The sequence below is a fragment of the Strix aluco genome, chromosome Z (assembly GCF_031877795.1).
Source record: "Strix aluco isolate bStrAlu1 chromosome Z, bStrAlu1.hap1, whole genome shotgun sequence".
Taxonomy (NCBI): Eukaryota; Metazoa; Chordata; class Aves; order Strigiformes; family Strigidae; genus Strix; species Strix aluco.
Genome location: NC_133971.1, coordinates 30,762,733 through 30,902,111, shown reverse-complemented (window position 1 = coordinate 30,902,111; position 139,379 = coordinate 30,762,733). Strand labels below are relative to the sequence as shown.

General features: G+C 40.6%; 3 protein-coding genes and 1 pseudogene across 7 annotated transcripts; 1 reads left to right on the top strand and 3 right to left on the bottom strand.

Moving 5' to 3' along the window:
* Positions 1-8,067: 8,067 nt before the first annotated feature.
* Positions 8,068-14,406, bottom strand: MLANA (melan-A). The gene is made up of 5 exons (XM_074812558.1): positions 14,356-14,406; positions 13,495-13,593; positions 10,852-10,948; positions 9,292-9,393; positions 8,068-8,342 (listed from the first exon to the last, which is right to left on the bottom strand). Exons 2-5 carry the CDS (start codon positions 13,566-13,568, stop codon positions 8,274-8,276), a joined length of 342 nt encoding a protein of 113 aa, XP_074668659.1. The 5' UTR covers positions 13,569-13,593; positions 14,356-14,406; the 3' UTR covers positions 8,068-8,273.
* A 19,163-nt stretch (positions 14,407-33,569) lies between these two features.
* LOC141918171 (monocarboxylate transporter 13-like) lies at positions 33,570-43,046 on the bottom strand (annotated as a pseudogene).
* Positions 43,047-58,355: 15,309 nt separating this feature from the next.
* ERMP1 (endoplasmic reticulum metallopeptidase 1) lies at positions 58,356-80,185 on the top strand. Its single transcript, XM_074813433.1, has 15 exons — positions 58,356-58,645; positions 59,642-59,943; positions 63,334-63,461; positions 63,803-63,908; positions 64,780-64,926; positions 67,036-67,128; positions 68,478-68,690; positions 69,640-69,860; positions 73,374-73,548; positions 74,142-74,332; positions 74,914-75,066; positions 75,533-75,735; positions 76,391-76,506; positions 76,943-77,106; positions 77,895-80,185. The coding sequence occupies exons 1-15, from the start codon at positions 58,356-58,358 to the stop codon at positions 78,057-78,059; spliced, it is 2,667 nt and encodes an 888-aa protein (XP_074669534.1). The 3' UTR covers positions 78,060-80,185.
* Positions 80,186-82,636: 2,451 nt separating this feature from the next.
* RIC1 (RIC1 homolog, RAB6A GEF complex partner 1) lies at positions 82,637-139,141 on the bottom strand. 5 transcript variants are annotated; one of them, XM_074813430.1, is made up of 26 exons: positions 138,351-139,141; positions 128,658-128,765; positions 124,002-124,078; positions 108,357-108,464; positions 107,091-107,233; positions 106,713-106,849; positions 105,629-105,717; positions 104,496-104,584; positions 103,348-103,492; positions 102,793-102,841; positions 101,571-101,723; positions 101,013-101,219; positions 99,505-99,543; positions 99,132-99,242; positions 98,505-98,594; positions 97,750-97,910; positions 94,095-94,233; positions 92,097-92,213; positions 90,471-91,199; positions 89,986-90,144; positions 89,746-89,879; positions 88,457-88,743; positions 87,466-87,660; positions 85,520-85,709; positions 85,191-85,379; positions 82,637-84,807 (listed from the first exon to the last, which is right to left on the bottom strand). In XM_074813430.1, the coding sequence occupies exons 1-26, from the start codon at positions 138,489-138,491 to the stop codon at positions 84,522-84,524; spliced, it is 4,272 nt and encodes a 1,423-aa protein (XP_074669531.1). In that variant the 5' UTR covers positions 138,492-139,141; the 3' UTR covers positions 82,637-84,521. The 5 variants fall into 5 exon arrangements, with proteins under 5 accessions (XP_074669531.1, XP_074669529.1, XP_074669530.1 ...); XM_074813428.1 differs by having other exon boundaries at positions 105,629-105,720; positions 138,351-139,140; XM_074813429.1 differs by having other exon boundaries at positions 105,629-105,720; positions 106,713-106,846; positions 138,351-139,140.
* Positions 139,142-139,379: the final 238 nt, after the last annotated feature.

Below are 139,379 nucleotides of genomic sequence, written 5' to 3'. Positions count from 1 at the left end.
TTTATACTTTCTTCTAGAAATGGGTCAGGAGGCTTGGGGGTCATTGGGGAGTTAGTCCCCACTCCCTGCAGGTGTGACCGTTGTCTGACCTTTCAGTGCATGTGTCATGAAAACGGCTTCTCTATTGGCTCTTTACAGAGTCGCTCAAGATAGGGACGTTCAGTCCCAGAGAAGTGTGACTCTACCTCCCTGGGACCCTCTTCTCTCACTGTGTCTTCCTGCTGTTACCTGCACACTCCTGGCATTTCCACAAAAACTGTTTCCTTTACCAGAGTTCTGTATTGGATAACTATGGTTTCATCAGACCATCACACTGTGGTAAAGAGTTTTTCACACAGTGTGTAAATAAATCTCTTTGTTTCTGGACCTTGCACCTGCTAGTTTCATTTGATGCAAACAATATTTATATTGTAAGATACAATAAGCCTTTGCTCTTTATTCATTTTTCCATGTGGCCTATGTAGACCTCTGCTATGATGGTTGTCTCTTTTCTAGAATAAAGAGACATAGTCAATTCAATTATTTCTTATATGGAAGTAATTAGTTACTGTCATTGCTGTGTGTACATTTTTCAGTTTTACTATATCCTTGAGATGTGGGATCAGAATAGTGCATGTTCTAAAAGCACTATGAATCTATTTAGCAGTGTGATGATGATTTTTCTCTCCTAATAATTATTTCCAATTTTTGAGGTGGGTTTCTGACTATTATTTAGCTTTGTACTAACTTTTTAGTAGAAATATCGGTTGTAAACAAAATACACATCAGTGTCAACATAAATTCAATTCATCCTGTAAGACTATACCACTTGCAGAACATCATGGCTGTAAAGACATGATCTTTAAACCAAATTATTGAAACCAGTGCAAGTCTGACACTCTCATCTCTCTGATTTTTACTTTTGTTTGTTTTAGCTCTCTTGAAATTGTAGGACAAACTGCTGTAAAGATTTTGAACATGATGATTTTTTAGCTCTCATTTTTGTGCATAGGATACAAGCTTAAGTCTGTATATTAGGTGCATGATCATTTTATTTGCATTAGCACCCAAATAAAATTTTTTGAATTGTTGAAGAGGCCACTTTTGCAAATATGACACAGATTATGTTGTATTTTAAATATTTTCCTTGAAACCACATTGGCATAAAACACACTTTAAGATCTTGATAAACATGTCTCTTCTTCTTTTCTCAAAATACTGAATTTCCTGATCAATAGTCATACCTGGATGTCTGGTGTAATCTTGAAAACCAGGATACTTTGTTATTTCATATATGATTAGTCCAGAAGTTCTGCAGAAAGTTGCTCTTCTTACAATATCTTTTATTTCAATCTCAGCTGAACTAAACACATTAAATGGAAATGGTATGTAAAAGCAAAATAAAGGAAATGTAATTGATTGCTTATAATATTTCTTGAAATTAAGTTTATTTCACAGTGTATTAAAATGTGCATAAATATGATTTTCCACCTTTTTCAGATGAAGACACTGAAATACAGAGTTTTCATAGCAACATGGAAGAACAGGGAATAGGATCCTGGGTCCCCCGACTCCTCTTCCAGCATCCCATGCATAACTAAAGGTTAGACAACTAGATTACTTCTTCATTTCCCCCTGTTCTTGCTTTTTACAAAGAAGAAAAATTAATTAGAAAATGAAATTGTTTTCAATTAGTTAGTGGCACTGAGAGGTAGCATTTATAAAAATTAAATACAATGGGAAAACAAGATAGGAAAGCAACCACTATGAATGATTTTTGTGATTGCCTTCAGGCTTTAGAACTTTGCTTGTCAATATTGATGTCATAAAAAGGAGACAATATACTTCTTTAATTAGTTGTTCATATTGATTGTTTCTAGTAAATGTACAAGATCAGACTATTTTGCCTATTTATAGGTCATGGGCACCTAGTACAGGCATATACATTGAGATCCTGTCCACATAACATGCTGGTATTTGTTGAATCATTCTTCACTCCTTTTTTTTTAATCACGTGCAGCAGTAAAAGAAAATTTCAGAGAGATTAGTGATTGGTTTACAGGGTGTCTTTGTTATAATAAAGAGTGGAATTATGATGGAATCAATTTATGCAGTATAAAAATCAGGTATTTTTAGCATTATATTCAACTACTGGGGAGGAGGAATTGCTTACATCTATTTGTAAAAAACCTTGTCAATTCATATTAGCAACATGCCAATATTAAAATTACAATAGTTTGTTTGAGGCTTGTCTGGCCAGTATGCTACAGTTCAACTATATATTATGCTTTCAAAATACTGTTCTTGCCTATAGGGTGCTTTTCTGCAAGGTGACGATAGAAGAGCCTTTGATAGACAAACATAAAAAATGGAGGAGGCCTGTCCTGAGGTATTTTCCTCCTTCCATGGCCTAAGAAATTGATGTGAAAACATAACCTTTTGTTAAAAAACAGCCCATATTTGAAAGTGAGTTTCTGACTTTGGCACATGGAATGCAAGTGATATGGCTGGTACAGCAGTCCAGTCTTGTATGAGCTGCACCTTGGACTGGGCATTTATCTCACTGTAGTAGCCAATAGAGAATGCTTAGTGGAAAGAACAAGAAATAGATCAAGTATGAGTTAATTTTCCCCAGTATATATATACAGCCTCCAACAGTAGTTTCAGGAGAATTGTGTGAACTCTGCCTGAACTTGTCTATGACATGAAAGAACAGATTTTGCAGCCAGAGAATTGGGTACTGGAAAAAGGTAAGAGGTAATTCAGAGAAGCTGAGCAGAAAAAACAATGGACATAAAAGCATAAAATTGCTTCTCCAGTTTAAGAAGTGGAAGGAGAGATGCCTGAATCCTGCTGAAAAGCAGAAATGTTGAATGAGTAATTGGCTATGAAATATCATTGGTTTTCTCCCTGTTGGTAAGGCCAAAAACTAAGAGGTGTAGAGCATGTGGACTGCATATCCTGGAGATTACAAATGTAAGAAAGCCAGACTTTTTAAATCTGTGTCAACACCAAAAATGTTCAGGAAGAGATTTCTGGAGAAACAGAAACAGGAGTAATTTATTACAAGGTAGACATCTGATACCTTTTAATCCTTGCAAGGATGCCTCTACAGGAGATTAATGTTCAGGGAATATTCACACTTACTATATGATTTTTGTTGTTCTACTGCAAATTCTGAAGCAGTTCCAAGATTTTTCTGAATATGCTTACCAGATGATAAGCCTAAAGTTCCTCCTGCAGAAAACTGCAGACAGCAAATCTAGTGCTGAACAGTGTCTAAAAGGGGCAGCTGTTTTGGTCCTGAATGTCAGTAAAGAGTTACTTGAGGTGTAAGTGATGGTATGCAGAAACAGAAATCAATTACTTCTGCCAAGATAAATGGGAAAGGACAAACTGATATAAATTGAAAGATTAGACCTTTTTCTTAGAAAATACTCTTCCACAAAAATGAGTCAGTTCTTTTCCCTAATAGCTACAATAATACAGCTGATGATAAGGTAAATTCAAAAAAGAATGGGAAAGAAGGAAGGCTGCTTCTCTGTCTAAGCAGAGAACACAGTGAATGTGCAGCAAAAAATTCTGTTTCTCCCATCCAGAAATGGAAGCTAGCAGAGTTGAAAAGACCTTACAAAATTAGTATTGAAAGACCAAAGTATTTATATTAGTCCATCACTCTTTGCCTTGTATTGACTTGTACTCGACTCATGTGGTGTACCTCTCAGAGAAGGAGGAAATAAAGCATGTGGTCCAAACATGTAATTGAGACTATACTAAAATGGTTTGGAAATGTGAAGGCACACTGCTGCTCAGTCTTTGTTTAGGTTTTGACCCATGTGAGTCCCGCGAGAGTGGGGTTTACCACTATCACATGGCAAGAGTTTTCTCAGGGAACTAGAGAAGGCAGTAACTGTGGCTTGTAGCTTAGGTGTCAGTAGTGTCCCAGTGGATTCTACATTCTGCCCTTTTTTTCCTGGTAAAATATGGCCCAGTGGTCTCTGGTTCTCTTTTGATGAGTAAATTTGAGAGGTGGTTCAGGGTGGATGAGGATGAGACGGTCAAGGGTCTGTCCTTTGTATTCCCATGAACACAAGCATTTAGGAACACTGCTACCCCCAAAAATGTGGTTTTTTGCATTGGGCCAAGAGTAGAACCTATGTGGACAAAACGTCTTGAAGAGCTAGATTTTTGCAGGAAGAGAAGTACTAGTTCTTTCTGTTTATTGGAAACCAAGCTGCCTTTGAGCCAAGGATTTTCTGGGGAAAGGAGTAAAGTAAAAATCAGGATTGTGTAAGGATGCAGAATATGGAGAGTCAATTCCAAAAAGTGCACAAGGGCGGGTTTTTAGCTGTCAGCATGTATGGGATGTGTAGATAGTAGCTATACATAGCTTTCTTAACTTTATACTGCTACTAGTTTACCTTTCTTACTACATGGAACGTTCAGTGCAGATGTGTGGCCAAAAGACAACACCGGAAACTTTCAAGCACTTTTCAGATCTAATGGACAACAAAATACATTTAATGAAATGGCATGAATACACAACAGTCTTTTGGGTTTGTTGCACAGTTTAATATGCAGTCAACAGAAAAGTACAAATTAATAAATGCTACTTCTCCAAAGCACAGAGGAACTCTGTAACCTTTTTCCTTTACATAAGAAGAGAAAATAATTTTGCTTTTAAAGGCAGGAAAGTGTACTCTTATGTCACATAAATACATGGACATACACGAACAAAGTAATGAATATTTTACCAGTATTAGACATAAACATGAATCAAAATATGTTGTCAAGGTTTTATTTAACTGAAAAATTACAAGAAATCTGGATAATACTAATACAGTTCGTGAGGCCAAGATAATCTGTCTACATCCCCAGCTGCAGCAGGTATTAAACCAACAGAGATTGCAGAGGTGAATGTCACTGGATTGTCCTGGCAACCATCTGCATATGCCAGTCTGGTTACACTGGACTGGTGATACTCTAAGAAACGAAGTTCTTCCTGTGAAAAGCCCCTCGTACTTTCTTTTATCATAGATCTCTGAGGTATGTGGTATATACCTTATGGCTCTTGGCCCAGTCAGCATTTTGCTACATGGCTCAATGTGCCGGGAAGATTGCACTCATCAGGACCTGGTACATTTCACCTTTGTGAAATGGCTGGGGTGGCTGACCAGTATTCTGGAGTCTTTTAAGGCCACACTGAGGCTCGTAACCTCATTAGGAAGTAGATGATCCAGGAGGATCATACCATGATTCCAAACACAGATGGCACAACTGCTACTGCTGTTATAATTTACCAATCTGACCAAAACATGCTATTAATGAAAGGCCTGGTTTTCAAGTTGTTCATTTAATCTATGCAAGGTTTGTATGCATAGCTATAGAGATGTTGCTAAGATCCTCTTGTGCAAATAAGCTTTAATAATAGTGTGTCTACTTCTCTGGTGGAAGCAGTTTCATGCAGACCAGTAACAAGCAGAGCTTCCTTTTCCATCTATGACCAGCCACCTCTCTTCACCAGCACCCTGGGGAAGAACTCAGGTTGCCCATGGGTTTCTTCATTTGCTCATTTGGTGGGAGGAAATAAAGTGCAAAAATCATGTTTGTTGAGAATTACGGTTGTAATACAAGGCATCGGATTGCAGCCTGATGGCAAAGAGGGTAAAAAAAGAGGAGCAGGAGATCTTTGACTTTTACATCTTCCCTGTACATACATGACCAGAGAAACTATAAATCTAAATTTTGGTGACCATTTATTTCTCTGGGGTCATATGACTGTGTAATGTGAGAGCCTTTCCCAGAAATTTAAAAACTCTGTCCCTTATTCTCCATGTGTGGTAGCTGAGAAATTTCTATTCATTTCTCTTTCTTTTTAAGGGGACAGGCATCCTAGAAAGTTTTAGCTTGTCTTTAGTCAAGTGCAGTGTGACTGAGTGTAATACAAAAAGTACATAACATAGCCAGTTCTTACAGCACACAGCTTTGGCAATTACAGGTCTTGCTTTCAAGTTCTGACCTTTCCTGTATTTCTGTTTTTCAATGTATCAGCAGCCAGCTTCTCCAGTGTACCCTCGTTGGGTATAGATCCAGATTTGAGAAATTAAATTTGTGAGGATATTTAGCATGAGTGATGAGGCATCCACCTATGTAATATAGTACTCTATGAACCTCTATTTCTTGCTCTTATTTTCATGCACTAATTAAAATCTGAGACCACTGTCTAACTGTGTCTATAAAGAAAGAATACTGCTTTCACAGGGAGAAAAAATGGGAATACTTTCTGAAAACTAAGGATAAGTTTCCAAGAGGGTTTATCTGTCCTTTAAGTATCTATAAATTAGTGTCAATGTTCAATAGTTCCAGGTCTGGCTGCTGAGCAATTCCAACAATGTGGCCTTATGTAGTTCTGGAAATAAATTAATGTTTCTACTTAGTCAGTGTCACTTCCTCAAGAGATTTTCACATGGCTAGTAACATATTTAATGCTGATACTACTGAAAAATGTGTGGGATCAAGTAAAGATTTTTGAACTCTAAGCACTTCACTTCTTTATAGTAGTCAATCTTTATAGAAATTACTTTTTTTCTCAGCCACGAATGTGTATGTCAGTTCCATTCAACTGTAGCACCACACAGTCTTTTGAAAGGATGTTGCCCCAGGGTAGAGAGTTGCAGAGTACAGAGTTGCTAAAGATCATTAGCCTCAAGCTTTAGCTTACCAGTTCTGCAAAAACAATTAGGCAGCCATCATGTTCTACACTTCTGGCATTTAGTATCTATAAGGTGGCATTTTGTATATTTTCCTGTGTCTTCTTCCTGTCACTAAACGAGTCCACAGAATTTTTTCCTTAAAGGTGTATATTGGAAGTGACACATGTAAGACAGCTTTTTAGGTTAAAGTATCTCTCTAAATTTCTAAATACAAATATCAACTAAATTTATGTATCAATTAAATTTATAAAAACATATTGATTATAACCTTTCACAGCAAATACAGGTATTTATGACCTTCCATTAAGTATGTAATTTTACTATATAATTTTATCTATATAAACATTTTTATTACAAAAGAAACACTTCTAAAAACGTATGTCTTATTATTTATCACCATATATGGAGTTTATGTTACACAAGTAAATCTACCTTGTATTTAAAATGGTTTTTTGTTTTATGGTGTTTGCATATTTCATGGCAAAGGACTGGATTCTTTATTAATAGTAGTTAAAAATTGTTTTATGAAAATACTTTTCTTCTGTAACTACTTTTCATTTTAACAAATGTTGTACAGTTTTAGCTGTCTCCTGCTGTGAGATATCAGGCCTTGTGTATAAATTTGTTGATCTGCATATAATCTTAAGTATCTGACAAGTAAACAATAACCAAAAAAGTCTAAGTAAACAATACCTGCCTGCCTATGTAGCCTAATTTATGTGTATCAAAATTCTTTGTTTTCTATTACTGCTAGCGTTCTGGCAACCTGGAAAAATTAGTCTGCTGTCTTCTGTATTCGTCAAGGAATATGGACTTTACACATTTTCTCATATTGTTTCATCATGTTAAAAACATGTAAAACATGTTAGAACACGTAAAACTCTATATCTACCAAATTCTTTTGCTTTCTCACAAGACTGCCAGAAGGAAACTAAAGGTGATCATCATTATACCCATTGATTGTTATGAAATAAAATTGACTCTAAGCAGAAATTCCTAGGTTGCCTAGATCATGTTTTACAGGAATTATTTCACTACAGGCACATAAACAAGTGATGTGAGGTAAAAGCCTGTTGTAAAGCATAGTCACTTTTTGCAGGTTAGTTTTAGAACTACTGGTAGAACTGCTGGTGGTGAGAATGGTTAGTCTTTGTCCATTTTATGACAGATTCTTGTACATTGCATTCTAGGGAATAGTTTATTTCTTTTTTAAAGAAAGGGAGACTAAATGGGAAAGACGAAAGTAAAGGTGCTGACACTTTCTACTCTAGTAGAGTACTTACTGCTGTGTACTTACTGTTGATAGAACTATGGAGGATGCAAGATGCCCAGACTTGAGTATAGTGTATTAATCTGACCACAGGAAATGAAAAACTTAAAATAAAAGCATGTTCAGATTTATTGAGGCATTTCAAGAACCAGTTCTGTAAATTAAGCAGGAATATTTCAGCAACTGCTAATGAAAGCATGTGATTTTTTTAAAAATTATTTTAGCTTTAAGAAAGTTAAGCATGTACAGGAAATTAAGAGAGAGCATGAGGAAATTGAATCGGTATGTTTAGAGTTTAAGTTTCCTTGTTATCATGGTGAATAAGGTGGTGGTGACTGATCTGCAGCAATTTTGTCATAAGCTGGCGGAGCATCAGGCACCTATGGTAAGGAAAATAGGTATGAAAGAGTGAAAAAACAATGGAGGTACAAGAAAATTACATTAAGGATGCAGCAAGCTATCTACCTTAATATCAGGTATGGTACTACAGCTTAAAATAGCTAAGCTTGTTCATTATGTGGGGGTTTTTTAAGGTTAGTTTTTGCTAATAAGTTTTTTGGTTTTGCATCAGGTTAAATATATTCTGTTTGTATCACTCATCTAAAGAGAGAAGTTTCAGTGTTATAAGGACAGGAATTTTTTTAAAAAGCAATTTTTTTTTATACTGAGAGTTCAGACTGATATTGAAACTTTAAGAGTCTTGATGCAGGTATGTTGTCTGATTTCCATGTTAACAATTTGGGCAGTTTATTTAAAATTGGTTGTAAATTAGCCTTTTCCCTATTCTAAAACTATTTGAACACACCCATAACTTGACATACATATTTATCAATTAAGTCATTTGAATTTTTTCAAAATTATAGGTTTGAACGTTCATCTTTCCATAATGATTTGAGAAGCTAAAACCTTGAAATTTTACAATGTTTCCTGATAATCCTTGTCAGGGTATAGTATACCAGACACAGTCCATTTGTTGTTTGTCAGAATGGTGGAACATCTACTAGGGAGATGTTTGTTTATTCAGTATATTTCAGCATTCAGGTGTTACATCATTCTAACAGATTGCATAATGATTGTACAATTTAAGAATAAAAGTAGGTGAAAGAAGAGAATTTTTTTAAAGAATAATTCTTAATAGTAGATTTTAAAAACCCTTTTCACAGTAAAAAGGGGCAAAATACTACTTTTTAAGTTAATGTAGAGGCATTGAAGACCCAATCTAGAGAGCACACCCCAAGAAAGAAATCATCAACAAGTAGCTGTTTACCAAGATTGTCTCAGCAGGTCTTACTATGTTGTGAGTAAATGAAACCTTGAGTTACAACTTACCACAGAATTAAAGTTTCTGTGCTCCTGCAGAGCCATTTTGCAGTCCAGTATTGTTCCCTCACCTACCATGGTTCGTATTGTGCCCACACTGGAGTTTTTGCTCTGTGACAGATCGTAAAGAAGTATGGGGAAGAAGAAAGGAAAAAGAGAATGTGAAGTTGGAGAAAATTATGCAACATTTAATATTTGACAGCACATTTACAGTATGTATTAGAGACTGGGATTAGGGTCAGACACAATGCCAGCAAGTAAGAGAGTTAATCTACCTATCACTTTCTGCCATCTCTGCTGAGAGATACTATCCCTCCTGTATTATCTAATTACACTGCCAGAAAAAGAGGATCACATTTTTTAGGTCCAGGACTGCTGCAGGAACTGACACCTCCTCACATACCTGAATGCCTCCTCCTTTTTATCCCACCCATTTCTTTCTTTAATCTCCAACCTTTTTTTTTCCCAGTTTTCCACCATTTCTTTTGTATACATTCTGTACCTGTTCTCCCCTAGCCAAAAAGCTTAACAAAAATTTGATTTTCAAAACCAGAAAGCAGCAATCAGCAATGAGAAGGAATTAAAAAAGGGTGTGCTTCTTGCAATGATGTAGAAAGCAGAAATGAAAGAATTCTGGTTTGCTTTTTTGAAGGTTTTTTTGAGTATTACCTTCATTTTTGCAGCATTTCACTATGAAGATAGATCACTGGAAAGGTAACAGGAGAAAGTTATCGGAAACAGCAAGGAAATGGCTTTGCTGACTGAGGTGAGAGGTATGTTTTTTTAATTCCAGATGGTTACATCTTTTTTGAAATGTTAGGATAACCAAAAGATACTGTAAAACATATAATTGGATAAAGCTGTCACTTTAAAGGGTTAAAAGTGGCCTACCTTTCATAGGAGAGAGCAGAACTTCAAAGACAAAGCTTTGAGACTTCTAACAACAGATGTTATGAGAAGGATTGTAGCTTTTTTTATATAGTTTTAAGAAGACACAAAGTAGAGTTTTTTAAAAATAGTATTTAGAAAGCAAATCTCAAATCTGCCGTGCTTTTTTGTAAATCTTAAAACTGCAAGTCAACTTTTATACAAATAAATCATGCATCACTCATACATGAACATAATATTTACTTAGTTACTTGTAACAGTTATTTTTCTTCTCCTCTTCCTAGATTTACTCTAATCATATCTGTCCTTATTTAGGGGTAAGTCATATGAGTAGTGAATATCTTATTTAAATGAAAATACGCTGAACACATCTTGGGTTTGCATAAATATGGAATATAATGCTTCCCTGAGATCAGTTTTTCTACTGATGTGTTGTGCAAAGTTGGGCAACTGACTCCATCTCCCTATGCTTCTGCTTCCTCTTTACCTCTTTGCCTGAGTTCTTCAATGCAAGGTGTGTTTCATATTGTGTGGTATTCCCTGTGTATATGTCAGTGTAAATATTGCCTGAGTTAATGACCTCCTACTACAGATTCGATGTACTCTGTATTAATGTAATGCAAATAATGATAATATGTTGTCAAAATAACAGCATGCTAGAAAGTAAGCTGCCATGCTTACCCGCAGACTTTTATAGCCACTGCGTCTTTTGTAATACCAGCAGCCAAAGATAAGTAAAATTGCCAGCACCAGAATGAAGAGTCCAATACCCAGAGCTCTGTTGGGAAAGCAAAACAAAATAATTAACACCAGAACTTGATGCATTCTTGTGGGAGCAAGAATGATTAGAGAAAAAATTTGTATCAATATCCTATTATCAGAGAAAAGCATGGAGCAGATTTAACTTCAGAAAATAGACAAAGTATCAATAACTTCAGCCAGTCTCTGTAGATTAAGAAGTTAGCTAAATTCTCTGCCAAATTCTTAAGCATTTAAAAATGAGGAATATATTGCTTTGAAGACAATAATCTACCAGTGACTACTTCTTCTAAAAAAATCCCTGCCTGTAAATCCAGCAAGCAGCATTGCAATTCTGCAAGAGAATGTGAAATAAATGCCACACCTGCAGAGACACAGCTCATGTTTATTTGTTAAATTACTTTAGGCGGCACGTATTGAGAAATGCATCCTAACTTTATCATATAGCAACAACTGCTGATGACAGAAGGTTTTTTTGGGTACATAAAACACTACACAACCTCAAAACCCGAGTAACAAACTTTGAATTATTCAGAAAGAGCTCTATATTCTTTAGTTCTTGTTTTATGACATGTTAGGCACTGAATTGGTGTCACTGGGTCAATTTAGGGAACATAGGCTTTGCAAACTGTGCTGCAAGACATCTTTCCTACTGCTTACCAGGCACTTGGGAGAAATACCACAGTTCCACTGTCTGTCAGAAAGCAAGCTGACAAAGTAATTGCAAGTTTCCTAGTAACAAAAACCCTTCCTCCTATGCTAATATCCTCTCTGTTAAGACATACAGAATTCACTCCCCATTTTTTTTTTTTTTTGCCTGCTCTTTGCCTGTTCAAGGACAGAAGAGTCTGTAACATGCTTAAAGGGAAAAAAATGACCACATGAGTCAGGATAAACTCATTCTAACATACTTTTATATGTCTTATATCCAGTTACCCTGCAATAATTACCATCAGGCTTTTCCATTGGGACTGAGGAGTAGAGTATGTGACTTACCAGAGACCTTTTATATCTATTTGCTATCATTTTCAGTGACTCAGAGTCTCATGAAGGAGTGTTTCCTTGTGACCTGTGAAGCCTGAAAGAAGATGCGTGCAGATTTGTGTGGCAGAACAGGCTGTCTTTTTGTCTGAACTGCCTGTGTGCTCTTTGAAGCATGTACCCCCCTGGAGCCAAAGGGATTTTCTTTTACACAAGTACCTGAATCTTGCAAGTTGCTCCTGCCCGTTCAAACCTGTGTTGGCTGGAGATCTGTTTGACCCAAGGAACACAGTTCACGGCATTCACTGCTTCCTGGTGCTGCTGTGTTGCAGCTGATCTTCAAAATTACAAGATGGCTCCACTGGTTTTGTTACTGTCCCCAGCACAGTTAAAACTTGGAGAGACTACTTCTCCAAACAACTGCTGCCTTTTCTACATTTTGAGACTGCTTTCTGCTTTTCACATGCTCTGTAGTTTTAACCATCCATTAGCCTATATTGCCCACAGAATATATGTCATTTCTGGAGTTGGTGATTTTAACTGTGTCTTTGCCATCTAACTCCTTCCCTTCCTATGCAAGAGGCTGGTATGAGAAGTGTATACACAATTTCTTGCAATTCCAGTTAAAGTTGCAGCTGTCCTATTAGAAATCTGTGCTTATATCTTGAATGCTACTTCTGATACTGGAAGGAGAGAGTCACTTTTCCCTCGCATATCTAGAAAACTGCTTACCAATGCAGTTTGTGGCATTGGAGGTAAGTGTGTTTAGTTCCTGGTGCTGAGACATGACTATCCAGCTTTTTCTTTCGGAGAACTGAAATGCTTTGAAAGAACTATGAGAGAGCCTTCCCCTTTGCTTATTCTCTCTGCCCAGGGATGAAGACAGAGAAAGAAATACCTTGCAGTGGGGAGGGGGGGGGGGGGGGGGGGGGGGAGGACAAGTCACCAAGTTTGGGGGCCAATAATAAACCAGTACCAGAAACACATTCCACATACAGATATCCCAAGTATTTGTCTAAAGTAATAACACATCACCAGTGGGATAGCATCTCTAGTAATCCAAGACCAAACATATTTTATTGTAAGCTAAAACTAACAAAATGTTAGCTTGAATTAGTTCTGCTTAAGTGGAGTCTCACCCAGAAACAATTTATTGAGAGTCACATTTGTATGGCATTGATGTCTCCATTTGCTTTTTGAACGTATTTTACCATTTTGGAGGGGCTTTCCTTAAATTATTTAGGGTGATACTATGTCCCTTTGAGGTTCTGAAGAGACGTATGTGGATCTGGAGATAAAACTTAATGTAACGATCACCTTGCAACAGCCTCAAAAGAATTTTCTAAATAAGCCTCAATAAACCTGGTAATTTTATTATAAAGGTTAATGACTTCTGATCATATGATCTTCTTAACCATTGAGGGCTCTAGGATTCTGCAGTGACAAACATTAGAGACAACTACAGGATAGCTAAAATGCACTCTATACAACGGTGACTTCTTCTGATACTATGTTGTACATTTATTTCAATGTAAATTTTTTTCACCAGCTTACATGCTAACAGAGGTTTTGGTTTATGCTTACTCTTCTGCTGCAAGATAGCTGTGTCCTTTCCCTCTGAAAAAGTTGCCATCTGAATAGTGGTTTCTTCTGGGCATTTTGTGAGCTTGGTCCTGCTCAAACCTACAGGATAGAATATACATATGCATACACATATATAGAATATACATATGCAACTGTCCCAACTTAAGGCAAAACTCAAAACTCAAAACTATAGTCTACATTTGAGTAGCTCCACTGACATCAAGGTATTTGCACCTTAGTGCAACAGAGAAGGATTTGACATGGTCTCTTTAGGTACTAAGTGATGGCAGACTTCTGACTTAAAATTTCTTAGGAGTATAGAAAGAAAGGCAATTTACCTGGACACGAAAAACTATTCAGAAGAAGAAAAACTTATACTGCCCTTACAAGTAGTTGTTTCTTCTGTTATTTCCCGTAAACACCCAAGGGACAGGTTTTCAATCAGTGTAAACTCTCAGGGATCTGTTGATTTTCAGATAGTTATACTAATTTATGTCTGCTGACAATCTATACTTAGATGTGCAGAGAATTTAATCTTAATTTCCAGTCTTAAAGGAATAATCATCCAGTTAAAAGTAGTCTAAACAGTTAAAAATCTAATTGATCAAATATAGTAAAGAAGTAATCCACAAGTAATCATGTTCCTGTCTTTTAAACAGCACAACAGATCCTACTTGATAGTATCCAGCTAATCTACCTACCTTACACAGGTAATAAAACCCAATGACTTCACTGAAAAGAATTCTAGCCAAGGAAATAAAACATTTCAGAGTTCACTTAGAGACAGTCAAGCCCCTTCTGAAGCATAATTCTGAAGCAACATAGAAAATTTTGGGTAGAATAAAAAAATACAGATCTTACCTCCTTCAGACCTGTATTCTGTCTGTTAACTGAAAGGCATGTACAGCTTTCTTTTCCTCGACTTGATCTGTTTTTTTTTCTTCTTTGATCTGTTCTCTTATGACTATCACGAGTTTAAATTCCTTTCAGTACAGCTTCTGAATGCATTAATTAGCATGAAAGAGGCAAGGAGACAACTTTTCATTTTCTTCTTACAGTCCGGATCCTTCCCTCCTAATAAGCAGCTCAAAAATCTGTTACTTCTTCATTTATTACATACCCTCTGAGAAATGGCTCAAGACGTTTTACCTGCCTTTACCTACAACCTCCTAGAGTGGCAGACTGCTTCTAAATTCAAACCTGTTTTGATTTAGGACTGATAATTTTGTAACAGCTGATGGTTTTGCATATGTTCAACTATAGCTTTGCTTATGCACATTTTTTGCACCATTGTAACACTGTGGCAACTAGTAAAACTCACAGACAGATGCTGTTATACCATGATAAAAGTTTCTTAGGGCAAGTACAGTTTAATTTTGTACTGGTAAGCAAATGCTGCAACAAAAAGAGAGTCTGTCCATGGGCTGCAGAACTAATGAAGCCTGTTTTCCTATGGATTTGTGTGAATTGCCTGTGGTCACGCTGCAGTAATTCCAACACCAGGCAAGAAATGGCAGTCTGTGATTAATTCAGAAGTCTGGGTACTATGATGGGCCAGCAGTGTTAGTTACTGCCAAAAAAAAAAAAAAAAAAAAAAAGGAAGATATAAGAACTGTGTTCTACTTGTCATTTGTCCCAATGAATCATTAATTTGGGCCTCTCTATCCTGCCTAGCGTTCTTTTTTTTAAGTTTGGAGGACTCGAAACTTTGAAGTTTTCACTTATCTTTGAAGCTGTGAACCTGGCTCTAAATGTGGTTGAAAATGGCTGACAAGACTCAAAAGTGAATAGGAAAGAACAGATAGTGGGAGATCAACATCCATTTCCTTAGAAAATCTGGTGTAAAGTCTTAACATCAATATTCTTAGTTAATGCAGAACTGAGAAGAGCCAGACAATTTTTCTGCTTGTGTGTTTTGCCTAATTATGGTAAAAATCTGATCTTTGGATATTTTTCCATGATGGTGCCCAGTGACAGAACCAGAGGCAATGGGCACAGACTGAAACACAGGAGGCTCCAGCTGAACATCAGGAAACACTTTTTTACTGTGAGGGTGACTGAGCCCTGGCACAGGTTGCCCAGAGAGGTTGTGGAGTCTCCTCCCTTGGAGGTACTCAAAAGCCATCTGGACACAGTCCTGGGCAACCGGCTGTAGGTGGCCCTGCCAGAGCAGGGCCATTGGACCAGATGACATGCAGAGGTCCCTTCCAACCTCATTCTGTGGTTAACATCAGAAGGATCTAATTGTTTTTGCTAGACCCATTAAAGTTTGAAAAACACTTTTTTTTTTTTTGTAGAGGGGAAAAATAAAGGGAGGAAGAAGAAAGAACATTAGTGAGGAGCATAAACTTGCTTATTTGGCCAAGTGGTTCAGTATTTAGTATCCCAGATGAACTCTTTGGAAGTTTCAAAAGTAAAAGAGATGCACAGAAAGTTTCTGTGGATACCCATGTGTGTAAAACAGTAAGTGTACACTATCACAGCCTATCAAGTTCCCAAGCAAGATGCCAGCCCTTGTGCAGTACTCTGAAAATGTCGTAGAGTTCATTATCATGTGTTTTGCTGAAGAAAGCTTCTTCTGGAAGAGGATGATAACTGAAGGGTACTGTTGTCAGAATCAAAACTGAGGCATATAGAAAATCCATGTGATACCAAAACCAGTCTTTCTGCCTCTTCCTTGCCTGAAGCAGTGCAGGGAACAAACCTTCAACTGATCGAATTTTGTGTTCTGAATGAATGTCTTGTTAATTCTATAGCAAGCAAGGACTTTGTCATGGATCTGCGTGCCATCTGGTATGTAAATGCACAATGTAGCTGTTGAGGAATTGGATGGATGAGGTGAAACACCAGGTCCTGGTTCTGATCTCAGTTTTTTTACAAAATCTTATTTCTTTGAGGTAGTGTTGCTATCTCTGTCAATGTAAAGTCACTGGAATTGACATACGAATTCCACAGTTGTTACCTTTTTAAAGATAACATTTCAGAAGAGGATGGAAGAGGAGGAATACTTAGGAGAAACCTCAAAGCAACCCAGGCCTTTTGTGATAGCCAGCAACCTGTGGCAATCCTAGGACACTCTGATGAATCTTCATGATAGGCATGAAACTAATGCTTCTAGTGTAACTGAAAAAAGCAAGCCAGTCCTTTTAAAAAGAATAGTTGTTTTCATGCTGTTGACAGTGTGATTCCATCTTTCTAGGACAAGACACTGTGTTTTTTATGAATTTATTTCCCTTAATTGATAATCTTTATTTTCCTCTGCATTTGAGGCTTCCTACAATGGGCAAAGAAACATAAGTACATTGACACCTGGTTTAGTAAAGGCTTTAGTTTTGAGTTTTATGGGAATTTCAGCGGAAACTCAAGTATTTCGGTGCTAAATCTACATTAACGGTAACACAGTACAGTAAGAGTGAATAAAAAGATTACACCCCTTTCAGGTGGTGCTGAGAATCCTCATCTCTCCATGGTCTGGAGATTTGCTCTGAAGGAGGTATTATCTGGCATCCATGGTTGAATAGTATAAGCTTGATTTAGAGCTTTTTTGAAAAGAAGCTAGTCCTCACATTGCTGCTACTTCAGCAGCAGGAAACATGTTATCCTGTAGGCTGCCTTGCACAGACACTGTTAATATGTTGTCATCCTGAAAGCCTGGTTCATGAAAGTTCCTCCTCAAGTAATTTCCAAGTAATTTCCAAGTGAAACTGTGGTTGGTCCTTAGTGTCAGACCCATCTCCCTCTGCTCCATCTCTGAACAATGTTGTCAGGGTCTGAGCCTAGAGGGCAACTGAGTGCCACACAGCCATTCACTCACCCCTTCCCCCCCCCCCCGCAGCGCCGGGAAGGAGAAGAATGAATCAAAAGGCTCAGGAATGGAGGTGAGGACAGAGAGGGGTCACTCACCCATTATGGTCACAGGCAAAAGACAGGCTTGTTACAGGAGAGAAAAAAGACATCACTTTAATTCAAACCACTACCAACAGACAGAATGGGACAGTGAGAAGCGTTACCATACCTTAAAAACACCTCCCCTCCATCCCTCCCTTCTTCCTGGGCCCAGTTTTGTTCCCGGTATCTCCACCTCCTCCTCCCCCAGCAGCGCAGGGGCAGGGGATGGGGGGTGCAAGTCAGTTCGACGCTTCTTCCTGCAAGGGGAGGGCAGGGGAAGCACTCTTCTGCGTTCTTCCCCCTGCTCCACATAGCGTCCCTCTCATGGGAGACAGTCCTCCACAGACTTTCTCCATCATGAGTCCTCCCCACGGGATGCATTCTTCTTGAGATGCTCTGGCGTGGGTCACCTCCACGTGCTGCAGTCCTCCCAGCGCCGAAATACAACAGCAACAGCGTTAATGTAGATTTAGCACCGAAATACTTGAGTTTCCACTGAAATTCCCATAAAACTCTTCCCAAGCTGGGGGAGCTTTCGAGAAGTTCTCCCTGGGAACCACTGCTGTAGCCCCCTCCCCCGCTACCAAAAACCCCGCCACTCAAACCCAGCACATTCTTATGGAGGAAAGGTCTCCGAATGTGTCTGGCCGATGACATTCGTTCCCACGATCCTCCCATGTACCTGCACTCGATAAATGCAGGTGTATCGTGGTTCTCCCCAGTTGCTCCATATGTCAGGTATGGTGCTTTAGGCCCTGCCAGGCACGCTGCCGCTGCCCCTCCCCACTTGGACCAGACGGGGCAGGGAGTGAAATACAAACCCCAGGGTTGAGATAAGGAGAGGTTTAATACAACAGTGTAACAGCAACAAACTGAACAACAACAATAACAGTAATAGCAATGAACAGAACAAGGGATACACTGCACAGATACAGCAGTGAGGGGACCGACCCAGACAAAAGCCGTCCCTGCTCTTCCCGCACTTGGGCACCCGGACCTGACGTCAGCATGGTATTGAATAACCCGGCTAGAGCTCCCTCCCCACTGCTGGGGAAACTTAACCCTATCCTAGTTGAACCAGGACATCACACTTCAAAAGCTGAAAAACTCTGGTGATCCCATTCTGCAGAGCCAACGCCTGGCCTCAGAGACCATGGTAGGCAGCTGTGGAAACCTCAGGCTCAGTGGTCCCAGGGAAAGTCCTGATGCTACATCAACGTGCTTGGCGTCCTCCCTGGCAGCTCTGGGGTCCGAGTCGGCTCTGGGGCCAATGTGGCCTTTGTTCCACTTTGCCGACCTGCCAGATGCTGCTCTCCCTCCCAATCCCACCAGTGTTTCTCTTGGCCAGTGTCAGGCCCCTGCCACGGCAGGGACCATCCACACCCTCTCTGCAAGTGACTTGCTGGAAAAGAGGCATTTCTGCCCCGGCCTCTTGCCCACACGCACTCCCTGTAACTGCAGAGGGAAGGTCTGGGTCGGCTCTTTCTGCACAGCATACACAAATGTTGCCAGCAGAGTTTCGCCCTCGCATTTCTTATCCAGTCCCTTGGAAACAAGGCACAGGGGAGCAAGTCAGGCTTGAGCTGACCACGAGGAAACGCTCATGCCAGCTCAGGGCCCATGAGATGCACCCTGCTCCTGTGTCCCCAGCTGGTGCAGGATGCAGTGGGGCTGAGTCTCCTTCTTGTGTGTTGCTCAGGGGCCCGGAGGTGCTGGGCCAAAACGCGCTGAGCAGGTTTTAGGAGGGGTGACACCACCCCGCGTGTCCCTTGAAAGGTCCCCGCAGGGAACAGTGGTGCTTGGGAGCACACGGATCTCATTCTGCAGGTGCGCAGAGAGCAGCAAGTCCCCGTGACAGCTCTTCCCCGTGGCCAGGTCCCAGCCCCCAGTGCCCGGCAGAGACTTACAGAGACAGTGAAATCTCGGGGGGCACTGCTGGCAGTCCCCAGCAGAGAGGCCATCTTGGAGATGTGCTGTATGGTGATGGCCCTCTGTCGCATGTGTGTGGGCAACCGGATTAGTGCCTCACTCTGAGACGCTTTGAAAGGCCATCAGTATCCGAGGAAGCATCCGCCTGAAAGCAGAGCGCAAGAGCAATGAAAGCGAGGGCGTGATGGGGGCCATTTCACTCCCCTGCAGCCAGAGGCACCGGCAGCACCACGCCTGTGGGCTGTGCTTGTGCTTGAAACACACAGTGTGTTGGGAGTGGGCAGAAGCAGCCGACCATCTTCCCGGTTTGGGAAAGAGGGTAACAGTCAGCCAGTGGGAATCATCCAATACCCTGCACCAGGGTCAGGGCTTTCAAGAAGCCTCTCATTTTGGCCAGCATCTCTGCAGCCTTCCCCCACCCTCCACTGCCCCACTGGGAGAGGGACAATCAGAGCTGTGACAGGGAAATGGGGTCCTGAAGGAGAAGCCCCTTCACCCAGCAGTGACCAGGGTGGTGGTCAGGAAGCCCCTTTCTGAGGGCAACTGCTGTCTTCCAGGGAGCCAAGCCCTGTATAAGACCTCAGGTGTCAGACACCAGAGCGGTGCCCTGGCCTTCAGCAATATCACTGGCCTGAGGGGAGACACCCCAGGACTTGGCCCCAACCTTGTAAGAGGCAAGAGGAGCAGCACTGAGGGTTTCTGCTACACTACCTGCACAAAAGTATCCAGAACAGGTGGAGCACACATGAACCCAAACACCCTGCAGACCCATGCAGAGCTGCTGGACGATCTCTGCAGGTCGGTGGCAGCCCCTGAAGGGAGAAGAGAGCAGCTGACTGCAAGAGGTCCTGGGCTCGGAGGACCTGGTGGCTGCAGGTGACTTGTAAGGCTGCCTGCCAGCCCCACATGCAGCACCGTGCCCTTGGAGGTGCCCCAGGAAAAGGAGGGGATCCCTGCTCCCACTGAAAGCGTCTCTGCCCCAGCCACACAAAGAGAAGGTGTGTGGCACTGGGAGACAGCAAGCCCCCATGGGAAGGGCTGCAGACCCAAGCCGAGCCCCCGCTGCGTGGACAACAGAAGATGACCTGGCCACTCGCTTTTGTTCTCTAGTTAAGCTCAGCAGAGAGGGAGAGGGCTGAAATGCTGCCAGAGGCATGGCCGGGGCACCAGCGAGGGATCTGATGGCAGGACTGGGGTGAGCCCAAGGAAAACGCTCTGCCACAGTCGTGTTCTTGGGCCCCGTGATCTGGTCCCACCTCCCAGTCTGCCTCGGAGAGCAGCGTCTGCAGGACAGCCTGCTTTTGGGAACGCCAAGCATGAGCCCAGAGTGATGAGACCTGCCCGCTTGGACCCGAGGTCTCTCTATACCTGTGCTTTGCAGAGCCCGGACAGACACCTGCATGGTTGCAGACATTGCCTCTCTCATTTGCTGAGCTTCCTGGGAAAGACACAAAGGGACGGGGGAAACAACCATGTCAGTCCTGGCCAGGAGAAGGGGCTTTACAGTGGAGCAGCTCAACCAGCAGCCCCTGACAAGGGTTGGGTGTATGGGCTGAGCCAGAAAAGCCCACCAACGGGCCCAGGAAGGGCCTTGTGTGAGGTCCTGCTCGTCCCAGCCCTCTTTCCCAAAGTGCAGGATCACCTTCTTCATAGCGTCCACCTCTGCAGCCAGGTGCGCCACCTCATCCCTCAGCTGTGGCATCACTGAGGCTTGTTCCTGCCACGCAGTGAGCGCCTTCCTGCAGATACCGGGAAAGCAGATCTTGTCAGAGAGCTGCCCAGCCCCCCCCACAGTCTCCAAGCTCAGGAGGAGCAGCGGCAGATATGCTCGAGTCCCTTTTTCTTTCCCCAGTTTGCAAATGTTTCCCGTCCGGGCAAAAGACCCGGGCAGGAAGGAGAGGCACGAGCCCTGGGCACTGTGCAAGTGAGTGCAAATAGCATGGGCTCATCTGCTGCCACCCTACCAAACGTGCTGCAGGTCAGGAGACAGGACAGGGCTCTTACCGCAGGGACATCGGCTCATCTGCAGACTGTTTCAGCAGCACCTGAAAGGGAAATGCTCTCTGTTTGAGTCCCAGAGCTGCCAGGGATTTCCAGAGGCAGTGGCTCTAGGAAGGCACAGCAGAAGCTGCTGCCTGGAACCAGAGGACTGGGCAATTACCCACCCAACCACCCACCCACCGCCAGCAGTGCTCCTTTGCAGGACTTTCCTTTCCCACTGACCTGTGGCACATACTTTGTCCTCATCATCCACATCACCATCAAGGTCCCGCAGCAGGTACCAGCTGTAATTCACATTACCGAGGCAGACTTAGTAGGGTTTCTAATGATCCCCGTAGTAACGCAGTCTCCTCCCACACCATGGTGGCAAGAGGCTGGCTGAGGACATGGGGAAGGGGTGCAGAGAGTGGTTGAGGCTCCAAGCAGGGACTCTTTCCCTGGGCCTCAGGGCTCTGCACAGCCCTGGTTCCGGGCACGCTTGACACCCCACAGCTATGCCCCATTTCCCCTGCACACAGCGAGCATCTCATGACCTCCCAGACCCACAAACGTGGGAGGTTGGAAGGGCCCCACAGGTGCTCAAGCGCTTCCCTCATGCTGAAGCTCACACCCAGTGCCTCTGTGCCTCTGCTGACAGCACGCAAATACTCACCGAGAGCAGCTAGGTTCATCAAGATGAGGACCATGAATAACCTCTTCTTCATCAGGGTGAGGACCTCTTTCCTGAAAAAGAGTAAGTCCTGGTGTTAGCAGTGCTCAAAGGCAGAGCCTGCACAGGGGGACTCTCTCTTAAAAGCTGAGGAGCAGCAATTTACAGGGAAGCCAGGGAGAAGCACCCCCAGCCTCCCCCTGTTCGCCCTGACCCATTGGCACTCCGCATCTCCATGTCCAGACGGGACATGTGTTGTACTCACAGGGTGGAGATGCTGGTGATGAGGCGTCTCTGGAGGGATATCACAGCCACTGCCAGGCTGTAAGCAATGCTGAAGACCCACCCTGTGCAAAGAAACCAGAGAAAAGCCTGAGGAGCCTTCTTGAGGACGCCCATCAGGGCATGTGCCAGACCCCTGCGGGGAGGTGGGTGCCGGTCCTACGCACTCCCTCCCCGTGGAGCAGGGGCAGGGGCAGGGCCAGGGTTGTGCCCTGGAGAGGGGGGGCAGCTGGTTGCACCCTGGGAGCAGGGGACAGAGGCTGAGCAGGATCCCCTCGCAGGCAGGGCACTGACGGCATGACTGCAGAGGTAAGGTGGATGAGGCTTTGGCATCTAGGCCTCTACTGAACTGGGGCACCCCATGGTTACTACAGTATCCCCCAGAGACATCGACATGGTAGCCAGCTCTGTCATGGCCACATAGGCAAGGTGGCCCTGAGGCTCTCTCGGGACAGGAGGACGCTGGTTCTGCAGGGCCATCAGTCCCAGCTGAGCCAGGCAGGCTTGGTGCAAACATGGGGCGACAGGCAGCGCTGAACTTACGGTCATTTCCTCCAGCACTGCCGCTGTCGCTTGTGAGCTCTTTCCAGCTGGGGCCCTGGTCCTCTTGAGAGGGGTTGCAGCTATGGGAGGAAAAAGATGGAGCACTGTTTCACACTGCCTCCATGCCATGAGAGCCGAGGCCCTGGCCATAAGACAGGCTTTGGGAAGCCTCCCAGGAGACGTCCCCACCGTGGTGAGACAGGGCAGAAGTGTTACCCTAAATTGGGTCACAAAACAACCCTCTCAGACTTGGTTTGAAGTTTTAGAAGGCAGGCATTCTTTATCACAGCTCCCGATGCACGGGGGATTGCTCCGCCCAACGTGCATGTTGTAAGTCATGGCATGTCGCAAATCACACCACCTTATATTGCACAACAAGTTACATATGCTTTAGATTTCCTGCACTAGTTATACATATTCATTCTTTTTCCTGGAACTCATGATAATATTTGCATCCTAATTATGCATGCGCTTTAAGTCTCTTAGGGTCTTTCGTGTGGGTCTTTGGTGGTCTTCAGGGGTGTTCTTTAGCTGAACCCTCCTCTGGGGCATGCTTTTCTTCTGTAGGGTGGGCTGGTTTTGGCCAGTTCTGCCAGACTGGGTTCTCTGAGCCTAGTGTCTGCTTGTTCTGAAGGTTTGATACGCGTTAAGCAAATGGACCAATCATATCAGGGTGACTTTCAAAGGTGCAACAGGTTGTTTCTTTCTCCTTGTTGCTCTAGGCATCAGAAGCAGCAGCAGAGCAGGGTGGCCCAGCTGCTTCTCACCGCGACTGCCCCCGCCCCAGCCCCCATAGCACCAACCTGCCCCTGGGCAGGCATCTCAGAGGCCTGGTGGTCTAAGGGGAGAGGGGAGCCGCTGCCCTCCTCCAAAGCCCTCACCTCTTCCCAGGGTCCCTTCAGCACGAGGCCCAGAGTCCTCTCTGAAACACCCCCCACAGCTTCTCTCCCTCAGCAGAGACCCACCAGGACTTTCTGGCCGCAGCAGCACTTTGCCAGGGAGGCCTGGCAGGGCGAGGGCTGGGCTCTCCCATGGCTCTGCCAGAGGCTGCCCAGACACACCTGCATGGTGGTTGCTCCAGGCACCCAAAAATGGCTTGTTCTGGAGAGCAGCTGGAACTTCCAAGTCTCCTGGTGGGAGCCCAAGCAGCAGGACCGCAGGCTTTGGCACAGGGGGTCAGAGGTGCTTTCAGCTGAGCCTCTTCCCACTCATGACGGGTTTCCCAAGGCCTGGGACTGTTGTGCTGCCCACAGCACTTGCCAGCTTCTCCATTGTGTCCCCCCAGCCCCCCTTTAAACTCTGTGGGTCCTATCTGCCAGCTGGTCTCCCCAAGAGGAAACAAACCCTTGTACCTGTTCTCAAGAACCTGAGTGGGCCCAGCTGCACATCTGTCCACATTGCTGCTGGCTCTCCTCCTAGACCGGGAACGTGCTCTTGGAGGAGCCTTTGTCCTTCCCATCTTGGGGACAGATGAAGCTCCTCTGCAAGCCTGTGTGTCCTCCTCTGCTGCAGGAGTGTTGTCTGCCCAGGGGAGGCCACTTGGGCGAGAGACCCAGACCGATGACTGGGAGGAGACAGCCTGCCACTGGCACACAGCCACCAGGACACAGCGAGCTCCTTCCAGGCAGGAGGTTGTGGCCCACAGTGCCACGAGGCAGGGCTGCTAGCTTTGATTTCATAGACGCCTGGCCCTACAGGGTGTGAGGTTGTGTCTGTGACATCACAAAAGGAGTTAGCAGGGGGCAGGGGGCAGGGAGAGACCGCACCACCCACTTGCACTGTGGTTGCCACTGACTAGAAAGTGTTGAAAACACAGCAGTGTTTTCACTGGCGCTGAACACTGCTTGCAGAGTGCCAAGGCTTCCTCTGCTTCTCTCTGTGTGTCCCCAGGAGAGCAGGCTGTGTGTGTGGGCAACAGGTTGGTAAGGGACACAGCAGGAACAGCCAACCCAAACTGACCGAAGGGGTACTCCATGCCATGTAACATCATGCTCCGCAATACAGCCTGGGCCTTTGGTCTTTCCAAAGTAGCCACTGCTTGGGGACTGACTGGACATTGGTCTGCTGGGGTCAACCCATCACAGCGTGTTTAGAGAAAGGAGGGTGTTTTCTGTGTGTTTTGTAGTCTTCTGAGGGACCAGGAAGGTCCCTGCATGGGGGCACAGGGTGCCCCGAGGGCACTGGGCATCTGGCAGTGCAGCACAGAGTTAGGGAGGATCCTGAGCGGGGCCCCCTGCTGTCCCCCTGCCTGGGCAGGGCCAACCCTGGTGGCTGGGGAGTGGCTCCCCATGGGGCAAGGAGGAGCCCCTGGCTCTGGGTGACACTGGGCTGGGGCTGCATGGGGCTTTGGCTTGCTCTGCCTCTCTGGCTCCACATCACCATGGGGAGCTCTGGCCATGGAAGTGGCCCTAGGCATGTGCCAAGGGGCTGCTGTGCGCCCTCATCCTCAACAAGACACATGAGCACCCAGGACACCACAACGGCTCCTTCTGGGGTGGCCCACAGGCCCCAGTGACTCCTCTGGGATGAGCCAGCTTGCAGCACCTTGCCGGGCTGTGACAAGAGTGAGCACCTATGGGAGGAAAAAGACAGAGCCCTGCTGTGCACTCTCTCCCCATCATGCAAGCCGAGGCAGGTGGAAGTCCCCGATGTGGAGGTCCTGGCCAGAAGACAGGCCTTGGAAAGCCTCTCGGCAAATGTCCCCACCACAGCTCCTCCACAGTACCTCTGCCTAGTCTTGCTGCCTGTCCTTGCCCAGGCACCTGCACTGCTCCAGACACCCTTGCCCAGTGGATTGGTCTGTTGGGTGTCCCTGTCCAGTTGTTGGCAGTGGGGGGACTGCTGAGGGAGCCTCTGTGGGCAGAGGCCAGGGCTGCCCCGTGCCAGACATGGCCAGTCCCAGCCAGCTCCAACAGACTCATTGCAGGAGACAGCTGAGCACATCCTACACCTTCCTGGGCCGAGACGTACCCCAGGAGTCAGTAGTGGGTCCAGTCCTGTTTAGCATCTTCATTAATGATGTGGATGATGGGGCAGAGTGTGCCCTCAGCAGGTTTGCTGATGACACAGAACTGATGCACCAGATGTCATGCTGCCCTCCAGAGGGACCTCAACAGGCGGGAGGAATGGGCTGACAGAAGCCTCATGAAGTTCATCAAGGAGTGAAGGACAAAGTCCTGCACCTGAGAGGGGAACAACCCTCATGCATCAGTACATGCTGGTATTTATGTTCCACACCAAGTTGAACACAAGCCAGCCATGTGCCCTTGCGGCAAAGGCAGCGAATGGTATCCTGCACTGCAACAGGAGGAGTGCTGCCACAGGTCGAGGGAGGTGATCCTTGCCCTCTCCTTAGCACTGGTGAGGCCACACCTGGAGTGCTGTGTTCAGTTCTGAGCTCCCCAGTACAAGAGAGACATGGCCATACTGGAGAGAGCCCAGCTGAAGGCCAGTAAAACACTGAAGGGACTGGAGCATCTCTCATGAGGAAAGTCTGAGAGAGCTGGGACAGCTCAGCCTAGGGAGGAGGACCTCATCAATGTATATAAACACCCGAAGGGAAGGTGCAACAAAAAGCCAGGGTCTTCTCAGAGGTGCTCAGGGACAGGACCAGAGGCAATGGGTGCAGACAGAAGCACAGGAGGTGCCCTCTGAACATCAGGAAACACTTTCTCACCATGAGGATGACCAAGGCCTGGCACAGGTTGCCCAGAGAGGTTGTGGAGTCTCCTGCCTTGGAGATACTTAAAAACCATCTGGACATAGTCCTGGGCAACTGGCTGTAGGTGGCCCTGCCGGAGCAGGGGTGTTGTATCAGATGACCTGCATAGGTCCCTTCCCACCTCACTCACTCTGTGATTCTAAGCTTACAGCTGTCCTCTTGCAGACGGTTGAGCAGATGCTCTTCTCCCAAGCATTTCTGAGAGAGGCTTCCATTGGAAATTATTCTTGTACCAGTGTGATCCCATTTCCCTACCAACAGAGGACAGTGGAAGTGGAGCTGTGTAGCAGCAGCCCACCAACCTCTCCCACCCTGTCCTGTGAATTAGCTTGACAACAGTGTGGCTGTGCACATGAACTTCCCTTTTCCCACATTAATACATTCAAAGGGAAATGAGGAGAGCAAGGTGGAAGGAGGACAGAGGTGCCCAAGCTTTCCCTGCAGAGCTGCACCCACTGGAGTGAGAGGGACATTCTACTGGTCTTCAGGCCTCCAACTGATACTTCACATTTGCTAGTAGCCATGGTTAATGATTATGCTAGTCGCTATAGTTACCACACATATGGGGACAATTACAAGGTTTTGAAGCCTGGGCAGGTGAGACGTTGAAGCACGGTCAAGATGACCTTATTAGCCATAAGAAATTGATAAAGAATAGACTTTGATCTCCAAACCCTAGAAGCGAAGTAGAACATCCTGGACCATAAAGAGAATGTCTGGGACTGTGCTGAGAATGACTTACTTGACAACCTGGCAAAGTGACTAATGGATTAGTTAACTTGGCAATGAGTCCTGAAAGTGCACTACTATCGTTATAATACAAAAAAACACACCCACGGGACAAAAAGACCCCTGCCCAGGTTAAGACCCTTCCCCTGAGCATGCGTAGTAGCAGAAGCATTCTGTGGGTGGTATTATAATTGTATGTTAATCACCAATCAGTATCTGATAGGCATGTTTGGAAAAGTACTAACCTCTGATTTTTGTGTATAAAAGCAACACAAAAGCCTGCTGTTGGTGTGCCTGTTTTGTGGAAAAGTCCACCAAGCACCCAGGCCTGAATAAATACAATACCTCTCCTGAGCGTGTTAAGATGGATTTATTGCACGCCAGGCATGAATCCGCTTTTTGGAAAGCCCTATTGCTATACTTAGCAGAGTAACAGAGGGGACAGTGGAACCGTCAGCTTTAGGCTTCGGAGTTGACTTCAGCCTGCGATGAATGGGTGTAGGTCCATACCCTTGTGTACTGGCTGTTGAAGAGGCAGAGCCAAACTGGGCAAATCTCGCCATGACAAAGACAGATGTGTGTGTACAGCATTCAGCTGGGAGTTGGCTGTGTGTTGGAGTGTCAGGGTGGGAGAAGGGTGGCTCTCTTAAAAGAGCAACAGGGGAATAAGGGCTTGAAGTGCAAAGGCCAAAAATCCCAGTGCTCTGGAAACAAGGTTTGCTAGCAAGGGAGCGCAACAGAGCACCAGAGGAGAGCCCAGAGCGCTCTGAGTGGGTGGAAGACAGGTGGGGAAGAACTGGGATGGGTCCTGCTTCAAGCCCCTGTCCTGCTGACCCAGAACCCAGACTGTCCCCACGGGCAGCATGCTGAAGCATCAGCCCAGGAGCTGCAGAGGGACAATGCTGGAGGTGAGGCCTCTGGAGAAACGTGTGCTGCTCCGCTGTGGTGGAGCGCCAGGGCTTGCTGTGTGCTCCGAGTGGAGCGCCTGGACGCCAGGATGACCTGGGAAGTCCAAGCAACAGTTTTTGATGGAGCAGTGGGCTGCCAAGAGGTACCTGGTGCTCAGCATGAGAGGGCAGCCCCTCGCAGAAAGTGAGCACCTGGTAGTGCCAGAGTGGCCCCATGAAAAGGTGATGGCAGAGCTGCCCAGGCAGGAATAGTCTGAATAGTCATCTGGTAGGCAGCAGCTGTACTTCGCATCACCAACAGAGAGTTAGGTGGTGCTTGGGGCCCCAGCACTACTCCCCATTTACCCTCCCTGCTGTGGTGAGCGTCAACACCAGGCTCCACAGGCTGGGAGGAAGACGTCTCCTTCTGTCACCCTGCATGGTGCATTGAAGAAGTCCCACTTCATCTGGGCTGTAGGTCCCAAGCAATGGGCAGATCATGAGCTGGCGGCCCCCAGTACATGAAAACCTGGGTCCACAGGGCATCGTAGGGATCAAGACCCCCTCTCCTGTCTCACCTGCTGCTTCCTGGTGCTGTGAAACACTGTTGCCTTGTTCCCAGGCGTGTACACTGCCACAAGGGCTACCCCCGGCCCATTGCACACCGCACAGGTCCTCACAGATGTGTGCCTTTGCACAGCTAAGCTGTGGCCTGGGCCCGAGTGCCAGGGGTGCCAGGTCCCTGGCAGTGTGGAGGGCTATGCCTGGGAGTGCACATGGGCATAGGGGAGCTGAGCCAGGGTCCACCCCCTCACTGGTGGTCAGGCTGCTCAGGCCTCCTCACGCACCTCAGACCACCCCTCACATGTCCCAGACATGGCTGCACCCCATGTGGAGACCTGCTGGACTCAGTCCCTGGAGCCAAGATCCCACCTAAATGGAATGGGCAAGTGCTTTGGGGATCATGACCCCCAAATGCTGCAGGGCTCCTACAAGTCCTTCCTGTGACAAGATGGGGGGGTGGCCCTCATGCCAAAGGACTGCATCAAGGACCTTAGGCAAGGAGAGGCTACAGGAGTGTCATCTCCTTTTTCTCAGTTAGGAAACATGCCTGTGGTGTAGAGAAAGCTGAAAGCCTGAGGAAGGCCTCAGCCTGCAAAAGGCAGAATCATCTGGCTGCTTTGAGAGGGCCTCTGAAACAACGTTGCTCCCCACTCACTAACAGCCACATGTCTCTGGTCTGTTTCTCCATTTTCCTCTTTAATTCTCTGTCCTGGTCAGAGCCCAGAGGGCAACTGAGTGCCACACAGCCATTCACTCACCCCTTCCCCCCCCCCCCCCGCAGCGCCGGGAAGGAGAAGAATGAATCAAAAGGCTCAGGAATGGAGGTGAGGACAGAGAGGGGTCACTCACCCATTATGGTCACAGGCAAAAGACAGGCTTGTTACAGGAGAGAAAAAAGACATCACTTTAATTCAAACCACTACCAACAGACAGAATGGGACAGTGAGAAGTGTTACCATACCTTAAAAACACCTCCCCCCATCCCTCCCTTCTTCCTGGGCCCAGTGTTGTTCCCGGTATCTCCACTTCCTCCTCCCCCAGCAGCACAGGGGCAGGGGATGGGGGGTGCAAGTCAGTTCGACGCTTCTTCCTGGAAGGGGAGGGCAGGGGAAGCACTCTTCTGCGTTCTTCCCCCTGCTCCACATAGCGTCCCTCTCATGGGAGACAGTCCTCCACAGACTTTCTCCATCATGAGTCCTCCCCACGGGATGCTCCGACGTGGGTCACCTCCACGTGTTGCAGTCCTCCCAGCGCCAAAATACAACAGCAGGGGCTGCTTCGTCCCACAGAGTCCCGGGATCCTCCACAGGCCACAGGCGAATCTGCTCCTCTGGTGACACCCATGAGTGGCCAGGGATGGCCCTGTCATCTCATCACAGGATACACAGGCGTCTCTGCACTGTCACACCTTCTCCCCTTCTCCTCCTTCCTTCCACTGACCTTGGTGTTCGCAAAGGTGTCCTTCTCGCAACTCCTCGTCACAAGTCCTCCCCAACCCCCTCTCAGGTTTCCCTCCTTAAATACATTATCGCAGAGGTGCAGCCACCATCACTAATTGGCTCGGCCTTGGCCAGAGGTGGGTATGACTGGGAGCCGGGGGAGATTTCAAGAAGCTTCTCACAGGGGACCATCGCTGTATCCCCCTCCCTCACTATCAAAAACCCTGCCACACAAACCCAGCACAAATGTACAATAAAGAAGGAGAGATAGTCTTAATCCTGTAGTAGCTATGCCAAGAGGATGCCACAAATGCAGTGATGCTTGTGTTCCTGCACCCTGTTTTTCCAAAGAAAAAAGATTGGATAGCTTTCTGGCAGTGTTGTTCTTTGGTGCTAATTTGTCCGTGGTTGACTGGGGGGTGTGAGCCCAGGGGCCCAGGGGATTGTTCAGATTTGTAGGACTTTCTCCATTAGATGCAGGATGACCAACCATGGTGAAAACCTTTTGGATGCAGTCGGCCACTGTGAAGGTGAGGCAGAGTTATGACATTCCTTGCATTCCTTGCATGTAATTTCAGGAGGCCATGCCTGGATTCAAGAGAATGACAGTGTTTTCCAAAGCCTGACAGTCCTGTTTCCACTAGTGAGTGGCTAACTGATTTGGTGTGAGAAACTCCTTGCAGGTAAGCTGCTGATTTAGGTCTCTGAGGCCATCTCAGAAACTCTTTGTCTGAAGAAAGTGAATATAGGCAACACTGACTACATCATTAGCATCTCAGAACAAAACAGCCCTTTGCAAGTAATCCCTGCAGTAATAGTCCAGTGAAACTTGGAATGTTGCTGCTACAGCTGAAGTAAAAGCAGTCCCAAAATTAATGCAAACACTCAGTACTTTTTGTGTGCTATTAAACAGATACATAATCATTAGCTGACAGAGTGCCCAGGTGACTAATACTAATCAGTGCATTTAGCAAAAAACCAAAAGAACATCTTTTCATTTCTCCCTTCACAGGGACACAGGATCCTGTTCAGACTGGGGGGAACGTGAGGAGGTATCCAGCCTCAGCCCCTGCCCAGAGCAGAGAGAGTTCTGGGCTCAAACCAGGCTGCTCAGGGCTTCACCCAGTCGGGGCATGAAACCGCTAAGGACAGAGATGGCCCAACATCTCTCGGCCCCAGCTCCACTGCTGGGCTGTCCTTGTGGATCCAGCCCAAGCCTCTTGTGTTTCAGCTTGTGCCGCTGCCTCTTACACTTCTGCCATGTGCTGCTGTGACAAGCTCAGCTGTGTCTCCTGCATCCCTCCCATCACTGCCAGGGATGCTGCCAGGTGCCCCCGAATCTGTCTCTCCTCCTGGCTGAAACAGTCCCAGTCCTGCAGCCTCTCAGTGATCCTCTGCTGAACTCAGTCATGTTTACCAACTTCTTTCCTATACTTGATGCCTCAAAATGGATGCACAACTGCAGAGCAGAGGGGAATAATCACCTCCCTTGATCCCTGTGCCCCTGTTCATATGGCCCAGGATGCCACTAGCCTTCTTTATTGCCTGTGTCAGATGTCAGGACATATCAAAATACAGACATTTGCGACAGGGCTTGTAAATAAATATAGAATTGAACAGATAGTCAAAGGTGAAAACTGCATCTATTAAACATCTTTCCACTCCCGCCCACCTCCAGAATTTCCCTTATCTTTCATTTTGTAAAATGAAGAGTTATTTTAAATATTGGAACACTGCAGAAAACTGAAGAATAATACTTTCTAGAGAAATCTAAGATTTTCAACTGACATGATTGAAAAATGTTTTGTCAGAAATTTCAGGGCCTTGCTACAAGACTTTGCTCATGCAGTTGTGTTCCTTCCAATGTATGTGCTGCAACCAAGCCCCTCACAGATAGTTGATTTATTAGTGGTTCAGCTGATTTCCTGTAAGTTAAATTAAATTTTTGAAATAATTCTTGTTTTTATGAGACAAGAAATAATTATTTTAGATGAGTGATTTATGTTAAACTTGCCTAACAGATAGAGTGTTTCAGTGATAAAAATTTCTGAAGTTCATAACTAGGGCAGCTATGACGATTGTAATAGGTTGAAAGTTTTTAAGTGTTATGTTTTTCCTTTAACTGTTTCTTTTAAATGTGATCCAGCCCTTCCTCCCATCTTTTATGTTCTCTCTTCCCCCTGATAAAATAAAATGGCAAAAAAAAAGTGACTGGGATATGGACTCTTTTTATAAATCAAATATTTGTTCAAAGAGCCTCAGGATAGTTGAAATGTGGGTCTAAAGAGGATCTTAGAAGTCATCTAGTCCATCCTACTGTTCTGAAGTGCAACTGAATAAATTTAGATTTTTCTCTCATGTCTTATCTATTCTCTGATAGCTCTGTGTCTTCATATTATCACTGTAATCTGTTTCTATGCTTAACAAGCTACAATGAAGTTTTTTCCCCAACTCTGCCTTGCTGCAAATTACATCGGTTATTAATTGCCTTAACAAGGAAAGGAATTAATTGTGTCTTTTTTATCTCAACTTACGGATTTGAAGGCTGTTCTCATGCTCTGTACAACCTTTTGTCTTCTAAAGTGGACAAACTTTATTTCTTACACTTTTTTTTTTTTTTTTAGGCTGTGTTTTCTTAACCTTTCTTATTCTTGTTCCACTTAATTCTTTACAACTTATGTACCTCTTCCAGTTAAAGCCTTGCAAGCATCATTATGTCTTCTATCTTACCATAGCACAGAACGACACTGGTTTTAATACAGTGTTCCATTTGGGATTCTTACTCAGTTTGAAGTCCACTGTAGCCTTAGATCTTCCTCTGTTATTCATCAATCCTTCTCCATTTTATGTGTGTATATCTTGCTTTTTACTTCTGATATTTATGACTGCATTTCTCTATACTGAGTTCTATTATTCGTGTAACGTTCCCCATTTATTAGGGTTATTTATTTATCAGATTCCAGCCCTACTCTGTAGAGTACCTGCAAACCCATTTGCTCAAAACTCTCAAAACTCAAGTACTCTTGCTTTCATATCCAACTTGTTTACTGAAAATACTGAACACTACTTCCCCAAGCTGTGAGCTGATGCCTACTCCTATCTATTTGATAGTGATGGCTGCAGTCCCCCCTCCCCAGGGGGGAGGGTTTCTATCTGCTGCATACATACTTCATGGTAATTTCATTTAGACCGTAGTTTCTCTAGTTTGCTTATCACAACCCTGTAGGAGTATCTTGAAGACTTGTATAGTCAAAATGCAACTTCAACATGAAAATAACATAATGGTTACCAGTGTGGTTTGCTTGTAAACTAATGACTTTCTTCCTCAGTTTCAAACATTCCTATCCAAAACTTCCATCATTTTATAAATCCTACTAATACTGAGTCTGGAGAAAATAAAACACTTCCATGTGTCCTGAAATGCTGTAAGATGTCCAGTGTAGTCACACCACTATATCATGTTCTCAGTACCTTCTGTTCTGAAGTTTCAGGAGATGGAAGGAAACGTAGGGTAATGTTGACTTTTCTGCTTTGGTGTTAGTCTGGCTTCCTCTTTCTTTTCTCTGTTGGAGCTGATCTAAAGTGGCTAAAAATCCAGCTGATAGGACAAGAGTGGCTCCTGCCATGTAGAAGCCTGCTCTGTAATCTCCAGCCATGTCCACGATCAGATCTGGAGAGAAACTAATGACAGTAATGTGAATTAGGTCAGCAGTGTGAACATATCCTCTCACAAAGGGAGTATGCTAGCTGCATACCTGTCTTGCAGCTCTCTACATCATGAATGCATGGAACATCACCCTATTACAGCATTTTAAAATTTGGAACACAATTCACGTCTCGTTTACTTTGCGTATGTGAATTGCTAGTAAAACAATATGCTATACAGTTTGAAGCACTTTCCAACCTAAAACATGTCAGACAATGAAGGTAATGTCAGAAAAAAACCCCAAATCATGCAGCTTTGTATGTGAGTAGCCTCATGCTCTGTGGTGTAGCTGTCATCAGCTGCTGTAATTTGGACCATAACTACAGCACAAGAGAGTTTAAAGAAGGTAAGGAGAGGCCTCTGCTGGAGACAAAGTTGGAGAGGTTGCCTGCAGGGTTATGGGCTTTCCTGTTCATTGTTTTACAGAGTCACAGATGTTAACAAAAAGACCGGTTTTTAGGTTGCTTTAAGTTAACCAAAATACCTAATGTTGTTGTGTACCATACCAAAAAACCAGTAGTATACTAGCAGTACTGCAGCAGTAGATGTGTTAGTATTGGCTGCCCTGTGGGTACAATGGCAGGTTCATTTGTGGGCTGATGAAGGCTGCTTGCTTGGTCTCCCACTAGAATGTTTGTCCACATTCAGTGTACTCCCTAGCCCTTGTTCCAATCTAACATCAGTCCTGCTAAGCAAAGGAACTCTGAATCCAAATCTTTTAGATTTTACTCTTAAAGTAAGAGAGTAGTGCTCGAGAAGCACTCCTCTTCTATACCTTCTTTTTAGCCTACTATATATATAAAAAGGGGTCACATTGATCCCTGAGTAAACAGTACTAGTGAGCAACCACTATATAAATGTCTTGTTATATAAATGTCTTGTTATCTTTGTATTTTATTCAGATCTTCCCAACATACTTTTGATATTATTCTGTCTCAAATTCTCTATAAATCTTCCTGGTTCCTATATTTTCAAAAGTGAATTAAAATGTTCCAGTATTCAGTCTGACCCATTTGCAGCCTATTAGTGGTGTCATTACCACAAAAGTCACTGTAATGTGTGAGCAGTGGTCTTTGGATGATGACTCAGATTCACAAGTCACATTGGTCATTTTTCTGCCATATCACTTGGTAAAGTCCCTACAGCTTGCAGCTTGTTTGTCTTGCATTTTTCCAAGATGACTTTGTCTCATTGCCAGCCCATAAATCCCTGTGCTGTCTCATTGTCTGCTTTCTCTTCCCACTGTTTTTATGTGCTGCCTCCCCCATTTATTATATTGGTTAGCTCAAATGCTGTCTGAAAACAGCAGGCATCTCTGTGAATATTTCCTTGAGGTTCACACACCCTAATGTTTCAAGCTGTTCAATTTGACCTTCTGTAGAAACCCGCCCAACAATACCAGCATTTATGCAACATCACTAGTCTCAAATTTCAGTTTCTTGTCTGAAAGTATGGATCTTCTGCTTGTCCCAAACATGCTCTTTCATAGCGAGACAGTGGGAGTCCATCAAGTGGGATTGTGTGGGATTCAGGAAGCAGGAACACCACCATGCAAACCCTGCCATTCTTCCCTGCTTTATGTTGAACACGTATCTCTAAAACCACAGAAAAGAGAGGGAGCAAGATATTTTGGAGAGGAATTAAACGGACTCTTTGTTTTTATATACTTCTTGGTCCAGACAATCCTGAGCTAAAAAAGGGAGACATTTGGGTCCAGACCCAGATTTTTTCAGTTTGGGTTACCATTCCCCTTTCTTCTTGTAAACCATATTTGGCAGAGTATCATCTTAACTTACCAGCAAGAGGAGGCCCAACAAAACCTCCAGTGCTTCAAACTAGCATGAAAAGCCGTAGAGCACTGTCAAAATCTGACATGCCTACAACATCTGCTAGCACTGTAATGTGAACGGTGACTCTTGTACCAAAGAAGAATCCATAGAAGCCAGTGAATATTGCCAAGGACAGGTAATTGTCAGCCAGTGGCAACAGCATCAGGGAAGTACTGATCAGTGTAATTGTCATTGTCAGCAAATGAACACTTTTGGTCATGTGGAGATTGTCATACCAGTCACACAGCTGTCTGCCTGCAAAGTCCACCATGGCCAAAATGGGTAGGAGGGATGCAGTCCACGATTCATCTATTCCCAGGCTGTAGGTAAGTGGAACTAGAAATAATGGAGGAACAAAAAAACTCCGAGCAGCTAATATGCCAAAAATGGCATAAAGTACAAACTCTGGTTGTCTCACAAGCATCCAGCTGAAGGTTTTGTGTATGATGGGAGACTTACCTTCTTTGTCTATCCTAGATGCACCATTGCCAGGTAGTGTCTCAGTTTCAGAATGGCTAGCCTCAAGGAGGCAGCTGCTTGCCAGGGGTCGCGTCAGTACTCCACAGACACAAATATTGAGTTGGATGCCACCTATGATCGAGTGCACCTTTCCATCCATACTGACTAATCAACCACTGGAAAAATGGCCCAAATATGAATGCAAAGGCACATTCTCCAGCACTGACAATAGCATTGGACAAAGCTCTTTTCTTGGAGAAATAATGGTTAACAATGCTAATGGCTGGTGTCCATGAAAAGGAAATCCCAAGTCCTGAAAAACACCAATAAAAATAGCACCAGTTAGACACTCTTGAGGTATTTTGTAAAGGTGGAAAGTAAAGCAGTCAGTGCTCCTTCATTTGCAAAGTTAAAAACTGGTAAAAGAAAAACAATTTTGTTCCTAGCAGAAGCATGAGCTCAGCTGTACTATGTATAAGGTATATTTGTGGTGTATGTTCTGTATGAATAAGTTGGATGTTCAAACAAAAAAGCAGGAGTATGAAGTATAGATTATTATATTCTCACTGTGAAAAAAAAAAAAGTTGATTTGACAAGTTTGCCACTGGGTGAGAAATCACATGGCCATGTGGTTGAAACTAGACAGACAGATCTCAGAGTGCCCATGCTGCCCTAATTAAGGCTGTACTAGATCAGATCCTGAGGTTAGGCTGAGCTGTGTTTAGGATAGAAAGTGAGGGGGAATGTGAAGGAAGCTGGTGTATTACCTCTATTTGCTCTTCATTTTCTTGCCTGACTGCTTTGAGCAGGCTTCAAACCTGCTCTAACTTACAGTGATTTTAATGGCTCCCTAGAAACTATTTGGCAGACCAGGACTGCCAAAGGGCTCAAATTCCAGACATTTTCTCAGGCATCCAGCATGGAACTGGGAATGGTTTATTTTATTCCCTGCCAGCGTTGCTTCCTGTTCCAGGAAAATCTTCTAGCTGTTGGAGACAACTTTTTGGCCTGTTTTTTTCACCTGGAGTAAAGGAGAGGGTTGGAATCAGCTGAAAGCCTGGGCCTGTGTTCAAAATGTAAGTTTATTTGATAGAAAGTACAAAATTTGGGATCTCTATGTCCTTGTACTTCAGCACACTTTAGGTTCTTAAAACCTTCACAGAGCTCTTGGCTCTAAGTGAAAAAAAAACCTCTTTTCATTTTCTGGTTCCACACAATTTGCAGGTGAAAATTACTAGCATCTAATTATTCATCTTCTTTGTTGTTGCAGGTTTCTAGCAGAAATCGTTACTTCTAGAGTGGGACATGAGAGAAATTACTTTTAAAGATGGTTTCTCGTTCTAGTTGCTCATAAAATCAAAATAGAAATCAGATTTTAAAACTCCTATGATTAGCACCCTCAGATAAGGGCTCTGAGTTGCTGGTGAAAGAAATCCATAAAGCCATAAAGTCATACCCTATAGGAAGCCAGTTGTTGCATACATCCAGACCACGTTGAGTCCAAGAAATCCCAGTGCCACTCCTGAAAAAGCCAGGAGTCCTCCAGTGATCACAACTGCCCGGTGAGTGTATCCTACACATAGCGGGCTGGCAACAGGGGCTGGATCAACAGCAAAACAGGAGAAAGGTAAATACATTAGGAACATTAAGCTGGTCGTCAGGACCGAATAATCAAATAAAGCATTTGGAGGAGAAATACCCTTGAGACAATGCTTGTCTCAAACAGCCTGAATTCTGCTGGGCAGAGTTGTCAATCAAGATCTTAAAATTGGATCCTCGCTGATGGGGAAATGACTGTCCCTGAGGCACAGATTTTAAAATATATTCAAAATATGTGGACTTTTTTAAAAGGAAAGAGCATTTCAGTGCCTTTCTTGCAGAGCAGTTCTGCTGTTTCATGTACAGATTCAACTAGTGACATGACAGAAATTCATGTAGCGTTTTAGCAGAAAGTGAAAGCCCAGCCATAGAATCTCTAGGTTAGTCTATAAAAATGAGTATTATTGAGACTGTATTATTGATATGGCTGTCATGAAAACTTTCTGGAGAAAACTAATCTTTATCTTCTAGAGCTTTGCAAAATCATCTGTTCATGGCATTGCAAATGTTTTATAAAGGACCAAAAATTGAGGTTTATTTTGAGGTAATATTTTTCCAGGAAATTTGGGGATCACTTCTTAAATTTTTATTTCAGCAGATTGCAGGAACTCTTCAACACATGAGGGCAAAGTTGCACCAGGTACAGATCTGACTTGATGCAGCAATTCCAAAAATGAAAGCACTGGTCTCTAGTCACTGTCTGGAAGCACCTGAAATGTTAGGGATATTTTTGCCTAGTTAAGGATGAGTTACACTGCCTGGCTTTTTTTCTGTCGGCATCACAGCGTTAAGATCAAGGCCATACCTATCACGGAAAGGCACTCGCTCTTCTATACGGATAGCTTCAAACCCCAATCGTAGCATTTTTTTAAAATAACCATGGCCACTAGAGGGAACTCAAGTAACACCTGACACCACAAGTTCTCGGTGGAGTTTCGTAGTGCGAACGGGGAGTCAACTCCCTACAAATTTATTTATATTCTGGAAATTGGAGTTCAGCTATAAAATTAAATTCGGTTAACAAGGATCATGCTTATAAATGGAAAGAAGTGGGGAGTCAATGAAGAGAGAGGAATGAGAAAGGGAGGTTTTATAGTAGTTTGTAGGAGCAGGTTGTTGTGTGTTCAGCTGTGTTAAGTAAGATAAGAACAAAGAGAATTTGGTAGCTAGGACAAGTGAAATAAACCTGGCAGAGAGATATGCATGGTTGCAAAATCTGCAGAATGTACATTGTCTGACAGCAAGTAGCTGACAAGTTATACAAAACCCAAATGTCTCATCAGCATTTACAGCAAAAATACAATGATTTGATAAGCATGTAAAAATGATAGTGGAAGTCAGTTACAGTCTGTAAAATGTAGTGGAAGGGATGAGACAAGATAAAGCATATACAGTTGGACAACCATACGTATATGATGAACAAAAGAAGACAAAAGTAGACTCAGGATACCAAGAGAGATCCATGGAAATGCTTAAAGACAAGAGAAAGATCTGCAGCTGGAGGAGAAATACTACCAAAAAGAAATTTTTTTAATAGAGAATGAGGAGAAGAAATAGGCAGAAATTGAACATAGCAGGAAGAAGAAATAAGCTAGCCACTGAACTGAAAATGGAGAAGATAGCTAGGGTTGAGAGTCTGGAAGGATAAAGGGCAATACACAGAAAATTTACAAAAAATGGAAAGGGATGATAATCACAGTGCAAAGAGAAAGGTGATGGGAGATGTACATCCGTACCAGGAGAAGGCCTATGTGTGTGATGGGGAGAATCCTTGCTGTGATAAATTGCAGGTGTAAACCCCAAAAGTAGAAGTATGTGCTCTCCTTCCACGCAAGAGCTGCTGTTGAAAGGATCCAAATTGGAAAAATTAATAACTCACTGATCACCCTGCACACTGAGCCAAGTGACACTGAAGGTTTCCCAGAGGAACATATTAAGAAAGACTAAGGCAGGCCAGGAAAGATGCTCAAAAAAATGGAAGCTCAGATGATCTTTGGCAGAAAGTCTTCTGGTCCCTATAAATGAAGCAAAGGCAAGACAAGGTAAAGAAAATTACCTTGTGACCTGAGACATTATGAACTGCTATACAGAAGGGCATTGGAACGTTTGGTCATCAAGCTGCATTCACTGAAGGAGGATTATCTTCATAGGATTTCAAAGGATGAAAAACAATTTCTGCTGAAAATTATAGCTGCCTTCTTTGAAGTAGGCCAGCCTCACACCTAGCTAGGCAAATACAGTTTTGCTGGTTTACACTTGGTATTATTATTTAGTATGCTCTATCCTTGATACATTCCTATAGAATGTAAATATATATTTAAAAAAAGCTCAGGAAAAAAAACCCAAACAAACAAACCAAAAACCAAACCAACAAAAAGCCACCCCAACTTAAAACAGGACTTTGAGTTCTTTTATATTCCTATGCTGCCTTTTTTTTTCTCATGAAGTTCATACGTCTGAATGACGAAATAGTATCACAATAGGTCAGTGATAAGTCTGTAAACCAAATTGATAGAGTCCCATCTATTCATTTCTGTAGTCTGTGCGTAGGTGTAAAAGCAGGTTTTTAATTGATTTTTCAATTCTTTCTATCAGAATGAAACAATACTGCAAATCAAGCATCAAGGAGAGCAGTTTATGGAACTGATAAAATCTTTTCAACCCATGACTTGCTTTATCTCTTTACTTCGACTTTGAATTACTGTTTTGTTCTTTTGAACACATTTTTCAAAGAAAAATGAGTTGCTCATGATCTTTAGAAGTACTGCAATTACAAGCAATAATACTGATAGGTGTGGACTGAGTAGGATGCATAATTATATAGTGTCTATGCAATGAAGCATCTTCACAAAGTTATGATTTATTATATAAGGATACTTACATAATAAGGATTCCTGGGAAACTGATGGAGCAGATCATCCTGAGTGCCATCATACAACATGTGTGGGACAACCAGATGATCAGGCCCAGTCAGCATGGGTTTATGAAAGGCAGGTCCTGCCTGACAAACCTGATCTCCTTCTACGACAGGGCGACCCGCTTATTGGGTGAGGGAAAGGCTGTGGATGTTGTCTACCTTGACTTTAGTAAGGCCTTTGACACTGTTTCCCACAGCATTCTCCTGGTGAAATGGGCTGCTTGTGGCTTGGATGGGCACACACTTTGCTGTCTGGCTGGCCGGGCCCAAAGAGTTGTGGTGAACGGAGTTAAATCCAGTTGGCAGCTGGTCACAAGTGGTGTCCCCCAGGGCTCAGTTTTGGGGCCACTCCTGTTTAACGTCTTTATTGATGACCTAGACGAGGGGATCGAGTGCACCCTCAGTAAGTTTGCAGATGACACCAAGTTGGGTGGGAGTGTTGATCTGCTCGAGGGTAGGGAGGCTCTGCAGAGAGACCTGGACAGGCTGGAGCGATGGGCTAAGGCCAACTGGGTGAGCTTCAATAAGGCCAAATGCCGGGTGCTGCACTTGGGCCACAACAACCCCCAGCAGCGCTACAGGCTTGGGGAGGAGTGGCTGGAGAGCTGCCAGTCAGAGAGGGACCTGGGGGTGTTGATTGACAGCTGGCTGAACAGGAGCCAGCAGTGTGCCCAGGTGGCCAAGAAGGCCAATGGCATCCTGGCTTGTATCAGCAATAGCGTGGCCAGCAGGGACAGGGAAGTGATCTTACCCCTGTACTCGGCACTGGTGAGGCCACACCTCGATTCCTGTGTTCAGTTTTGGGCCCCTCACTACAAAAAGGACATTGAATTACTCGAGCGTGTCCAGAGAAGGGCAGCGAAGCTGGTGCAGGGTCTGGAGCACATGTCGTACGAGGAGCGGCTGAGGGAACTGGGGTTGTTTAGTCTGGAGAAGAGGAGGCTGAGGGGAGACCTCATCGCCCTCTACAACTCCCTGAAAGGAGGTTGCAGAGAGCTGGGGATGAGTCTCTTTAACCAAGTAATAAGCAATAGGGCAAGAGGGAATGGCCTCAAGCTGTGCCAGGGAAGGTTTAGACTGGCTGTTAGGAAGCATTTCTTTCCAGAAGGGGTTGTTAGGGGTTGGAATGGGCTGCCCAGGGCAGTGGTGGAGTCCCCATCCCTGGAGGTGTGTAAGAGTCGGGTTGACATAGCGCTGAGGGATCTGGTGTAGTTGGGAACTGTCAATGTTAGGTTAACAGTTGGACTGGATGATCTTCAAGGTCTTTTCCAACCTTGATCATTCTGTGATTCTGTGATACTTACCTAGTGCAACTATGTATCTATATGAGAACACATAGGGTGGACTTGACAAACTCGGTACAGTTCGTGCCTGCACGTTTGGAATCCTCACCATAATGGGAAGAATCATGCAATTTACAAGGGCACAAAGGATTCTGTGAAGAGCTAAGTTAAGAGTGAAATGCACTATGTTTGCTATTTTTCTCTCCGTTGTTTGGCGAGAGGTGTATTTGCCCTGATCCCATAGTTCATTACCTTTGACTGGGATAGTTCACTCTCTCTTCCCTTACTTTGCTTGCATGGTCTTGTCTTTCTTATGCTATGAGTGAACTGAATTTTTTTTTCTTTTTAACTTGGTTGACTTTTCTGTTAGATCAATGACTTGGAATCATTCTAAGAGGTAAAAAGGAGAGCCAGAACTGGCCATATATGGAAGGAAGGGGGATCTTGGGGAACACAAAAAGGAGAAGTGGGGGGAATGCAGAACTGAAAGTCACCATTTTGGTAGCAGATGGCTTATCTGCTAGGCAGGGTCACAGTCTTACATCTTAAAGTACTTTGAAAAAGTGACAGTACTTTGAAAAAGTGACAGTCACTGTGAGACCAATGAACTTGCACAGACTGATTTAAGAGCTTGATCCAACAGGCTCTGCAGTTCTTAGGATTATTTCCAATGAGTTTGATACAAAGCCTGTAGGACAATTGAATCATAAGTCTAGGTACATAAAGTTCTTTAAGGCAATTCCATTCCATGTCTGACACATGGATTTTTATGACAGGAAGCAAATGCCAATTTTCTGTAGAGACAGAAGAAGGAAGTATTGTCCTTACATGTTTTCATTTTGTCGCTTTTTTAAAGAAAGATCTTCAGAATTTCTTAAATAGTTAAGACATTAAAATAAAGTGCTAGAGGAGCACTTCTACCTGCTTCCTAAATGAAAGATGACAGTAGTTACTGATGTCATCCAGGAAGTGGTGCTTGCAAGTTCATCAAAGTGCTGCTGGATTTCAACAAAGAACAGACCAAAAGTCTTGAGGAGAGCAGCAGTGAGGCCCATCACCATGAAGGCTGATACTACCACAACCCATCCATAGCCACCATCTGGTGGATTGCTGTCTTTGGCCTGCATCTTTTCTAATTATCAGATCTTCTCTCAGGTTTTTTTGCTGGGGTGGTAGTTCTGGTGTTGAGGACTTTTAACAGATCTGCAAATTAGGAGAAGGTCCAGTGTTAAAGAAATTAATTAAAAGATTCTAGGACAGGCTTACACAAGTAATTACCACGTGAAAACACAATATGCATTTCAGTGGTTTGATTGAAAATATCACCTGGGAAACAGATGCTCCAGGAGTCAGAGGGCAGAGTAGAAAGTAAAGCAAAGAAAGTAAAAAAATGAAGAAAGGAAAAATGTTCAGGTAAGGAAAGCAGAAAAAAGAAACATGCAGATGTGAAAACAGGAAAGGAGACAATGGTAAAAGAGATGCTGCAGACACTAAGATTTTCAAAGATAGGCCCAGGATCCCACCGATTCTAGTAACTTCAAGAACCTTACCCCACCCACTTTTCAAACCAATTACATTATAGTAATTATAATTAAATAATTAAATATATTAAATAATTAATAAATTATATAAATTATAATTACATTATAGTAAACAATTAGGAAATAAAACGCCTGACAGTATATGATATTTTCTACCATTCTTTGGGCATTGCAATAAACTTCACAAACTTGAAAGCCATCAAGGCAGTTAGTTGTTCATACCCACCAGCATCTCATCATAATTGTGTGTATGGATAAAGCATAATTATATTTGCTAAGTTGCTCCTATGAGTGGTATCACTAGTGTGACAGAGTAAGAGATAGAAAAAAAGAAAAGATTCCTAACCTTAAACTCTCAGTTTCAATCTTCTGGGTATCCATGTAAATGGAAATAAATGGAAGCTACTTCACTTATCTGGAAGTCTAAACCTAGTGGACTTTACATTCCTGAAATGGCAGCCTCTCAAAGAAAAATTTCACCTTTTATTTAGCAAACACCAAAATTACATTTAAAACCAAAAGAATTTAAGTTGAAGGTATTGACTATGGGATCCTCTCAACCTTGATACTGTCTATTTAACCACTGCATAAGTTCCAGGAATACTGCAAACCTGCTTTTTCTGCTTGTACTTTGTCTCTAAAATCCCATGTGAAGTGACAACTTTGACTAAAGAGTGGGAATGTATAAACTTAATACTAACTCTTGCTGTTGTTGTAAGCAATACTCTAATTCAGAACCATGGCAATAATTTCTTAGTAATTCCAGTGGCAACAGGTCCTCTCTGTGTAAACAGGATGTGTGTAATCTCAAAAATGGTATTCAGCATGAAACTGGGTGTTACTCTGGTATCCGAGGAGTGTATTAGGGAAACAGTGTTAAATATGGTACTGGACATCTGAACACTACCTATACACTGTGAAATTTTGGAGGTCCCCAACACATAATACTATGGATACTAAAGCTTTACGTGGAAACATTAGATAAATCACAGAATCACAGAAGATCATCCAGTCCAACCATTAACCTAACATTGACAGTTCCCATCTACACCATATCCCTCAGCACTATGTCAACCCGACTGTTAAACACCTCCAGGGATGGGGACTCCACCACTGCCCTGGGCAGCCCATTCCAATGCCTAACAACCCCTTCTGGAAAGAAATGCTTCCTAACAGCCAGTCTAAACCTTCCCTGGCACAGCTTGAGGCCATTCCCTCTTGTCCTATCGCTTGTTACTTGGTTAAAGAGACTCATCCCCAGCTCTCTGCAACCTCCTTTCAGGGAGTTGTAGAGGGCGATGAGTTCTCCCCTCAGCCTCCTCTTCTCCAGACTAAACAACCCCAGTTCCCTCAGCCGCTCCTTGTACGACATGTGCTCCAGACCCTGCACCAGTTTCATTGCCCTTCTTTGGACACATTGTGCTGTACAAAACTATTGAGGGTTACCAAATGCTTAAAAATGGTCCCTGGGTCAGGAAGTCTCCAAGCTGTAAGTAGTCAGAGACTGGGAAGTATCACTTTATGCTTACTCTATTCTTAATCTTAAACATCCCCTTTTGGCCTGAACCAATATAGCCATTTTTATAGTGTGAGTAACTTGCAAGGAACACTGTGTAAGAATTTTAGTGTCCTTAACATTTGAGCATTTACAAAGATTCATGGCTCCAGCACTGCAAAGCATTTGTTACCAAAATGGGACACATGCTTCCTTGTGAAGGGGTCTTAATAGGCAAGCGCATCTTATTAAACATGTAACTGGAAAAGTGTTTTTCCCCTTAGAAGTTTTGTGAAAATCTTGAAGTAATCACACAGTGCATGGAGGACATAGGATTTGGCCAAGGGAGGGAAACATTCCTACTTTCTTCTTGTTTCTTCATGGACACTAACTTCTGAGTGGGCATGTTCTACAAAATGCAGGAGACCAGAAAGGATCAGTTTTGTTCTGAGAGGGAGAATGTGAGCTAAAGATAGACAAAGATGTACTATACTTACATTTATCTTCCCCATGCACAGCTGGGAAAGATGAGGGTTGAGGGAATCCATACCACTAGAAATGATCCAGTACAAAGTAGCAGTCACTATTCTCGTGATTTGCTGCACAGAGATATGTGATCTCAGGAGGACCTAAAACACTGCAGCAGGGTGGGGGAAAGAAGCTGTCAGAGCCTTGTAAGACAGAGGCAAAATCATTTTGCTGCCATGTGGCTGGCTCAAACTTCAGAGTAATGTGGCATTGGACACATCGGCACGACAGACATAGCCAGACAGATTAATCAGTTGCACAAGGTCTCAGACAACATCCTGAAGATCTTAAAGGTCAACCACAAGAGAGGAATGAATGCCTTGTGGTTGAGGTCTATATGAAGAAATCTGGTTTTCATTCCCACAGTTTCTGGCTGACCTTGAGAAAGGTGTTTGATCTTGCTATGCCTCTGTTTTCTTAGTTGTTAAATGCAGCTAACACTTTCAAAGGTCATGAATTTTGTGAGGTTGAAAATGTTAATACTTGTATTACTGCTCAGGTACTATAAGAAAATACAGGAACTAGATCAAGCTCTAGTCATGTCTTCTGATATTGCTGGGCTCAAGTGGCATGGTCATAATTTGTTTTGAGGTACTGAAGAACATAAAAAAGGATGCAACACTCAGGCAAAATAAACCTGCCTAGGCAGAGTGATACTGATATTACTGCACTCTTCATGGACATGCTTGGGCAAGAGATTATGATTTCTGCTGCAAGACAGATAGAAGAAATCCTACTATTTACCAGGTAGCATCCAGACGAAAACAGGCATGATAAAATCTACTACTTCCTGACACCACCAGCACCCTTCACCCTCATTAGGCAAACTTTGCCCTAGGAGGAGTACAAATCAAGCCCTACTGTTCACAAGACCATTAAATGAAGTCTTTTTCCTGACCACAGTTGTATGTCACAACTCAGAACTCAGCCTCCAGTCTCTTTTAATGATCACAGTGTTACATGCAACTCCAAAATGAAATTACTGTTTCAGTTACATGTTTTAATCAAGGAGGTAGTTATCGCCCAGAAGCCCTACAGATCTGAAAGCAGTACAGCTACATACTGTAGGGAATTGCTGTAATGCCTGAACAGAGTAGAAGAAAGTGTAGATGTTGCCATGAGTGGACATGTTGGTTTTGATACCATGATCTGCTTGCTTCTCTCCTTCACTTGCAAGTGAAAGTTTACTACAAGCATGTAATTGAGAAAAAACTAAGCTGAAAAACCACCCAGGATCTCTTTTTGCTCTTAGCTATTGAGTAATGGTAAATGGTAAGGTTTTAATGTCTTCACTTTCCCTTCTTGGCCCTGAAACTAACCTTTTAAAAGAAAGGAGGAAAAACCTGCAGGGAAACTGCCCTTTCTGTTGTGCTTGGCCACACACAAGATCCCTCAAAGAACGCAAAATCATGCCTGGAAGCATTAGCATTCTGTCTAGCATCCCACTGCCTCCTACCTCCAAGATTTCCCACAGCAGCTGGAATGGATGCCCAGTGAGACAAGGACTTAAATCAGGAAAGCCACAATGCTGTCATCTGTGCTTGGCACGTGCATCAGCAAGAGCAGACAGCTCTGACAGCAGTATCATTCCCCTTATGGAGAAACTGGCCACCAGGAACATGCAGGAAAAAGTGCAACCTTTATCTTTGCTGCTGGATAGCTACAGAGGCACTTTCTGTGGCACTGGGGGTGTTCCTCTATTCATGCTCTGGAAGTTCTCCAACCTATTCCTGCTTTTATTCATGCCAATGATTCAGAAGTTTTATCAGACAATAATAAAAATAAATTATATAAAGCTTGTCTGACTACTTGCATTTTAGGGTGCCATATAAACTTGTGAAGACTGATACTTGCATTACTTGGTTACCTTTTGTTCCATGTTCTCATTTGCCTTTTACAGAAGAGCAAATGAGTTTAATATATTTACTGCACATTGCAGAACAACTTGGTGGTAGAATCAAGAAAAGACTGTTGTTGCCATGAATCCTAGTCTTTGTGTTTTCATGAAAGTCATACATAAAGCTCTCCAAATAACTGCATTCACTCTATCTTAGAGGCTGGGTGGACTCCCTGTGAGCTGGTGATTGTTAACACTTTGCAGAAACAGGTTCTCCAAGAAGACAAAAAAGCCAAGTATTAAGTTTTTCCGTGGTTAGATGAAGAACTATGACTTGTTAGTCATGGCTTGGTTTGGGTTTCCAGGACAAGCATATTATTTTACCTTAGATTTGGACTTACTGAAAAAAAAAGAAAAAGAAGAAAACACATTTGATGTATACAAAGGCAAAACTGCTTTCAGCAAAGGCTGATATTGGGACAGGATCACTAACTGGACTGCCTTGAAGTAGGAACTATTCAGCAAAATCAACTAAAACTAAATACAAAGTAGATCTTTAATAAATTGACAACAGATTAACAAATATAATAGTTTTAATTGTTGTATTAGAACAAAGATGGAAAGAAACACAGAAATAAATTGTAATGTATGCTGAAACTTCCTTCACACATGTGCCTCTGTACACAGCCAGGGAACAGGTACTTACTATGCTTGTCACATTCTGGTACCTTCTGGTCTTCATCTAACACTCAGTCTGACTCTGCTGATGCTCTCTTGCCACCACAGCTTCAAATACAATAGAGCTGTGCTAGTTACTGCTCTTCAGTAAGAGCAGATTCAAGAGGACCTCTTAATAAAATTCTCCTTTCTGACCTTACTGACATAATTTTAGTAAGAGCCAGTCTAATGAATATAACCTACAACACAATCTACTGACAAAGCATGTCAAGGTGCAAAAGAGGGGCTGAATGCTCTGAGCAGCCAGTTTGAAGGAACAAAAATAAAGTATAGCATAAAGAAATTACCTTATTCAGGTAATCCATGCTTGTATGGGATATGAAGCTCTTCCTTCACCTTCCAGTTGTATGTAATTTCTTGAGTTGTGCTGCAAACCACCAGGTCATTTTATTTATTACTCCTTGTATGCACAGTCTAGCTGAACAAACCTATCTGTCTCATTCAGGATGTGCAAGCTGTCAGATTTTATAAGAATCCCCTCCTCCCCTCCCAAAAAGTCATTTGGCTCCACCTACACTCAGAAAAACAGAGTTCTGTCCTGTCTAGAGATCAGAGAAAGCAAAATCAGGGGTAGGTGGAGGGAACAAGAGAAAGAAGGCAAATTTTGTAAGATATCTGCAACGTACTTGTACTAGACTTGGACTGCTGTCCGCAGTTTTTATTGAATTCAACTATTGAGCCAACCAGAAAGTTCAGAAGTGTCAGCCGACCTCAAACTCCCTGGTGCTCTGGGGCAGTTACTGCCAACATTCTCTCAAATATGAAATTAATTTGTGGCTTTTCTATGATTTTGCTGTTGGGCAGATGTTGGCAACAGCTGAGGGTCACATGGCCTGCAGCAACTGCAGAAATGATGGGAAGCTCAAATATGTTCTCCAGGTCCCAAGCCTGCAACATGGACAGTCAGTACCATTCACTGTATCAGAGCAGTTGTGTCATTTGTTTTTTTAAAGGCCCACAATTCCTTACATACTGCTGGATCTTGTAAAGCTTTTATCTCCCAGCTTTCACTGCCAGTTTATTGTAACTGATTCTGTGTTTCCTAACAATTTGTCCTGCGCTAAGCTTATGGTGGCTATAGCCTGCTATTATAACAGTTGGGAGGGAGAGTGGGTTGTTGCAGTAACTTGTTGCTTTTTGTAATCTATTTACATGTTTGTGTGCTTACCTTATGACTCGATCATTAATCTGTGTAGTTTTTGTGTGCTAAGGGGAAGTATGAACATATGGATTGGTCAGTTGACTTGCATAACTAAGAAACAGATATACTTCATATTTTTTGGCATTTTTGAAGTGGGAAGACAGCAAGTTTGTGTGGTGACATTCTAATTTTCTTTTGCTGGAAGGGTTCTCTAGGACTGTATTGAAGGGCTGGAGAAGTCAAAAGCATGGCAAAGAAAAATCATGGGGTAGTTTTTGAAGTGTATTTAAGTGCTCACTGCTGACAAAAAAGTTGCTGCCATCCCTTCTTCACATTCCTGCTATCATGCAGTGAACCAGACTGGTGAACTGACCCAGCTGGGCAAAACATTGCACTGGGGCAGTTCCTCAATTCAGAGAAATTCATTGTGTGCCTTCACAATGCAGAAAGCAGAAAAAAGTGGCCAGGCACGAAGCTTGGCAGATGGGGCTGCTTAATCCAGAGGAGAATTTCACATGGCAATTGTAGCACAATTAGTATATGCACACACTCCGTGAAGCTGTGAGCCTAGAAACTCCGTCTTATAGACAAGGAAAGGCAGGTGACTCCAGTGGTGCCAATGAAGAACAATAACCAAATTGTGGACTTACTTTAAGACAAAGTTTCAGAGTAACTTGTCAGCAGTGATGCTGCTTATGTCTCCCTTGTTCCTTCCTCCCCACGCTGGAGAGAGTTATGTGCAATGTTGTTGCACAGCTTCTGTCTGAGAAACCTGGGAGGCCATGAGCTAAAAGATGTCTTTATGCTGGATTTTCTTATATCCTGATATACATAAACTGGATCAGTAGGTCTGGTTCTTTAACAGGCTTATTTTCCCTCCTAGCTTTGTAGGTCTGCGTTGCCTTCTGGAGCCCCACTATGAAAAAAATAAACTGTGTAGCAATTGTATGTGCATAGATGAATGGCACTAAGCTATATTGTCCAGACAGATATGCATATGACAGTGCCCATGATAAACTAGACTGTCCCTTATGAGGACAGGCTGAGAGACTTGGGGTTGTTCAGCCTGGAGAAGGCTCCGGGGAGACTTTATAGCGGCCTTCCAATATTTAAAGGAGGCCTACAGGAAAGATGGGGAGGGACTCTTTATTAGGGAGTGTAGTGATAGAATGAGGGCTAATGGTTTAAACTGAAAAGAGGGTAGATTTAGATTAGATATAAGGAAGAAATTCTTTCCTGTGAGGGTGGTGAGGCACTGGAACAGGTTGCCCAGAGAAGTTGTGGCTGCCTCCTCCCTGGCAGTGTTCAAGGCCAGGTTGGACGGGGCTTTGAGCAACCTGGTCTAGTGGAAGGTGTCCCTGCCCATGGCAGGGGGGTTGGAACTAGATGATCCTTAAGGTTCCTTCCAACCCAAACCAGTCTGTGATTTCTTACATTGTTAGAGCTGTAAACCAGATGGACACAAACAGAAGTCCAAATGGATTTTGTTGATGACTGCAGAGATGAAGCCTCTCTAGACAACCTGTGCCATGCTGTACCACTCTCATTGTGATTTTTTCCCCTAATATCAAATCTGAATTTTCCTCACAGTAGCTTATGACTTTGGCCTTTTGTCCTTTTCCTGTGCCACTCAATGGAAAGCAAAAGAATTCTTCATATGCCCACTGTGGGCCTACAGAGGGTTTTGAAGTCTCTTTTGCCAGTTGCACTGAACTTCTGTTCAGTCCATTAGAAAATATGGCAACGTAGAAAAAGAGGTATAATGGATAGCCTAGTGAGTGAGGAAGAATAGCTGCTTGAAACTGCCAAGCCTAGGAACTCCTAAATAAGGATATGTCATGTAATCAAAATGAGAATATTTCCATCAACAGTTTGTGTATGGTTTTTTGTATACATTTTAAATGTATGAGACATGTTAGTATTTAGGAATTAGTAAGTCAGCAGTCAGATGAGAAGCAGCATTTAAAGATTAACAGATTCAAAGCTTTTTCTTGTATTTGGTAAAATATGGGATTTGAAAAGACTTCATTGCTATTCTGAGTTTGTTATTCATGAAAAAATTTTCTTTTTTCCAGTACTGTGTTATTTTTTACTCATGGAGGTTCAAGTCTATAGACAAAATAATGATCTCTCGAACAGTTCATCAGTCAGTCCATCAGGTTATTTTTTAACATTATATTTGCTGAAATTATTGGAGATTATGTGCGAAGGAATATTGTCATGGCCTGTCATGACTGTGGCTGAAAAACAAAATGGTCTTATTGATAGTACACTGTATGTTCACTTTCTACAGTCCTTCCTACTACATACATTTAATCTTTAGTCATATCATTTAGTTTGGATTACATAGAACTATTATGAATTACATAGCAGCTTTTGCTCAGCTGATCAGGCTAAAATATTATTTTCAAAATTTTCTGTCAACATATGGAATCTTTATGCTATACCTGCAGCTTTGTACAGTACTTCTCCCTAATTATCCATTGTTTTTCTCCACAATTTACATTTCAAAATTAAATCTAAGCCTCTCTCATCTTTCCTTAAGAAATAAGAAAAAAATGTAGACCGCACTTCTATAAATACTACTTACACTATTTCTTGTTTAGCATTTAAGCATTTTAGAAAATTCTTGAGAGCTTTCAGATTTCCATTCCTACACTGGAGAAAACAGTTTATTCCAGGTGGAAAGAAGAGTCACTTCTGTTCAGATCTAGTTTGTCAGCTCAGCTTTCACTAAGTCCAAGGGCTAGCTTCCACCTTAAGTGCTTGAGTAAGCACAAAATATGTTCATAGGCAAACTGCTACATGAAATACTTGGTGTGAAGTGAAATGAGAATCTGCCTGGAACATCAGAGAAAAACAGTGATTCATGACTAGGAAGATATTATGCTTAAACTGTGTCCAATCAAGTCATAAAGAATTATTTAACTATTTCGGAGTTAGCCGCGTCTTGACTTTCACTATTAGGCTTGTATAGAACACAACTGGCAATGGTTTAAAGAGAGGATGGCTATACTCTTTTTCTCAATAATCTCAAAACTGAAATTAGTGGCTATGTTCTCTGCTGCGGTAAATGGTTTCAGCTCCACTGATTTTAAAGTTATTTCACCCCCTTCACCACCAGAGAATTTCATCTATTTCTCAATTGGAACAGGGCTACTTTTGAAGAAGATACAATGTATCTATCTATTGGCTGTTTATTACTAATGTAGTATATATAAGATGTGGGAAACAAGTCTCTGGAGTGTAGTTCTTATTTAAATAAACTGCACAAATGTAAAAGGTCAGCCTGCCATAAATACACACAGAGCCTGGCAAAGCCTCCTAGCAGTCAGCTGGGCTCAGGTGGAAGGACAGATAGCTTATGAAACCATGCCTCCTGAATTCAGTAGTCCTTGGTGGTGATCATGCTTATCCCTCTACCTGGAACTACCAGCTCCTATTGCATACAGACTCTTTTTTTACTGACGAAAGCTTTCTGAGAGCATTATATAAACAGATAGTAAGCCAAGATAAAATATTGCCAGGTCACATGATTTCTCAACTAAGAGAATATTTATCAAAATGACTGAATCAAAATGACTGTATCTTTGGTTTGTGGTGTTGAATGATTGCTGATGCAATATGGGTAGCCTGAACATGAATTGTCTGAGGACTGTGTGTAGGAGAGATGTTAGCGTGTGAAAGGATTGGGAAACTGTAATGCAAGAAATAAACAGACTGACATTACTGACAAAACAGCTGACATGGGATGCTAAACCAAACTGAGTAAGAAATGTAGGTGAATGTGGAGAGACTTGATGTCTTGAAGGAAAAAAAGAGATTAATCTTGATGTGATTAGAGAAGGAGAACCAGGACATGATTTGGTTGCATAATATTATTAGGCTGATGAAGGAGGTGATTTCTGTGCTTGTGTTTTGTGGAGATAGGATAGCTGGCAGTGATAGGTGGCAGCTATGGCAGAGGCTAAAGGGCAGAAGGAGGTAGAAATCAAGTGATTGAGTGATTAGGGTTTGGCAGAAGTTGTCAGGCTGTACAAGGTGAGATATTTAAGATTAAGGGAAGAATAAATGGCTTATATTTGGACTGGGTTCCAACTATCCTATTACCAGCTTAAGAAATTATTATTAAAGATTGGCTGAACCTTTCCAGGCTGGGAGGAAAAGAAGAAAAAGCCCTCCATCCTGAAATCACAGCAGGGGGTGCTGACCACCCCCTTCCCCTCTCTCCAGGGTATCATCAAGCCCTGGTCTCCCTTTAATAACAAAGCGAATGCTGAGCCTGCATGGAAAAGGGGGCAGAATATCCACAGGAAAGAGGGAGAAATAGAGCCTGAATTGGCTGTGAATGGAGGGTATGTCTATCTGAAGAAAGGTTGTTTTGGTTTTTGACAAACAATAATCAGATAATTTTCTCTATGTAATTATTGGTTGTAATTACAGCTCCCATTATAAAATAACAGGGTGAGAAAGAGAGGGAGCACAGAAAATGAGTACTGCTAAACAGGAAACAGGGAAAAGCACTGCTTAAGCTTATAAAAAAGAAGAGTGCTGATGAAAACAACAGTCTACCTGTGCCCTATCAATCCAGAATCTGTGGGTGGTTCTTCCACTTCCAGTTCTGAAATGATTGACCAGGGTTTAATCATTCTGCTTTAATTACAGGATGATGGTGGAAATGCCCAATTCTTGGACATGCCTAGAGTGTTGATGAGTCATCTTCTGCTTTTTTATCTTGGGAAAGAGATGGATGTGTTTGGCTAAATGAGCTCTAAATGTCCTTTGGTTGATGTCTGGGAAAGATTTTTACAAAGATTCATCTGAGAGCACAGACGTCAAGGAACAGACTCCTTAGACTTCATCAGCTTCATCTCATCTGACCGCCAACATACTATCTGATTCCTAAACACTAACACGTCTCATGCATTTAAAATGGATACAAAAAAACGTATACAAACTATTGATAGAAATATTCTCATTGACTCCCTGTGCCATTTTCTTAAACTAGACTACCATATGCAATGCCATCCATGGCTAGAGGTTGTATTGTAAAGTTACGTGATATAGTGAGGCAATAAAGACCAAGAAGAAGAAATGCAAACTTCCTTGACAGCATGAAGTTTGCCTGTGTAGAAGAGTTCTCAAAGTGAACAGCTGCTTATATCTGCACTAAACACAGGCTACACAAGACTGCTCTGTATTTTTACAAGGGTGGATTCTTGCACTGAGTTCTTACAATACTCTTCCTGGTTTCGTTTTTAAGACTAGGATAGCTACAAATAATGAAGAAGAACACTTGTTGATTCAGAGCAATACTGAATGGTTACCAAGTTTGCAAGGCAAACATTTTCAAGCTTGAAGTATACAGAATCAGAGGTGGGCCATAGTTAAGGAGTGGGTACTGGACTGTAGGTAGTAATGACCAAAAAAAAAGCCTTGAAGAGAGGGTAGAAAATTGATTCAGTATAAGCTTCCACTTACAACTCTGTGGCTACAGGAGTGAGGTGACTCACGGGCATATGATCAGAGAGACAATAGATCTGATGCCTGAAGGAAGAGTGAAGATCTACCTCCATTGCAGCAGGAGGACTCAGATGCTCAATGGTGCAACACTGGCTTCAGCACACGGAAGCAAGATTTTTCCAACCCCCCAGATGTCACTAGGAATGGCTGACACAATAGGCTGTGGAAACTCAGGATGTAAAATCTGGTTTCTCCTCCTCACAGGGTTTCTGCTTCCTGCCGAGTTCCAGTTGCACTGAAAGCTTGTCTGAAAGATCCTGCCTGTCAGAGAAGCTATGGGACACTGAGTGGATGGCTGGAACATGCTGTAGTGACACAAACAGAATCTCAAAACAGTTGGACAGAACTGACAGTTCAAAACTGTGGCAGCACGCTTATTTTAAAGCAAACAAACAGCTCTGCTTCCCTTCAGGGTAGCGATTATTTCAGCTTTGTATTTGGCACTGGTATAGGCACTGGAATACTACTTTGCCTTTTGGTTCAGCAATGCAGGAAAGTTACTGAAAAACTGGAAATCACTAGACAACAGTTAGGAGGAGGATGCAAGAACTGGAAAAGCTCAAGCTTAAAGGTGAATGTAAGAGGAGCCTTGATCATGATGTATTAATACCTACAGTGGAGCAGAAATCTTCTAACAAAGGGATTTTCAATTTATCTGTCAATGATGTAAGAGGATCCAATGGGTGGAAAACTGAGGCTAAGAAATTAGTGCCACAAATAAGTTACACTTGAATGAGAAAGATGACTACAGGAACAATTTACCAATTACTTGATGGATGCTTCATAGTTTATTTTTACTCCAAACTAAATGCTTTTCTGAAGAGAGTGTTCTAGTTCTCTTACCCTAAATAGCTGATGGTGGCCTTAACCTATAATATGTTTTTTGTTAAGCAAGAACGTTATCCTGCTATCATTTATCTTGGTTTTGCTACTAAGTTAAAACACAAAGCAGGCCCACAGTCCTGGCGGGTGAAAGATTGGATTTTTACTTTTTCTGCTTAAAACATAGTTTACAAGTGTAATTCATGCTCAGTGAACAAAGAATTTTCCTCTGTTGTGAACTGACAAAATGAAGAAGCTGTGGATTGCAAGATACCAGGTTAAGCATCAGCCTTCCTGACATAAAGTCAAACTGAATCTATACCGACTCATTTGTTTGGAAATTAGATCAAATTACCTTAAATCGGTCATTTCAGACTTACAGAGCAATAAAAGGCACTGTATTTGTTAATGTATTTGACCCTGACATTCCAGTCATGTCAAAATCTGTATGCACTATACTTCCAGCTTAATTCACATTGCACAGTGCCCTCCAAATGCTGTGCTCAGAACAGATGACAAAAAGAGCTGTTGGTATTCCAAACATCAGAAGTCTTTCTGATCTAAAGCAGAAACTTACTTCTGAATTTTCAACTGACAGAATATTAAAAATTATTTTGACCTGTAGAATATGACTGTCACCAAAATCAGTATAGTCAGGTCTTTTTCTTAACTGAGGGATTTTTAACGTTCAGATGTTACACAAAGAATGAAAGGAAAAAGACCATGAAGGATAAAATTCTTTTATAGTTCTAATCCTCAAGTAAGCATAGATCCAAACTAAATGAATGATGTGTAGCTCCTATTTTCTCAAACTGTGTATTACTTTCCAGATCAATAATGTAGGGCCTTAATAATTATGCAGCAACTATGCAGCATGTAGGGCCTTAATAATTCAGAAAAATGTCTTGCTGGAGAGGAACTGCCCCTGAGCAAAGATGCTTAGGTGAGTTTTTCAGGAGTGGTGGCCCCCAGTACTTTAGCACTGATGACATTATACAGGAAATCAAAATAAAAGATTAAAGTCCATACTTTGACTTCTCTATACAACTTCAAGACTATTTGGGAATTTCAAAGGAGAAATGCAGATTTACACTGAATATCATCACACCTTTCTTTAAAACCACATTTTCTTATGTATATTAGTAATACTACCTTAGCATCCTACAAGATTATTAATATGACATTTTCAAAGGGCAGCTTCCATTCCATCACATTCTTTGGGGCTTACATTTTATTAGCTTTGGTTATTTGTGTTGCAAGCATTTCACTGGACTAATTATGCACTTGTATTTTTAAGAAAACATTTACATTGGAATTTTTCACAGTAGAGCTGTTTCTCATGTAGTATCTGCTTTTGAGAATCAAATCTGGGCATATGTTTGCCTACTTGTGAAGAGGGAGGTAAACCCAGGTAAGTGAAACAAAAGCAGGAAGGAAGAAAAACTGATCAAAACAGAATAAAACAAACCTAGAACTATGTTACTGGGTCTTAAAAGTAGTAACATAATCTGGAGTTGTAAGTCAAAAATTGTAAGCAATAATTTTGTCTGTACTCAGGATGCAGTGAAGCAAAGGAGAAAACTCACTAAACCAGAATATGGAAATTTACTAAAGCACCTAAGGTGTGCAGAGAGCATAGTCACAACATTTTAGCGCACCACTCCTTCAGACTTTTTCATCCCAAAGAGTATTGCAACTCCTGTTAGAGAGCTTCCATGTGGCAACACAGAGGAAGGGTAGAAAGCAGCAATATTCAGTGTTTATCTAACACTTTGATATATTGAAACAGCCATTTCTCTGGATAATGTCATTACATGTGTTTTTTCCACATTACATCACCGAGTACAAGTGACAAGTATCTTTCAGGGTATCTTCAGGAGTAGCCAGCTACATTTCAAAGCAGTATGATAAAGATAGGAAAAATGACCATGGAACGGCTCTGCCCCATCAAAGGCACTGCGAGAGCAGGCAGAAGCATGCTCCCCTGGAGCGCTGCAGGGGTGATGCTCAGTGTCACAGCTCAGGCCCCAGCCTCACGGTGCTCTCCTTGGCATGACTTCACTGGAAGCTGCTATTGACTAGCACCTCCACCAGTTACCGCCCTTCACCCCGAGCTACCTGAGCTCCAGTCACAGGGCAGTGCTACAGCTGCAAAACGCGAAAAATATAGTGCAGTGGGGGGAAGAAACAGCAACCCCGAGCACTGCTGGTGCTGTGACTTCACCTCTGCAAGGCCTCACCACCCCTTGCCTCTGGCGTGGCAGTCTGCGGCACTCGTTACTGCTCCCCCACTGACGCTACGGCTGCTTTCGCACCCTTTCCTTTGTGTTTTAGTATTAACCAAAACCACAATTAAAAATGCTGGAAAACACGGGAGACTTGTACATCTTTGTGAGCGAGGCGGTGCTGCCCACAACGCGCAGGGTGATCCTGAGTCAGGCGCCGGTCAGGCCGTTGCTCGCCAAGGCAGGTGGCAGGACAGAGGGCTCCGCCCCTACCGCGCCGGCGCCGTCCACCGGCAACCGCCGCCGAAGGCTTCCCGGCCTCGCTTTCGGGGTCCGACGCACGCCCGGGCCTGCAAGGCGAGAACCGGCCGTTCCGGGCCGGCGAGACCGGCCGAGCGCCGCCGGACAGGGCCCAGCGGCCCGGGGGCGCGGCCGCTGATGGGGCCCTGCCCCACCCCGTGACGCGCCGGGGCCACGCCCCCCGTCCCCAGCCGCGGGGGGCGGGGGGGAGCCGGGACGCTTTTTGACCCTCGTCCGTTTCCGTGTGGCGCGTGTCGCGGCGGAGCTCGCGCCGGCAGCCGGGCCCATGGAGCGGAGCGCGGCGGCGGCTGTGTGGCGGCTCCGCGCGACCGGCGGCCACCGGGACCGCGACGGCGACCGACGGCACCCGCCGCCGCGGGAGGACGGCGACCGCGACACGGGCGGGAAGAAGCGGGGCGGGCCGCGGCGGCGGCCGCTGCTGCCCGAGGCGCGGGGCGCGCCGGCGGTGCTGCTGTACCTTCTGGCGCTGCGGGCGCTGGTGCACGTCTCGCACCGGCAGCTGCTGAGCCAGACGGCCGCCGCCGGGCCCCGCGACTTCAGCGCCCCCCGCGCCAGGTACGGAGGGCGGGCGGGGCGGGGCGGGGCGGGGACTGCCCCTCCTGTCCGCGGCGGCGCCCGCCGGCCGTGGCGGTGGAAGCTGCGCCGAGCGGGCGGGCGGCGGGAGCCGCCGGGGCCTTCCCGTGTCACGCGAGCCGCGGGGCAGCGTCCGCCCGGGGTTACCCCGAGGGCGGCGGCAGCTGCGGTTGCCGTTTGCTTTCGGAGCGGGCCCCGGCGGGAGGCTCGCAGCGGCGACCTGGCCCTGCCTCCGGGCGGGCGCACGGGCGAGCCCCGCTGCCGCGCCCAGCCGCTGGTGTCGGTGCGGCGGGTGTGCGCGCCGGGCGTCCCGCGGGCTGGCGAAGCCGGTGACGGCCTCTTCCATCCGTTGCTGGGGTTGCTGTCCGTGGCGGAGCGCTTGTGTCTTCCCCTGCCTTGGCAAGAGCTCAGAGCTCGCTTGGACGCTTGCAGAAAGTAGGTAAAAATACTGTAAGGGCTCCAGGTCTCGTAGTGGCTGCTTCTTAAAGGCGTTATTTTGGGCTGATCAAACAACACATCCTCCGTAGTTTAATTCTTGTATTTATATATATTATATTGTACTTAGTGTCAGGGAAAGTTTCTCTGAAAATTTTTAGCTGGTGTAAATCTTGCGAAGGGTGCGCTTATTCAGACGTTCAGAGAAGAGCATGTATGCATATGCAGAACCTTGCTAAAGTCTTTAGCTTCTCCGTTGACCCTTTTGTTTCTTTTTTGGATTGATATGTTCAAACTGGAAAACCAGTAGTTTGGTTTAATATCATGATAGATAGGATGAGGAGCCCTGAATAAAGATCAGTACTATATGCCCATTACCGTAATGATCTTTGGCATCTAGACTACAGTTACCATCTAATTGGCTTTAGTCACTTACTGTGAGTCTTGAGGTAGAACAATGTAAAAAAAATGTTACAGTTGTAGATAAGTTACATACTAAATGTTGAATGTGTTGATGCTGAATGTGTAATTTATCTCTTACAGGGGATATCTTGACAACATAACAGCAATTGGGCCCAGAACAGTTGGAAGTCCAGAAAATGAAGTTCTTGCAGTTAACTACCTCTTAGAACAAATTAGGGCAATAGAAAGAGAAAGTACAGATGCTCACAAGATATCTGTAGACATACAGAGGCCCACAGGCTCCTTCAGCATTGACTTTTTAGGAGGCTTTACTAGTTACTATGCAAACATAACCAATGTCATAGTGAAGCTGGATCCCCGAAATGGAGCTGAGTATGCAGTGTTATCCAATTGTCACTTTGATTCCGTACCAAATACCCCGGGTAGGTCCACGTGTTCATTCTGCGTTTCTATGTACTACATGAGCCACAGAGCTTGGCTCACTGTCTTCTCATACCAAGTAGTGTTATAGCCACGTGCTAGAATACTGCATGTGTCAACTCGTCTGCTTGATTTCAGTGAGATTCAATATTTAGAGTGACAGATTGGTCCTACTAAAGTCGGGATTTCGCTTTCACTTTCTGGTAGGCAGCAAATTGCAGATACTGTATTTAGATTTCTAGAAAGCTGGGTTATATCAGCCTTTCTTGTACTTCACTGCTTATACATGTAGTTCATATGCTGCTTCTACCTCTTGTTCAGGTCTTTCCATACTTCTGTACTGATTTAATCCTGGCTTTCGTTTGACAACATCCTTTGTGCCAGAGACTGTTCCCACCCCCACTAACTAGTCTGTGTCTTCCCCTCCCTTTGCTGGTATCGTACTTTATCTCAAATTTTAAGTGTGATATCCTTAAGTTATGCCAATATTTTTTTTTTTTTTTTGAGCTTCTGTCTCAAAAGACTGTAGTGATCAAAGATTAAGGTTCTGTTGCCTTGGTAATGTGTACATGTCTCTCGCTGCTACTTTCACTGTCACTGTGCATATTCTCTTATTCTTGTCCTTCTCCATTTTTGTAAGTCTTATAATGTTAAATAATTATTGCAGCAAGAGTGTAAACAGCTTTGTAAATACATAGTTCCGACAGTGCCGAGAAGGTAGGGAACTGAAAACTGCATGAAAACGTTTTTTGTAACACTCAGCCACAAGTGTGTGCCTGCTATTGCAGTTGAAAAATACCTACAGATTTCAGTCATCAACAGTGAAGCTTTTACTGAAGCTTCATCATTTGCACCCCGCATGATATTTTGTTTTGGGGGGTGAACTTCTGCTCTTTAGCAAATGCAAATAGTCTTCATTATTGAGAAAACAGTTGAGTATTAGCTAGAGAAGCAAAGCACTTGCCATGTTCTTTGTGGCTTTTTTCTGTCAACAAATAATATACGGAACTTCTCTTTCTCCTCAATCATATTTAAGCAAGATGAGTTTCCAAAATAAGCTTAATAACTGCATGGTTATTACACTTGCTCTGTGATTTAGGAACTGCAGTGATGCTAATTACTGCATTTATAGTCCAGATATGGCTACCTAGACTTAGAAAGAATACTTCACAAGCATAATACAATGATTAGTGAAAACTCTTTAAATGGATGCCCTGTGTAAATGGTGTGTCTGTTTCTATGGGTTGTAACACAGGATTATGTCTACATCAAATACTTTACAGTTACTCGGACAGTAAAATATTTCACCAGCCTTGCACAGAGGTGCCAAAAAGTATTAGTGTTTGTACAGGATTATACAGAAATCTGTGGAGGAGCTAGAAATCAGCCTGTATGCTTGCCCTTAATCACAGAGCAGCCTAGCCCTTTACCATAACAGTGAGGAACTGCTCTGTCTTTCATTTTCTTGGTGTGAAACTTGCACATAACCTAAGCAAGAACTTTTTGTTTTCTATTCTCCTGTATTTCTATAAGTTATTTGCTTACAAATTTTTTCATTACCAAAAATGTGTTACTTAACCAGAATCAGCAGGACTCAGTGATCAATGAGTAATAGATTTGAAAAGCAGCTAATAAAACATAATCTGCTGTTGAGGCTTATGCATAACAAAATGAGTAAAACAAAACTCAGTAAACCATTAGAGCTTCAGTGTTAGAAAGCTTGGGTTCCTCATGAAGGAAGAACATAAAGTGTACACTCCTAAAAGATGTCTCTTGTTCTGATAGTACTAATTTTCAGCTTGTATGGCATATTTGATTCTTTTCTAATAAACTTAAAGGCAGAAATATCCTTGAAATTACCATTGCTAGCTGCTAACATGGTTTTCTTAGATTACCTATATTTGCTATAAAATCTGTTTTAACCTCCCATCAGTTTTGCTGTATATGAAGTATTTGGGGATGGTATTTTCTCTGTGCGCTTGTGTCATAGTCTATGGCTATATGGCTGCTTTAATCAGATGTAAATCTGTATGTCTGTTGAAACCAATAACTTACTTATCTTTCTTAGCTTCACGGTGAGGCAGATAAGTGATTAATCTTACCAAAAACTATAATCACTTTTCTGTGGAATTTTCAAAACAACAAAAGTTGGGTAAGAGTTCTACATGGCTAAGAGTAGACTACTGATAAATTCAGGAGGCAATATAATCAGGGCTTTAAATCAGGTATGTTGGGGGTGCTTTTTGGAAAGGTTTTGGCAGAACAAGGCATTAATTTCTGAGAAAGTGATTAGAGAACGGTGTATGGGAAAGATTTTGGTTTTATTTATTCTGAAGTGCTTCCATACAATAAGCAAAGGCTAAAATTTAGACTGAGATTTGTGTTTGTATCAGGAATACGCCCTTTTCATGCAGGGGGCAGATATGTCTAAATTTTGCCAAGTTACTGGCTTTGGAAAAGCTGGGGCTTTTTATGTGTAAATTAAACAGTTTTAGCAGCTAATGAGTCTGCCCCAATAGCACGCTGAGGCCTGACCACTCTGTCGTCATCTTGATGCATGTCAGCATCATGGAATGAGGTTAAATTTCTCTGTTCCCAAATTTTGTTGCTCAGGGTGGAATAGGGAGATGCTACAGCTTGCACTAAAATGAGGGAAATGGGGCAATGGGAGACTTTGGCTAGAAGATGGATGCTTAATCAAGATAAAAAATGTCAGGGCATGGGAGGAGGTGGGAGGATGTGAGATGAAGTCTAGAATGGTGTTGGATGAGGAACTCAAGAGAACAGACTACTGAGCTCAGAACAAAAGGGCTTTTCTGCAAAGAGAGAAGGATGGTAGAAAGCATCATATCATTAAAATACTGTATTGTAATGTATAATTTTAAGAATGTTTTTAAAGGTGTGAATTCTGGTGTTTCCCTTGCTTTATTTTGCAGTCTTGGCCTTATGTTTCTTTGAGGTTTTGTCCACTTCCTTGAATGCATTGTAACAGTGTAGAATGCTTTAGGGTGAGTTGTGTGGGAATGTTTCTTTTTTAAAATTGGAGTATGTGGTAAGTGAAAATTACGTCCTTGTTTATTTGTATTGTTCTTAGAAAAATAGATAATAATCACTTTGCTTGCTTAGTAACCTGGTTAGTCTACTTTTCTTGAATAGTGGTATTGGAGCTGATACTTCACTTGCTTAATTTTTGAACATTGTTTTTCTTTCTGCTGTTGCTTTTAACTAGTGTAGACAGGGTACAAGTAGTAGCAGAAAATATACTTAAGTTTGACATAATTGTGCCTCAGTTAGATTAAGTGACTGAGATAGCATAAAGCTTTTTTCTTTTCTGGTCTTTGTTGAAATTCTGTGTTTGTTGTAAGCCACACTATTCTGCTGATTATTTTAAGGTGCCAGTGATGATGCTGTTAGCTGTGCAGTGATGCTTGAAATACTTAACACACTTTCAAAATCATCAGAGCCCCTGCAGCATGCTGTCATATTCTTATTTAATGGTGCAGAAGAAAATATTTTGCAGGTGAGAATATGCCAGAACTGTAAAATATACATCAAAGCTGTATATTAAGACTGACAAAGGAAAGAGTAACTGCAGATGCAGCATGTATTTAATCTGTTGAAATACTAGTTAAATGTCAGTCTTAACACTCTGAGGAAAATGTATTTGATTTCAAAGGGAAAAATATACTTAGATTAAGAATATTGTCCATATTAATTTAATTAGAAGACTTTGATTTCCTGCATCTGTTTGTGTTGTGATATGTCTGCCTTGTCCGATCTTGAGTTATAATCATATATGATGAAAAATAACACTTAGGTCTGGAAGATACTTGACCTATATTTTTTTGTTTTCCCATCAAGGCTAGTCACGGCTTCATTACACAACATGAGTGGGCCAAGTCAATTAGAGCTTTTATTAACCTGGAGGCAGCAGGTGTAGGAGGAAAAGAACTTGTTTTTCAAACAGGTATGAGCTTGCATTGTGTCCAGTTTCTACGCTAGGATAATTTGATAATAAACGATGTAGGCTTGAAGGAGTAATGAAAGTGACTCATAAGCAAAAGACAGAACCTCTGTGCCTCTTTCCCAACCCTGTGCAGCAGATAAGTTACTCTCCATCTTTAGATACATGTGGGCTAAAGCACTGCCATTGAAGTTGCCACATAGGGGAAGCCTGTGTAGAACAGAATTACAGAAGTTGTATTTCTCTTTTACATCAACGTAATAAGGAGAAACCAGATTTGGATATCTCATATATTTTGCATGCTCATACTTTCGTATGCTTTATTTAATTTCTGCAGCAGTTCTTTCAGAATCTTTGCAGGGAGATGGTGGCATTAGAACTCCATCTGTTGCTCAGGAAGCAGCAAAACTGTGTTTTGTAGGCTACAGTTAAACTGCTTCATCCTTGTTTGACTGCAGACTTCCTTCTACTGCTGGAGCTACTTAATTGTTTCTTTGCATTGAATGCTTTAGTAGAGAGACTTTTCTCTAAACAATAATTTTGACGTGTGATACGTAGATGATAAATTGGAAGCTGCTAAAGGTTGTGACTTCTTTATTAGTGCTGGGTCTTTTTTGTGAGATGGCTTATCAGCCATCAGACACTGAACACCTGAGGCATCAGTGTTTCCCCCCCACCCCCAAGCGTAACTAATTCTTTCTCTCAAGTGCGAGGCATTCAGCCAATACAAATGCACTTAGTATATACCCTGTGGGGCAACAGCTTAAAACTCTGGTGAGTTCCTTTGCATTATTTATTTGTTACCATAAAGATACATATCTTAACAAAAGTTCAAAAAGTATTTGTTGTGAACTTTCTGTTTGTCTTTTGTTAGGACCTGAGAATCCTTGGCTTGTACAAGCATACGTAGTTGCAGCCAAACATCCCTTTGCCTCTGTGGTGGCACAGGAAATATTTCAGAGCGGTATTATCCCAGCAGATACAGACTTCCGTATCTACAGGGACTTTGGCAATGTTCCAGGTATGTTTTCAGAAGACATGTCAATGTGCATTTTGCAACCATTCATCTTTATAACAAGGAGACTGTTCTGGAGTTCACTATGTGAAGGTCCTTCAATTTGGTTTGTCTTTAAGTTTGGGAGCAAATTTTCCTGCTTTTTTTCTAAGGCAAGAGCCTTTAAATTTGTTTTTGGAGACTGCTTTAGGATGCTTTTTGGAGACTGCTGTTTTCCAGAAAGAAATTATGTGGTAGAAAAGTTTCCCGAAAATCAGGAAAACGTTCCAGGAATTAACAGGACGCTATGAAATATTCTGTTCTGAAACATTTTGGTAATGATGCTAATAACCTGCTTGCAGGAATTATATGTTTATACCTAATGGATAAACCAAAATAATCTTTTTTAAACATAGTGACTTAGTAATTAATACTCTTTTTTTTTTTTTTTTTTTTTTTTCTTCATAATCACAGAATCATCTAGGTTGGAAAAGACCTTGAAGATCATCTAGTCCATTAACCTAACACTGACAGTTCCCAACTAGACCGTATCCTTAAGTGCTACGTCAGCCCGACACTTAAACACCTCCAGGGATGGGAACTCCACCACCTCCCTGGGCAGCCCATTCCAACCCCTAACAACCCCTTCTGGAAAGAAATGCTTCCTAATATCTAGTCTAAACCTTCCCTGGTGCAACTTGAGGCCATTCCCTCTTGTCCTATCGCTTGTTACTTGGTTAAAGAGACTCATCCCCAGCTCTCTGCAACCTCCTTTCAGGGAGCTGTAGAGGGCGATGAGTTCTCCCCTGAGCCTCCTCTTCTCCAGACTAAACAACCCCAGTTCCCTCAGCCGCTCCTCGTACGACATGTGCTCCAGACCCTTCACCAGCTTCGTTGCCCTTCTCTGGACACGCTCGAGTAATTCAATGTCCTTTTTGTAGTGAGGGGCCCAAAACTGAACACAGGAATCGAGGTGCGGCCTCACCAGTGCCCAGTACAGGGGTAAGATCACTTCCCTGTCCCTGCTGATACAAGCCAGGATGCCATTGGCCTTCTTGGCCACCTGGGCACGCTGCTGGCTCCTGTTCAGCCGACTGTCAATCAACACCCCTAGGTCCCTCTCTGACTGGCAGTGGTGGAGTCCCCATCCCTGGAGGTGTGTAAGAGTCGGGTTGACATAGCGCTGAGGGATATGGTGTAGTTGGGAACTGTCAGTGTTGGGTTAATGGTTGGACTAGATGATCTTCAAGGTCTTTTCCAACCTTGATCATTCTGTGATTCTGTGTACGCTTCTAGCCTGAAAATAGAGTAGCTGTTTTTGTACAATATGTTCTTTATTTCTTCAGAATCGAACCTAGATCATAACTGGTAAATGAATTCTCATTGACCTCTGTTTTTTCAAAACAAATAGAAATTAAATAATTGAGTTGAATTAGTTTGTTCCTCTTTGTCCACTGGTAGAATCAAGGTCTGATTTGGTAAACCTCTGCAAATTTGTGATGATTCAGGTTACAGACAGAAGCTTTTTGCATATGCAAGTGGAGGGGGTGAGTGTTTGGGATGCACTGAATGTATAATTAATCGTGGAGACAACCTTTCTTTTCTGGTAAATATTTTTGTTTGTTTTTACAAACTTTGGACTTTTAAATTAAGAGGTTTCAGACTGGCTATTTGAAAAGCTGTTTACAAATTAGAAGTAAAAGGAACGCACCTTGGTATTTTGAGGTGTTTCTGTAGTTCCACGGTGCTGCTTTTCATTACTTTTCAGCATGGATCTCTATTGATGTTTTACAAGTAACTGTTTGGAAGCGCCTTGTATGACTTTTCTGAAGCTGAGATGATTAAGGATTTTCGTTGTTTCCAGTAAAGATCAGCTCCTGTACAGATACTGTGCAAATCAATACACTAGAAAGGACAGATATTTTAATACATTTTAAAAGTGTACTTTTTTAAGTACACCTGGAATCCCAATTAGTCTTCCTTCTACAAAGCAGATGATTTTGTTCATCTTTAAGGATAGTGAGTGGGCCACAAAGTAGAGCAAGGTTTTGTGTGAAGTATATCTGAGGCTTTCTCATGTTTGTTTCAAGGTTTTAGGTTTACATAACTTCAAACATGCTTCTTCTCTTTCTGTAGGAATAGATTTGGCTTTTATTGAAAATGGCTACATTTATCATACAGAATACGACACATCAGACAGAATTTTAGCAGAGTCCATTCAGAGAGCAGGTTGGTATTTCAAGTATTCAGTAATTTACTAAAGAGTAGTGTTGTAGCTGTTTTTTCATTTTGCTGTAAGACTACTATCGTGAGAAATTAATAATTTTAATTACACATTTAGAACATGCTAGACAATGTTCTAAAGAGGAAAGAATTAACTGAATGCATGTCTTTAAAATACAAAGGAAATATGTTTGGTCAACTTGGGAAGATAGACTTTATCAGCATTCAGTGATGTTGATTTGAAAGTAACTGTGGCATCTAATTAAGGTTATAATCTAGCTTTTGATACCTGACTGTTTAGCATTCTGTGTTCCTTTTCTCTCATTCATCATGAGAAGCTTATGGTTAAGTTGGTTGCATAGAGACTGATCTGCCAACAGAGGTTTTTCTTTTAGAATGGATCTCAGTCAGATTTATATGGTGGCACACAGACTGTGGATAAACAGGATATATTTTCTGCTAAGAGGTTGTGCTCATAGCAGGCTATTTGAGACTGCAGTAAAGAACATTACAGTAAGTTTCCCAGGAAAAACTAATATAATACTAAATGCCTACAGGATTTTTACCATTTCATCCTTTAAGCTTACACAAAAGCCAACTTAAATGACCAGCACAAATGAGAGTTTTAAACGCTTTCTTGCACCAATGCAGTTGGAAGACAGAAAGTAACACTTCTAAATGCGTGTTGGAAAGTTGGTTTTACTGGTCGTGGTGGTTACATAGAACATCTCGTGCTAAACATATCACACCTACAAAAAAAAGACAAACTTTTCAGCCAGTAAGCACTTTTACAGGTCAAGGAAAAGCAAAATGAAAGTTGAGAACAATTGGTCTCATTTGATTACATGTGTTTTGGCTGTACTTTGGGAAAGGAAGAGGTGGTTGATACCTGTAGGCCACAACAGAAAATAGCCTCCTCGTCTTCTGCCTTACAGTCATCTAGGGAAAGAAGGGCAGGTAATTCATCATCATTGAAAATGGGGTTTACGAGTGTCAAGGAGAAGAGGAGGAAGATTAAGAAATTATAAATTCTTCTATGGGTTAGCCTTGAAGTCCAGTGCTTTAGTATCATGCCTGAAGAAGGGCTTATGGGCTGAAAACTTGACTATTCCTTTCCTTGCAACAATGTTTAGATACATGAAGCTTCCCAAGTATATTTATTTTAGTGACAGCTGTATAGACTAACTCCTGAAAATACTATGCTGTGCGTACCATCAAATATTTCAGAATAATCATTTGTATATCACATCTTTGTTGAGGATATTTCACTACAAGAACCCTTATATTTAAAAGAATGCTGGGTACTAGTTCATCAACCCTGATGTAGTTATTTTGTGTATCTGCTTTTTTAATAGGTGACAATATTCTAGCTGTCCTAAAATATCTAGCAACATCAGATAAGTTGGCTAAATCTTTTGAATATCGACATGGAAATGTTGTGTTCTTTGATGTACTTGGTTTATTTGTCGTGGCTTATCCTGCTCGCATTGGCACGATCATGAACTATATTACAGCAGCAACTGCTTTTCTTTATTTAAGTAAGAAATTATTACAACCCAAAACCAGAGGTAAGTCTAATTCTTAAAAAAAAATCAATCACATTACTCTTCAGCAAATAGCAGTTAGTAGATGGAGAAGTGTTCAGGTGATTAAGACATCCTTTTAGATAAACTTCAGAAATAAATTTTAGGTGTGCGGTATGCCACAGAAGTTGCTTGGTGTTTAAAGCTCTCAAGTGTGAATAATTATGATAAAGGCTATGATAGGCCTGAATGTCTGTCATTTATAATCATGATTCATATCTCTTATCCTTTCATGAAGATTAAAATTAAGTCTTTTAAAGATCTGAAAATAGAAAAAAACTTTGCATAGTATCTATGTAAAGTTTTTGTTCTGTTAGGTAGGGCTTCAAAATCATGTTTCTTTAACACCTGTCTGTAGGCTGGAGCAAATAAGAATGGGGGAAAAAGATAACAAAGATTAATAAAGGGTGTGAAACAACTGAAATCTTCTAGTTAGACCTTTTCAGGTATGTGTATGAACGTACCTGTTTAAAAAAAAAAAAAAAAAAAAAAACAAAACCTCAACCCAAAACAAACATTACCACCCCACCCCCAAAATCCAACAAACATTTTTGGAGTAAGAAGAAGTTATAAGAAAATCAACTCCAGGTTTTTGCAGGGTTTGTTTTGGGTTTTTTTTTTTTTGAGACTTTATAGATGGTAGAGTGGTTCTGCTGGTTTCCTAGAGAATTTTTTGCTATTGGGAACATGGTAATCTGCAAAATACACTAGTGCTCTGAGAATAAATCTTGCAGCAGGGAAGACTGCAAAAAGACTTGCAAAGAAATGGCCTAAGTGATTGAGACCATGCTGTTAAGAAAAGTTCAGAGTGGACTCCTCATGCAGTTTTATTTTAGTCATTAAAGCAATTATACTGTGGGGTAATTACAATCTTGATGATAGTCTGCATTAGAGTACATACTATTGAATGAAACTTCGCTTTTCTTCTTCACAGCTATTCATAACCTGAAGAATTTCTTCACTGCATTCGGCTTAACACTGACAAGTTGGGTCTGCACACTGGTGACAGTCCTTCTAGTGGCAGTGTTTGTCTCTGTGATTGGACGGTCTCTTTCTTGGTACACCCATTTCTATGTTTCTGTGTTTCTGTATGGCACTGCAGCTGTAGCTAAGCTCGTTCTTGTGCACACACTAGCCAAGAAGTTCTTCTATAAGGTAAGCTTGACGTTGTTGCTAATGTTGAAGGGTAATGTAGCATTTAATCTGTGGAAGTCTTAATTTCTGAGTTGATTAAAAAGATGCAAAATTTTTTCTGTATTGGACAGAAGTATTTAAAATGTTGCTGTAAAAATTGCCTTATCTAAGCATAGGGATTGCTCTACTAAGTCAGTCAAGATTGAGATTGAATAGTTAAGAGCTTTGCGATTTAAGGCTTTCTCTTTGCTAATGACCTTTAGAAGCTGCCTCAGAAAAAGAGGCAAAAGCCTACTAGAATACAGTATAAGGTACTGTTTCTTTCCCTATCTGCACATTCCCTTTCTGCCATCACTTCGGTGATGAGAGATCAGTGCAACAGCTGGAAAATTTAGGTTTTTGGATACCTTCCAATATTCATGATAATCACAGAATCGACATATATAGTTGAATGTTCTTTGAATCTTTCCAGATTCTTGCCTCCGAATGTACTGGTATGACAGCTTCCCTAAATTTAATAATTTATTTTGATACAGTACCTCCTTATGTATCTTTTAATATTTTTATTCCTTATTTAATCTAATTTGCCATTTACATTTTGTTGTGAAACTTGGAATTCCAGTTCTTTCTGGTTTATTTTATTAAGCATGTTGTTTTGCTGATGTATTTTTATTAATAAACTTCTAAGTAAATAGAATAATTATTTTTCAGATGGTTCATATGAAAGCTTTTTTGTTATATCTATCAGAATTTCTAGTTCTGTCATATTCTCTTCTAATATAGTATTCTGTGCTGTACAGAGCTTTCTACGTGAAGCTGTTGTAGAAATTTGAATAGTCACCCCTCCCTCCATGATTATTCTGATTGTTAGTTGTTTTGACCACAGCTGGAGGTCATAGACTCATAGAATAACCAGGTTGGAAGGGACTTCGGGGATCATCTGGTCCAACCTTCCTTGGCAAAAACACAGCCTAGACAAGATGGCCCAGCACCCTGTCCAGCTGTATCTTGAAAGTGTCCAAAGTTGCAGAATCCACCACTTCCCTGGGGAGATTATTCCAATGGCTGATTATTCTCACTGTGAAAAATTTTCCTCTTGTGTACAGTTGGAATCTCCCCAGGAGTAACTTGTACCCATTACCTCTTGTCTTTTCCATGTGACTCCATGTAAAAGGGGAGTCTCCATCTTCTTTGTAGCCACCCTTTAAATACTGGAACATGGTGATAAGATCTCCCCTAAGCCATCTCTTCTCAAGGCTGAACAAACCCAGTTCTCTCAGCCTTTCCTTATACAGCAGGCTTCCCCGTCTTTTGATCATCTTTGTGGCCCTTCTCTGGACCCTCTCCAGCCTGTCCACATCTTTTTTGTGGTGGCCTGACAAGCACTGAGTGGAGTAGGATAATGGCTTCTTTATCTCTGTTGGTGATGCTCAGCACCCTGCTGGCTTTCTCTGCTGCAGCAGCGCACTGTTCATTTGTATTGAGCTTGTCCACCAGGACCCCCAGGTCCCTTTCCACAGAGCTACTCCCCAGCCAGGTAGATCCCAGCCTGTGCTGTACTCCTGGATTATGTTTCCCAGGTGCAAGACCTTACACTTGTCCTTGTTGGACTTTATAAGGTTCTTGTTAGCCCACTCTTCCAGCCTACCCCAGTTATCCTGCAGGATGTCTCTCCCTTCCAAAGTGTCCACTTCCCCACTCAGTTTCGTATCATCAGTAAGCTTCATCAGGGTGCATGTCATCCCATCATCACTGATAGGCCATGTTCTTTTCTGCAATAGGTAAAGGTCATTTAGGCCCCTGCAAGGCTTGGTGAAGATTTGGTGTGTTACCTCTTCATTGCTGTCATTTGTCATGCTTACTGTCCCATCTACCTTTTTTGCTCAATATTCTGTTTTATGGACTAACCAACACAATTTAATTTGCATAATAGTGTCATAATTATAGCTCATCACAATCCCATATGTTTAGATGATAGTTTAATGGTTTTGTATTAAAAACAAAAAGGGCCTTGAGGTGGTGCCCAGATGATGGTCTTCCAGGGGAAAAGTGGACTACTTGAGCTTGTTAGGCCTAGCTTTTAGGCGCAGTAATACTTAGTCGTTCAGCTTGCTGTTACTTCTCAGCCATTTGTACAAGTTTATGCAAGGGAATTTAGGAAGCTTAAGTTGTCAGCCAAATCCAGCTTCAACCAAGTATTTGAAGAAGTTTTAAGAACTTACTGAAACTTCATTGTATGGAAAGTTCTGGGTGGATCCATCATGTCCTTATCTGGAAGTGGGTTTTTTAATTTTGTGGGAGAGTGTTAACTGGTATATGTATGTTAAATATATGTATGTGGTGGTGCCCTTTTGTGAAAAAGATGAGCCATTTATAAAATAGATGCAATGTTATGATTTTCTAGTCCTTCAGAAGAGCTGATGGGAGAGCATACTTTTCACTAACTGTTCAGCTGTTCCAGCCTCTGGATCTGCTTCTTGCCTGCTGATTGTCTGATCAGCAGATCAACCAACTTGATTTCATGAGTCTCTTAAATTTCTTGCATGCTGTAGCTTGCAATACACCATACAGTTTATGCTGCCTCTGTAATTTACCTTGTACTTAGAGTTGCATAAAAATTTTGGAAGCTAATCTCTCACTTGGCTACCACAGGCAATGCCTGGGTGTTTTCTGTTAGTGGCTCTAGAACTTGTGAGTTAATAAGCTTTTTGTTTTGAAATAGATTTGGCAACTCATATGTTTCTTTTCCCCCTCCTTTTTTTTTTGTTTCTTCTCAGCCCAAAACTGAACTAGATGCTTCCTGATAGCCATTGTTCATGCCAGCAGTCCTTCTTGCTACTAGCAGGATTCACAATTAAGAATTCCGCACTACAAACACTGCGTCATTGCCCATGTAACTTAAAAAAACCCCACAAAAACAGACCACATTTTTGATGGTTAAACATCCTTCTTTTTTGAAAACATACCAAGTATTATCTGACCCATGCATATCTTTCCTCAAAAACAAATAATATATTTTAAAAAGCTGTGCCATGACATATGTATACAATGTTTGTGCACTAGTAACAGTGCTTGTATAAGAAGTACATTAACGGCTACTGTTCAAAACCAGGTTTACAATCTCAGGAGATACAGATAATTTTTCACACATAAACGCAACATAACTTTTTTTATATGCTACACAAATACCAGTGCTTTTTATGAAGAGGCCCTGTTTGCCTGTGTACCTGAAACATTAGCCTTCCATCTTCTGGTATTGTCATTTCTATGTTCCCTTCTTCCCTCTGCCCCAGGAGCCCATGTAATCTCTTTTCCAAGCTATGTCAGAGCAGATTTAAAAATAAAAAAAGGGTATACTGTTATGGATAACTCCGAATGGTAAGAGAATGGTGAGATGATGCTTGTCAAAATTGTTTTGTCCAAGGAAAACAATTATATACAAAAAATACAGATTTTTTTTTTTCTATGTGTTCCCTTGAGATGTGATACATGGAATATGCTCAGTAATGACGGTAGTTGCTTTTTTTGTTACAGAATATGAATGAGCAGTACCTGGGAGATACTTTTTTTGATGCTTCGTTGATGATTTGGTCTTTAGCATTGGCTATGATTACTCGGATGGGCCTTTGTTCAGCATTCATTTGTATGTTATGGGTAGCATTTCCTTTACTTGCGAAGCTCATGATTCATAAAGAATTCAGCCAAAAAGGTATGAGTTTTGAGGGGGGGAGGTTGTATTTCAAAAATCTCTGCCCCTACTATTGATTATTGAGTGTTTTCCACCAAATTCTATTATTTAAGCAAAAGAAATCCCAAACTCTGAATTTAAAATAGTCAAAGGAACCATGTGAGATTTTTGTTACAAGAAAAAGTGTTCTTGAACTTTTCTTTCACAGTTTGAAACTATGGAGAAGGTCTTTAAAAGAAAATACAGTGAATAACACCCTGTGTCTCAGGCTAAAAAGAACAATACTATGTGGGGTTATTAATAACTGATCAGATACTTGGATGGACAGTAAAGGTTCTTAAAAAATACTGTAATATTTAAACAGTGTTTGGAACAGAACACTTGTTTAAGTTGTTTTCTTTGTAATACAAGAATAGTTCTGTGATGTTTATGAAAGAGTTATATTGGCATTGGCTATGCAAAATGATATCCCCTTTCCATATCCATGTCAGGGATGAGGACCAGTGTTGTGTATTGAGCCTTGCAGCAGCATATGGATATGTTAGTAAAGCTGTGTGTTTATGTCCTTTTAAGCTTTTATGGTTTTTTGTGGGTTTTTTTTCTGTTCCCTATAGGTGCCACAATGAAGTTTGTCATGATGTACATGCTGGGAATGTTTGTTCCCTATCTGTATATGATGTATCTTAGTTGGACTGTATTTGAAATGTTTACACCTATCATGGGACGAAGTGGTTCAGAAATTCTACCAGACGTGGTGTTGGCTGGATTTATTGTGGTCATCACTATGATTCTGTCATCCTATTTTGTAAGTAGAACTTGTAAATGTTGTTTAAACCTTTTAAACTTTCTCTAGAGTTTAGAATCAATGTTTTTCTAAATAAATACTTGAAGTTAATGATAATTTGACATCTTAAATGTTACAGGAAACCTCTAGGAAACATGTCGAAGATTCCATGTTTTGTGTTAGTCAGAGAAAAGTCATTGAAGCAGGGATTATAAAAATGTATCTGCTCAGTGATGATGTAGTAAAGATTAGTGTAAAATACACAATGCTGGCATTGATTTTTGGTGAAGTATAGTATGTGGCTGAACAATACATATACTACACTTAAAAAAATTCTCAGGTTTTTTTTTTGTTATGAAGATTCTACATTCTTGTTGGCAGATATTTTAAAAAATAAATTTTTGAAAGATCTGGGAAGTACTTGTATTCTTTTTGGTTTTAAATACTGAGATTACAAAAAAGTGTCTTGTGTCAGGTAGTACTTGCAAAAATATCTTTTTAATGTACTTTCAGTTCTATAATTGGATTTTAGAGTTATACAAATAGTGTCTTGTTTCTGAAGTCTTGCAGTTTTATAACTGGGCTGTCTTTTTGTTCTCTAGATTAACTTCATTTACCTTGTCAAAAGTACAAAAACGACGCTAATAACTTTAACTACTGTGTTTGTAGTCACTCTGATTCTCGTTTGTAGTGGAATCTTCTTTCCTTACAGTTCTGATGCGGCTAATCCGAAGCCTAAGCGTGTCTTTCTCCAGGTAAGAAAAGCCTTGCATGTCATATTGACTCTGTTGGTTGCAAGAGTGTTTGGTTTTTACAAAGCTTAACCCCTCTGACCCCAAAAAGAGTGACTGGCTTGATTTAAAGGCTTTGATTATTCCTGAAAGAATTGTTAATGTTTCCCTTATTCTTGTGTTCAGTTCATCTGTGTCAGTAGAGCAGGGTTTTTTAGGTTTTAAGTAGGAGGGTTGAGTAAGCAATGATAATTCAAAAAGTGAACGTGATGGGAGATGAGAAAATACAGGCACAGTCATCTTCTGAATGCAGGTATTTTTATGCTATGTTTCTTTTATCTGAGTAACACTATATAGTCATAAATACTCAGATATGTGTGTTCAGTGCATACTGAAAATGCAGTAGACCATAAGGATTGACATAGAGGATATTTTAGTATCACAGGCTCCATCATCTTTCTGTGTATATTTTTTTTTCCTCTTCTTCTAGCACACGAGCAGAAGATTTCATGATCTAGGTGGAAATGTGGTTAAAAGTGACTCTGGTATATGGATTAATGGATTTGATTATAATGGAATATCTCACATAACTCCCCATGTACCTGAAATCAATGACACCATTAGAACTCCATGTGAGGAGCAGGCTCCTTTCTGTGGCCTTCCTTGGATTCTTCCAGTGCACTTCATGTTCCGGTTGGTGTGAACACTGCTTCACTTGAGCACTTAACTGCCAAAGCACATTGGTCATTTGTGCAATCTTGCTTATGTAAGGAAAGGAAAAGTAAGGCTAATCTTGGTCTAGGAGTAAATTATCCTCCCACTTTTGAAGACACCCAAATTTCTGTCTAGGTGCAGTGTCTTCTGCCAGAATCTGCTGCAGGATCTGTAGAAGTTGATGTGTGGAAAATTGATGTTAGCACCAGGTGGAGGTGAAGGGGAGGGCCTTTAAGGACAGTTCAGAGTAAGAGTATGTATGTCTATTCCCTTCTTCCCCCACTAACCCTGGCTGATAGCAGAGGAAATCTAGAGTAACTGATCTCCACAGAAGAATATTAGCAGTTTGAAGATGCAAATATTCCTACTGATGTTATTCTTTTGTAAATTAAGACAGATGAAGGTAACGAATGAACACACTGGTGACTGTTTTTCTATTAATATGTCCTTTAAATATTTTTCTGGCCACAAGTTGCTAATTTTACCTGACTTCTACTAGAATCAGTAGCTATTGAATATTTCATTTAGTAACAGCACAGTCAGCTATACTATACAAAAACTTTTTGGCTTCTCATATTTAGTACCTCCAAGTGTTGCACTGAGACAAAGTTAAAACTTTTTTTTTTTTTAACAGGAAAAACTGGTATCTTCCTGCTACAGAAATTTTTCCTAAAAGCCCCATTCACTTTAAAGTTCTGTCCAAGGAGCTGATGCCCTGGAACTCTGTGAGGTTAAGCTTTGAATTATCTGGTGAGTGACTGGTTTGTGATTTCTGTTTATTTTTATGCCCCTAATAAATCAGGTTTTGACTCTAGTACTGCAGGTTCTAGTACCATTGCCAAGATAGCAAGCTTTGTGAGATTCAGTTTTATAACACACTAGAAGTTGTGGGTTTTGTGTTGCAGTTGTTACTTGGGTGACTGATAACCTTGTCTGTTTTGAGTAAACCTTGATCTTTTTATAGCAAGTCCTTTCTTAAAGTACATTTTATAGCTCTGTCCTTCTCCTACATCATCATCTCATTTATCTTACTGCTTAGAAATAATTGGAGCCTCTTCTGTAGAGAAGACAGTTGTATCGTGTTTAGGAAGACATGGATAGTAATACAGAGATAACATACTACTACACAGGAAAATAGAGGATTGTTGTACCTCCACCTGCTGATACATTATCCCTGTCTCTGCAGGTCCCAGTCACATGTCTCTGTATGTTCGGCCACATGAAGGGTCGGCTCTGTCCAAGTGGTCTCTCGGGGATGGTACACCAGTTGCTAGCTTAGGAGGAGACTACTTTGTGTTTTACTCTCATGGGCTGCAGGCTACACCGTGGCACTTCTGGGTAGAACTGACGGTGAGTCTGCCATGATCCCTTGGTGTGCCCTGTTATCACCATTTATACATTCTTATGTGAAAAATGTCATAATAACTTTATTAAGCTTTGTTTTATTTGATAGATCCTAATTCTAGCTTCCCTCTTTTAATTTGTCCCTCAACTTTATGTATCAGCTCACACCGTTCCAGTGGGATTTATGATCCTCCCCATTAACTTGCCAATGAAGAACTTTATGCAGATCTGTGTGCTTTTATTATGTGTTTAACAGTGTCTTATTCTTTGGGTAAATATTACAAGAACCTTTGAAAGTTCAGAAAGTCCCTCATTCCTTCCTGGATCTGGCAGTCTAAACACTTAATCAAATAATCCTCTGAGGGTACTTGATAAAGGTAGACAGGGATCTGCAGTGTGACAAGCTTTGCAAGATTGATAGTTGTAAAGCTAGGCAGCAAAGGCTTTCCATCCTAAGGATTCACAATAGAAAGATCAGTCTAAATACTGTATTGGAGTCCATGTCTTGATTTGTCAGCAAAACCAACAGATATAAATGTTGAAGTCAGAGCAAGTGCAAGCTATGAAATACGTCAGAGGCACTATGATCTAATGCCCAGTTGCAATTCAAACTGAGCTCATCAGGTAATCAGACTGATACATTTGAAGATAGGAAGTGTTTTAACGTATAGGACAGCGAGCTGCAGGATGAAGTTTTGTTGCGTAAAAACTGTAGAAAAGTACATCTGGATTGATCTTACGTTTAAAAGCCATAAACAATAATAAAGACTTTCTTGCTCTTTTCTCACTTTTAGGCCCCAGAAAAGCATCCTGATGGAATAGTCTCCCTTGCCATAGCAGCACATTACTTTTTTGGGGAAGATCAAAAGTCACCTCAACTCTATGCCTTGCTGGAGAGGTTTCCAGACTGGACGTTTTCTTCTGGTTGGTCCTGCACTTACGACCTTTTTGTCTTTTAAGGTTGACAGTAATGCAGCACTAATAGGGTAATCTCTCTGATGCAGAATGCTGTTGTAGCAGACACTTTCTAACAAGATGCCAGAGACTTTCACAAGAATTTAAAGTACTTTGGCAACAATGGTGTTTTTTTGGCAGTGTGACTATTAAAGACTACTGCTGTCTTGGGGATATAGTGATACTTCGTGTCAATATGGATACAGTTCACCCTGGTTCTGCCACTGAAACTGCAGCTTGACTAGTGGGTTTCTTAAAATGAAAACTGCATTTGAGGAAGTAACGTTAGCATAATACGATGGCAATTGAAATGAAAGGGACTCATGAAATTATTTTGATGTTATGTAAAATAGAAGTGTACTTCACACACATATGGGACTACCACCTACCAATACTACCCGTCCTGTTAAAGTATGACCTTCAGCTAAAAGATGCTTATTCACATGGTGGGGGAGCAGAGATGGCAAAGTCCTAGATGTTCCTTTTGTCACTGGATGAAGTCACTGAAAGCTATGATGCTTGTGTAGGTTGCATTCCCAGTCCTTGGCAAAGGCATAATGCAGAAAAAATATTATGATGGAATGTGGTAATTATTTATCTAGATTATCTTCTCCAAATAATAGGTTTCTGTTAAAAACTTGGTTCCTACCCTTCTGCCTGTCTCTTCAGTGTTACAACTTGAGTGGGTAAGTTTGACATATCATCTTGCAGTTTTGTTCCTGCTGGGATTTTTCAGTATCAGCATATAAGCATGTGACTTGCTCTCTTGTATGTAAGAGTGCTAAGTCCCCACTCCTTTATGTGGATGTCTTATAATTAGTCTACTCTAAATTTCAAGTTAGCCAGTTCCAACAAATTAGAAGATAATTGTTGGTATCTCCTCTGGAGAGACTTTTGGTAATGTGACAGTATAGCACTTTGCTAATACATTTAACCATTTCTTAAAATACGCTTTGCTTTCCATAAGGAAAACACCGAAAAGAGTCATTTTTAAAAAGATGTCTAATATCTCTGGTCTGCTCTTGTTTTAGTTCCACAGGATGGGTTTTATAAATGACCGTGAGTGATTTAGAATATCTTCCAGTTTTAATTGACAAGCTTTGAGTTCAGAAGCCACTGACCTCTTCAGGGTTTTTTTTATACTCCCAGGTTTTTTTCAGTGCAGTGTAATAGTTAATGTTTGTTTCTCAAATTCAAAGAACCGTGTGCCTGAAAACTTTGTGCTTTTTTCCAAACTGTATATAAAACATTCTGTGACAATCAATACCACACTACAAATTGTACAGATGAGTATTTTGTTCATCTCTTGAGTATTGTCAAATCACATACAAAGCAGATTTTGTGCATGCATCATCATTTTGAGTAAAAAACATGCTAATACTGGGAAGTTTGTGGGGCATGTGAAAGAAAATTTTGTGACACTTTGTGTGAGCTGTGATGGACAGCAGCTCCCTGATAAGGTGTTTTTCCTTAAAATTGTTCTGTAGTTGTGTACAATAGTAGCAAGAAGCAGTTTCATTTGTTGCAAGGTACATTTGTGAAGACTGTCAGCTGACTCATGGGTTAGAGTAAGAGGTTTAATTATGTAATCATAATGAACTGGCCATCAGTATCTTAAAACCAATGGGTCTTTCTACATTAACATGCATTAATCATCACTCGATTGTATCTGATTCAAAATTACAATCCCTATATTACGCATTTATTTTTTTAAAAATGTTTTATTAATGATTTGAAAAATGGAGTTTTGGTTCATAACTCTTGTGCCTTGAATCAACAAGTGTTTAGTACTGCACTCTAGCTGGTACACAGCTAGTTAACTAAAGCTGCACTGATATTTACCACCTTCCTCAGTTTTGATTTTTGTTTTGTTTTGCCTCTGATTTAAAGCTTTGAAAAATGCTGTATGAAGAATTTGTACTGAGAGCCAAAAATATAAAAATGTCTGTTAGCAACTTCTGAAACTTAGTGAAGCAGTAGCTTTTGCTATCTCAGGATTTAACTTTTATTAAATAATTTAATTGAGGGATATCTAGTATCTTGTAAATTTCTGTCTTTTAAATAAAAGTGAAACTTAGTGAAACTCGGTCTTTCAGCATGATTAAAGGCAATTTTGAGTTGGTTTTATGAATTGCACTAATGGTTTATTTAAGCTTGGGGTAGAAATACTGTGAAGTGTTACTGCAGTTAGACAGCTAGTTGGAGCTACGTGGAAGGTATGCATGGCCAAAGAATGTAAAAATTATCTGAGCTGAGAAGTGTTAAAATGAGGGCACTGGCTGGTTGCCTGGAAAGGAGAGAAAGGTGGTTCTTGAAACAAGATGTGTTATCGAAGAGTCACTGGTAGCAGAGCTAAGTATTCTTTGCTAAACTTATAGTTGAAAGCAAATTCACTGTTGATCACAGGTAGAAAAACAGGATGGAATGTTATGCTAATTGTTTCAGTGTTCATCTGCTTCCCCACTCAGTACAAGCAGGTTAGTCTTCTGCTACTGTAGTTTATTATTTCTCATTGAAAGTATTGTGTGTCTTATTCTGTGAAATATCAAAAAAGCAAGCAGCTGGTAATTTTAAGGATAGAAGGGCATGGGAGTAGAAAAGTCTTTATTCTTACCGAGGGCAGTAAGCAGCTAGCTGACTGGAATTCCCCTATGCTTATCTGAAGCAATTTACATCCACAGCCTTTTCTAAATTGCTTCTAAATTGCTTTACTCTTCCTTAGTGCTAGAGTTCTTCCCTGACTTTTGATGGCTTTGAGAATCTGTTACGTAACAGAGTACTATGTATGTTAATAGAGAACATATCAGAAATAAGCATTTTATCAATTTAAACATGTCCTGGCAAAGGAGGCCCGTACATGTTGTGGTTACACAATCCAATGCAACATTAGATTGTGTCACTGTACCTTCAGATTGCCTGTCAAGTAGAAGTATGCGTTTGAAGAAAGTGTTGGGATAGGTGCAATGAACAGGAGAATTTCGGCTATCATACACAAAGTGACAGGCTGTTGAGCTGAGCAGAGCTGTTTGTGTTAGCAAGATGTGTTGTTAATGTCTGTTCAATCTAGGTTGGGTTGCAAGTGTTGTTGGAAAAACACTAATCAAATAGACAAGATCTTCTATACAGAGCTAATTGTAGCATATGGGACATAGCTGCTGAAGAGTTGGTTCACCTGCACGGTAATGCTGTTCAGTACTTTTTTCCTGGAGGGCTAAACCTAATTTGGTTCTTGATAACAATCTGGAAGGAGCCTGCAGGATGACCATTTTAGAACTTGATATGCAGTCTTAGTGAAGGAATGTTAAAAAGCCACGCAAGATCAGTCACAGAACTGTGTAATTAGACAATGTGAATTTGCACAAGTGTGACTTCTGTTTGACGATAGAACATGGATTCCTAGTCTTCATGAAAGTCTGTTCCAGTCTCAGAGGATAAATTAGTCCTACAAATTAGTCAGGCTTCCCTGTTCATTGCAGAAGAGGTTCTGTTGGACTACAAAGTTTAATGGTTCTTGCAGAGCTGCAGCTTGAAAACATGCCAAGGATAAAGCTGAGATTTGAACAGGAAGTATAAGCCAATTTAGGGAGATCTAGTCACTGCTACCTATATTTCAAGCAGAGTGTCAAGCGTCACTGGCCAGTAACAAAACAGCTTTTTAAAAAATTTCAGTTTCAGAAAGCTCTAAGAATGATGACTGATGGTCAGCTGAGGGTCAGGCCATGGTCAGTCCCTAGCAGCTCCTCTCTGCTGCTCTTTCCTCCTCACACTGTTCCCCTGCTTCAGCATGCGGTTCCTTCCATGAGATACAGTCTTCCTGGTCTTGTCTTGGGTTTTGTTTCTCTCACTCTTTTTTATTATATACTTTTTCATTACTTTTTTTTTTTTAGTTATTAAACCATTCTTACCTCAACCCATGAGTTTTTCCAATTCTCCTCCCACTGAGAGGGGGGAGGAGTGAGCAAGGGGCTGTGTGGTGCTTACCTGCTGGCTGGGTTAAACCACAAAATACATGTCTACTTGTACAGATCCACAGGCTGCAGAGGATCTGTGCACCTGTTCCTCCTTTATGGGTCTGGCTCTTTGCAGGACTGTTCCTCACATCTTTTTTTTCTGCTCACTCATTTCTCACAGCTGCTGCACAGTATTTTTATTTACCCCTCATTAAATACATCACAGAGAGGAGGCACCAGCTTGGCTGATGGGCTCAGCTGTGTCCCATGGCAGATCTGTTGGAACTGGCTGTGTCTGACACAGGGGCAGCTCCTGGGCTCTACTCACAGAGGGCACCCCTGCAGCCCCCCTTGCTACCCCAGCCTTGCCCCCTAAACCCAATACACCTCTTTTCACAACAAGAGGTGGCTATAACTTCAAAGATGCACTAATAAGGTAATTTTTAACTTAGAAGCTTGATACTTTCATGCTGTAAAATAGGCCATAGGTGTATGATGTAGCAAACAAACAATATTCCTCAGGTAGTTTCACTGAGAGCTTTGTTTCTCTGAGACAAACTCTTGAATTCTAGTAATTTGCTGTCAATGGCTTGAAGTCAGAAGTAGTTATTTTCCACAGGAGTAACTTCAAGTAAAGTTGAATACATTTGTCTTTTAATTACAGGTAGAACAGCAGTGAAATTGAAATACAAAATTAGCACATAAGATTTGCATAGAGATAATTACTACTAAAGAAGTACAAACTTCTAAAATTTCACAACTAAAAAGATTTAACTGCTAAACAACAGTAGCACAGTAGTAAGATACTAATATTAAGAATGTTTGTATATCAGTTAATGTATGTTTTTACTTGCACAGATCCAAAACCTGAACAGCAGAAAGCTGATCAGGACAGGCTTGGCTTATATCATTACCACAGAACCACAGAAAAATATTAACTTGAAGCACAGTTTTTATTTCTTTTAACATAGATTAAGCAGTTTTTTTATCATAAAAAAGCTTTTTAAGTATCCCCTTAATAATGGATTTGATGTCAGATCACAACAGGCTTGTAGGTATGATAGACATTATCTGTAACCAGTAGCTACAATGCAGACTAAGCTTAATGCTGGGACTCTTGAACCAGATTTCTTTCCTATAACTTCAACATCAGTTTCAATTCTTAAATGGAAATTTAAGCTGTATTCACTAAAATCTCCAGCTTTCCAAGTAATACTCACAATTATTGCACTTGTACTGGTTGTATTGGCTTAGTGAAGCCATTCTAAAGCAACAGTTTAATATTTGTACATTTTAAAGCACTTGATCTTATCTACAAAAGAAATAAAGATAATAAAACCACAATTTATTTCAACTTAATTGTATATATTCTTAATTTTCAGAGTTTAAATGGATGTGCATTTAGTAACTACACTAGCAAAGCAACAGATGTTGTAACTACCCTATGATGACTAGTTTGGTCCATGTCAGTAATCAAGTGATGTTATAAAAAATAAACTAGTTTATTTTGTATAAAATGAATAATGTTGCATTTTTGTTCAGATTGCACAGTACAAACAAGCTAATATCTAAATTAATACTGTTACAGGTAGTTATTACATAGGGACAGCAGCTAGAAAAAGTAAGTACCTCAAAGCAACAGACTTCTGCAGCCAGCTTTCCATAACATTGTATGAAAGTTAAATATGTCTCAGTTACAAGTATGCATATTAGAAAATGTTTGAAAAATGTTTAAGTATGAGCTGTTAAACTAATTTTCCATAGCAAGAGTATAGGATGATTATTTACATTTTAAAAAATCCATTTTTCAGAAAAGAATTTACAATGAAATAAATAACCTTCAGCAATCCCTACAAGATCTGTAAGTGGCAGTAAAAAACAGGTAAGCCACCTTGTGTCAATGTCAGGTCAGTAAAGTATGCCTCATCCAGAAAGAAGTGCAACTCTGCTTTAACTTTACTAGTCATCTAGAAACATGCACAATACATATAGGTACCCTCAAATGAGGTACAACCTTGAGTATTTGTACAAGATTATTCACAAAAACATACAATATATTTTACAGTCCTTTAATACAAAATATCAATATCAAACCAATCTGAACTGCATTGATCAGACATTTCTTAGGCAGGCAATCTGCAAAGGATAACAGTTTTTAAATTTAATCCCCTCTTTGTCTTTTAAACTCAAGCAAGAGATAAATAGTTTCTTCAGAACAAGTGTTGTTGATGTAAAGGTACTGATGAACATTAGCTGAACCTGTCTCCATATATATTCACTGTCTCTCAACACTATTAAGTATCAAAACCTAAAGCTGCAGTCTGAAGATTGCAATAAAAAAAAATCTTGCCTCCTTTTGAAGTTATTAGATGAAACTGCTGCTTAGTTATCCCCACTAAATATTTCAAAGATTGAAATATATTTAAAAAAAAGTTCACATCCAAAACATGGAAGCATGTCTAAGAGCTGGTTTGCTTCCTTTCACACCTGATGCTTGGGAAGTTGTTAATCTTCCATTTAAGACACAACACAGTCATAACTGCCTTCTTGGAATGAATCCTCATCCTCTGTCTTAGACTTGTCCTCTTCATGCCTGCTTGCACCACTGTTGCCAGCATCACTCTGAGGATTAGTGCCATGGCTAGATGAAGTCCTGCTTTCCTCAGCTCTGGGGTTCGCTTGCTCAGTAACCTTAGAAGGATTCACTGGCTGAAAAGCTTCAGGCTGTACTTGCTCTTCTGCTATTTCACTTAGTTTCTGGATCTGTGGTTTGATGATATTTAGAAATGGCTTGTACCCAGGGCTAGGAAAATAATGGTACAGAATGAGTGAATTAAAAAAATAGTACTGCTGTCATATGCCTGAGAAGCAGCTTTTTGTGGGAGATGATTAATATAAATGAGTATCTTCTATAATCCTTCCTGTACAGAAACACTGGGTTTTTTAAATAGATGGAAAAAGGCAACTGTAATCAAACAAGAGAAGTTGGGGGGTTGGTTAATTTGGGTTTGGTTTGGTTGGGTTTTTTTCCTAGTTTGATCACAACTGTGTTAAGTGACTGCCCAGAAGTTTTCTGCAAAAGTGCTTTTAAATAATTGTTTCAGCTAGGGCTGAGATAATTAAGTTATTTTTTAGGTAACATTATCTACAACTGGAATGAAAATGAAGGTGGAAAATAATACTTACCAATCTGTAGAAGCCCATTTGTCAACAGCATATAGGCCAGTCTTGATATTTTGACAGATTTCTCCATCAATATCAGAGGACTGCATTATACTGAAAACCTGGTTGATTACTGAAGATTCTCTGAGGATAAGGCCTATGATAATGCACCAATCCAGACATCCTGCTTCCATGAAGATATGTAGCAAGTACCTGTATGGAAAAACAGTCTACTTATTTCTTTTTTCACTCTGAAGACAAAATCCTAGTGTGATTCTGTAGACAGCATTTCTTTCTCTTCATGCTGCATACTAGTCATTTTATGTTTCAAATGCAAGCATTACATTACTTACCGCAGCTGGACCTGTGACTTGTGCGGCCCTTTACTAGCCAGTTCTAGAGAGAGATGTTCAAGCTCTGACTGAGTTAAACTTAAACTGGAGAAGTTTTCATCCACCATGGTCCAGTCACCATCCACCATAGAACTTGTTTCGGTCAGGTCTGTTGCTGAACCAATGCTGCATTCGTCACCTATCAAAAACACTCAGAAACATAAGGGAAAAAGAAACTACTTACTTTAGTAAGACTGAGAATTTCTGAACTATTTCCTGTACAAACTGACAAATTACACAGTAATGCTTTCCTGTGTATCACAGTGCTAAGAAGTTACTTCAGGCATATACGGTCCAGCATTCTTGTCACACTATATGGTAGAACTATTATTGCAGGAATGCAGTAGTTTTTCTATCAAATAAAAACAATTACGCAAAATAGTATCCATAGGCGTTCCTAAAGATGTGTTGGCAATCATTGTAAGAGCACAGTGACAGCCTCTTATATACTATAGTCCTAAAATTAAGTCTGTAGAAAGGGTTGCAGTCTGTCTAAAGATACTGCTTTCTTAACCTTTAACTTTGTTAAAAATGAAGATGCAATAGCAAGTTCTTTTATTCATACAAAACCCTGTAAGATTTTGAATGCTTGGTAATATAAATATTTACCTGCACTAATTACAGAAGTAAATGAGTGTTTCTAATAATAACATGAAGAGTAGATGCAGCCACAGAATTTCCACAGGAACATCAAAGCTAAAACAGTGTTACAGTGGTGAGCCATTAAGGCACCCACCCTTCAGAACTGTTTCCATATTAAAGTAAAGGCATCTTTTCTGTGGAAAGTGTTTATAAAGTCAGAAAGTTATTTTATTATCTTCTTGCCCATGAATACCACTGCTATTTTTGAAATTAACATTAGAATTCAGCTCTCAACATTTTAAAGGCTATTAATTTAGTTTCAGTTTAGAAATAACTGCTCCAAAATGCTTACCAAAGTCCACTGAACTCAAAGGTCTACATCCAGCTCAGAAAAAAACGAGATACTTGTTTATACAAACAGCAGTAGTGGCAGACAGCAGTACAAGATAGTGCAATGAAAAGAGAAAGAGATTTTCCCCATTTAAATTATACTTTTTCAGAAACTTCTGTAACAAACTTACTTAAACCTAATGCATTCTTGCACTCTCCAGAAGTAGCAAACCAGAGAAACAGGAGTGAAAATAGAATGAGGCAGTGCCCAAGCAGAGGGAGACAACCTCACTCTTTCTTCATTTTTTAAAGCATTTCCACTTGTTAAATAGCAGCTCCAAGTGCTCTGACTCTCACAGGACGCCCTAACATCTTGGGGAGACTGTAGTTCACACTTAGCTACTTAGGTCTTTCCCCCAGTAAAGTGGAAATCACATGACATAGACACTGTTGAAAACATTGCTCTATGCTTGAGGACAAGAGGGAGTTAAAAAAAAAAAAAAAGATGAACGGTCAGACAAGTATTTCCCATCTCTGAATGTGGTCAGAAAATATGCATAGAGAATAAAATTCCACTTTGTACTTTCATAAGCTCATCTATTTGAGCTTTTAGAAAAGTGATTTAAACAAAGCCATAGGAAAAAAGAAACCTATATGGGACTATAATTTCCTTAACTTCCTCAATAAAAAACTTAGAACACTTTCCAGACAGACTAAAAGTATTAAATTCAGATTACCACCACAGACAGGAACTTCAGCAAATACCAAATTTCATGTTCTACTTCAAGTACTTGAAGATGTGTAACATGGACATTATCTTTCTGTTGTAAAAATTTCACTTCACTTTTCAACAAGTCCTCTTTTTTTCTTTCCTGAATTACGATTATCAGCAGTTGAGAAGCAACAATACAGCAGTGGCATGCAAGTATCAAAATGTAAGTGCGTACTTCCAGGTGCATTTTTCCAATGAGCAGACAGAAGAAAGAGTGGCTAACCTTTACTTAGCAAAGGAGAAAGGAATGCATCTTGCATGTGTGGTCCATGGGATGAAACAGTGTCAATCTCTCTCTGAGAGGAGCTGATAGTGCCAAGCCAGCTGCGGCTCCGAGGTGTGTTTGAAACCCCTGTGTCCATGTCCATGTTCACAAAGGTGTCTGCAGACTGAGATTTTAGCAGGTGCTCCCCCATGGCTGAAAAAAAGAACCCATCAAAGAAGAATCTTGTAACCATCAAAAAGGAAATTTGGAAAGTTCTCACTGGGCATTTCAGGAAGCTAAAACTTGTGTGAAGTCAAAGTTCAATTAGTTTGCTGAGGGATCAGCGAAAGCAAGGGAATGCAGCAAGTTCAGGTATTACAAGAATTTCTCATCAGCTTTTTATGTCAGCACTGGCGTAAAAAAAATACCAGCTGATGAAGTGTTAGCATCAACAGAACTAAGTAATGGTGCTGCTACTACCAAAAAGAGGAAGACTTGGCAGCTACTATCAACTTTGCCCTAGGAAGATAAACTAGTGAACTGAGAGATTAATAATACAAAGGAAGTTTACAGCAAGTCTTCAAAAGTCTTACCCTTTAACATAAAGCAAATTTCAAACGTCAGGGACATTAAATATAAAAAAGTTAATCAAAACCTCATTTAAAGACTATATAAGAATGTTGATTTTAGTAACTTTCTGTAGCATAATTTACATCAAAGAGCAACATCCATGTTCAGCTCAACATCTGCACCAGTGATAACCAGTTCAGTGCACCCGAGAAAGCAAGAACACTCAATAGAAACAGTAGTGTAATCAGACTACACAAGAGATGCTGCCTGTGCTAAACGGAATTCCTTCAGAAAACACACCCTGTGTGAGAAAGCTGTGCAGGTGGCCAGCCTCAGCCTGTTCTTTGCTTGGCTGAACTGAGGAAGGACAGATTCAGACTGATGGGTGCAGGACTGCAGGAGGGAAACCTAGTCCAAATCAACTCAGATGTTACAGCACCTGTCTTGTACTTTCCATTCTTGAAAGGTGAATTAATGGACGAAGCCGGTATGACTGGAAATGGCCAGAGGAAATCCTTGTGTAGCTTTTTCAAAGCAAACACAAAATCATCCACACGGGCAGCTCTGGCTCGCTCCTTGCACAGCCAGCCAATCAACTCAAAGCCTAACTGTGCAGCAAAGCAGCCAAGGTCTTTCAGCTTGATTTCTTCTAGCAGACGCCGAGCATGCCGCCAGAGCATCATGTCAATGTACATGTTCTCTGCACAATCACTGTCTTTACTCCACCTATAGACAGACCAGAGAACAGTGACATTAAGACTGATAAAAGGAGTTGTAAAGGCTGTTGGCCACAACCATAGTACATCAAGTGTCCATAGTAGTAGTGGGATCTTTCTATATACCAGCAAAAGCAGTTTCCATCATTCCTTGCTATTTATGCTCTCTAAAAGATCCCACTGCCTCACCAGGTAAGTGAAATAAGGGAAGGAAGTTACAACAGCAGCAGTGTCCCTAGAGTATTAAACTATTAGCAATACAGAAAAAAAGGTAAAGAAGGAGCAATAAAAGGCAGATGCCATTGCAAAGTGACTTCTGAGAAACAAGTTTAGAGAACCTTCCTATTAAACTCTTTAAGGTACATCTTTTCTCTATGGAAAACTGCTAAATAAAAGCATCTGAATTTGTACTAAGATTGTTTTGAAGGTCTTATATGGGGGAAAAAAGCCAAAACCAAGATAATAAATCCAAACTCAGTGCTGCTTCTGAACATTAATACCAATCAATATGAATTCTGTATACAGCAATTTAAGAGGTATTTACCCCAAGGTGTAAAAGGCTCTATTTATGGCTTGGCAACACACTGCTAGATCAGGATGTGCACAATATCACAGTACAGTGTATACTATGATGTTGCAGTACTGTGAACTGTTCAAGACATATCTTTCAGCAAAACAGATCCATCAAATACAAGGCATGCGGTCTCACTAGCTATTTAAATTACTACATGCATCCAGTGGATTCAGAGGCTTTTGGTCAGCAATATCCACGTAAGTGTGCCTGTGTACATATACATACACAGACACATATATTTACATGTGTGAGAATATATTCTCCCAAGAACATGAGAGAGGCACAGACATTATGAGTTGGTAAAAGACAAACGCAGAAGGATGTGGACGGAGACTATGACAAATCTATCATATAATGTACCTCTGTAACTTAAATCGGTAAGAGAGTTAGTACAGTACCTAAGGAACTGGGGAAGGAGAGAACGTTACTACCAGTTACCTTTTTCCAGATGGGCCAGAGGGCATACTCAGTGTTTTTGTCAAGTTAAATTTGCTATGGAGATTCTCTGCTGACTGGGATAAACTAATGCTTCGATGTCTGAAGAACTCAAAGCCACTACTTGAACTAGGTTCCTAAAACCAAGAAAACGAAAACATACAGTCAAAGGAGCGAATGTGCTATATAATAGCAAGATTAATCATACGAAGTGTGATGCACAGTATTTACTTCATCACAAACCTGAGTTGTTGGTGTAGCTGGAGGTGTTTCTGTTTCTCCAGAACCAATGGCTTTAAGAAATCTGATCATATGACGACAAAGATCCCACTTTCCCTGCTCTAAGGCAGTATTAAATAGGAGAGTAGCATGTTGTCTGCTAACTGCTGGAACTTCCATATTCTGCAAGCAACAAAGCATAATTAAGTCATTTGCTTTTGCCATCGAGCAGCAAGAGTCCTATTAAGTCTTAAGTCAAACCACATCATGTCATGTTCAAGTATACCAAAGATTAGAAGCAGCAAATTTTATACTATTATTTTCCTTTTTATGACAGTAAACTAACTACTTACATTGCATGATATTCCCCCCCTTCAAAACTGGACATAATCTCAACAGAAAACTGTTAAAGATCTGTTTAACATGCTTAACTTTGGTATGCCAATATTTTTTAAATACTAGAACATTAGTAAATATCACCTCTCTTGCAATATATGAGGTACCATTACCTGCAGGATAATAAGATAAGAGGCAGCTGTGTCCAAGTCCTGGGCCATCAAGCACTCTTCAAATAAGTCCTTCGGGTTTCCAACAGCAGCAAAAAGGTAATTCCACAGGGCATATTCTGTCTTCCTAGCACAATGAACAACTGTCTGCAGGAAGAGGGGGAACTCTGTAATGAACTTCGCCACAGTGGGAAGCAGAGGGTCGGGAATGGGTTCCCGCGAGGTAGCTTCTTCTTCCAGCACTTCATGAAGCATCAGTTCTAATACGTGAGGAAAGTATGGTAACGTGGCACAGGAGTGGGCCAAAAGCAAGGCTTGTTCACCGAGGTTCCTAACCAAGAGCTGGCGTAAAATGTGATGGAGGTAGATCTGAGAGGTTCTCTCAACAATGGAGAAAGGAAAGAGAACCTCTAAGTGTTCTCTAGCACTGGTTTGAGTGTATAAACAGTCATAGAGCACAGTGTCATTAACAGCACCAAGAACCAAGGCATCTTCAAACAAAACAGCCAATGGATATATGTTGATGTGGAAAGGCAGCATGATCCGTCTTGACAGAAAGGAATGCGGTTTTCGATGATCTCTGGGAAACAGGGGAAGCCAGACTTTCATACCTGCCCCACCACAGCTGAGCCACAGAGCCTCCAATAAGTGGCGTTTCTGTTTGTTGATCCTGCAAGTAGTCCATACATTTTCAACAGACTGGGCTAGGACAACCGGAGCACAAAAAGGCAGCTATTCAAGAGAAAGAGAAGAAAAAAACCAGAATTCATTATTGCTTTTTATTTTTTTTTACCCCCTTCACAAGAACTCTTTTTTCAGCTAAGAACTACTCTCTTCAAATATGTTACTCTTCTAACAAAGAAGAAACAAATCTGCTTATCCCTTAACTGCACCCTACCACCTGGGAAAATACCACTTATTACTTACACTAATTCAAAAGACATTTCTGTCATTTGTTTAACCTCCTTAGTCAGGAAGCCAGAGGGGTGAGAATAAGGGAGGAAAATAAAATAAAAACTTGCTCTCTGCTTCCTCAACACAAGAGTCCAACCTAGAACTGACAAAATTACAACAAATGCCAAATTTGCTAGTGTTTGATTGAGCTGCAAACAACTCTTCATCTAAACTTTTCAGATCTCACTCTCCCAAAGTGCTTGTTTCATGTAGAATTGTTTTTCACTGGCACAGAAAAACTGGAAAGTTTAGTCACTGATTTTTATTATTGCTGGTTTTAGGAACTTTGTAAACATACTCTGCAAAAAATGATAATGTTCCATAAACATACAGAACAGTTTTAGGTAGACTGGAGATTTTCTGTCATTAGTGCATACCAAATTTTGTACAGTACCTTTATGCTTAAAACTCCTATCTTTCACTGCAATACAAGTGGTAAACACAAGTAGTAAATAGTTAGACATTCACACAATTAAGTATTAAGTAACGTTTCACAGATTCTTAAGAGACAAAAAAAAATCATGGGAGTAGTAATTTACTTCCAGCTAACAATTCAGCCTGTAAGAGTGGACAGTGCCTTGCATTACAGACCTCTTTATGCCTGGACTGCTCCCTTCCACAGTCACTGACAACATCTTTGAAGCCATATACAATGTTTCACATATATTTACTCACATGCTTCCTTTGATTAGGATTATTATCCTTATCTCGTATCTGGGGTCCAGATCGATCTCTTTGCAACATGATGAGTTGACCTGCTAAGTTTAGCATAATACTTTCAGCCTCACAAGCCTGAGGATAAAAGGGTATTATACAAATTAGGTAAGCTTTCTGAATGCATCCCCATAACCACAAAACACAACCTCAAATAAGAAGAGTAAATTATCTGCACTACTGTACAGAGATGACTAACAACCAAATTCAGTGCAGAAGGAGTCAGAAAAATTAAGTAGAACTAAGTACCTACAGATAGATTCATTTATGTAGTTCTTGTGCAAAGGAGTAAACACTGGAAGGTTTCACGTTCACTAGACTCATTCCACATGTTTATTTGATAAGGGCTTTTTTCAACTAAGCCTCCTGGCATGGGCAAGCCACAAGTATTTTAAGGAAAAGAAAGCTCTGTATTCTTATCAGTATCACCACTGTATGATTGCCAGTATCTGACTGCAAAGACTAACACTGGTACACAAGCCAAAGAGAGTTTAGCCACACTCATACAGCATCTTGAACTTTTAGTAGCTGCAGTTAAGAGAAAAATCTTTCTAGTTAGGTATATCAAGAAATCAAAGTATTCTTTCTAAAGATTTCAGAACTGTTTCATGTTAATTTTAAACCAAATCACTGGAGCCAATACCATGCTGTCCATCAAATTTAGTTTTAAAATACATGGGTAGAGTGCTTGCATGGTAAATTTGCAGCATCAGGGGTTAAGGTCACCAATAGGTAACAACACCAAAAAGGGTAACACACTCCACATCAGACACATTGCTTTGTCTACAGTGCAGTATCATTCGGTGCTTGCATTAATACTTCTCTTTTGATCAGGAGGATCGACAAAGTTTGAAGGTATGGGCTCTTAGTTAGAAAGAAAAGGGGTAATATTTGATCAGCTTCATTGAAGCTAAGTTTAAAATATTACTAGTGCTCTAAAAAGTTTCAGCAGCTTTTTCTCGAAATTGGGAAACATTGTAGGTCAGGTAGTTCAGGAATTAGGACACTGTCTCACAGCAAGATGGTCTAGAAAACCACAAGCATGTTGCCTTTTATGCCCTTGTCTAAGACTGTATCAAAGTCTCAGGACGCATGTTCAGCATTATGGGACTCTAAGTTAGAATGAACTGAAGGAAGAAGCACAGGCCTTCGGATTTTCTATCTGTGCCATTGCCTTCATATCTGCCAGTGGCTCTGGTATGTGGAGAAAAATACACACCGTCACATGTCTATGGGCCTGCCTCATGGACAATGCAACTTCTGATCTATCTTAAGGTAGTGGCTCTGATAAGAAAATACGCTTCATACTGTAGCTACTCAAACAGTTAAGCTTAATTTGTTTACACTACAGACAAAAAAATCCAAGTTCTCTTTGCACTGTGCTTCCAGTGGCCTGAATCATTTCCCAGAGTTAAGACAGAGCTTCACCTTCACACCTTACTCATTGTTTGGCTGTTGGCCTGCCTCCTGACATAACTAGTGGCGGAGATTATCTTACTTTATTTTAGTGTAGTGGGAAATTTACTAAGAGTAACCTTATAGGTTCATATGCCATCTTTTCCTTTCTTCTGTTTATCCTTTGAGTAATGGACCTGCTGCTGCAACAAAGGCACTTCCTAATGCCTGGATTGCTCTGGTGTTCAACTTTAAATACACAATAAAGGAACATATCCTTGACAGTTAAGTTTAATTTGTTCTCCAAGATTTGGCCCCAAACTTTACAAGATGACAAGAGAAGATACGAAATAGCAGTAAGAGTTTGGATTTTATTTCAACCACCCCCCCATTCACACATAAAATGTCTATATAACAAGCATCAGAAAAAACCTGTTCTGCATTTTACCATATGGAAGAACCACTAGATTTATGACTCATTTATCATCCAGGTAACCTTTGAAGACTAAGGTAACAAATACAAACACCAGTTCTTTTGAATTTTGAGCACTATAGACCTGTTACCTGCTGAGGCATCTTCAAGGTGATGCCAGTCTCTGTCCTCACTGATGTCAACGTAACAGACACTACAAGAAAAGGATGAGGAATGTACCGAGACATGGACACTTCTTGAAGAACCTGGATACTGGCAGTAGGGTTAAGACTGAAAGGAAAGATGACTACATTTAGTAATTTTAAAATAGTATTTAACTTAAAATTAATATCTTGAAGTAAACATAATGAAAATAAGCAACTTAACTTCAACAAACCGTTTACTCTACAGATCAAAATGACTCTTCTTTAACGGTGAATCCCACAGGCCCATATATCTACTCTACGTAAAGTTACCAAATAAACCTAAGCTGGGCTACCTTACATGGAGAGTTTTGGGGAATACAGCTGTGAATGGCTAGAAGACAACACCAGATAGTTCAAAGTAAGACTCTATTCACCCTTCAATAAGACAATTCCAGGGTTTGGATTTTGTTGGGAGTTTTCTTTGACAAGCATTGAAAATATTTTCGTCTTTAGCAGATCAACAGCTTGCCTTCTGCTAAGAAAAAAAGGCCCCTTCTTGCTGAAACCAAGATGCCGTAACTGTAAGAAAAGTCACCTGCTTAGGCACTTCAAAAAACTATCTGGGAATCTTTAACTCCTCCTTAGGTCCACTAACCTTAAGTGTCTGAAAGTATCTGGATCTTACAGTGTTACTTCTGCATCAAAATAGCTCCCCACAACCACACCACAGACCAAACATCTTCTCTCTTAATCTTTACTGCTCCACCACCACCCTCACCAAATACAGAATCACAGAATCATCTAAGTTGGAAAAGACACTGAAGATCATCTAGTTCAACCATTAACCTAACACTGACAGTTCCCAACTACACCATATCCCTCAGCGCTATGTCAGCCTGACTCAAACACCTCCAGGGATGGGGACTCCACCACTGCCCTGGGCAGCCCACTCCAACCCCTACAACCCCTTCTGGAAAGAAATACTTCCTATATCCAGTCTAAACCTTCCCTGGCGCAACTTGAGGCCATTCCCTCTTGTCCTATCACTTGTTACTTGGTTAAAGAGACTCATCCCCAGTTCTCTGCAACCTCCTTTCAGGGAGTTGTAGAGGGCGATGAGTTCTCCCCTCAGCCTCCTCTTCTCCAGACTAAACAACCCCAGTTCCCTCAGCTGCTCCTCGTACGACATGTGCTCCAGACCCTGCACCAGCTTCGCTGCCCTTCTCTGGACACGCTCGAGTAATTCAATGTCCTTTTTGTAGTGAGGGGCCCAAAACTGAACACAAGAATCGAGGTGCGGCCTCACCAGTGCCCAGTACAGGGGTAAGATCCCTTCACTGTTCCTGCTGGCCACGCTATTGCTGATACAAGCCAGGATGCCATTGGCCTTCTTGGCCACCTGGGCACACTGCTGGCTCCTGTTCAGCCGGCTGTCAATCAACACCCCCAGGTCCCTCTCTGACTGGCAGCTCTCCAGCCACTCCTCCCCAAGCCTGTAGCACTGCTGGGGGTTGTTGTGGCCCAAGTGCAGCACCCGGCATTTGGCCTTGTTGAAACTCCTACAGTTGGCCTTAGCCCATCGCTCCAGCCTGTCCAGATCTCTCTGCAGAGCCTCCCTACCCTCGAGCAGATCAACACTCCCACCCAACTTGGTGTCATCTGCAAACTTACTGAGGGTGCACTCGATCCCCTCGTCTAGATCATCAATAAAGATGTTAAACAGGAGTGGCCCCAAAACCGAGCCCTGGGAGACACCACTCGTGACCGGCCGCCAACCAGATTTAACTCCGTTCACCACAACTCTTTGGGCCCGGCCAGCCAGACAGTTTTTCACCCAGCAAAGCGTGTGCCCATCCAAGCCACGAGCAGCCAGTTTCGCCAGGAGAATGCTGTGGGAAACGGTGTCAAAGGCCTTAGTAAAGTCAAGGTAGACAACATCCACAGCCTTTCCCTCATCCAATAAGCGGGTCGCCCTGTCGTAGAAGGAGATCAGGTTTGTCAAGCAGGACCTCCCTTTCATAAACCCATGCTGACTGGGCCTGATCATCTGGTTGTCCTGCACGTGTTGTATGATGGCACTCAGGATGAGCTGCTCCATCAGCTTCCCAGGCACCGAAGTCAAGTTGACAGGCCTGTAATTTCCCGGATCATCCTTCCGACCCTTCTTATAGATGGGCGTCACACTGGCCAATTTCCAATCTGTCGGGACCTCCCCGGTCAGCCAGGACTGCTGGTAAATGATGGAAAGCGGCTTGCCCAGCACCCCAGCCAGCTCCTTCAGCACCCTCGGGTGTATCCCATCCGGTCCCATAGACTGGTGTATGTCTATGTGATGCAGCAGGTCACTGACTATCTCCTCCTGGATTGTGGGGGGGTCGTTCTCCCAGTCTCTGTCTTCTGGCTGAGGAGGCTGGATTCCCTCAGCACAACTAGTCTTGTTATTAAAGACTGAGGCAAAGAAGGCATTAAGCACCTCAGCCTTTTCCTCATCAGTTGCTACCGTGTTTCCTCCTGCATCTAGCAGGGGATGGAGGCTCTCCCTGGTCTTTCTTTTGCTGTTGACATACTTATAGAAACATTTCTTGTTATCCTTGAGGGTTGAAGCCAGATTAATTTCTAGCTGGGCTTTAGACCTCCTGATTCCTGCCCTGCATAGCCTCACAGCATCTTTGAAATCACTGTGAGTGGTTAGTCCCTTCTTCCAAAGGCCGTAAACTCTCCTCTTCTCCCAGAGTTGCAGTCAAAGCTCCCTGTTCATCCACAGTGGCCTTCTCCCTTCTCTGACGCCGGCTTGTCTTACAGCACCTGGGGGTCACCTGCTCCTGTGTCATTAAGACTTCCTTCTTAAAGAGTGCCCAGCTTTCCTGGACCCCTATACCCTTCAGGATCATCTCCCAAGGGATCCTGTCAAGCAGCTGCCCAAACAAGTCAAAGTCAGCCCTTTGGAAGTGCAGGATGTCAGTTCTGCTGCCCCCTCTCCTGGCCTCCCTAAGAATAGAGAACTCTATTATTTCATGATCGCTGTGCCCTAGTCGGCCTCCAACTGCCACATCATCCACCAGTCCTTCTCTGTTCACAAAGAGGAGATCCAGCAGGGCACCTTCTCTGGTCGGTTCACTCACCAGCTGCGTCAGGAAGTTATCTCCCACACATTCCAGGAATCTTCGGGCCTGGTCTCGCTCTGCTGTGTTGTATTTCCAGCAGATGTCTGGGAAGTTAAAGTCTCCCACAAGAACAAGGGCAAGCAATCGTGAGATTTCTTCTAAGTGCCTATAGAATTTTGCCTATACAATTCCTACTTCTAATGTGAGAAACATTTTTTATTAAAAATATTCAAGTATGTGGGTGCCTTTTAGTACCTTTTTCTTGTATTTACATTCAGTTTTCAAGTTCCTATCAGCTAGATCATGTTTGTGCAGACATCTGGAAACATGCATGTCTCAGTCACAACCTCCACACCTAATGTGCATATCTGCATGTATGTAAGAGACAACAGTTATGAACTATCACTTGTGCATACAGATAATACTTACCCCTCTGTATTTTAAATATTTGACTCCATAAGTTATCAAACAACTTTATATTATCATAAGAATTTACTCAGACTGAGTACAGATTCACAAGTACACTACTGCAAAAGCATTTACATACTGCTACTCACCCTTCAGGCCTTCTCTCAATACTGTAAAGGCAAATGCAACAATCTGCTCTGAACAGTATTACAATGTCCCGGAAGACACTCAGTAGTAACGTGTCTGCTTGCACTTTGGTGATGTGTGCAAATGCATTGTCAAGATTAGACGTTCGCAGGTAGATTCTCAGCTACAAGGAAAGGGAGTAGGTTGAATACAGGTTCTGTTTACCAACAAACTAATAGTAATTCCATGTTCAATTGTTTCCTTTTTTGTGGAATGGCTGCCAAGGGTTTCTATCAAGGCACATTACTGGATTTTTGTTTCATTGAATGTTTTATCCATTGCATTATATTATTACATCCAAAGTGGTTCAAGAACAGGACAGACAAGTCTGAAGTACTGAACAACAAACATAAGGAAGAAGTTTTATCCATTAGTTTTAAAAAGCAAAGAGTAAGGGAAGCTCTTCTGCCCATCTAATTCAAAATCTAATGATCTTCTGCCCATCTAATTTAAAAGATGCCTAAAAACAGTCTTTGTGCTACCATGCAAAAATGTTCACAAAGTTTTCAGACAATGAGTAGATGCACAGTAGTCAGCAAAACAGTTTTTAACAGCAATAATTAACTTTTCTGGAAATAATTACTTAGATGTTAGTAAAGAATTTCTGAACATGACCAAAAGCCACCTATGTATCAAGCTTTTCATATTTATAATACTACTGTAGAACAGATCAAACATTCTAAACATGACTTATTTACTTTGAAGAAAAATACCTCACCTCTTCCTGATGATCATTTAAATTATAACATGCAAGAACAATGAAGTCATTCCACCATGCTAAGCCACCTGTTACCATCATATTTTGCTCCTGAAAAAAGAAAGCAAGTGACATATGTATAGTATGCATTTTTATATAAGTATGCACACACACACATGTACATTCTATGGGTAATTTCTGAAAGCCATACATGATGTCTATCATCTTTACTGATAATGGCAAGAGATTAAAAAAAACAAAGTACTAAAGAATAATGTGTGAAGGACAAACATCATCTTACAAAACACAGCTCCACAGTTCCTTATGCTACTGGCATCTCTCAACTCTCTCCAATTAGCTCTCTGCTTCTGAACAGAATTTACCAGCTTGGCATCCAAAGCCATGTCTCACACAAACTCTCAGATAAGACATATGGGAGTAAGTGTCTGACTATATGCACTCAGATTATCGTGCCAAAGCCACAAGACAAGAGTTTCAGTCATTTTATGAAAAACACATGCAAAACCAGCAATCCCAAGTGAGTTTACATTTTACTTGAAAACAGTATTTTTTAATTTTCTCCAAGAGTCACATTCCAACAAATTCAACCTCCCCAGTATATGCAAATAAAGTACCATAACCTCTCACCTGGGTAATGTTTCCAAACAGCTTCCATTTTTTGGTGAGTAAAGAATAATGTGCAAAACCAAACTTGCCAACAACAGCTACATTCTGTCCAAGCTTGTCAATAGCTGAAAACTGTTCAAAGAGAAAAAAACCACAATCTCAGGAGGCAACTTATTTAAATGATACATCCTATCCAAATACATCACTACAAGGCAATATAATGTCAGAGTCAAAACTTGTGAAGTGTCTTCATGTTTTCTACTTTACTGCCCAACACATATTCTTCTTTCTGTAATTTAAAACAATGATTTCATTTTCTAGAGCAACACTAAGGGACAGTTATAAAAACCCAATACTTTTAAAGAAGCAAGAACATATTCTTAAAATAACTCACCCTTATAGGCCAGTTGCTCTCTAGATACGTACTATGAATCTAAAAAAAAAAAAAAAAAAAAGAAAACCAAAACCACATAACTATACCAAGCACCATTAAAGTAGTGATTAATTATAATGTTTATAAAGAAGTTTTTGTACAATGACCATGTTTTTCCAAAACACTGGCTTAAACGTTTTAAATGCTGGGATTTCTTTTTTAAATACAATTAACTTACCCCACCCCCCCCCCACCCCCCTGCCCCAAAAGTTACTGAAGCCTAAATGTTAGTGTGTTTTTAATACAAGAAATATAGAAATGCATTAACAACATACAACAGCTAATACTATATTACAAATTAATAGTCAAAATTTGCTCTTCTACCGCCCTAGGTACTCCTCCTCCATCAGAACCTTTCATGGGAACATACAGGTTTTGATAAACACAGCATTCAGAAGGGACTTCAGTGCTGGGATGAAATTTCTAATCCCAACAGAAATACACACCAGCACATCCAAAAGCCTTGTTATGAGAGCACTTGACTGGGATACGTCAAATTAAATTGTGATCCTGGATTCTTCATGTCACATGGGAAGATACAAATCCAGGTTCAAACTCCAATCCTTAGTCTGATACAAGGCAGGTAAGTGCTCTCATTCCCCAGCCACTGGCTGTTCTCATGGGTATGTTGCTCCCCACAGTAATTGCAATTGTGTTAGTTTTACTCCTACACAGAATGAGGACTTCCTCCTCCTACACCAGTTTCAGAAGAGCTACCTGGCCAGCTAAAGTGGAAATTCAACAGTATCTAGAATCTGACATCGCTGCCTAGAGTCAAATGCTGTTTAATAATACTGGTTCATGTATTATGAGAAAAACAAAATCTTGAGGACCTTTTAAAAACCTTTACTTAAAAAATATCTACCAAAATATCTACCAATTCAAGCATGAAAGAACACGCACTTGAGTTACAGATTAAAAGCTATTTCATTTTTCCTGTGTATTACAGAGAAAATAGAATCTGTCCCATTACTAACCCGAAAATAATTTATCCTTCACAAGCTTGATATTGTGAAGTTTTAATTACATGCTTCAATAGATGCCATCTAAGACTGCTTGAAAATACAGCCAGAGTCCAAAGGCTGTATTCATCAGTTGAATATGCTTAAAGCAATTTGCATAAATAACAGAACAAATCCCTGAGAGATTTCTTGCATGTTGCACTTGTTCTCCCTTTCAAACCATAGGAAAGTAATTTAACTACTTCCTTAAGTCAAAAAGACATCTGGATTTTTTTTTTTCTGGCTAGGATCAAAACTTATAGCCACAAGGCTGAGATGGCTAATGTTGCTTTACCATTTGGCAGTAAGAAAAAGCTGTAGCAGGGAAAACCCAAGAGGCAATAGAAAAGCAATGATCTCATACTAGAGGAAAAGGGTATGAAAGAGAGTGATGAGATCAGCTGCAAATTCCAGTCCTATAAAACTCTTGCAAGCACAGAGCACATATGGGCAACCAGCAACAATTACCTGTACAACGTGCCAATGCCTGTGTCCTAGTAAAGTGCTTAAACCCTGAGAATCTAAACTGCCATCTGAAAATGGGCCTCTTTCCCTGGTAGGCTTATGTTCAGAGTGTGCTGAAGTATTATTTCTGGGACTCTGAGCCTGTGTTGCATCTCCACAGTTCAAATACAACCGATCTTCTCCTTGAAGGAGGACTTGTTCCTGGTTACTCTACATTAAAAACAAGACAACAAAAAAACCAAAAGCAATCTTGAACTCCATACACAGAAAACAAAGAAAAACACATGATCAATATATGAACATGTTCTGCATAAATAATATGAAAAACAAGCGTTAAGACAGTTCTCAATTTTTGTATCACTACCTACTAGTAGGTTTTATGTTACAATATTGCATAGCAGTATTTTCAAAGTACTATTTTACAGGCTTTATGATAAAAAAGGAAAACCAGTCTAATGGCTGCAAAACAGACCTAAAATCTGTTAAGAGAATAACTCAGAGGTCACCTGAAAACTGGATATATGCTCTAAAATAAGGATATATTTATCAGCAAAAGCTTACCATACAAGGGTTAACAGTGAGTGCACTCTTGATGAAATGAAACTGCAGAATACCAAACTGGCGAGCTTCATTACTTCCATCTCTTTCAGGCTTCATGTTTGAAGGAGAAATCCCATCAATAACCCACAGATGATACCCTTCTGATCCCCAGGTCTGAATGTAAAAGAATAACAATAATAAAAAACCACAACCAACCCTATATATCCTCAGAAACAAGAACTACAGAAACTTACTGTAACTGATCTTATGATTAGGCTGGTAAAAAACCACACAGTTTGATGTTCCAAAAAGTATCATCATAAGAATCGTAAGTAACTCATGCCAGTAAAATCCACAAGGAACAGTAAGAATATAACTTAAATTCTTTTATTTTTATGTAAAAAATGTTGTTTAAATGAAAAGTAACTATGTAAGACATCCCCATAAGTAATGAAAACTGTTTAGTTTGCAGCTTAAAGCAACTAACAAAAATCCACAAACAAAATCAGGTATGAAAAAATCCTGATCCCCAAAATTACACTGGTGGTGGTTCATTAAATTCAATGGTATCAGAATTTGAGTCTTTGGGGTTAAGAAGTACGTTATGCTGTCCTTGCAGATTTGTACACGCACTTGGGGTGCATGTTTAAAATTGTCAATCTTCATAGCAACTAGACTATACATAAATAAAATATTTTAGAAGTACTGTACAAAATAATAAACATAAAAGAGGCCTTGAAGACTGTGTCTGATATTTATCAACATCTACTGATTTGACAGACTAGCAGGATTTCATGTTAATTAGTTTGTATTACAACAACAGCGGTTAAGTTTCTCTTGAATTCATATTCTGAGTTAAGTTACTTCAACAGCCAAAGGTAAGCTGGTAATTTTAGAGAATTAAGTAAGTTTACGATTAGTGTTGTTCTGTGTCTCATTGTATTCTGAAATACAGTACAAGATTAAAAAAAATACATAGGAAAAACAAAAGTGTTCATTCTTAATATTAACAGCAGACAAGAAAAGGCATGCCATGCACACTTCATGATCAGGCATATACATGGGAAAAAAAAAATCATCAGCTGTTCCCTTTTCCCTCTTCCTTCAATACAACACTGATATTAGGAAGTGTAGTAAATAAAGTTAAAGAAAGCCAGTTTGATTTTCTGAAAATCTGTTTTACAAAGAATAATTTAAGAAAGTAACAGCTATCCTATAACAGTATTTTTACATTCGTATTTACCATAGAATTGATCTTCAGAGGATCCTTTTTGGCACCATCAGACTGATACCTTAAAAACAGAACAGAAGAAGTCTGAGTTTGGAAATAACTTCATCAAAATAAGAAATTATCTTCCTATCTTTGTACTGTCATATGGTTCTATATTGAACCTCACCTCAAACTATAAGGCCTATTTGATCCATGACACTGCATAAAAGGCAATGCAATTAGATGTCTAGCATAAACTGTTTGAATTGTGATTTCTGGATGCTAGCACATTTTCAGGCAATATATGCTGACACTGAGGGAATTTTAATATTTGCCTGCTAAAGCCTGCCTTTGGGATAATTTGCCTTTACAGCCAGAAAGACCCCTACAAAAAGTAAATAATACTTTTTCATGCATATTCAAAGGATCCCATCCTAAATATTATTCAGTGATTCCAATATCTAAGGAACTGTAATGCAAAAGGATTTTAAGAAGCTACTTCAGTTAATTAGTTTCTAATTAAATGCTTTTAATTAGAAAACTAAAAGTTTTAATAAAACATTTTACAATTTGATTAAAGATACTCACGCAAAATCACCTCCTAAAGTACAGATAAGCTGAGCACCAAAAACACTCCATAAGGACAAGCCTCCACATTCCCAGGTCACCATCACAACACAGCTATCAGGTGACCATCTGATTAGTTTAACAGGTCCTGTTTTATTCCAAATATCTGTTTAAAAACAGACAATAAAATACCACGTGAAAAACATCGTGTCCTTCAACTGCTTTCACCATTAGAAACAAAAGTATATGGAAATAAATATTTGATTTTTCAATTAACTTTGCTACATGCATCAAACTGACCATCTCAAAATGAATAAGCAGCAAAGGAAGAATTCATGTTATCTTTCAAATACATGTTTGGTTTCATAGGAAACTAAGAATACATCAAAACAGGCCAGAAATACACTGTGCTATGACACAACCATAAGACTGCAATTCTGGTAAAAGGATTTTTAGGACAAAAGAAGATTTTATACTTAGCCTTGAAACCTCTTCCTTCGGCACTCAGCAGAACTGTAAAACTGTTATTTACAGATTTGATTTTTTTGTTAAAACCTAACAGGCGCACACCTTTTCAGTTGAGGATGCAATTTACCCACTTTATATGTTCCTCACTCTCAAGTCTGCAATACTTCACTACCACATGAAAAGTTCCACTGAGCTTTTGCTCACTGCAGTTCAGGCATGTGCTGGATTACTCATTTTTTTTTCTGTACGCTACATGTCAGTTGTTTCAAGTTAATTCACACCTCTATTATATTCATTATCAGTTTTGACAATAATCTCTCATTCTCTCAGGTGACTAACGGAAAAGTAATCTCGTAACTACATGTGGGAACTACTAAGATCTGCAGCATTTAAGAATGAACAACCAGAAGCAGTACTGTCTGTACACTGCTCAGATTCAGATTTATTAAAAAAACCCAACAAACCCCAAAAAATCCCAACCAACCCTAGACCCTCATATATGAAACATAGCCAAAAGCAGTTAAAAGCAAGCAGCTAAAAGAACAAATGTGCAAGAGTAAATTACTATGAACATGCAAGAATAAATACTAATCCCATCAGTGAGAATGCAAACAACAAATAGTTGTTAACTAGCCAAGGATAAAAATATTCTTTACTACCATAAAAACAGCTGGAAAATTCTAGCAATAAAAGTAGCTCACCAGGATATTGTTTTGGTGTCAGTTCCAATTTATGAGAAAACTGCATGGCGCCAGTGGTGGTATCTATGGTATAAACCTGCACAGAACCACTGGAAGAGATTACACATGCTTTAGACTACAGATCATTTGGATTTCTCATCAGTTTCAAGAGCTTAATAAAAGATGCTTTTTTCTCACCAATACCAAACTTCTCTAGAACCAAAACATTGTGTCAAGTAACACCCAAAGAACTTTATGAAACAAATTTATAAGATACTTTCCAGAAGGCAGTGGAGGACCCAAAACACCAGCATAAAAATGACTAATGCACTATTTCATTCTCTGAAAATACATATGCGTACACAGTCCACATATTTATAGCTTCCAACTGCAAGACAACCCATTAGGAAAGTCAGTATTTACTCTGTGCTAGAGTTTCATCAGGAGTGTACTAACACACACCCAAATCAATAAATTTTAGTAACTACTCCTGTTTCAGAGGGAAACACCAGCACACTGCATTGTTACTACAACCTAGAATACTATTTCGTAAGACGACAGTTAAAGACTAAACTACCCAGATCTTTTGAAATGCTCTAAAAAACAAATAAAATACAATTAAAAAAAAAAAGCTGCACTGTAGACAAGCTAAATCAGTATTAATACAGAAGGAACTGTCTTGAAGGAGCAATAAGCAAACCACCACAACTAAAAGCACTTTTGCAATATTTCAGTTACTCAAACAGGCAACAGTTTTCCTTACCAAATAACACTTCACAGAGCATTTTCTCAGCTAGGTGCAAAGTGCTGATTCTTGTCCAATATTAATATAAGCAACTGCTTAAAACTGACTTCATAATCCTGCCTTGAGATTAACTGGGACAGTAGCACATTCCAATACTTGCTACTAGTCCAAACACCTTTTTATTTTTTTTCCAGAACTGAAGAGCAAGCATCAATTTCAACTGCAGTTCAAGAAGGCAAATATTTCTTTCCTCTTACCTTCTTGACAGAGCAGATTATACAATGTCTATGAAGACTGATCATTTTCATCTTTACACCTCTTGCAACACAAGTTGGTAAGAAGAAACTAGTACTTAAGCTTTATAAAGAAATCATTTCCCTCCCCATTGAACCAGCCTTACAAAACTTACTTGGCACATCCAAATGCCATTAGCCTGTATTTGTTATTTACTGCCACACAAGTTCCATCAATCACATCTTGTGCCCAAACACCATGGAGCTGCTGTAAAGAAATGAATTCACAGAATTCTTGGTTAAACAGTGCTTTTATTCATGACAGTCAGCTACTACCCACGTGTTACCCATATATGCCATATTACAGATCTGCCAGTTGATCTTCATCACCACAGGAAATTTCTATTGCAGATGTCAAGATTAACTGGCATAGCTCACATAAACAAAATCCAGTATATGTAAAACTGGTTTCACCGTTCTTAATAAAAGTTACAGAAAGATGCCAGTATGTAAGGAAACTGTTTATCAGAGCTCTGAATAACCAAAGCAATATCTGTAAGACAAGAATATCCCTGATACTGAATAAAAAAAAAAAAATCAGTAGATGGTACTAAGAATGAAGGCAAAACACAAAACAGGAAAATAGACTCCCATCTGCAACAGCTGAAATCGCAGATACTGTAAATGTGTGAAGGAGTTTGGGGCAGACTACACAAATCCTTCTGGGTTTTCTGTAATTGAAGATATCTAATGACAAAATGTAGTACAGTTTGTAGGCTGAACTACAGGTAAGAAAACACCTAACTTGGAAAAGATTCCTTTAAAACAAATTCTGAAGTCTGCTTGTCACTATGAGAAGAGTTAGACTTGATTACGACTAAAAGCTAGAAATAGAACCTATGATGCTTTGACATAGTAAAAACTACTTCTTATCACCCCACTTATAACTAGCAACAGGAAATCTGTCGCAGAGACAGTAAGAAGACCTCAAGACTATAATGACATTTTGAAGCAATAAACAAAAACTAAATCTACTATCATTTATGCTCTCCCATAGCCAGGTACTAGCTCTAGAACAATCTAGTTCATATTATGGTATGAAATATAGTCTTGTTCCTATGTTATCTCTTAAGCAGTTATTAAATTTTAAGTGTCTTTGCAGCTGAACAAAATTTAAAGTAGAAAGCTAACTGACATGCAGAGACCAAGGAAAACACATTTATTATGGAGTGCATGCTAGAAATACTAAAGGAAATATACCTCAGCAGTGAATCTACTTGACATTGGTGTAATGAAACCAACTCTGCCATCATTAAAAACAACAGCAAAACCATCAAGTGTGGCACAGTATTCCATATCTCTGATGTAAACATCTTCAAAGCCCAAAAGTGAACCTGCTGGGAAAATATCAGTAATTTAAAAATATGTGGACACAGACACATTGCAAGCTAACAGACTTTTCAGTTGTTTACTAATTACTTCACAGAAAAAAAAACTATTTTAAACAGGCTACTTCGTTCACATTTACAAAAGGCACATTTTTCTCACCTCTGCTTGAGAACAGAGATAATATTTTATATTAGATGGTATTTTGCCAATAGTTAACTACCATAAGCAATAAAAAACCCCCAAACCTACCTCGAGAAGACTGCAGGTCCACAGAAAATGGAACTGTACATAGGTTGATGGCCTTCCTTCCATTGGTCATACCATCCCAGTGAACGAGATGAAGAAATCCATCAGCAGTAGCCACAAGTAGGTCCTCTAATGTGGACTGCAAACTGACAAATGTATTGTCATTCTCTAAAAAACTGCATCTCAAATCATTGTCACAGAAAAAAAAAATCAATTAATGTGACAAGCACCATATTACTGCCTCTTGTATCAGCAGCTATGTTGACAAGTTACATCAAATAAGCTACAAAGTGCCTAAGTCTTCTATACAGTAGAGATACCAAGTTGACAAAATATGGTATATGTCTCTATTTTTCTCCAGGAATCAGAGTTCATGAACAGGTCTGTATTGTTAGTGTAACTGTTTAACTGGTACATGAACTGCTGAACATAATTTTAATACTTTTGACTAAACGTAAGACATTGCTGCCAACAATCAATTATTCATCTATCCTAGAAAATTAACAATATTGTCTAGGCTGTAAACAATTCACAACACTTTCTAACCCATGATCTGTGCTCATTGACAAAACAGAAATTAGATTTCTCCTAAATCCTTCCCCAAACACTTCCAAAATTCTGAAAACTATTGTTAATCGATTTTCATGCAGATAACAACCTGTGGCTTCCCAGGAAGGTTTTTTCCAGTATATATGCATTTCTTCTAACATACATCTTCTCCTATGTGGCCTCTTCCCAAATTGCACTTTGTTACTTTTCCAACCCACCCCAATGCTATACAGTTTCACCAACTTTTCACACACACTTATTTAGCATGTTCAAAGCTTATTTATAGGGAAAGCAATAATCACAATAAAAGATAAACAAGAAGTTTTTCCAGGACAAATAGGGACTGTTTGAGGGCAGCTGAAGAAATGTTGAAATGCTACGTACAGTTTTGCTCTTATATACTTATGTCTCCATGAAATCTCTAATCTATACTTTGAGCTCAAGGACAAACACATTTATAGTAACATAATGTAATACTGAATGTGCTATATACGCCTATATGCCAAAAATAGCAGTATAGCCAAGCACAGAAAGAAAGAATTCTTAAAGAGAAACTTAGTTTTTCACCTCCCTAGACTTACTATTATCAACTATTAGTCCTTACTGTTAATAAGTCTAACAACTTACTAGAATTTTTTTTTCCCATCCAGTTTGCCCTTCACTTTTTAACAAGTAACACTATATGCAGAAGAATTCTTAAGACATGATTACTGAGCATACCTTGTGATAGAGGCTTGCAAGTCCAGCACTTTCTTCACTTCTAGATTTAATGAAGGAGCACACTGTTCTTCCTTATAATGTAGGGTTCCCTTCAGATGTGGGCTTCCTCTAAAATAAAAGAGAAATACTACAAATGAAACAAGATGTCACTCAAAAGAGGTATGAGTTACTGACTTAGATTCCTGTGGGCTTTTTTCCCCCCTACATGTATACACACCAGACACTCATGTGCAACGTGTCACAAGCAGCACTTAATATGTAGGACATAATTTTATTGCAAAAAGTGCCTATAAAGAGTGTATAAGCAAAGTAAGACAATGAACCAAAAATGAACATTACAGTATCTGCATACCTGGTCTTAATAATCCTAAAATAAGTTACATATATTAATGGAGATTCTGATTCAATAAAATGGTATTCAACTGTTTCCATTAGTTAAATGTTTAATTTTTAAGTATCTCTGATTCATTCTTTGCCAAGACGCAGTACAGATATTATAGACTGTAAAGTCTTCATGTTTTTTCAGTTCCTTTTGCTAGATCAATGTTTATACTATAAATTCATAACCCAACAGGTCAACATTTATTACAGTAATTCATAAGAACATATTTCCCTACAGCAAATTAACAATAAACCTAACACCTACTAAGAATAGAGATGACTGAGCACTGATTCCCTTCCTTTAAACAGACCAAAACAAAGTATCAACTTCTAGATGTAGAAAGCTTCCACTTTTTATTTTCCTCATTTTAAATTTCACATTTCATTCTCTAATGAAGTGCAGTTATTTTAAAAACCAATACAGCATCACTGAAGTATTCCTTATTTGTCTAGGTTATCAGATGTGCCATAAGTTTCACTGACTTCTTTTTTTTAATGAAAACTGACCTACATTCATAAGCACTGCAACATGTTGTCCAGCTCATCCATGTCATAAGCATTATGCTAGTAAACAAAGCAAACTGTGCCTGAAACAGGCATTGCAGACAAATTAAGAGTTTAGTGTAACTTCATTAGTCAAAAATAGTAGATAGATACACAGATTTGTGTGATTTTTTTACCTGGATTTTAACTGAAAAAATTCTTCTTTCATTTTACACGAGGCAATACAACTGCCTAAGACCTGCCAGAGACCAAGGCAGCTGCAGTTTTAGATAAATTTGACACCCTGAGGATAACCAAGTCAGGAAAGAGATTGAGGTATCTCAGTTGATATCAAGTGCCTTAACCTCATTACCATTTTATAGCGAAACACAAAATTCATATCTGTTATTCTTTAATGGATCCTTTCCTTATGCAGTAAGGACACAGATATGCTACCTAAGGTAAGGCCAAGGCAATCTCTAACATTCTGGAATTAGCCCACAGAAGTAGTAGTATCTTTCCAGAACAAAACCATGGTGACCGGTTTTTAGAATTATAGCGAAAAATGGGAAAAAATACTGTAAGGTTAATCAATCTACCACCCACAGATGGTAACTTGGATATTAATTATAAAATACAGCTGTCTTGGGAAAGAATAGCCCTCCATGTAAGCTAGCTATCATGAACCGACAGGAGGCCTGAAATAAAACAAAATTTTAAAAAAAGGTGACTGGTTAATACTAGCATTGTGGCATTTTTGTGGATTTTTTAAAATGGTAAATGAGATGGCATTTCTTGACGTTCATGAAGCCGAATACACTTAATTTAGCTTGGTATCTTTTAGAGTCAGCGATTTCAGAAATAAAAAAAAATCTCATACAGGATTAATTCCTTCAAATCTCTATGTCATTATCTACAATGCACTATCCTGGGTGTTGGAGAAACACTTAGAAAACCTCACGTATTTGGAGACATGCCTGTCAACCCATGCGGACATACAGGTCCAACAGTATATTCCCAAGACAAAACTACTCTGGGTTATCAAGAATCAGTGGTACAACTGAACCTTGTAAGCAAATGACTAAAATTGAGAGAAAAGGGTTGTGTAATGCATAAATGTTACTGTTATGTACATATAACACACCACAAACATACCTGTTTTAACTGACTAAGGTACATAACCAAGTATAAACACAGTGTTTCTGCGCAGGACAAAGTCAGAATGGGAACAGTATGATTTAAAAGACATCTTTCGCTGGAAGAGAAATTTCAAGTCTCCATGTGGGCAGGCTTCTTTAAACACGTTTGATAAAAATAGTTTGCAAGAATATTTGAATATTTTCAGTTTCATGAGCTAGTTTCAGCAAATTTGTTACCATCTGCAGAGTATATCTTTTTCCACTGAGGAACTATCATCGCGACTGAAACTCCAAAATGTCAGTACTTTAATTCATTGCCTGTGATTATGTCAAATTCATTGATTCAAAAAGAAACCCTTACTATGGATGCAAAGGGGACGCAATCAAAAGTACACTGCATTCCTATAGTCCACACCTGCATGAGTCAGCCTTACTAGTTAAGTTACTTTGACCTTTAGACGAAGAACATGCAGTGCTGACAGCAGGAAAGAATGTCTGGTCTAGGTTGCCACATCAGCATCTGCTGCCCTGGCAGCCAAACTTTAAGTAACTCACTTTTGCACAAGAATTGAGAGGAATGGGCACATTCCAATGACCAACCACCTGCATGTCAAAATGTAATTACTTCACTTCTATTCGCACAGCATCTGTTAATGTAACTAAACCTGTAAATAAAATCTCTTAACACTCAGGATTGAGAAAAATCTCCCACTACACCCGCAATTCAGGAAAACCTCAAATACAGAAAGATTAGGAATGCCATTTTAAACATAATACAAGGTTTATGGGCAAGTTTCAGATCCTGAATCAATGTGTATTTTTTGAAATCACCAGGTTCCCTATTTAGCACGATATCAGTGATACCCTTGTTCACAGAATCACAGAATCATCCAGGTTGGAAAAGACCTTAAAGATCATCTAGTCCAACCATTAACCTAACACTGACAGTTCCCAGCTACACCATATCCCTCAATGCCATGTCAACCCGACTCTTAAACACCTCCAGGGATGGGGATTCCACCACTGCCCTGGGCAGACCATTCCAATGCCTAACAACCCCTTCTGGAAAGAAATACTTCCTAATATCCAGTCTAAACCTTTCCTGGTGCAACTTAAGGCCATTCCCTCTTGTCCTATCGCTTGTTACTTGGTTAAAGAGACTCATCCGGAGCTCTCTGCAACCTCCTTTCAGGGAGTTGTAGAGGGTGATGAGGTCTCCCCTCAGCCTCCTCTTCTCCAGACTAAACAACCCCAGTTTCCTCAGCCGCTCCTCGTACGACATGTGCTCCAGACCCTTCACCAGCTTTGTTGCCCTTCTCTGGACACGCTCGAGTAATTCAATGTCCTTTTTGTAGTGAGGGGCCCAAAACTGAACACAAGAATCGGCCTCACCAGTGCCCAGTACAGGGGTAAGATCACTTCCCTGTCCCTGCTGGCCACGCTATTGCTGATACAAGCCAGGATGCCATTGGCCTTCTTGGCCACCTGGGCACACTGCTGGCTCCTGTTCAGCCGGCTGTCAATCAACACCCCCAGGTCTCTCTCTGACTGGCAGCTCTCCAGACACTCCTCCCCAAGCCTGTAGCACTGTTGGGGGTTGTTGTGGCCCAAGTGCAGCACCCGGCATTTGGCCTTGTTGAAACTCCTACAGTTAGCCTTAGCCCATTGCTCCAGCCTGTCCAGGTCTCTCTGCAGAGCCTCCCTACCCTCGAGCAGATCAACACTCCCACCCAACTTGGTGTCATCTGCAAACTTACTGAGGGTGCACTCGATCCCCTCGTCCAGATCATCAATAAAGATGTTAAACAGGAGTGGCCCCAAAACTGAGCCCTGGGGGACACCACTCATGACCGGCCACCAACTGGATTTAACTCCGTTCACCACAACTCTTTGGGCCCGGCCAGCCAGACAGTTTTTTACCCAGCAAAGCGTGTGCCCATCTAAGCCACGAGCAGCCAGTTTCGCCAGGAGAATGCTGTGGGAAACGGTGTCAAAGGCCTTAGTAAAGTCAAGGTAGACAACATCCACAGCCTTTCCCTCATCCAATAAGCGGGTTGCCCTGTCGTAGAAGGAGATCAGGTTTGTCAAGCAGGACCTGCCTTTCATAAACCCATGCTGACTGGGCCTGATCATCTGGTTGTCCCACATGTGTTGTGTGATGGTACTCAGGATGAGCTGCTCCATCAGCTTCCCAGGCACCGAAGTCAAGCTGACAGGCCTGTAATTTCCCCGATCATGCTTCCGACCCTTCTTATAGATGGGCGTCACACTGGCCAATTTCCAATCCGTCGGGACCTCCCCGGTCAGCCAGGACTGCTGGTAAATGATGGAAAGCGGCTTGCCCAGCACCCCAGCCAGCTCCTTCAGCACCCTCGGGTGTATTCCATCCGGTCCCATAGACTGGTGTATGTCTATGTGATGCAGTAGGTCACTGACTATCTCCTCCTGGAATGCAGGGGAGTCATTCTCCCAGTCTCTGTCCTCTGGCTGAGAAGGCTGGATTCCCTCTGTACAACCAGTCTTGTTATTAAAGAATGAGGCAAAGAAGGCATTAAGCACCTCAGCCTTTTCCTCATCACTTGTAACCCTGTTTCCTCTATAGACATATATATACAGAGCACTATATGGTGTAACAAAATGTATTCCAGATGTCGAAAGCCTACATAACTGTATCTCATGAATCACCTTTTAAACATGGGTAAAGAGGAATGATACATACAAGTCTACCTTAAGAGCTTGCCCTCTTTCTCCAAACTCCAATTCTCCCAGCTTTCCCCACTTTAAACTTCTCCTGCTGTTCAGTTCTAGCCTGACTTCTCCATAATGAAAGATGAGCCTATAAATAAGTGAATTGCTAAAATTCTTAGTATGAAGTCACAATTTTTTGTATACATTTGATCTTCTTACAGGGGAAGCACTGGCTCTGGAACTTCTGCACTTTGTTTCTGTTAGAAGAAAAAACTGTAACCTCAAACTATGATGCAAGATGCAACCATGAGAAAATGGAGAACTGTCACCACACCACTTCCCTGCCAAAAAAAAAAACAAAAACCCACCTAAAACAAAACAACAAACCTTAAGCAGCCTAAATTCAAGAAAGAGGCAGCAAAAGCACAGTCAGGCAGGCTCCCCTGAACTGGGAGGAAGAATTTCCTTGGAGTTTGTTATCTGGGGTGGGGGTAGGTTCAGCGAGGAAACAGTACACCAGCCAGCTTCTAGCAGCACAGTACTGCACTTATGTCCTCCACTACATGCACAACAGTTAAGTGATACAGCACAATCCACAGACAAAACTCACTCAGAAATATCACTACCAGACTTAGTCAGTGCTAGCAGAAACAACTAAGAAATATTCAGAAGTTAATTACAGCAGAATCCAAAAGGATGTACTTAACTTGTTTATAATTTGCAATTAAGGTACATCATCTTTTTTAGTCTGTTCTACGTATTTCAAAATAATTTTCAGTTTTTCAAAATACGTTCACTGTTTACTGCTTATTACTGGAAAATACTATTCCAGAGGTAGAAATAGCATTAGATCAGGATTTAAGTTTCCACCTTACTATCTGGAGTAATCATAGTAGTATAGGTAGCTGTTATGGCCAGATAATAGTTTAGAAAAGTTCAGAGATGCTCTCACAGTCAACTAATATTATACTAAAAAAAAAAAAAAAAGAGTCAGATATCACATTAATTAAAAGACCAAACAAACAAGTCAGTAGCATCCATTCCCACTAGTCAAATCACAGCTGCTTGGGAACGAATAGAGACATTTTACTGTAAAAAATATTAAAGACTCCAGACATGTTCATCAGTAAATATCTTCAGAACAGGTAACTGAAACAAACAAGGTTAAATGTTTTTATACTACTTTGGGGCTATGATATTCTTGCTGCTAAAATAATTTCTTCAGTAGTTAGTTTTGGAAAAGAAAAAAGAAAAAAATCCCAACATCTTGATGTTTCAACTATTAAGAGCATTATACATGTGAGAAAAACAGGGCAAACATTGTTTCTAAATGAATTTACACCACCAAGAACTCCTGAGTTGCTGTCCTTGATGGCACAAAAGTAAAAAGCTGACAACAATTAATATTGTTGCATTAGCACAATTACACAGCGTTTATTAACTGTTTTAAAACCGTTCATGTGAAGACTTCAGTTAGTGAGTTGTCTGTACACCTGAGGACTTTTTTTTTATACCTGATTCAAACAGTCTGCATCATCACCTCTAAACGTGTGATTCTTCACTAACAATTCACTGCCCACCACGTATTTTTAGGAATGGTTCTTAAAGAAGTAAAACAAGTTAAACGGTGAGCTTTGATTTTCATAGGACTAGTGTCTTCTCAACCCTAAATCCGCATCTCTCCACCATACAGTGCAGGCAGCCACCAGATGAAGATGAAATATGTCTGGCTGGATCCAGAGCTACATGCACACAGATTGTCAAGAGCTGGACAAACAAAAATTTAAAGAAACTCTACAGAAACAACTATAAAGAATGAATAAGGGTTTAGAAAAGTAATTCTTAGTACAACCTTTGCTACCAAACTGAGTAATAACAGGTTTCTGTGGTTTGAGAAGAGAAATAACTAGCTAGCATATTAATCAACTATTCATGTAAAAAAGCTAAATGGTTTACCGAATTATTCCAGTTGCAAAGATTTCTTGACATCATTTTAAACCTCCTGAACCACATCATGGGCTAGCAAGTGCCATAGTGGTTAATAAAAATTCTACAACTAATCTAGTTTTTAAAATAAATTTTCCAACCAATGCCAGAAACAACTTACAGGGAAAACCACACAATTCAGTGCAAGCTTAATTCTGAACAAAAATTATTTAGAAGTTAATTAACTGTACACCTCATCAGTTACCCTTGCAGAGTTTAAAGTTCAAATCCTTTGTACACATTAATTGCTGAATCAGGAAAAAAATTCCCTCTGATGAGGTAATTTATGGCACCTATAAAACATCTTGCTATAGAAAAGGAAAAAGCTTTGAAAAGCACCAGACAGAGTAGGACATGAACACAGTAAGCAGACATACAAGCAACAATACAGCATTGTAAACCAGAATATAAACACTGGCTTGTTCGTGTGCCCATACTGGTTAGAAAACAATTTTTAAAGCACTTAAAAATCTACAGCATTGAGGTCTCATTGTAAATTTACACAACATTCATATCACTTCCCCCCACCCCCAAATGCAGGCTCCACTTGAGGATCAAGAAATCTGAGGCAAAAGAATTTCCAATTACCACATTTAGTTTATTAGCCATGTAAAGTTAAAAAACTTTTTTCTTTTTTTTGAAAGGCAAAATGTCCTCAGCATTAAGTCACTACATACTGTCTCTTCAAGTGAAAAATCTTACGCCATTCTCCTTGCCAAAACTCTAAACAGAAATAACTATCAGTTCAGTACAGGGAATCCTCTCCTGTGATGGTTGTTACCTGTCTCTTCACTGTGAAACAAAGGAATATCTGCAAAAAATCCTTTGGAAACTCCTCAAAAAAATATTACCATACCTTGCCATAGCTTACAAAGCCACAAATTTGCTTGTATGCACTGTCACTATTCTTAAGTGTATCACAAGTGGAGATTAATTTTATTTTACCACTCTATTATCTTACTACACATGTTTTCTTCATGTTTTATCTCATAATGATTTCAATAATATGGTGATAAAATTAGACTGAACTAATTGAAGCAGGACTTTGTACTTGTGCTCACTGCAGAAAAGTATCCCAGAATGTGGGCTGATAGCCAATACTGATTCTCTTCCAAGTCTGCTCTGAGCTAGAGCAAAGTCTCTTAAGTGCTGGAATGAAGCTGCAGACTATTCTGGCTCAATTTAAAAAACAAAAACACCCACACAATTATTGCATTTTTCCTGTTTTTAGTCTAACAAATTAAGCAGGACACTTTAGGTTTTCATTGAGCGTGAATGTCTGTTCACTCCAAGAACAGACTAGCAATTCCTAGCCAACTATCAACAGAGCCAGAAGTACTTCCTTCCATAGAACAGCTGCAATCTGTAACATTCCTATAATATTACAGTTTGACAAAAAACTGTCGACTCCAGCAAAAACTTAAAAAGCTTCCTTCTTTTATATATAAATACTAGAATTCATAACAGAATGCTGCTTTTATGATATGAGCACTTGTTTTATCACATTAATCTAATAATACATTTTACATAAAATGTTCATAATGCTGAACAGGTCAGTTCCTTAACCCCTACCATATCTACATAAGTATCTTTTAAACTGATTAAGCCTCTAAAGGCATCTTAAAGTATGTAATATATTCTCCTTTTTGTAAGAGGTATGCCCTCAGTTATTGATAGAACAAACCTGAAAGGTTTTGTGATCTCCAGTTGCAGATGTTGACAATCTTGAATTCCAGCACTTCCATTAAAACACACTGAATTTCAGAATATAAAGACCATTAAAACAGGCTCATATGAAAAGAAAGAAGTCATGCCAAATGGGCATTTTTAAACAGGAAATCAATTTTTCTAGACTCTGACCCTGTCTGGTTTGTAACCAAACAATAGCAGGGAGTGGGGGGAGTTCACTCCACCTTACTTTCCAAAATCTGGTTATTTCACATTACTAAAAGATAAGGGGAAGCTGAGACTCTTGCATTCAAACATGATGAGAGTTTAGCCTCAACTCACACTTTAGCTCTTCTATTAAACCTGTGTTGATTAGATTGGAAGAGAGACACTTGACCCTACAAGAAAAAAAAAAAAAAACAAAAAAACCCAAACTGTGATTCTATATACTGCCATGGTATTGAGTTATAAACAGCAAAAGTGTTTCTGTCACTTCCCATGCAGTTTGGTTTTGGTTTGGTTTGTGTTGGTTTTTTTTGGTTTACCTTGAGGCATTTTGTTCACCCTGTACCAGCAAAAAACTTTTGCAAGTGTAATTACAGTTTACACAGCAACTGTATGCTACAATAGTTCTGTTAACTGATCAAATGCAGGCAAGCTCTTATGGATCATCTTACTCAACAGCTATATATAGTAACAACTCTGTGCAGTAACAACTATAAATTGGAAGGACTGTATTTTTTCTCCATAAACATCCCTCTCCCATATGGACAACCAAGAAGTGATTTTTATTCTCAGCAACTTTTTTTGGTCCTTTTCTTCAAATCAAGGGTAAACCATTATCAAGCAAATTTTAAAGCAGTTATTTAAAAAATACCAATACCACATAAAACTGTAACCTTACGGCAGCTACCAGTGTCACAATCTAGAAGATCGCAAAAATAACTAAAGCCAAGAAAGTGGCTGTCTATCATATACCTTATCACCCGCTTTTCTGGTGTTCTTTTTATACTTATGATGAAATATACACATTTCACTCAAATGAGAGCTAAGCTGACAGGAGAATTTAAACACAATCTTTCTTAATGTTTTCATTTGTATGGGATCAAACCTAGTCACAAGTTCAAGTTCAGGATATTGACTAAACTAGAAAATCTTGCACAAGGATTTTGGCACAGGTGGGACATTACTGGTGTGTACTCCCAGTGCACAACCACCTCATTATGTTGACCTGCACTGCTTAAGAATTCTGTTCACGCTGAAGTTGCATTAAGAGAGTTTTGCTTTATTTTTGTAGTCACTATACAGAAATTTTATGTTTGTCAGAACTGGCCATTACTATTTAAAGAAAGGAAACTAGAGAACAGGCTTCATTCTGCTTACAAGAAGTTAGATATGGACAGTTCATCAACATCAAGAATTATTAATAATTTTTAAAACTAGAATAAGACTGAACTTTTAGGATCACTGACAGAAGTGTGCTCACTAGCTTAAAAAACCAAAACAAACCCACAACTGATGATATTCTACAACCCTCATCTCTTAACTTTCTGTTATGTTGTGGAGGTGTCCAAAGAGAAGAATGGTAGACAATAAAACCTACATTTGAACCTGCTGCATATCCATTTCACCAGCTGTCCTAGCACAACACTAATGCAAAGACAGCCTTACATCTTTATTCTCTCTCCAAAATCACCACCCTACTACTCAGTTTGTCCGAGATAGGTACATAATCACATAAAACAGATCTGGACAAGTCATAATTAATACCCACATGAGAGTTCAAATGTTGCAAGCAATTGCTTTACAATGAAATATCATACGAGAACTATCAGAAGAGTATCACTAAGCAGTCACTCCATGTTTTTGAACTTCCCAGTGCTGCTACTTCAAGGTCACCATCTCCTAATGCCAGATTTTTATTATATGCCAACTTGCAAGCTAAGCTACCGGAATCCAGGGAAGGGAACAAGGAGGAGCAAAGAAGGGAGACAGGCAGGTTTAGTTTCCCCATCGGGTCAGCAACCTGACTTTACTTAAGGCACAGCTGCGCAATCACTGCTGCCAACATAGAGGAAGGAGCCAAGAACACACTGCTACAGTGGGAGAAAACAGTAAGATGACCCCATTCGAGCACAAGGCAAGTCATATATGAGGCCTTTCACTGATTTTTAATGGCTTCCGAATTAACAAAATTAATCTGGTATCGTTCAGTCCAGGAGAAATTAAATCCAAGCATTTCAGTGAAGTAACATCTTTGCAAAATGAACATATGCCAGAATAAAGTTTCAATTCTGGGCTTTTGGTTTAGTTGGCCTGTTTGTTAATTTCAGGTTGGTTGGGGTTTTTTTTGTTTGGTTTTTTTAGTACTTGATCTACAAAGCAAATGAGTTAAATTGCCAACAGACAGTGCACTGCATCTGCACCAAAAAACAGTTCATCCCATTATAATACCTTATAGAATAATCTGATGTTAATCACAGAAGGCATAATTCACACACAAATGCTTGTGTCTTTCTTTTGATCTAATATAATCAGGACAGTAGTTACTTTATGTAGGTTTTCAAAATTGAGGGCTAAATATAGACAGACTAATAATCCCAGTAATTCAGTTAGATCATTCATCTTCTTAAGAGTTAAGCACATGCATTAGTCTTAGCGGATTGTGAGCAACCTATCATAAACACTCTAGGGACAAACACCTTGTCTTACTCATCCACAGAATCAGCATTATACTGTTTTGGGCTATACAAATGTATATTAAAAACCTGACCATTCAACAACACACAGCTAACAAAGACTTCTTCATAAAACACTTTCAGGTTGACAACACAAATCAATTACCAATGTTCTATGTAGAAGTTACACTGGTTTGTCATTGACTGCTTAACAGATATTTTCAAACCTTTCTACATGTGACATGTCTAAAGAAACTTGCCAAAGCTGTTTTTTTAACGCTTCCTCCATATTTTATATGTATTTCTATGTATTTTCAAATTTTGCCAATTAAAAACAAAAACATACCATAAACTACTGTTTAGAGTTTCATATTATGTATAACTAAAGATATGCTATCCCTTTACCTATTTCAACAGGTTGCAGCAAAAGGTTCTCTGCTTTTTTTTTCTGATGACAGGAAATCAGATGTGAATACTCAGTTTTAAAAATGCTATAAAGGTCTCAGAAAAGGCAAGTAAAGTAATATGACTTGTCTATATTAGTCTGAAGTTTTTGGAAAATAGACAAGTAAGGTGCAATAGTAAATTCTACTTAATTCCAGAGCTTGGACGGTTATTTCAGAGGCCAAAAGATACATGAATCACAGAATCATCTAGGTTGGAAAAGACCTTAAGATCATCTAGTCCAACCATCAACCCAACATTAACAGTTCCCAACTACACCATATCCCTCAGCACTACATCAACCTGACTCTTAAACACCTCCAGGGATGGGGACTCCACCACTGCCCTGGGCAGACCATTCCAATGCCTAACAACCCCTTCTGAAAAGAAATGCTTCCTATTATCTAGTCTAAACCTTCCCTGGTGCAACTTGAGGCCATTCCCTCTTGTCCTGTCGCTTGTTACTTGGTTAAAGAGACTCATCCCCAGCTCTCTGCAACCTCCTTTCAGGGAGTTGTAGAGGGCGATGAGGCCTCCCCTCAGCTTCCTCTTCTCCAGACTAAACAACCCCAGTTCCCTCAGCTGCTCCTCGTACGACCTGTGCTCCAGACCCTGCACCAGCTTCGTTGCCCTTCTCTGGACATGCTTGAGTAATTCAATGTCCTTTTTGTAGTGAGGGGCCCAAAACTGAACACAGGAATCGAGGTGCGGCCTCACCAGTGCCCAGTACAGGGGTAAGATCACTTCCCTGTCCCTGCTGGCCACGCTATTGCTGATACAAGCCAGGATGCCATTGGCCTTCTTGGCCACCTGGGCACACTGCTGGCTCATGTTCAGCCGGCTGTCAATCAACACCCCCAGGTCCCTCTCTGACTGGCAGCTCTCCAGACACTCCTCCCCAAGCCTGTAGCACTGTTGGGGGTTGTTGTGGCCCAAGTGCAGCACCCGGCATTTGGCCTTATTGAAACTCCTACAGTTGGCCTTAGCCCATCGCTCCAGCCTGTCCAGGTCTCTCTGCAGAGCCTCCCTACCCTCGAGCAGATCAACACTCCCACCCAACTTGGTGTCATCTGCAAACTTACTGAGGGTGCACTCGATCCCCTCGTCCAGATCATCAGTAAAGATGTTAAACAGGAGTGGCCCCAAAACCGAGCCCTGGGAGACACCACTCGTGACCGGCCGCCAACTGGATTTAACTCCGTTCACCGCAACTCTTTGGGCCCGGCCAGCCAGACAGTTTTTCACCCAGCAAAGTGTATGCCCGTCCAAGCCATGAGCAGCCAGTTTCGCCAGGAGAATGCTGGGGGAAACGGTGTCAAAGGCCTTACTGAAGTCAAGGTAGACAACATCCACAGCCTTTCCCTCATCCAATAAGCGGGTCGCCCTGTCGTAGAAGGAGATCAGGTTTGTCAAGCAGGACCTGCCTTTCATAAACCCATGCTGACTGGGCCTGATCATCTGGTTGTCCCACATGTGTTGTGTGATGGTACTCAGGATGAGCTGCTCCATCAGCTTCCCAGGCACCGAAGTCAAGCTGACAGGCCTGTAATTTCCCCGATCATGCTTCCGACCCTTCTTATAGATGGGGGTCACAGTGGCCAATTTCCAATCCGTCGGGACCTCCCCGGTCAGCCAGGACTGCTGGTAAATGATGGAAAGCGGCTTGCCCAGCACCCCAGCCAGCTCCTTCAGCACCCTCGGGTATATCCCATCCGGTCCCATAGACTGGTGTATGTCTATGTGATGCAGCAGGTCACTGACTATCTCCTCCTGGAATGTGGGGGGGTCATTCTCCCAGTTTCTGTCTTCTGGCTGAGGAGGCTGGATTCCCTCAGCACAACTAGTCTTGTTATTAAAGACTGAGGCAAAGAAGGCATTAAGCACCTCAGCATTTTCCTCATCAGTTGCTACCGTGTTTCCTCCTGCATCTAGCAGGGGATGGAGGCTCTCCCTGGTCTTTCTTTTGCTGTTGACATACTTATAGAAACATTTCTTGTTATCATTGAGGGTTGAAGCCAGATTAATTTCTAGCTGGGCTTTAGACCTCCTGATTTCCGCCCTGCACAGCCTTACAGCATCTTTGAAATCACTGTGAGTGGTTAGCCCCTTCTTCCAAAGGCTGTAAACTCTCCTCTTCTCCCAGAGTTGCAGCCAAAGCTCCCTGTTCATCCACAGTGGCCTTCTCCCTTCTCTGACGCCGGCTTCTCTTACAGCACCTGGGGACTGCCTGCTCCTGTGCCATTAAGACTTCCTTCTTAAAGAGTGCCCAGCTTTCCTGGACCCCTATACCCTTCAGGATCATCTCCCAAGGGATCCTGTCAAGCAGCTGCCTAAACAAGTCAAAGTCAGCCCTCTGGAAGTGCAGGATGTCAGTTCTGCTGCCCCCTCTCCTGGCCTCCCTAAGAATAGAGAACTCTATTATTTCATGATCGCTGTGCCCTAGTCGGCCTCCAACTGCCACATCATCCACCAGTCCTTCTCTGTTCACAAAGAGGAGATCCAGCAGGGCACCTTCTCTGGTCGGTTCACTCACCAGCTGCGTCAGGAAGTTATCTCCCACACATTCCAGGAATCTTCGGGCCTGGTCTCGCTCTGCTGTGTTGTATTTCCAGCAGATGTCTGGGAAGTTAAAGTCTCCCACAAGAACAAGGGCAAGCAATTGTGAGATTTCTCCTAAGTGCCTATAGAATATTTCATCCACGTCTCTATCCTGGTTGGGTGGCCTATAGTAGACTCCCACTACGACATCTGCCCTGTTGGCCTTCCCCCTGATTCTAACGCAAAGACACTCCACCCTGTCTTCACTACACTTGTGCTCAAAGCAATCATAACAGTCCCTAACATACAGCGCCACCCCACCACCTCTCCTTCCTTGTCTGTCCCTCCTAAAGAGCTTGTAGCCATCAACTGGCGCACTCCAGTCATGGGAGACATCCCACCATGTTTCTGTAATAGCCACTACATCATGATTTTCCTGCTGCATCATGGCTTCAAGCTCCTCCTGTTTGTTACCCATGCTGTGTGCATTGGTATACATGCACTTCAGATGGGCTGATGTCACCAGCACCTTTTTGCATTTAGAGGTCCTAAGTCTGACCTGAGCTTTCACAGGTGTTACCATGGTTACTGATCCACCAATATCCCTTGCATCTTTGTTGTGTTGCATGCTTCCATCCCTTGCCTCCACTGAGATGGCAGGGTGAGGGTCATCACTGGCACAACAGCCCACAAACTCTGGTAATCATAATAGGTTGTGCAACACTCCTCATGTCCATTTGGAGACACCCCCTGTTCAACTTTAACTCATTTTATGAATATGAAAAAAACCTTAAAATTAAGTTGACTAGCATTACCACAGTGATGAAGGTATATACAGAGACATATAAAAAAAAAGCAGTTTCAAGCCAATGAGAAATCACAAGTGTTTTATTATTCCTGTGGACAAATTTGATCCAATCAATGATGACAGATTCTGCCTACCTAAACACACACACAGACACACATAAACACACCTCTTGAGGTTTCAATTTTTCCTAAATATTTCCCAATTTTGCCAAATTCAAAGTAGCTAAGTCAACCACAAACACATCCAACATACAGTCACATTTTAACACATAAAATGTATTCTGTCATCTACAATAAGGAAAATAAGATGATAATGACAACATAACACACTGCAGCTAAAATACTTGTATAGTCTTACTAAAAATTATTCGTATTCTCTACAAAATATTGAGAATTTATTTCCCTTCTGTTTCAAAAATTACTAAAAAAGTTACTACAAAATTGGAGGGCAGAGAGAAATCTATTAAAAAATTAGAGCTCCTAAGAAACATAACTTACTCAACTGAGTTACTCAAAAGGAATTATTTAAGCTTGTTACAGAACATACAAATTCAACAGACTGCCTCAAATTATCAAATTAGACAATTTTAACCCAGCTGTTTAGAATTTTGAGAGCTTAAGGTGGACACAAGGAATCTTACCAGCACACAGCAAACCAATTAGACGAACTTCTCTGAACTGACTCTGACTCGTAGGAATGATGCTTCATATACTCATCAAGCTTTAAAACATACTTTGGAAGAAAATATTTTTTATCATAAAATCTGCTTAGAACTTGTCTAGTCATATTTTTTCACACTGTGGCGATGCAAATAAAAGTTTAAAATACTTACTTGGGATACACTGGCTCATAAAGATACTTGTCTCTTACTGATGGGATTTCAAAAAATAAGATGTATCCATTTGCAGTCTGAAAGAGAAACACTGATAAGGTATGCATCTAGTCTATCTGCATGAGTAAAATCTATACAGACTCTTGTGATTTCTACATGTTTCATATACAGAACACAAACATACACTCACATCATATTTCAGATATATTAAAAAATTGCACTGCAACTCATTCTAGGTAAAATCCATAGTAGCCCTTAAGGTCCACTGAATAGATCACTCACTAGGTAGAAAAATGAAAAAACACCACTGTTGATGTATGCATTCAGCAGAAATTTTCCTCAGATTCATAGGAATACATACAACCAGACAGCTACATCAGATATTTAGAACCTGGGCACCTAATTCTCACCAACTAAGAGAATTAATGCAGAACGCATGTAGTAGAAGGTACCAAGCCCTCAGAAAAAGACCTCCAGGTGTTTGAAAACATATGGACACTACAGAGTGCAAAGAAGTTGGGCACTGACTCTTGATGTTGGTCATCTAAGTAGCTTTCAAAAAAACTTCATGTCATGCAGTACCTTTAGATACCATAACACCTTTTCAAAATCTTCCAATGTCTGAAAAAAATACTACTATAATTGAATCTCAAGTCATATTCTGTCATTCTTGAACACTGACTTCAAACTATTAACATTATTCAGAGAACAAATATAAATCATTTAGTTATCAGATGTTGCAGTCATGACTAGAAGCTGATCCAGTGTTTGTATAAGCACAGGGGAGGCAGATGACCAATCAGATTAGCTGTTCAAAGAAGTATGATCTGTTTAAAGCACAAATTTATCGGCAAATACCTTTTGGTTAAAAAGTGTTTCTACCCAATCATTTTAATATGGGTTGGGCATGTACCCAAAGCACGACTGGAGCAAGAAGCACTGAAATGAATGGTTACGTTGCTTTGAAAGGTTGGTTTCCTTTTATTTGAATAAAGGAAAAAGTAACATTCTTGTTAGCTTAGTTTATCAGTTCACAGATGCCATGTTCTTCCCTAGCAAACATTTTGCTTATCATGAAAGAAATTCGTGTTTTGGCTTCAAAGTCCAAGAAACACAATTTTTCTCATTCGAAGCAAGTATCTTTCTCATGCAAGAATAAAATCCAAACCATAATGGTGAGCTTGAGACAGGCTGAAAAATAAATGGAAGTTTTTCTGTGTGCAGTAATATCATGTTCAGGTATTATGTGGTAAAGAAATGTGCTCATTTCTAGTATCTTTACAGGTTCTTTCCATTACATCATTAAATATTTAACCCGTAAGTTATCTTATCCTGGAAGGAAAAGTAAAACAATACTGTGAAGTATCTTTATACTGATATTAAGGTACAAAGGGCCTTACTGAACACCATTCAAAGCACAAAGTTGCTATTGTTACAGGTTCATTTCTAAACAGAACCTCAAATTCCATGAAGAGCTGGATGAAATGAAGAAGCATTCAACCATACGCTCCCTGCAAACCAATCATATTTGTTCACAGAGGTTTCCACATTGCTTTAGAAATGTTTGTGTTGCAATGAAACTTAAAGTAACCATCACTGTCATCCATTCTCTGATCATTCTCAAGTCCGACAGTCAGAAGTATAAACATACAGTACCTTGCAAGGGATTTCACTACATGGTTTCTTGTATGCTACGATGTTTAATAAAGCTCTGCCTTAGCTATGGGAATGCACACTGAAGAGCAGTCTGTACCAGAGGACTGCCTGTAGCAGCGGAAGGGCTAAATGCCTTGTGTATTTTTCTATATTGAAGCATCTTGACCCAATTCACAACTACTAGAATTAGCTACCTTGGATATATGTACTAATCTAGACAAGAAACAAAATATTTCCCAGTAACACTGGAAAAATTACAAATGCAGCAATATGAGAGAAGAAACTACAAAATATCAAGGAAAACAGATCAGTTTAGAAAATGTGCCAACATTTTAGCAATAGAGATATCAGTAGTAAAAAAAGTTAGAATTGCTAGGTGATGCTGACAGTGTAAGAACCGCTTATGTTTGTTCAACTGCACACTGTTAAAGCTACTTGAGGTATTTTATAAAGCCTTATATTATATATTAGACCAAAGTTTGCCTTCAGTACAAAAATAATAATTACCTCAAACCATATCCTGCCAAGTGATTTCTTTTCAGAGAGATGCTCTGAATACCCTGGCAGCCAGAAACAAAAAACACTGTATATCACTGCTCTAGCAGACATAAATCCAGACTACATTCCCCTTCATTACATAATTTTTAAAAAGTGAATGTACCACTTGGCTAATAAGTACATACTAAGCCTTTTGTTCACCTTCTTAAAAACAAAGCACAACACAATTTTATTATTACATAAAACTATTGCTGTTGCAAAACTCAAGAGCACAGGTAATAACAGGTAATAAACTAAATCACCTAACTCAGCCTTCAAGCTAGTATTTTTAGCTATTGCACAGGACTTCAGTAATTAACTGAAGTTAATTCAGTTCAACAAATCTAGTAGTACAAACCATTCTTTTTTTAATTAATAACCTGCTTTGCTATTGCTCATTCATTTGTACTCATTAGTTTTCTTCTTAAGAAAAAGTCAAAGAAGGGAGAAAAAGTTTATTCTCTTGGAAAGAAGTTCAGAGTTTTATTTGAGGATAAAAGTATCGTGCATCAGTGGAAACACCTTCTTCATTAAGCTCCCAAAACCACTTTTCCGCCCTGTCTCTCTATAACAAAAATACCAGTATTTGTAAATGTGCTCTTTCAGTAGGACTCATTAACCATTTCAAATTAAACTTCATATATTTTCCAAAAGCATATTAAAAAAACTTGCAAAACACAGCTGGTGTTAAAACCACCATAACAAAACACACCTGACTATAGTATGTGTATGTATACACCTATAGATGTAATATAAGCATAAGAAACATGAAGAATATTAGAAATCCTATGACACTCATTATTTTGTAAATTGTTTGACCATTTTGAACTTTAATTTGTAAAACTCAAGTTTACAAACTGAGAGTTTATGGGCATCTAGATTCTGACAGTATCTGCCAAAAAGAACATTATACATTTAGGTGCAGAAAAACTTGGAAGTACAGTAACTGAACTGGCAGAAATTAAAGCTAGTCTGACTGTCAGCTGAACCACAAGGTCCCCTGAGTAAATGGATCCCAACATCACAGAAAAACATAATGTGCATAATAAGATAACGATTTATACCTTTATGCAGTTGTTCAGAAGAGATATAATTAAAATGTGTTTGGATAGTTTACTTGTGATTATATGCTCTATTGTAAAATTGAAGAGTTCTTTTTTATTCATAGCAAATGTTACAGAAGTCTCCTTTCTGCCTTTGCTGGTAACTATTAGCATTTGCTAACTAAAAATATAATCTGACACTAACAGAAATACTTTACTGCATTGATTCCATGAGATCCTTTTGGGTCACACAAACATCCTAAACGAACTACTCAGAAAAGTCTACCACTGCATTTACACACAAGAAAACACGATCACAGAAGTTTAGTTGACTTAAGAGTCATGCTGATATTGGTAGAGACACAAACTATTCCATAAACCATCTGGTATTTTCCACTAAGATAACAATATCTAATTGGTTTAAAAACTACAAAGCATTACAGGCATCATTTCAAGCACAAATAATGGTTTATATTAGGAGATGAAGTCAGTGCACCAACAAACACAGTAGTTGTTACCCAGTTTGTAATTTCACACTATCAGCTTCTAATGGGGAACTTTCATGATTTCATTCTTTTCCTCTGTAACTTTTCACAAGAAAATCTTACATACAATAGCCTTGATTTTAAAAGCTAGAAAAAGAAACTTAGCCAATATAAGACCTGGTCCTAACGTAAGACCTGACCAAAAGTCACCAAGAGTACCATCCCATATTTTGACTAATATAAACTCTACTCCCACCTTTGCTGTGTCTACCTTGCAGCTTGAATTTTTAAATGCTGATGCTGAAATAGTCCACTTTACTATTGTGAGCACAGCACCAGCTATGAAACAAGATTTTATTTCCACATGAGACAAGATCTCATCTCTACCTTTATGACTTTTAACAGAAGTCTATGCATCACCTATCTTGTTTCTGTGTTCTCAGTGCCATGCAATTCTTTTTTTTAATCACCAAAAGATACTGCACCTTAATAAAGTCACAGTTTCATCCTCTTAAGACCAAATTTGCTGAATTTGGATCTTTTGAAACATCTGTAAACCCTATTTATCAAGCTAAATATACTTATGTCACCTAACTCCTCAAACTATTTCTTCCATTCACATGTGTTTAAATTCCCTTCTTCTTTGTGATCAGATTACTAACATAATAAGATGCTGGATCACCCCTTGCCAATACATGCAAACATTATTTTAATACAAAGAACTGCAGATCATTGTTCAAGAGAAAGAACTAATGAAAACTACTAAAGCAAGCTTCTATCATCCAAAAAACCCCTGGTACTATTATGTATTTTCACAAGACAAGTATCAATTAAATGTATACACAATCTGCAAGTTTCTGTAAGCACAGAAAATGATAATACAAAACTCTCTTTGCAATAGTTTAACCACACCAAGAAGTGAAAATCCTACTTACTGAAACAGCTATCATGGTGCTATCAGGCCGCCATTCTGCTTCTTTATAAGGTCCAAACTGAGAAGCTGCTTTTGCCAGTTCCTTGTAGCTTACAATTAATACACTGGGCTGGAGGAAAAAAAAAAAAAAATTACATCTCATATCTAGAAGGAATGGCATGTTTGTTATATTGTGATATAACTGTAAACAACTATGGTTTTTTTTAAAAGAAGCTTCCCCTTATCTTCATAACAGATGCTTTCCCTAACTTTACCAATACCAATTTTTCTTCAGAGTTGCGGCAGCAAACTCTATACCAAAAAGAGCACACTTCTCCAGCTCCTGGAAGGGAACCAAAGGCTAAACAGCAATCAACTCTTTTTGCAGAAAGTAATCGTGAAACTGCTTGGCAAAGCTTGCCATCCACCACTAGGACCACAAGTGATGGCAACTTACTATTGTTCTTAGTTTACTTGCTCAAACAGTGAAAGCTGGCACAACAAATGTAAGAACATTAATTCTACCAAGAAATCACATGGGTGTCTGCTACCCCAGAATTTGGTGGGTATCAACTACCACCATATTAGGAACCAGTTACTTTAGTTTCCCTTAAAAAAAAGTGGAGTTACAAACAAATTAATTTAAAAGGAAAAATAGTATGAAACAAAGTAATCAAATGTTTTCACCATACATATGAATAAGGAGCTGAATTAATGTCACACAGGCAGTCTTAGCCTTGGTAAATTCACAGTATGACTTCGCATCCTATAAACAGCACTATTACTTACATTTCACACCCACACAGAACTGAATTATCAAAAACAAAGTTAAATATTTATACTGTAAAGTATAAGAAGCAAACTAATCTTTAACCTAAGAACTATTTAAGCCAGCTTTTCATATTCATGTGGCTTCTTTTGCAGATATTTGCAAATTGAGTTATCTAACATTATATAGATAACTATTAACAGATTCTTATTAATTTTTCTCATGAACTACATAGCTTTTCACTGCTTTGCTTACTCACATTAACTGCCTTAGATATACAGAGAAAAAGTGCCTAGTGACAGTACAATCTTGGTAAGGTGCAGCATTATCGTAGATTTGGAGCCCGATCCTAAAGCACTTCTATACTTCAACCATTTAGCAGCAGGCAAAAAAATGTTATAAAGCTCATTAATGCACAACAGTTTTCTTTCTATATTGCTACTTTTAGAGAACATAATGACAGTATTTATACTGTAATGTTCTTGTGACATTTATTCACAAGAAAGCTGCTATTACACCTTAGAAGCTGGAAGAACATTCTGCATGGACAGCAGCTATAAAATTTACACAAATTGATTTCTAGACTGATCTCATTTTGTGCCTTACAGATGAGGACTAAAGGAGTTAACATTAAGAGTGCAATCAATCATTTTTACCCTTTTGTAGTTTAAGTAGCTTCTTTTCTTATTAGAAAGCTGATCTACTTCTAACTCGACAGGTCACAAAGGCTACCTAGCTAATGGTTAAACCATAAATATTTTACCGATACCATTTATCTCCACATACTCCAGAAATCAAAAGCATTATTTTCCTTTGTGGGGAAAACCCTAACATACAAACTTTATCCCCGTTTACAAGCTTCCCACAAAAGTGTGAACTGCTACAAGGTTAACAAAGCTAGAAGGGCAGCTTGATATCCTACTCATGCAAGAGAAAAAAATAGTCATTTTACATGTGAAGTGATCAAAGACGTATAAATGGCACAGGAGTATGTTCTATAAACATGAGTATATCAGCCTAATTTTAATTACCTACCCCACACAGAGCAAGCCATTGAACACACATTTTAACAAAAATAAAGGCCTAGTTAATACAGTATTTTTTTCTGGTTAGTTTTAGATATTTAAATCATAGCCTGTACAGAAACAGTAGGGGTTTAGATTCTATTACACAGATTTTTCCCTAAATCTTTACATATTTTGCTGTTGGAAAAAACAATTCTCCATGTCAGCTTCATGAAAACTCCATGGTGTTTTTCCTCTTCACTCTTCTGCATACAGCTACTAAAATTATAAAGAAATCTAGTTAAGTACAACTAATGAAACATGCACACTGTCTCAAATAAGCCAAGATATTGATCCTCCTTCTTTATAATGCTTAAAATCAGCTTGCCACAGCTTTTTGAGAAACTGGTGATTCCAGAAAATAGCAAGTGACCTAATATATAAAGAGTTGTTAAAAAAAAAAAATATCTACAGAACAAAAGCAAACACCTTCAATTCTTAAGGAAGAAAGATCAGAAAACTATGGAAGAACTGAGTAAGCAAGTCTTTACTCAAACTGCAACTTAAAACTAGCAAAATCTTCCCAAAAAAGATAAGAAACATATCTGGCATTTTATGATCTGCTGCAGAGAAAATGTAACATTTTAATATAGTACATTTTGCCTCGCAGGAGGAATGTAAGGTCAGGCAAAACATAAGCAGTCACTTACTTATGAACAGAACAGTGGAGCTGGATGCAAATTGGTGAGAAAAAAAAAGGGGATAGACAACCTTAAAAAGAATATAGTAGTATCATTACTAAAGAGTAAACAAATTCACTAGTGCTCTAGTTAATGCTACTGAAAAGAGAGAAACAGAACTAACTTCTTGTTCCCAGAGTTAAAATTTACTTCATCTCCTTCCCTTCTCATACATCATTCAGCTACCTTGGCTACCTTTTCACAAGAGCACTTTCCACAGAAGCTCTTACTCCAAAATCTTTACGCTTCTCAACAATGCCTTTCTAGCATAAAACATGCCTTTTATTACTGATGTGACATTATGACAACATTCACAACAGACAGATGAAAGCAAACGTGTTTTGGATGACCAATACAGAAATAGAGGAATTGCACTATTTATAGTAAGGTAGCAAGGTAGCTTCATGAGCAAAGATACCTAACTCAAACTACTTTAAAACTCACTTTTGTTTCATTATCAGTTGTTGTTGTACATTAAGAATTCCTTTGGACTTTCCACTAAGAAAGGTGAGCTCTGCATCAACATCAGGACAAAATACTTAAGGAAACAATTTAAAAAAACACCACAAAACAACATATAAAACCAAACCCATGGTGAAATAACTTAAAATTGTTACTATTTTACTTAATTCTACCTAACCAAATAGACCATCTTTCCCATTTCCCTTTTTTAAGCAGTAACTATGAGCAGCATAAGCAGCCTCATAACACCAAACCATATAGTTTTTAAGAAGAAATCTATCAAGATATATGAATGCTGCAGCAAATTCTCTCAGCAAGCTTAGACATGGGATATTACCATTCCACTTCTCTAAATACATTCTACCACATTTGATGTAAATGCCAATCAAGTAGACATTTAAGCCCTAAACCAAGGGGTAAATGTTGCTCTAAACAGGCCATCTTTAAATAGTAGTAGTACAGACTTGAACAGTAGTCCTCATACGAAAAAGTGTCTGTCCTCACTGAGATATCTGAAGGACGTCAAAGAAAATGGTACCAACTGGAGAGGGGTACAATCACTGTTTGTTTGACAATATAAAATAATGAAGAATCCTTAATTTGAATTCTGTGGTTTGACTCCTGCAGGTTAACAACAAACTATGCGTACAGTGGATTGAACATGTTAAGTAGGTCAGCAAATACAGTGGAAAACTACTGAACTAACTTTGAGAAGTAAACACCTAACAGCATGTATGCATTCAGACATTGTAACTTCCTAGTGTTCTTTTATTTTTAGTTGGCTCTCTTGCCATTAAATCACTTGAACCCAGAAGGAAAGAGAGCAAGACAGGAAGACTGCCATTTATAGTCATCCAAAAAATTACTGAAAACATGAAGTAATACTCTTGCTCAGGGCTGTGTATGTTCCTATAAGACACCAGCACTCCCATAATTTTTATGTAAAACAAAGAAGTAGTTATTACATCTGTATTAAATATGAATAGCAAAATCAAATCCTTGCCTAAATTCTAAGAATCAGGCAGTTGATATAGTCACACTCAAATTCTTACATACTGAAAAAAGTTGAATGATTAAAATACTGATAAAGTTGCACTGAATCCAAATAATACCCAAGAACATTGAGAAGTTCTGAATGCTTTCCTTAGCCTACCCATAGCCAACATGTTCACCTCTGAACTCCATTTTTTATTTTGCTCTTTTTTAAGGCCACCAACTCACTACTACTAATTTACTTTCCAAATATTTTTTTACATTATAGCTTTCAGACATTGAACATCTGGAATACTAGCTGCCTTTCGAACTGTTAGGTCTAGAAAGAAAATTCTTGTATTTGCTGAGAGCATGCAACACTATTAGCAGCTGATAACATGGTGTTATGTATGGGTTGGGGGTTTTTAATGTAGCATCAATACAAGAACCTGCATGGCCATATCTAACTGTTAATATCCTAATATTCTCATCCCCTAAAAATTTAGTATTTCAGACATCAAAAATTAATCTAATTTAGAATCAAGAGGCAATTTCTTTCAAAAACAAAAATGTTCTGTTTAGTTTTATAAAACAAATCCTTCAGTGCTTCATTAGGCTGTAGGCACAAGACAAAAATCAAGAACACACTGTTCTGATGAGCTTACAATCTAAGTGACAAAGACAAGACTGGGAGAAACCAGAACAAAAGCCTGATGACACCATGCACTTTATTTTGTCATTAGATAGTCTGTGCTCCACTTTAAAGGCCGAAGCTTTGTAGGTTTATAAACTAATAAACCACAAAGGATAGATGGAGAAAAGAAAAGCATGCATGCATGCATCCATCAGGAAGAGGAAAATTCATTAGTAAGGACAAGAAAGAAAAAGAAAGACTGACAACAAAAAGCTGTTTTATCAGTAACAAAGATACAAGGTGGTGATAAAAGAATATTTAAAAGCAGGATTAATTACAAAAACATAAGTCCTTTAATTCAGTTTTAAAAGCAGCTGGAAAGCTTAGAATCAGCAGAGTATCCATCCAACAAACACAACAGACACAGCTCCCAATACTGTGTTTCACATAAGCTACTGTGAAGGAGTTCAAAAACTGAAGTACATCAGAACTATCAATCACTACCTTTCCCAAGTGAAAGTTTTCAGCTAAACTACTGCTCAAAAACGTTGTCAGTAAGAAAGGCCATATTCTATAGACCTTTGCTGCTCTTCAGCTCCATGAATTGCCAAGTGCTTAAATTTGGATTAAATGGAATCACATGTGATGGAAAATAGACTCTCTAACCTCATCTCTGATATCATACTGGCAAACAACTCTGTTATGTGCAACTAACTGGACAGTGAAAACTCATAATTGAGGATGCTTTTCTCTTCGTACAAGTAATTCTGAGATGTCTTTCAGGAGTCATCTATTTTATATTAATACAGGAGACACTGAAAACCTGGTAAGGCCTACTGACTATTCACATGACAGTTTTACATTTCGCATGATACATCCATCAGTCTAGCAGGTATTTCTCATTTCTTTAATTATGTAACCACAAATACATCTTTGTAACAGAAGCAACAGCACAACTGTTACTGACACATAAAAAGAAATGGCCTTCTCAGACAAACGTCTGATGGGTATCAGTAAGAGGTTAGCATCTCAGGGGTTAAATTACTAAGGAAAAAAACACAGCAGAAGCAGCAAGACATCTTAGTTTGCACTGATGCTATCTGTGACATATTGTTCACAATACACAGCCACTTACATCATTATTAAGACATCTGTTGTCCATTTTGCAATCAAATTTCAGCTAAAAAATGCTATAGAGATTGTATCTAATCCTATCGAGGAAAAGGCCACATACAATAATTCAGTAAATTATTCTGCTTACAGTTCTGAGATGAAAGCATAATCCTGAAAGCAAGGTGAAAACACTTTTTTTCCCTTTTAATGGCCACTTTTAATAAAAAAAATTACAAAAACAAATCCATATTTTTAAATGTATTTATTCATGTATCATATGAACTATAAGCACTGGTGTCACAAGTAACTCGTCTTACAGCACGCCAAAATTCCAGGTTACAGAGATCACTTCTCTAACAGAAGCAGTCACCTGTTATGTTCTATTTGTTTAAGTAACATGTATGCTTAGATTTAAAGCACATACCAAGTTCAGCTCTAATACTGCAACAGCTAGAGACTGAAAAGCACATAAGAGTGAGTTACAAGAGCTGTCTGAATATAGACGTATTCAGCATTTAGAATGAACACAGATTGACAATCTAGGATTCTAACAGGCATGTTCTCCCATAAGCTTATAGTTCATACGGGTGATCTGATTCAACATCAGATCATTACAAAAAAAACAGGAAAGTTTAAAAACAAGGGTAGATGTAAATCATAAGCTGATAAGTACACGGGTAATTAAGAAATGCTCCTCAAAATGAGTAGTTGGGGCAAGCTACTCTTGGCTTCAAAGAGCTTACAAAACTGGTTTTGACTGGCAGAGTCATAGCACTCCAACAACCTCCAGGAGTTTTCATCAAATATTCAAGGCCAGTACTTATTCCTGTCATTGCCACCAGTTTGTTAAGATTAAAGACAGGAAATGCTGAACTATATTTATACACACAACTACGTCAGACTATTTTTGTTGCACACAATTCACTCTTCAACACTTAAAGAGGGAACACCTCTCATCTATCATACCTCCTTCCTTGGTTGCATACATCTTCCCTTAATATCTAGAGGCCTGTGGGTGAATATCTAGAATTCCCTGTATTGCCTCAAGCTCTTATTTCCCGAGATAACCAAAGCAATTTAAAATTAAAAGCCACTACTGTTAAAGGAGTAACATTTTCAACCAGCCAACTACAGTGCTCTTTTGATCCCTTCACGATCTGAAAAAAAAATCGGCTTCTATTTGTTCAGCAAGTTGAGCAACACTGTAAAAGCAGTCACTAGTCCACCATAAAATACAGGTGCAAGCAGAAAAGATCACAACACTTAGCACTGCACAGCTGCCTTGTGGAAATCTCACCCTTAGGTCCCAAATCAATCTGTTAAACACCAATACCTCATTTTAGTATTTCAGACAGTTTCTTTCATGTCGAAGTTTCTCATTTCAAGCATCCAAGTACTTAACATTACCAGAATGAAAACATTGACAAGCTTTCCAATGCTGTCAATGAAAACAGTTTAATTTGCTCTCAGTGTCAATGAATCTTCTGATGTACCTAGGCCAAAAATTTCTTCTGATTTAAGAAAATACTTGGAACAGTGGTCTCCAAAGTGGGATTCATTTAATATAACCCATTGGGGTGCAAGAAGAAAATATTTTTTGTACTATTAATAAATATTTTTAAATGTGTTTATTTCAGCTTTACCTCATTCTTTTTTTCTCTTTTCAAACACTGGAAGAAGCTTCCCAAGCCTGTCAGTGTTTAAGAGGCTTTTGGACAATATCCTTAACAACTCACTCTAACTTTTGGTCAGCCCTGAATTTGTCAGGCAGTTGGACCAGATGATTGTTGCAGGTCCCCTCCAACTGAAACAGTCTGTTCTATTCTACTCTATTTTTTAATTTCTGCATTGTGTATACTTGATGATGTGCATACTAGTACAACAGTAGAACATGCATATAATTAGTAAATAAATAAATATACATATATCGAGGGTGCATGCTCAAAAATCTTTTACCAATACTGGTGCATGATCAAAAAGATTCACCACTGATCAGTGGTCTTTTCTAGCCATAATCCAATCTCTCCCTACAAAATAACATGCAAAGAAGTCAAGGACTTTTTGGCTGAAAAACACTAACAGACTTCCATCTGGTTTCACCTACACCACTTACCCCAGTTTCTAATCTTAGTAACTATATTGTTTCTAAACCAGAAAACAATCCACACTTTGGGATAAACCTTCTTTAGCTCCATGAAACCTTTCATATATATTTAAGATAGTAGTCTTAACAAGAACATTAGCTTGAAGGCTTTACTACTTCAAGAAATTGAATTAGTTCAACCTGATCAGAATTTAGCGTTGTTCTGAAGATACTTCTGACAAATGAAAACATTTTCTAGAATGCAATAATTTTAGTTTGTTTTCTACAAGTCCAATATACGATTTTAAAATTCACCTTCTAAAACAAACAAACAAACTAACAAAACCAAGCACACCCAAAATCCGAGCTGTATGCATCAAAACAATGCAAGAGATTAAAAAATGTCTATAACAGAAACCTTTGTCTTACAGGATTTTGCTAACGGCTGGATGTCCGCAAAGGTGGTGAGATTGTAACATATGTAACATATTTTTCTAAGGTAAGTCAGTGATCAAGCCTGGCAAAGTCAGCACCTTCCTCAAAAGCATGCATTACATACTGAATTAAAATGTATTTAAAATATTTTAATGACCTGTAAGTTTGTTCAACTTTTCTGCATTGAGTGAATTGTTTTAGTGCTCTGTCTGCAGCCAGTTATACAACATTTAACATTTCAAAACAAGTCCAAGCATGTAAGTTAATGAACGTCGTCCTCAGGAATAGACCAAGAAGTAAACTACATTCTAGACACCAGGGCACATCTTGAGAAGCATTCTACAAGCCTGTTCTTTTTTATGTATTTTCCTGGAAAAGATGATCAGTTGTGCTGTGTTGACAGACTAAAACTATAGGTTTAACAACTGGCAAAAGCTAGAAAAGCATACACTTTATCTAGACGATGTGCCACAAACCTAAGAAAAGAGAGGCCACATGATGATGTTCACACAGCATAGTTACTGGGCTGATACGTCCTAGTTGGATACTTATATAGGTTAAAAACACAACATCAGCACCTCACCCAGCAACGAATGAACAGCCATGCAGAGCGCAACACAAGGTAAAGTGACAAAATCTCAGCGTAACTTAAAGATTTTAAGGCTATGAATGTCATTTGATACCTTTCACTATCAGCTTTCTAAAACTGGATTGTTAGTTTCCTCCTGTAATCTGAGATGAACTCTAAATTATCTGGAGCTTGAGACATTTATAGACAGATTTAGAGTCTAATCTAGGCAGTATTTAAAAGGCTGTGGCATCAAAACTACACAGCTGTTTCACGACTGTATTAAATTAAACACAAAACACCATTTTTGTTGCCACATTAATTCAAACTGAATTAAAAGCAAGGCACTTTATGTCAATTATTCACAGTCTCAAACTGGATGTTGCTAGAGCTGCAACTTCCATGCAAAAGCCATGACAATTTTTCTGTTTAGGGCTGCAAAACTTTTAAACTTTTCATAAAAAGAAAAGTTTGTGAACTTCTGTGTTAAATCACTACAGAAAATGTTATGATCTGTTCAGTGTTTTATAAAAACTGGTGTTTCATGTCACTTACATTCATATATTCTTTTACATAAAACATAAGGAAGAAGGAGACATGAAGCATATTTGCAAAAAAGCATTGCTACACAGAGTCTTTATATTAAGCTTAAGCGCTATTTAAAGTCAAAGTAAAAAGTTGGTTAGAAGTCTCATTTTCAGGAATAACAGGCATTAACTCCAAGTGGATTGATCCTACCTATTTTCTTAACACTACGTTGCTATCAATAGTGGCTTAACCACTCTGTTTCACAAATAATGAAGTATTCTGTAGGCTTTAGTCCCAAATTTTACCACACTTTCTGGAACAGGAACGGAAAAATACATTTTACAGATGAGAGGGCTTTTCAGCTGGGAAAGCAGCATCTGAGGGCTAACAGGAGGATGGATACTCACTCTGCAGTACCAAATGCTTAGCTGAGATGGGGATAAGACTGCGAAGAAAGCTCTCTGGGGATCCGTCTGGATGCGAAGAGGTTGCTCCAGGGACTCCAGAGGACACAACAGCCTCTTGGGCCAGCCGCTAAGAAAATACATGGCTGTAGATTTCCCTCTTCCCGAGTAGCGGGCTCTCAGCTTACTCTAGCCTAGGCGAGGGACGGCGGGGACATCAGCTGAAGGAGAGATGCAGGAGGGCTCGCTGCCCGCTCGACGGCCTCCGGACGAAGGGTTCTGACCACCGGCCCAGGGCCGACCACGCATAATCACCAGCAAAGGGACGGGACCCCTCGGCTCACCACCACCACCGACACCGGGAGGGGAGCGGCTAAGGCCTACCAGCTGGCCGTGGCCCCCAGCCGCCGCCGCCGGTGCTCTCGCGCAGGCGTGGGGGCGGGGAGCGCCGCAGCCGCCGAGGGTGGAGGCGGAGGCGAGTCCCTGGGAGGGGCGAGAGTCAAGCGGGCTGCGGCCTGAGGGCGGCGGCAGGGGAGGCGGCCGGTCACTGCTCCGAGCGCGCCCGCGGGAGCTGCGGCGGCTGCAGCGGCGGCTCCTCCCTCCTGCGGGTGCCTCGCCCGCCCGCTCTCCGTATCGCCGTCGTTGTTGTCGCCGCCGCCGAGGCCCCGGCCGCCATCTCCTCCCTCCTCCCTCCTCCCTCCTCCCTCTCCTCCTTCTTCCTCTTCTTCTTCTTCTGCTCTTCCTCCTCCTCCTCCTCCTCCTCCTTCCCCGCTACGGCGTCTGAACGCCGCGGCCCCGAGCACGACGGCGGCCCGGCGGTGGAGGGAGGGGGAAGGCGGGGCCTGGCGCGGAGGCGCCCATTGGCCCCGGCCGCGGGACCGCGCGGAAGTGACGTCAGAGACGTCAGAGGCTCCCGGCTCAGAGACACTGCGTGTCAGGGTTCCGGGCGAAAAGGCGCGCGCCGGCGTCGGAGGCTGGGCGGGAGTCGGCAGCGGCGCATGCGCGCGGGGCGGAGGAACGTGCTCTGCGCAG

Coding starts and splice junctions, on each gene's coding strand:
- MLANA (XM_074812558.1), bottom strand. CDS start 13,568: ATGCCCAGAAGAAACCACTATTCAGATGGCAACTTTTTCAGAGGGAAA. Junction 10,949..13,494: donor AGCTATCTTGCAGCAGAAGA/GTAAGCATAAAC, acceptor CTTTCCCAACAG/AGCTCTGGGTATTGGACTCT. Junction 9,394..10,851: donor GTGGCTATAAAAGTCTGCGG/GTAAGCATGGCA, acceptor GATCTGTCACAG/AGCAAAAACTCCAGTGTGGG.
- ERMP1 (XM_074813433.1), top strand. CDS start 58,356: ATGGAGCGGAGCGCGGCGGCGGCTGTGTGGCGGCTCCGCGCGACCGGC. Junction 73,549..74,141: donor TAAAGAATTCAGCCAAAAAG/GTATGAGTTTTG, acceptor TGTTCCCTATAG/GTGCCACAATGAAGTTTGTC. Junction 75,067..75,532: donor CTAAGCGTGTCTTTCTCCAG/GTAAGAAAAGCC, acceptor CTCTTCTTCTAG/CACACGAGCAGAAGATTTCA.
- RIC1 (XM_074813428.1), bottom strand. CDS start 138,491: ATGTATTTTCTTAGCGGCTGGCCCAAGAGGCTGTTGTGTCCTCTGGAG. Junction 104,585..105,628: donor ATGGCATTTGGATGTGCCAA/GTAAGTTTTGTA, acceptor AATCTCTTCCAG/TGGTTCTGTGCAGGTTTATA. Junction 88,744..89,745: donor TCTGGCCCATCTGGAAAAAG/GTAACTGGTAGT, acceptor GTCTGTCTATAG/GTGGAGTAAAGACAGTGATT.